We start from the raw sequence: 143,405 nt of genomic DNA, 5'->3' as shown, positions 1-143,405 counted from the left end.
TCAAGATTCTCTCGCTCCTATAAAACTAATTGCTCTCCTGAATTCTCAAAGTTCGTATTAGTTCTCAGAAGAGCTAATTATATATATATGGCTTCCAAATTCGTTTCATACTAGCTTTTGGATGTTTGCGCAGTTTTTTATTTATTTTTTCCATTGAATTCAGAGGATCTTAATTGCGACTTTATAGAGCATCTGAGGCAATGAAATATTTCCACTCAGACGAGTTCTTGGCCACCTTTGTGCCCATATTGGTTTACTGGGTCTATTCTGGGGTCTGTATGATGTTGTATTCTATGAGCTTTGTCAGGTGCCACCGTTTGCACCCAGAAGGGGATGATACTGAAAACGTAGTTGCAAAGAGTGAAGTCATTCCAGTTGTTCTTCTTCAACAAGTGATCCAGGCCACCATTGCATCCCTTGTGTTTCAGGTTGATTCGAAGATACTCGTGATCTTTTCTTCTTCCACCTTAACTATATATCTTGATTTTCTGCTTTCCATGAATGAAGGTAGATGATGTTAATGAGTTGATTTAATGTTTACTTATCTCCCAAAGTTGAGCATATGAAAAGTCCAAAAATAAGGCTTTTGTTGAAATTAACTTTGCACATATAACCTTACATATATCACAACAAGTACTAGCTAATGAACAATTGATATGAGTTTTCAATTATGCAATTAAATAGAAAAGGAAAAGAAAGAATTACCGACTTGAACGTCTCAGTGCTCCTCATGCAACTCGAGCTTATATATGTTAGATAATCTTCTCCAGGAAAGAAAAGTTGAATAACATGATCAGCTACACATTGTTAAACTATTATAGCAGAAATGCTTCAATTTAATGTCAAGGAAGTTTCATGGCAACGATACTTCACAATAAGTATGAAAACCTTGAAATTTTCACGGTAAATATGCGCTCTGATAGATCAATTATTTAATAAACTCTCACTTGAAAGAAAAAAAAATCCCAACTTTGATGCCACTGCAATATAAGCATATAGCATAACCATGCAGTTATTTCTTTTTTGTATTTTTACAAGAAATGAACCATTTAGTTATCAAGTATCCTTTCTGCTGTATTCTCATATTGGAACTTGTATATGACTAGGTTCATATAACTGGTCTCCCTTCTTCCAATAACTCCATTTTAAATTTCCAACAAAATCTTATCAACTAATAGTTTATCGATCTTAGCCCATTTGCAGATAACAAGCAAGGATATTGTGGCCATCACGACGTATCCACCACCTTCTTCTATCATGGTGCAGGCGGGACAAATCCTGATCGCTATGTTAGTATTCGATACATGGCAGTATTTCATGCACAGATGCATGCACCACAGCAAGTTCTTGTACCGTCACTTTCACTCTTGGCATCACCGGCTGGTTGCTCCATATGCCTTTGGTGCTCAATACAACCACCCTGTGGATGGGATCCTCATCGAGACTGTGGCTGGTGCCCTCTCTTACTTCATCTCCGGGATGTCACCAAAAACCTCCATACTTTTCTTTTCCTTGGCAACTATCAAAGGCATAGATGACCATTGTGGATTATTGCTTCCTTGGAATCCATTCCACATGGTCTTTGAGAACAATACTGCTTATCATGACATTCATCACCAGCTCTCAGGCTGTAGATACAACTACTCCCAGCCCTTCTTTGTAATGTGGGACAAGATCCTGGGGACCTATAAGCCTTGTTCACGAAAACAAAGACTTGGAAAGGGGTTGGAACCAAGGCACTGAAGGGAGTGGAAAGGGTCATCGCCAATGCAGAAGTTTGGGCTGGCCATCTTGAATCCAAGGCCATTTGGTGTTTTCAAAACTTTGTTCAATACATCTCAGTACCTTTGATATGGGTGTTCTCTAATGCTGATCAAAGAAGTCTCATAGCAGTTACAGCCATTGTGATATTTTGTTGTTAAATGGGAATCTACTATATATTCCAAAAAACAGAGAAAAATTAACCTGTATATTCTATTCTAAGACAACATAAACATAAATCTACGGACTGAAGCCGAATAGACTTTTGATGCTGAGAAGTGGAAGACTTAGTAACAAGAAACATTCTCAGGTCAGAAGGCTGCCATGGTGTGTTAAAAGGCATCTTCATGTGTCTACTGTTAGCAATGAATAATCAAGAAAAGCATAGGTTTTCCTTCGTTATTGTTTGGCATCACTTTGTCTTCCATATATCCATTCATAAACCTGAAGTGTTTAAGTTTATTACATGTTGATGCTCATTCAGTTGAAATGAGCCATGCAACATTGTAAAAAATGCACTGTTAATTTTATCACATTTACATCAATGCATAATAGTTATTGGGATACATTAATGACACATTATGTTCTATTTTATCAGATCACTCCAAAGAAGGATTGCTGATTAATTGTACACAACATGCTTTCTGTAGCTGCAAATAATGTAATTGAGGTCTATCATTCCATATAAATAAATAGCAGTATATCAAGAGATCTTGTACATACATTTATTTAGAGGGATGAGCGATGAGCATTAAGGTTTAGGTTGTGGGATAAGGGCATGGTTATATCTCATGTTTGATCTAAGGGGCTGGTGAGAATAAAACTTGCAGAACTTGGTATAGTTAAAGCACCTAAAACTGATGTTTTTATTGACTTTAGGGAATGTTTGGTTGAAAGAAGTTGGACTCTGGATGGAAATGAGAATGAGTGACTCCCATTCTAGCTATTTGGTTTGGTAGAGTCCCATTTCCATTCTAATTCCAGGACAAAATGGAAATGCCCCAATTCTTTAAAACTCAATCCCTACTCTCTTCTAGTATTTAAATCTCATTCAGATTCCAATTATGGTGATGAACCAAATGCATATGGCCATTCCAATTCCCATTCCAATCCATTTTGATTTGATTCCGATTCAAATTTCGATTTCAGTCACAAACCAAATGCACCTTTAATGTTAACCTACTAGAGAAAGTGTTATGAAATGTGGACAGTGGATTATAAAATGTCATTGGATATTATGCGTTAAATTAATGTGGGTTACTGGACTGATTATTTAAGGCTTCTTGGAGAGCATATGTGAACCCTAATATCAAATATGGACTTTCTCTCTAAAAGGGCAAAAAAAAAAATAGAGTCATAAAAATCTGCCTACTAATGTATATCTCACTATTAATTTCAATATTTAATTTAATACCTTAAATAAATTTAAAGAGAAGGTAAATAATAGTTTAAGACTTAAGTAGGAAAGTACGGCATTTTCTATAAGAAATAATAGTGCAATCAAAGTTACACTAGCCCAAAATCACCGGCCACAATGTGAAGAAAAAAGCAAGCTACACACAAAGAACTCCAAAGATGAATAAGAGTGAACAATTAATTGAAGCAACTCAATACAAAGATAGAAACCAATCAACTTGTGGTTATGTTCTCAAATACAATGATATGAAAGTATTTTATAGACTTTATGGAGACTTCTAGTACATGCATTCACATTAATTACACGTAATTAAGACTGCATAGGAAAATGAGGAGACATTATAGGAAGATGTAAAGATGGAAAAGTGCATCAATATATTAAGGATCTTTGCATGCATATAGATTAATATGTATCTAGACTATTCCAAAAAAATCAACTTTACCAATTTCAACATTTTCCTTATAATCTTGAAAGGCTTATTCGAGTAACCTCTCAGGACTAGTTTAGCTAAACTAACCAAGCTTTTACTAAATTCCCCTTTCCCTTAAATTCTGTCACCACAATACCTAAGGCAGACCATGCAAGCCTTGCCCAAGGAGAGATAGGCAGCCTCCACAACCTTCTGAAATATTAGTAAAATGCCACCCACTTTTAAGAATTTCATCTCCAAGAAGAGGGCCAAATCAATGAGACTTCCTTATTCGCCCTTTAATTTCTCCTCTTCTTTTACAAAAAATCACAATCCTATGGGCCCCTCTTGCTTGAAAACCTTAGAACAAGAACTCTTGTGTACCAGACCTCAGAAAAAGGAATCTAGATCTCCATATGTAATTAATTATCATATGCACAATAGCTGCAGAACTGCAAAAGAGCACTTTGCTACACCAGAGAAAGCAACATATACTCTAACAGCAGCTGCGCAAACAAGAACAGATGTACAAATTGCTGAGGGGAAATGTGGTTTTCTGAGAGAGACTAATCAAGTTGTAGACTCTTATACCATCACAAAAATATTAAGTAATCTTTACTATGTAAGTTATTATATACAAAAATCATTAGGGCCTCAATTTGTTCCTGTACAGGACAAATTTGGAAGAGGGGGCTCTAGAGGTTGGATCAAGCCCATTCAGATCCTGAAAAACAAACAACGCAACAAATTATTCCCCTCCAATAACCAGAAATACACGAAATGCTAGACCAGTTAATAACAAAACTCTCAGCAGGAGGCAGCTCTGGTATGTTAAATGGCATCTCGCTTATCCTGCATGCTCTAGTGATCAAGGAAAGCATGGCCTTTCTTTCAATTTCAGGTGCTCTGGTTTCTAGCCTGGATTATATCTACGTCTTGGTTGTTTGGTGTTTTGATCTGATATGTATGGGTGGAGATTCATTCTTTGTTGTTCTAAGCAACGGTTTGGAGATGACATAAGGTGGTCATTGCTGTTTTTATGCTCCGTTTAGGGAGTCTAGGATGATCTCTCCCAACCTCACCTTCTGTTTCTCTTATTTCATTACCTTAATGAAATGCAGTGAGGGACGGTCATATTTCATGATTGATTTGAAGGGGCTAGTATTACTTAGACGCATGCATCTCCTGGTGCAGCAAAAGCACCTGAAACTAATGTTCTTACTGACTTTTATATTAGCTTACTTTCAGAATGTATCATGAACACTAGACATTAGATTAATGCCATTGGATGTTGCACCTGAATAATTCAAATGAGGCAACTAGGAAAACATATATAAACGCTAAATTTAATGGAAATCGAGTCCCCATATAGTGTAAGGCCCGCATGTGGTTTGGGCCGGCCTCCAAGCGAGGCGGCCCAACGCATGAGAAAGCGGGGAGGGAGACTCCCGATTGGCTCCCTCCCCTGTTTTCAAGCTCTTCTCCCCTCCTTCCGAATCCATCGGAGGGGAGGTTATAGGGCGATAAAACCCTACCAAATCAGGGAGATTTCCTCTCTTTCTTTTCCTAGGGCATCAACCGAGGGCCCTTCCACACACAAAAAAAAAAAAGAAGGGAGATTGGAGTTCTACCTTGCCGCGGGAGGGATCGGACCGTTCGCCGTCGATCCGATCGGGAGGACCTCGCCGGAGGCAAGGTGAGAGCACCTTCTCCTCCTCCATCATTTTTGGCCATTACCTCTTTGGGAATGTAGCCGGGAAGTCGCCGGATTGAAGGAGAAGCCGAGCCCTATTCGGCCTTCTTCTCTCTCTCGTTCCGGCCGGCCGTCGCCAGGTGTGGCACCGCCACAGGCCGACGACCATGGGGCGTCGCCGGCCGTGGGCCACCTGCTGCCGAACCCTCTTCTCCCCTTTCCGTTGGGAAGAAGGAAGAAAAGAGAAAGAGAAAGGGGCTTCCCATTCCCTTTCTCTTATTATATTTCCTTCTCTCTCTAGTTTATCTCTAGGTTGCGTTCTCTCTCTCTAAACTTAGATACAGGGAGATTAGTGTTTTGAGAGTTCTGGGTTATCATTTATCCTGAGTAAATTTTAATATTTACTTGATTATGTAGGGAAACAATCTATTGCACGAGAGGACGCTGAGCGGAGTCCTGCGCATCCCAGTTCCTAGATTGTCGTAGGGCGGGTGATTAGTCTGTCTGAGTTTGTCAATAAAGAGTAAGAATCCTTGTACGCCAATCCTGCATGATATAAATATTTTTACACCATATATGTTTGATATGCTATGATCCAGACAAAGCAAAAATAGTTTTATATTAAATTATATTTTGATCGTGTTGGCTAATGACTGGTTCTATAGTGGATGCATGTATGCGCATAACCTACACCTACATAATTGGATTTATAAGTATGGTTCCTATGATATGACGATATTAAATCGTGTTTTGGTTATATTTGTGTGTAATTGATAGTATGATGGATACAATCCTGAGCATAATTTACATTTACATAATTAGACTAATGGATATGGTGGATAGACTAACCATGTTATATTGATTGCCCTGTCACGGGCCGGAAACGTGACCTTGGTTAGTCTAGGTCGGATATAAGATGGAAAAGGGAATTGATGTGTGTGTGAATTGATTAAATGAATAGGGACTTTGGGCTTATCTCGTTATTATTGATTGCACCATCACAGGCTGGAAATGTGATATTATCGATTGCCCCGTCACAGGCTGAAAATGTGATACTATCGATTGCCCCGTCACAGGCTGAAAATGTGACACTATCGATTGCCCCATCACAGGCCGGAAATGTGATACTATCGATTGCCCCGTCACGGGCCAGAAACGTGACCGGAATGTAGCCCAAAGTCGGAAAGATAATTGATCCGGATCAAGTTAATATAGAATGAAAAGAAAAAGCATTGAAAACATTAATTGAAGATTTTGAGATATCGTATGACGTATCACACTTGAGTGGCTGGACTTTTATTGACATTTGACTTGCATATTCATACTGATTATTCGAGCTTTCGATAGCCGGTATATGATTTTATGATATGTGCATTGGTTTGTCGTGGTTTCTAAATTAATATTATTATTGTGTTGGTATGAATGTGTGGGGATTCTTACTGGGCTGTAAAGCTCACCCCCTCTTCTTCTTTTTTTTTTTTTACCAGAGTTGCAGGATGCATAGATTTGGATGGGATGGGCGCAGAGTGCAAGTACCAGAGTCATTAGTTAGTTTGTTTGTTTATCCTTCTTTGATGTTGATGAACATTTGAAGATCTTGTAATTGAACTAATTTGTTTATTTAGACATGTCGGATTTGTCTATTTGAATTATCAATTTCTTGTGGATTTAATGGAATTTTTGTTAATCATAGGCCTTGCATGATCTTTAGGGCACTGCTCTAGGGCTCATGCGGCCGGTCGCGTACCGGACCCGGGTGCTGGGTTCGGGGCGTGATAGAGTGGTATCAGAGCCAAGTTTAGGTATTCTAAGGTTTAGGTTCAGGCGAGTGTGAGTGGGGGAAAAATATCTGATGACTTATTAAAGTACCCTCTAGATATATTTTCTTTGCAATCTTGAAATGTTAAAAGTAACTTGTGTAGGTTGATATGGCACGAGGGAGTGGACGTGGGCGTAATAGGAGGCCGACTCACTTTGCCGATGGCTTCGCTGCTTGGGCACCCTCCGAACAACAAGAAGGTGCTCCACCCTCGCCGGCCAGGAGTATGCACCCGCAGGAACAGCACGTCAACCCTGTTGGTAGTGCTCTGGAAATGGAAACCCCGGAAACTCCAAGGACAGGAACCTCGGGTGAGCCTGGAATTCAGCCTAATGAACCACTGAGTGCTTCTCAGATGATGCAAACAATGATGCAACAACAAGCTACTTTCCGTTCGGACATGATGAGAATGATTGAGATGCAACAACGCTTCATGGAACAACAGCAACAATTTATGCAGCAACAGTTACAACATCAGCAACAGCAGGTGACTCCTCAGTATCTACAGGGGGCTACGAGTCGGCAGGAGCATCATGTCAGTTTGGCAGAATTCAAAAAGTTTGCACCTTCAGCTTTTAAAGGCACTTCTGACCCTTTAGAGGCCGAGACTTGGCTGAAAGAAATGGAAAAAGTTTTTAATGCCCTGAGATGCCCTGATGAGGATAGGGTCACTTTTGCTACATTTATGCTGCTGGGAGAAGCAGATATTTGGTGGAATATGGAAAGAGGAAAGATGGGACAGAACGCTACATCTTTGACTTGGGAAGGATTTAAGGAGCTTTTTCGTGACAAGTATATTCCTCAAAGCGTGAGACGGCAGAAATTTCGAGAATTTACCTGGTTAGAGCAGGAGAATATGACGGTCGCAGAGTATGCTGCAAAGTTTAAGGAACTGGCCAGGTATGCCCCAGGACAGGTGGAGAATGAAAGAAAACGAGCTGAGAAGTTTGAAAGTGGACTTAGAGCCCGAATCAGACAACAGGTGTCTACCTTCGAGCTTTCTTCCTACAAGGATGTGGTTAACAAAGCTTTGGTAGTTGAAAGGGGCTTAAATGACGCTCAAGAAGAGAGGGAAAGAATTTTGAAAAAGAGGAACAGACAAGCTGAGCTACAAAATAAGCAGGGCAGAAACACTGAATCCAAGCCCAAGAAACAAACTACTGTGAATGATAAAACTCAGTGCAAGGATACTGTAAAATGCTATAGATGTGGCGGCCCCCACTATCGAAGAGACTGTCACTGGTTTAATGAGAATTGTTTTTCATATGGCCAACAGGGCCATAGGGCAGACACTTGTCCTAATCGTAGAAAGCAACAAACTCGACAGGCATCTCAGCCTATTCAAGGAGCTCCAACCAACCAAGCAACTCAAAATGAACAACAACGAGGAGGACAACAGAGGCCTAGAACTCAGGGGCGAGTCTATGCTCTTACGCAACAGGATGCCGACGCCTCTAACACTGTGGTGACAGGTACAATTAAAATCTCATCTACTAATGCCTATATTTTGATTGATCCTGGAGCTACTCATTCTTTTGTATCTGCTGATTTTGTCAGAAGAAATAGTACATTGATTCCTTTGCCACTGGAGACTGAACTGTGTGTCTCCATCCCTAATGGAGATATAATCTTAGTTAACTCTGTCTGCAAAGATTGTATCTTAAACATTGAAGGCAGAGAAATGAAAGTAGATTTACTAGTCCTAGAGATGAAGAATTTCGACATGATCCTTGGGATGGACTGGTTGGCAGCATATCAAGCCACTGTTAACTGCTTCGAGAAAACAGTAAAATTTCAACTTTCTAGTCACCTAGAGTTTACTTTTAGTGGCAACAAAGTGTTACCTCCGCCAAAAGTAATCTCAGCCATACAGGCCAAGCGACTCCTTCGGAAAGGTGATGAAGGATTCTTAGCCATGGTAATGGGCACCCAGCTGGAAGAACTCAAACTAGAAGACATTCCTATTGTGAGGGAATTTCCAGATGTCTTCCCAGAGGATTTGCCAGGATTACCTCCTAATAGAGAGGTTGAATTCTCCATTGACTTGATTCCTAGCACTGGACCGATTTCTAAGGCCCCATACCGGATGGCTCCAGCTGAATTAGAAGTGCTAAAGGAGCAACTACAGGAGCTGTTGGACAAGAGTTTCATCAGGCCTAGTGTTCCTCCTTGGGGTGCTCCTGTACTATTTGTGAAAAAGAAAGATGGCAGTTTCTGGCTTTGCATAGATTATCGAGAGATAAATGGAGTAACAGTGCGGAACAAATACCCTTTACTGAGAATTGATGATTTGTTCGATCAGTTGCAAGGGGCACAAATCTTCTCAAAACTTGATCTACGCTCTGGATATCATCAATTGAAAATAAAGGTTGAAGACATACCGAAAACAGCATTCAGAACTAGATACGGACACTATGAGTTTTTGGTTATGCCCTTCGGGTTAACAAATGCACCAGCAGCCTTTATGGATCTTATGAATCGAGTGTTCAAACCCTACCTGGATCAATTTGTGGTAGTGTTTATTGATGACATTCTAGTCTATTCAAAAAGCCCACAAGAGCATGAGGAACATTTGAGGATAGTATTGCAAACTCTTAGAGAAAACAAACTTTATGGCAAGTTGCAGAAATGTGAGTTCTAGTTAAACAGTATCACCTTTCTCGGGCACGTGATCTCCAAGGATGGCATCTCTGTCGATCCAAAAAAAGTAGAGGCAGTAATTGATTGGAATAGACCTACTAATGTATCCGAGGTGCGCAGCTTTTTGGGAATGGCGGGATACTATCGGAGATTCGTTGAGAGATTCTCTCGTATTGCCATGCCTCTATCTCGCCTAACCCAAAAGCAAGTAAAATTTGAATGGAAGGAGGATTGTGAGCAGAGTTTTCAGGAGTTAAAAAGACGACTGGTGATAGCTCCGATATTGGCCCTTCCATCTGGAATAGGAGGCTTCAGCATCTATAGTGATGCATCACGCAAGGGCCTCGGCTGTGTTCTTATGCAAAATGAGAAGGTGATAGCCTATGCTTCTAGACAGTTGAAACGATATGAGCTGAATTACCCTACTCATGATTTGGAGTTAGCAGCTGTGATCTTTGCTTTAAAAATATGGAGGCACTATTTATATGGTGAACATTGTAAATTTTTACGGATCACAAAAGTTTGAAGTATATTTATACTCAAAAGGAGCTGAATTTGAGGCAAAGGAGATGGTTAGAGCTATTAAAGGATTATGATCTAACTTTCAATTACCATCCGGGAAAAGCAAATGTTGTAGCCGATGCTCTAAGCAGAAAATCTTCAAGTAAATTAGCGGCTCTGATCACTACGCAAAGAAACATTTTGTTAGACTTAGAGAGATATGAAATTGAAGTACGACTGCATGATCCTCAAGTACGACTTGCTAATCTCATGGTGCAGCCTACCTTGATTGAGAGGATTAAGTCATCTCAAAAAGAGGATTCAGAATTATAGAGGGTAGGGGGAACAATAGAGTCTGGTGTTCAAAGTGAATTCTATGTACATGAGGATGGTTCCTTAAGATTCGGTAGCAGATTATGTGTCCCTAAAGTTCCAGAATTAAGAAATAAAATTTTAGAGGAGGCTCATAGCTAGGCTTATGCAATGCATCCAGGAGGCACAAAGATGTATCCGAATTTAAAGAAACATTTTTGGTGGAGTGGTATGAAAAAGGATATTGCTCAATTTGTAGCTCAGTGTCTAGTATGTCAACAGATAAAAGCAGAATATCAGAGACCTGCGGGACCATTACAGTCTCTACTCATTCCTCAATGGAAGTGGGAGCATATCACCATGGACTTTGTGACTAGCTTACCAAAAACCCTACGAGGTAATGATGCTGTGTGGGTAATTGTTGACCGGCTAACCAAATAGCACACTTTTTGCCTTTCAGAGTCGGGCGAACCCTCTTCTCCCCTTTCCGTCGGGAAGAAGGAAGAAGAGAGAAAGAGAAAGGGGCTTCCCATTCCCTTTCTCTTATTATATTTCCTTCTCTCTCTAGTTTATCTCTAGGTTGGGTTCTCTCTCTCTAAACTTAGATCCAGGAAGATTAGTGTTTTGAGGGTTCTGGGTTGTCATTTATCCCGAGTTAATTTTAATATTTACTTGATTATGTAGGAGAACAATCTATTGCACGAGAGGACGCTGAGCGGAGTCCTGCGCATCCCAGTTCCTAGATCGCCGTAAGGGCGGGTGATTAGTCTGTCTGAGCTTGTCAATAAAGGGTAAGAATCCTTGTATGCCAATCCTGCATGATATAAATATTTTTACACCATATATGTTTGATATGCTATGATCCAGACAAAGCAAAAATAGTTTTATATTAAATTATATTTTGATCGTGTTGGCTTATGATTGGTTCTATGGTGGATGCGTGTATGCGCATAACCTACACCTGCATAATTGGATTTATAAATATGGTTCCTATGATATGACAATATTAAATCGTGTTTTGGTTATATTTGTTTGTAATTGATAGTATGATGGATATAATCCTGAGCATAATTTACATTTACATAATTAGACTAATAGATATGGTGGATAGACTAACCATGTTATATTGATTGCCCTGTCACGGGCCAGAAATGTGACCTTGGTTAGTCTAGGCCGAATATAAGATGGAAAAGGAAATTGATGTGTGTGTGTGAATTGATTAAATGAATAGGGACTTTGGGGTTATTCGTTATTATTGATTGCCCCATCACAGACTGGAAATGTGATATTATCGATTGTCCCGTCACAGGCTGGAAATGTGATACTATCAATTGCCCCGTCACAGGCTGGAAATGTGATACTATCGATTGCTCCATCACAAGCCGGAAATGTGATACTATCGATTGCTCCGTCGTGGGCCGGAAACGTGACCGGGATGTAGCACAAAGTCGGAAAGATAATTGATCCGGATCAAGTTAATATAAATGAAAAGAAAAGTATTGAAAACATTAGATTTTGAGATATCGTATGACGTATCACACTTGAGTGGCTGGACTTTTATTGACATTTGACTTGCATATTCATACTGATTATTCGAGCTTTCGATAGCCGGTATATGATTTTATGATATGTGCATTGGTTTGTCGTGGTTTCTAAATTAATATTATTATTGTGTTGGTATGGATGTGTAGGGATTCTTACTGGGCTGTAAAGCTCACCCCCTCTTCTTCTTTTTTTCTTTACCAGAGTTGCAGGATGCATAGATTTGGATGGGATGGGCGCAGAGTGCAAGTACCAGAGTCATTAGTTAGTTAGTTTGTTTATCCTTCTTTGATGTTGATGAACATTTGAAGATCTTGTAATTGAACTAATTTGTTTATTTGGACATGTCGGATTTGTCTATTTGAATTATCAATTTCTTGTGGATTTAATAGAATTTTTATTAATCATAGGCCTTGCATGATCTTTAGGGCACTGCTCTAGGGCTCATGCGGCCGGTCGCGTACCGGACCGGGTGCTGGGTTCGGGGCGTGACATATAGTATCTTATGTAAACAAGATCCTAGTGTAGATAGAATCTTTAAATGCTAGTTTGATTGCCAAGAAGGGAAATAATGGATATTCTTTTTCCCCTTTATGACAATGTAGTGGATATCCTTAGTGCAGTTGCTATCTCAAGCTTTCTATTAGTCTGATATGTTCTTCCCCCACAAAAAAAATAAAATAAAAAGTCTAACAAGTTCTAGATGCTTGCAATTTCATTCTTTTTCTGTTCAATTTTTTAGCATAATTCGCCTTCCTCGGTTATCTATCCATGCTTGCACATCATGTACTACTTTATGCACATACTTCAATATGGAGGCAAACAGAGGTTTCCATTGCTCAGAGTCAGAGAGGAGGGAACTACCACATTATGAGCTTCACAATTGCCATTTAAATGCTGCAAGCACTCGAGACTAGTTTAGCTGGAATAATCAGCCGTTGCTCCTTATAATTCTTTTGCAACAATGTTAAACTATTAGCCTTTAGGCAATGCAACCCATACTCAAGGAGCAAGAGGCACCCAGTCCAACCCTCCACCTTGGAGAAATATTAGTCAAATGCCCCCCCGCTTTAAGAATCTTGCCATCAAAGGAGGCCGCATGATTAAAATTCCCTCGTTACTCTTTAGCTTCTTCTTTCTTTCTTTTACTCACCCTTATTTGACGGCAATCACAGCCTTGGGGCCACCTCCTTCGATCTCACTTGATTCCACAATATAAGCGAATCCATCTTGAGTATCAAACTTTGTGTGTGAAGGAATCTAGATCCCTTTATGTAATTATCACATGCACAACCCCGTCAGAACTGCAAAAGAATACTTGGCTATTCTAGGAGAGCCACTTGCTTATACCAACGTACAGTCCTACAAATTTGAGTAAATGCATGAATCTACGTAGGTGGGATTACTGCTTCAGTGAATAACTTCAGGTAGTGCACAAGGCAGCCCTTCAAGAGAGGTAGTTTTGTGTCTTGTGGCGCAGGAACCACTTTATAAAGCAACGGCTACTGTTGCTCTTTTGCTTTAATACAAAGCAAAGGATAGCCCAAGTATTTGTAGCAAAATCTTGAGCTGGGGGTTTTGGCTCGGACCATGACCAGTCCACCAGCTTGATCTCGAATGAAAACCCATCCCTTACATTTCGGTAAAGTGGCAAAGCTTATGCTTTAGGAAATCTCCAAGCTGCAAGTGGTTATGCATATCTATTGATATATTAAAGTAGCAAGTAAAAGAGAGGATGGTCTGCATAGAATAACGCGAAAACTAAAGGGAGGAGGATTAAAACGGGTGAAGATGAGGGAAGCTTACTGTGGATTCTCTTTAAAACTTTGAATCAGGTCTGGAGGCTTGGAAGATTTCAAGGAAAAGGAAGTTCGGTTGCAAGAAATAGCAAACAAAAGCACAAAGAAGTCTATTCCAGCACGGAAACCCAGGCACTGCTGTTCTTAGTTGCATGGATAGGAGTGCTTTCAAAGGGGAGTTCTTAAAGTGGAGGAGCATCACAGGAGGGCATAAAGCAAGGGTTACAGCTTCCCAAGGACCGCGTTCCAACCACTTTATTCATTCCCGTCAGAACCTTCTAAAACAGCCTTAGGCATGCTTTGGTTGCTTGCATATGATTGAAGTGAATCTCAGTTCTCCGAGTGTTTTGAGCCCCTGGGCAAGCTTTATTCTTTTAGACCCAAAATCCAAACAGGGATGTTTCTATACATAGATAGGACATTCAGTAGAGAGAAGGATCAGGGTCTCGTTGTTACTTATTTTGCTTGTACTCTAACAAGCGCCTACTGCTATCTATCTGTGCCTCCAAGTGAAGGAGCAATGGCTTTTCTCACTGGTAGGCTCTTTGTTCTCCTAGTTTGCGTTGGCCTTTTAGCCATGGAACGAGGGATGGTCCATGGCCTTAGAAGCAAAGACCTTGTCCACAGGCCAAGTTCAGTGCATGGGCTAGCGGCAAAGAAGTCTGACATCCTAAAGAACATTAGCGTCGCAAACTTGAATACCAGGAAGAGATCAGCTTCAGAATCGTCGTCGTTCCACTATACACAAATGAGCAAGAGAAGAGTTCGAAGAGGATCTGATCCGATTCACAATAGAAGCTGATTTCTATAGCATCTTACTGCTGTGCCGCGGAGCTGCCACGCCGGAACTTCATCGAAGAAGCAACATGAACCTGGAAGTGTCCATGTGTTGTGGAAAAGCTAGAGGTTTTATTGACTAAAGGTTCCATTTCTTTTTCTTTCTTTCCCCATCTGGTTTTGTTGCGGAGAGATCTGTACAGAGATGGTATGGAAAAGATATCGATGCTGAAGTATTCTGTGCTTTGTTGTGAAGAGAGTAGAAGATTAGAAGGATACTGTTGGATCTGAAAAGTTACAAAGTCAAGTAGATTGCTTCATTAAAAAAAAGAGGCAGGATAGATTTATGTCAAATTTCTGCCACTCTCGCAAATTATTGTGAAATATAGGAATTCTTCCATGTTGTGTTACTGTGACTAGATTTAATCAATTTGGGCATTAGTAGTCCAAAGAAATCATCAAATTGGCTTGATCTTATTTTGACTTGCACCCTTCTAGGCCTTCAAGGTTTATTTGTTTCAAAATTTAAGACAATTTTAAGCCAAGTCTGTCATTTGAGGACGTCACAAGATGTTCTTTTTTAGTTGCCTAGTTGCTGGAACAGTAAATAAATATTCTCTTAGTAAATGATGAAAACTGTATTCTCTGTTTTGTAATATGATTGATTTATAATCTTTATTTTCAGTTATTGATAACTCCAAATATGTCATTTATGTTCGTAAGGTGACTCTTAACCACTCATTTTTCGACAAAAAGAAGAAGGAAAAAACAAGAGCAATCCATTAGGCTTTAAAGTTAGATTCTATCTTAAAAATCCAAATTTGCCTTATCGCTATAAGTACTTCCTTCACTATGGTTTCTCCCACAACCCTATTTGTCTCTAGGGGTTTCCATCAATCAAGGACTTGGTATGTAACCAGATTGGGCGGGCTCCATCATTAGGAAGAACCTAAGGATACTGATTTTGTGAAAGCCATTATGCTCCTTGGTATCTCTGCTAGATACATTCAAGCAGTCTTTAAAGAAATCATGTTTATTGGGAGGCCAATCGGGCAACTGATTAATCTAGTAGTTATGCTTGGAAGTACAAACATGATAGATTTTGGTTCTTGCACCTTTCTTTCACTATTTGTAAGGGTCTAAGCCCACCTTTAAAGGGTGGTTTAGTGCATGAGGGTCAGATATACACAATCTTACCCCTATAGGTAGATTGGCCAATTTCTATGTCCTCTTGTAGAGAGCCCACCTTTCTTATCTTATATAAAAAGGTGATGAACCAACAATCTAGAGCCTCTAGCATGTCTATACACACTGTACATATTAAAAATTAAAAACAATATATAAATATTAAATATATTAAAATAAATTAAAGCTTAAGATAAAGTGGGGATTTGAGGTTTATAAGATTGTTACACAAAGAGATAGAGATATAGAAAAATGAATTTGTTGGAGAGAGAAATTAGTTAGGATAGCAAAAAAGCAAATTAGGGTGTTAAAAAATCTCGTGGAATTTGGATACCGAGAAGGAATTGAGATTCGTTACCTCCATATTTTATTTCCGAAACTATCTATATTGATAACTGTTAGTAATAAAATTTTGCTTGTAAATCAAATAATATTTCATTGATGGACAAATTTGAAAAACTCAAAGGAATACAATACTCTTTTTTATATCGTATAGATAACGAAACAAATATAATATTTTTTTACTAGTAAATCGAAGCTCAATGATGTTTCAGTATATAGAATTAAGTTCTAAATAACTCTATGGAAGCCTCTTTTTAAGCTTCTAAGTTCATCTATACAAATGCTATCAAGGTTCTTTCATAGCTAGGGAAAATTGGAATTCCTCTATTGTGGTTCTGTGAATACTCATGTGATTCACATTTTTGGGAACCTCCATTTTCTTATTTTTTCAAGATCAACTTTGATAGTAATGCGACCTTCGAAACTCTAATTTATCCTTTATAGCTGTAGGCAAATCTCACGTATATGATATCTCAGACTCATTGGCCAAGCTGAGAGAGGCCTAGGAAGGCATCATGGATGCCACTAATATTTTGCAAGCAACTCACATTATGTTGGAGGAAGGCTCAAAAACTATGGTCAAGCGAATAACCAAATTGGAAGTATAGGCTATTGGTGTTCATCCATTGCGGGGATTGTTGCTACTCTTATTTCATTTGAGGCCCCCATATGTAGAAAGAATCTAATTACGCAGTAGATTGGATAGCCATTCATGTTGCTAATCACATGATATTTGAAGTCCATCTCCTATGTTCTTACGCAATTATCAAATCTCTTGCCTTCTCATTCTAATCGTGCATTTGCAGTAAATTTGTTTAATATATCTGCCCGACCCTTTGCCCTAACCCCACCACCCTTCCTTAAAAAAAAAGAAAAAAAAAAGGTTGATGATTTGTTGCTGGCACAAGTTCAATAGGCTATGTAAACAAATTCTAATGCATTGTATGTGCATGATATTAGTGTAAAGATAATATGTATCTTACCTTACAAATAGATTTTTGGCTCATGTTTTGATCATAGGAATGTATTTGAATTGTAGGTTAGAGTCCAACTAGTTGCCACAGTAAAGATCATTTCTCATGTAATGAAGATAAAAATTAATCAAAATTACCATAACACAGTGAAAGTTACTCAGTGGCATTCTTGGCTTCATCTCTCCTACAAACTACAAGCACTCGTCTAGATGGAATTGGAACGGCTTTCTCAGGCCCAACCATAAACTTTAGACCGGACCCATGAGGCCGCTTCCTGGGCCTTATCGTTATTTGCAATAAAACAGGTGGATTAATTTATCCCTAGAATAGCGATTCCAGGATCCAACAGCTGGGAGCGGGAGATCACCAGATGAAAACCCTGACCAAAAAACTCCCGTCTCCCTTCCGGCGAAGCCCGGAGTCAGTTCTCGCCGCCTTTAGACCCGGCCGTCCCCTGCCGATCGTTGGTACTCTCTTCCTCCCCCACTTGCTCCTCCTGTTTCCCTTTCTGCGTTGAATAATGGCCCAGTTAGATTACTTTTGGAGCGATACTTTATCTTTTTTGCCCTAAATAATAAATTTGAGAGCTAGAATTATGTCATTTTGAGTTCAAAATCACTTCTTTTTTTTTGGAAAAAGAATAATTGTAGGAGCTAATGTCATATATTGGATATAGCGGAGAATTGATTTATTCTTCAATGATTTCTATATCTGATATTGTAGTATGTCGACTTTTAAGTTTCTTCCAACATTTTCTTATCTATCGAGTAGTAAAAGTTTGCATCTTTTACTTGACTTGTTTTATAATGGAATTATTCTATTTGGTTAATGAATTTGATCACTCTCTTTCTCTCTTTTTTTTCCCTTTATATTTCTTGTGTTATAGGTTTAGTGCCAACTGTGAGTGAATTCTTCTGTGGACCTGCTCCGAAGGTTATTAGATTGACATGGCGGAGGAGGAGCCCCAACCCCTCTCATATGGCCATGAGACAGTGCTAAAGAAGAGGAAAAACAATGAAGAGTGCTATCAAGGGGAGGGAGCAATTGGAAGCACGAAAGAAAAGAAACAAAGAGGACTTGAAACTCGCCATCAAAAGGCCTGAGGAGTTTGTCAAGGAATACCGTGATAAAGCAAGTATCATCTTGCCTCAAGTATGGCTGCAATATTACATATATTTTTTTAGTGCTCAGTTTGACCTGTTCAGATTTCTCTGCTTGCTGAATGTTATTTATTCTTGAATAGTTTCACTAACATTTTGTAAATTTCATTAGTATTATCCTTCTTTTATAATTTCTCCAGTCTTCTTTATTCCTACCATAACTATAGCCATCCAACTTTTTCCCAACTATTTAGGGCCAGCTATCTATTTGATATATAATGACATAAATTTTGTTGTGAATAAAAGAAACTGTAGAACTACGATTTATGTAAGGAATGTCCAACTACCATAAAGAAAACTAAAACCAAGATATTTGAATTCTTATTGCTTCCCATTTGTAACTTTAATGGAATAGGTACTTATCTAATGGTAAACCTAGGCCATATAAATTAGATGGCATGTTCAATTCTTTTCAACATTAGGATTTTTTGTCAATATGTTTGGCATCTAAATGGTGTGTAGGCAGTTTCATTTGAATTCTATTACTGATTTTGTCACTCAATTTCCAGGAATTGGACCACATTCGGATGAAACAAAGACTTAAGCTGCGGAATTTGCCTTATGACAAGCTTAAATCTGAGCTACTTTTTGTTACTCATATTCGTGGGTGAGTTAGAGGCATAATACTCTCTAAGGATTTAAGACCTGGTAGGATGGTGAGGCATCCCACTATCCCAAGTGTCGGAAAGGGGGACTATCCAAGTATCGGGATAGGATGGACGTCCATCCACCATCATGATTGTGGGGACATGGTGCATCCCGTTCCATGGAAAAACCAAGATGATTTTGTCCCAGGGATTTGAATATTTCGTATTCTTATTTTTGCAAACTCTTGTTCGAAATTGATGTCAACAGGTTTGCTTCTGCTAAATTCGATTGTCTCCCTTTTTTCTATATCCAGTTCAAAGGATATGCATCCTAGGACCAGAAAAAGTTTGAACTTGTTAAGGTTGAGACACATATTAAGTGGTGTATTTCTTAAGGCCAATAAGGCAACTTTAAAAATGTTGGTGTGGAACCATTTATCACCTATGGGTAACAAATCAGATACTTTCTTCATTCTTTTACCTTATATCTTTTATTTTTTTTGCAAGTTCAATTAAAAATCTATTGTATCACAGCTATCCTAACTTGAAGAGCTTGAGGGAGCTGGTTTACAAGAAGGGCTGTGGAATGATAGATAAGCAAAGAGTTCCTCTCACAAACAACAATGTTATTGATATGGTATAATCTTCTACAATGTGTATAATCATTCACCTGCACATAACAGAAAATAACTTATTTTCTGTTTCACGGTTTAATACATGGTCTATGAATTTACTATTACCAAGGGTTAGGAATGAAACCATCATGAAAATAATTTCTTTTCACATTGCATCACATTCTTAATTTTTTAGTGCACAAATACTTAAGATGTTATGTCAAAGAAATTTGGTCAAGAATTGGTTCACATAGAAAGTTCTGGCATCGTAATTCCCCAAGTCAAAGTTTAAGTGTAGAAAGATTTCCCAAGTCATAAGCTCTATCACAGTGGCATATACTGCATGCCAATCAGAACATAGAAATAATGTCATGCTGAGCCTTGCTGTACCTTGGCCTCCTCTCTCTACCTCAGCGTATTTGGATATTTTATCTCATTGTAGCTACATGTGGCTTAGCAAGTTTGCTTGACCTGAGCTCAAACGATATCAACATTGATTTCGGCCTGTATTTTTGAATAGGGAAATTAATATACTCAACTGTTATGCCCTTGAATAAACTTGATAGTGATGAATGTGTTAAGTTACCCCTCCTCCATTTTTGAACATTGATATGCCCTTCCCCATCTGTGTCCTGCTCCTTTTATTTAGGAAGTATATATACTTATGAATTGTTTTGCTGCCTAAGCACAGGCACCTGGGGAGTATGGGATCATCTGTATCGAAGATATCTTGCATGAGATTGCTACAGTGGGATCACAATTTAAAGAGGTGACCAAATTCCTGTGGCCATTCAAGCTTAAAGCACCAGAGAGACGTCTGCTGTTGAAGCAAAAGCTCTGCAAGGATCGTGGTGATTCAGGCAATTGTGAAGAGCATATCAATGACCTCATGGATAAGTTTAATTAAGGTGGTATTGACAGATGCAGCAATAGCATTCATGTGATGTCGCTTGATTATCATCGGTAGTCTTGGTATTATGTGATGGAAGCAGGGATCTTATCACATACTGAGGCTATCTGAACTTGCATCATGCAATCCATTATATTTTTTCTTCTTCATCCTAAGCTCTCTCTCTCTCTCTCTCTCTCTCTCTCTGACTGCTGTAATAGATATCAACAAGTTAGTTGTTAAAATCCTGCAGTGTATACCTAGTATTTGTCATTTTTTCAAACTTCAAGAGCAATTCATCTGTGAATTAGTTGATTATAATTGCTTTTGAGCTTAATCTTTTAATCAAACTGAATCCTCTAAGCTTGGGCAGATCTCTGTAATTGTTGACATTGTAGTTGATTTTTTCTACTGTTTCTCTGTGATAAAGTCTGCTGCCTTAAATTCTATTGGAAATAAAAAAAAGTTTTATAGCCAATCGCATAAACTTGCTTGAAAACTTTTTTTTTGGATACACTGACTTGAGTTGCTCTCCACATTTCTGTACAATTAAGTCTTCGAAAACTACATTTTTGTGTAAGAGCAGTTCCATAGACCTGGAGAAATTATAAAAAAGAAGCCTCCAAAATCTGTGGGAAGACTAGTTCTTTATGCTTGTGGATGTCATCAAAGAGAACAAAGTCTTCAAAACCTGTAGAAATTCAACATTCCAGCTGTGGTTTGTCCCGGCTTGATGCAGACAAGGGTGAGGGAATCATTTTCGATGATGACATTTTGGAGTCCGACCGTCATGGCTTCTCTTGAACAGCTCAAGCTTCTGCTAGAAGCAGCCCATCAGCTGAGGCAACCCTGAGGTCCTCCAAAAATAATAGAAAGATCCATCCATATTAATTAATTTTACTCCCTAACAGTGTAGATTTCAGTGAAGATTTCCATGGGGGAACATGTAGGCTGAGTGGTTCAATCCAACTGGAGCAGGCCATGCCTCCGAGCTTCATTTTTTTTTCCTGATAAGACAGATGAATCGTCTGGTATGAATATATCCAACAAAATCAGAAAATAAAATATCACGAAGAGTAACCAGAACAGCCGACAAATTAGTTCACAGTACTCCTTCAGAATGCTCGGTCGCATCAGAGGCAGTGCAGTTTAAGTTCCATACAGCTTTTAATGAGAAAGTAAGTTGTGTTAGAATCTCCATCTATGTGACCTGTTTATAAATTCTGAGTCTCGAATGGTCTTATCTTTCAGAAGTTTGCAAGGTAAGAATCCCCCAAGCACATACAAGCCTACAACAAGAAAACCCGGTGAGTGTTGATACCATAAGATAATTAAGGTCAAAGATTGCTTGATGCCAAAGGAGAAGGAATGAGCAAGTAAACAAATTCTGGATATGAAAAAAAAAAAGGCGAATGAGGAATGAAAGAAAGTCATATAAAACTTCCAAAAGACGGAGCACGTCCTGTTACCGTGGTCTAAGCAATCCCCGAATTGCAAGCAACGCATGGAGAGTCGTAGCCGGATATCGTCTCCACCGTCCGCGCAAACTTCAAGTCCCGGGTCTCGGCCATTCTTCCCATGGCCCCACTAGTCACCAAGGTCTCTCGAGACCGATCGATTCTTTGCTTAGAATAATAGAAACTACAAGCATCTAATCTTCGTTCCAAAAAATAAAAACAAAACTGCAGCTCCATGCTCGACAGTAGGTATTGAAGCTGCCACAGTAACGTTGTGTTAGTAATCAGCTCAGTAAAAGTTGACAAGAAAATAAAATGAGCATTCTGTGATAAAAGACAAACACACTGCATGGAAACAATAATGGAGGCTCGCATGCATGAATTAGTTGTCCAGTGGTCAGAGCTTTGGCATGTAGTTAGTAAGAGTAACAAAGCACGTAATTACCATAGAACTTAATCTACAAGATGTTAGATTGCCTATCGATGTCCATATAGATTCATGAAAACCTACTTTAACTGAATGAATTCTTGTAACCTATAACTATAGCTTAATTGCTTAATGCTGAATTTTGTAAGAGACCGAGAGTTTGCCCCCAGGGTAACTTCCAAACAAAACCCGAATCAACCGTAATTTTCCATCATAAACCAACTTGGCCTTATCCTGCCCACAGATATCATGCACCCAAACCAAATGGTTCCGGGTCCCATGCCGAGAGGAGTACTATTCCTAATAGTAGCCATGAAAGGACGGAAAGGCCTGCCCTCTAAGTTTGGCACCATCGTAATGGCCATCACAGATGAAGTACCGAACTTTAATTACCTCGAGCAGGAGGAGAATTTGTATCAATTTGTGCAGGTTTGTAGGCAAAGGGGATGTTTGTGAGTAGTATTGGCCATGCTGCCCAAGGATTGCTACTTGAATCCAACATTCTATACTAAATAACGAGGCTTGTTTTCTTTCTCCCTTTTTCTTCTCCCGTTCTGGTTGACGTTATTGTTTGTAGATCTTTCGTAACAAAATTTCTTGCCAAGCTTAGGACCGTGGAAGGTATGGCCCTCATAATCTCAAATTTGATTGATCGATACAAGTTGGTTTTCAGTGACGATGGATTGATGAAATAATACAAGCCCAACAGCTGCTTTAGTAGCTTGGAAAAATCGCGCCTTTTAATTGGTGACTATTAAACATGTCAAAAAAATATTATTTCGAAGAAAATATATCCAACCATCCTCAGATTTGTGATCGAACTATTATTTCGATATTTTGTCTTATCCAAATATTTTGATCTCAGATGACTCGTCAAAATATGAAAGTCGGATCAGAAAATAATTTTTTTAGATTAGACTTAATTAGATTTAAATTTTAAATTTAGTTTTGGAGTGGACCACTGATTGTGTCGCCATGCTCTATTGCGTTTTCTCTCTCTTTCTCCTCTTATGTATTTTTCTCTTTCCTTCTTATATATTATATATATTATATGCCATTGTTATTTTTATTGAAAATTTATATATGATACTCCTTTTGCAAGAAGAAGCATGCTATGGAATTTGGATCGGAGAAACAAAAAGCCTCTTTTATTTAAAGATCAAAGAAATCCTTTTTTGAGAATAGGGGAAGCCTTCATATTCTGGTCTTAATCCACCCAATGAAAGATTATTTCATCCAAAAAATAATTCAAAACTCTCTGGAAAGCAAAATTAGCATAAAAATTATTTTCAAAAATAAATATAAAAATCAAAGTCTCCAAGATCTATGCAATGCCTCAAATGCACTCGTCGCTTTCTGAACACCAGCTGACATTTATTACCAACAAATTTCTTTAGATATGCATAGCTCCAACAAAAATAACAAAAAATGATTTTTAAAAATAATAAATTTCGAAAAATTATTATTATATTCAAAAATTTAAAAAATAATATCATTTTCTTTATTTAGGGATCACGTTATAACCAAACAATTTTTTTTAAAAATCCAACGAAATATAAAAGAAAAAAAAACCCGTAGCTTTTGCTTAAAAAAAGAGAGACATTTAATGCAGCCACCTTGAAATCTCTTGTCACTCTCTCATGTACGTCTCTTTTTTTACCTCTTTCCTTGCCCTTTTTAATGCCCTTTTGTTCTTTTTTCTTATCATCACCGCTCCTCTATTAGCCTATCACCAAAGCGAACCAAATACTCTCTCATCCATATCTCTATTAGCCTTCTCCTTTTTCATCCCCTCGTATTCTATTTTCTTGTCTTCACCACCCACCCATTCTCGACTGTTTCTTCTCTCGCCTCCTTTCTCCCTCCTCGCTCTCCACCTTCCGACCGTTCCTCCATGCCCTCCGAGTCTCTGAAAACAGCCATGGATTCGGTCGCCAGAAGCTTCGACCCTGGTCCCCACAGGCCCTTCCCCATCTCCTTCACTAACGGCACTCTAAAGAAACATCTACCCCACCCGCCGGCGGAGGAGGAGCACCCCCAGTACCGGGAGTGCCTCCGGAACCACGCCGCCAGCCTCGGCGGACACGCCGTCGACGGTTGCTGCGAGTTCATGCCCTCCCCCTCCGCCGACCCCGCCGTCCCCACCTCCCTCACCTGCGACGCCTGCGGCTGTCACCGTAACTTCCACCGCCGCCTCCCCACCGACCCCCGCATCCGCCGCGACGAGACCGACGGCGACGACGACGAGGAGGAGGAGTCGGACGACGACGACGACGACGGGGAGAACCGCCTCCGCCTCCGCCGCCGCCGGAGCTCCGGCTCCCCACCCCCTTACTCCTCCGCTCCCCACATGCTCCTCGCGCTCAGCGGCGGGGGCGCCGGCATCGCCGGACCCGGGTCCGCCCAAGCCATCGCCGCCCCCGTAGCGGCGGCGTCTTCGGGGGGGTTTCAGGCCGCAGCGCCGGTGCCGAGGAAGAGGTTCAGGACGAAGTTCAGCGCGGAGCAGAAGAAGAGGATGCAGGAGATGTCGGAGCGGCTGGGCTGGAGGATGCCGAAGAAGGACGATGCGGTCGTCGAGGAATTCTGCCGTCAAGTCGGCGTGGAGAGGGGGGTCTTCAAGGTGTGGATGCATAACAACAAGCACGCCTATCATGGCAGCCCGTCGTCGACGAGAAGGGAAACGAGCGGCGGCGGCGGCGGCGGTGATGGTGAGGGGAATGGCAGAGGTGCCGGCGGCGACAATAGGGGCGACAGCAATTATGCAGTCAACGGTTCTCCTTCTTCCTCTTGACCGAGATGTATGCAATCTTGTAGAGGAGACAATTAAGGAATGTTGACCCCCTTGTTGTCGTTAATGTTGTGAGTCATGCTTTTGTTCCAAGAAAGAATGATGTTAGGTTTTGTTTTTGGATCCATTGGGAGGAAATGGATGGTAAACAGTAGAGGAAGGAGAGAGCAAATCAGAGGGGAAAGATAGAAATGGAGACATTCTGTTTTTTTTTTTTCCTGCTTTCCCTTTAATAGAAGGGATATTTGATATGAGGTTGTCCTTCTTTGTTTTTGGTGGCTTTAATTCTTGGATTGAAACTGCCTTAATAGATAGCATAGGATATCCAGGAATCAAGCAATTATTAGATGTAATACTGATATTTTTCCGCATCATCATCAGGTTCCTTTGTTCTCAGATTGTTCATTGCATTCATTTTGTTTTCCCATTGATCAAACTAAGTTTTATAGCAATTTGAATAGCATCATTGAATTTATCGTTTTTTTAATTGTATATTGCTGTGGTTACCTACTGACAGTAGCTCGTTTTCATCTGATTTTCATTTATTTGCTGCCTGTACGTGTTCGGTGGATGGGAACAGAGATTTTGTTAAGCTGTATTTAAATGCTTTGAAACATGCCTCCATGGTTCTTTAAGGTGGTGACAGCACCATGTGTCCTTCATGCAGGCTTCTATTCATTTGTTTCCTTATTATTTTATGCGTGGGTTTCTTGTTTTTGGTATTGGGATTGATGGAGTGGCAAGTGATGTAGTTTGATCTTCCTTTCTCCTGTATTCTAGTGCTGTTATTGATCTAATGATGCTTGGAATTTTTGCTTCTCAAGTTCTAACCTCCAGTTGCGTGAGCTAATGATGTTTGACATGTTGCCTTTTACTCTGCTTTCTTTCTGCTGGAAGGCAGTGGTGGTGCTGCACTAACTCCTTTGCCTGGCTGGATCTGCTGGCTTTTAGTTTTAGGGGTCCATTGTTCAGTCCTTTGCCTCCACCTTTTCTTATCTTGTTGCTGGCCCATGATTTGGATGCTGTTTTTTAGATTTTGGTGTTGGGTTTGTAGGGTCCATGGGGATCTTTAACATTCATCTTGTAACACCCTTCCTCAACCGTAAACCATCTCAATCTTTTATAGAAGAGCCATTACCGGATGATGCTCATTTTGCTTGATACTCGCACCATGCGGCAATAATTTAATCGGTCTAATTACATACCGCTATTTTTTATTAAAAAATTTTTATTACTTTTTTATATTTTTATTTTTTGTAATTTTTTTTTATAAATAGTTTCTATAATTTTTTTTTTTAATAAAGATCAGATTGCTTTGCCTCGCTCTTCATAAAAAAAATTTAAAAAAAATCTATTTCTCAAAGCACGCAAACCCATTTCTCAAATAATTAGGTGGTTAGATGTCTCTAATAACAGAGATTATGAAGTACAGGACTATTCCAATTTTTTAACGAGAGATTCTTCGGAACCTTCTTTGTTCAAGCAAGGGATTGATTGCTTCAAGGCTTTCCTTTTCTACTAGGAATATAAAAACCTCCGGTTTGCCTTTAATGGGCGGTGGGGCTTGTGGCTTCATTTCCGTTTTGGTCTATCCTTACTCAAGTTGGTGGTGTCTTTTTGGAAGGGTATCTTCTGGGATTCTGGAGTGGAGGTTGGCTGATGACGTAAACCTGTGCGAAGCCATGCTCATCTCTTTAATCCTTTCCATGGAGGAAAAGAAAGTGCAAGTATCCCTGGCCATCTCAGAAGAAAACCTAATGGTAGTGATAGAAACCATCTCGGTAGTAATAGAAACCTAATGGAATACTTTTTCTACTATCACAGCGTCCAGGTTCGCCCTAGTCACTTGGGTACCCCCACCCCTTGGTCATCTCAAAGTGAATTTCGATGGTAGTATGTTGGCGGATGGGTGTCAGGAGGAGTTGACTTTGTTATCAAAGACCATCTCGGTAGTTTGATAGCAGCCGGTGGTCGTCGTGCGCTGGGACTTACTGGTTAATCAACTCGATCAAGCACGGCGGACGATCTGCTTGGTGCAACTACTTTATGATGAATAAGTCCACCACATCCTCAAACGTTCGGATTGCATGAATGGGGAGAGATAAGAACCATCGTGCGGCGCCTCCGACTTTTGAAAAAGGTAGATCCAAACATCTGATTGGGGAACGGGGCAACGCCCATGAAGGGTCGGTGCGGAGCTGCGGGCAACCTGGGAGGGGATATCCTATGCGAGGCGGGTACTCCAGGCTGAGCATATATGCCTTGAGGGAGACTTCTCTGTGGTAAAAGAGTGGATACGGGGAGTGGACAGATACGGGGATGATCATCCTCTCATCCGTGAGATTCGGAAATCGGCTCAGGTGCCGAGCGCTTTCCAGGCTTCACATATTTTTCGGAAAGCAAACAGTGCAGCAGACTGGGTTGCCTCATTTGCTGCCCGGCATTCCGGGGAGGTCATTTGGTCATCTGTAGGAGATATTCCTTCCACCTTGCACTCTTTACTTTATTTTGATATGGCTGGATGTACTCAAGTTAGAGCTATATGAATTGCCGTTAAAAAAAAAAAAGAAAAAAAAAGAAAAAAAAAAAGAAAGAAAGAAAAGAAAAAGAAGAAGAAAAAGTGCGCAAGGGAATGCATGTCCGTGTGACATTAGTCTTCATGAATTAAATGACATCCTTGATGCATGCCAAGGAATCTAGGCGTCAACCTCAAGCAAGCTTTGGAAATCTGTGGATATGCAGAAAGGGACAAAGTATGGATGAAATGATTAGATTACCTTTTGACAGAGCTCGCGCCATTACATTTCTTCTCAACCCTGCAATATAAGCACTTATTTTCGGCTGCTGCACACGTCATCGATCATAACCGCTTACTTTTGTAATAATATATTCAAATGCATATTTGATAAACCAAACTTATACATATTAACAATTGTAATTGATGACATGCATCACCATATATGCATGATGTAGAAAATAATTTCTTCTATAATATAGGTATAATTTAGGCCCTCTACTAAGTACATGAGAGTAATATCGAAATATATTTACCAATGTCTTTCAGGAGACGAATCGAGCTGCGGATCGGATTGCCTCTTTTGTTGCTCATTATTCTGAAGATTTTCTGTGAACCTAGCAATTATCTATTCCTTCTGCTTTTTGTAGTCTTTTTGATAGTGATGTAGTTGGTTGTACTCATACGAGAGCAGTGTGAGCAGTTGTTTTACCGAAAAAAAAAAAAATTATATGTACCAGCAAAGGTTATAAGATATTGCTTATTCAACAAATATTAGGACTTTATGGGTGGCTATAATGCAATATAGCAACGATTTTTGGGATAAGTTCGATGAATATAGTCCCATTAAAGTTCATGTGTATCTCTTTCTTCTATTTTTTTTATCTGTGTGAATATGAAGGTTGTTTAGTTAAAATATGGGTATATCCAAATGAAACGGGAAGCACAAATACAAGGAGAACCGGCTTGATCGAGCCATTCGGACTACCTGATTGGGACTCGAGATATAAACAGTAGACATGAAAGGGGGAGTTTTGATCCGAGTAGATTGAGGCAGGGTCTAAATTGAGCCTCATGTTTAAGACCAAACTTTGTTCATTTATTATTTTAATAAAACCTGACACCCAGCTAAGCCAAATAAAACCTTATTTCAGATAGCTTGATAACCTTAAATCAAGTAGACATCAATGGAGATTGCATCAAGCTTGAATAGATCATCGCTTGAGCTCGCATGAAAGATGGGTTCCAACTTGAGTTACAATCAAATGAACTCTTAACAATTTTAACAACCACTAAGTAGAGTCAAAACCTCATATTGCTCCCATAGGCCACCCCCTGTGCTTCGTAACCCAAGGCTCAGGATTCAATTCTTGAATTATGCATCTGAAAAAAAGCTAGAACTTTGTAGTTACACTGCAGGTCTCTCTCTCTGAGAGGGCGTGGTGGGAGTATGTCATAACCCCACAGAAGTATTTAGTCAATTAGTTAGTATATACTTATATTACATACCAAATTTCACATCTTCATGTCAAGACAGCAAGACAATAGGAACTGCATCTTGGTAGCAAAACATCTTGGCGAATCAAGAACTCAAGCATGCAATCTTTTCAAACATAATATTACAGGTCCAAAATTCAAGAATAGTTCAGCTAAGGGCAAAGATCTGAAAATAATTCAAGTATTCAAAAATAAAAAAAAAAGTACAGAAGCAGTATGCGTTAGAATACTTGTTTATGCCAAGCTTGAGATAAACAGGAACAAAAAACAAAAACCATGACACAGAAAACAACAAACAGTTTCACCGGTCTGCATCCATAGGTACTCACTGAATAAGTTTCAGATAATTGCAAACATATCCATGCAAGTCATATTCAATCAAAAAAAAAAAAAAAAATCTACGAAAGTCATAAATCACCGAATAATCTGTAATCAACACAAATTAATCAGCTTGTAGGGACATTTGACCAATGAAAGATTCATAAGTACTCAAGAATCTTTAGCAGTTATGGAAAAACTGTTGATGAGTCCTCAATAGCCTGATACAGCAGTCAACTTCTCAACTGCTGTATCCAGCAATCAATAGAATGACCATGGCCACAAAAAAGATTCTTCCAAGGCTCCCTTCAAGGTTCTGAAAGTTGAACTGGGATGTCAAATGGTAACAAAAACAAGAAAATTGTGAGTAAAATCCAAGAATGATGGTTAATCAAGCACTGCTTTCTTCTGTCCATCCATTTACTGAGTTAGTTGAGATGTGATCAGAATTGCACTACAGCAGCTGTAAGTGATTAGCCAAGATACCACCGTAAGCAGCAGTTCAGCCTTTGCACTATAATTCAGCATATAGGTATCAAATGCTCACATTTAATTTTGTGCAATTTTAGCTTTTGAATACAAGACTTTCTGTATACCTAACAATCAGCTAACCTCTCAATCTACAAGGTGCTGAAAGCAATGGTATCAGAAAGACCACTTACAAATTATACAATAGAGTTTTGCTGTACGAAGCCAAATCCATAATTTGATAAGGACAATTCAAAGGCAGCGAAACATCAATTTATCACACCCATCATCAAAACAAGTTTCTGAGTGCACGCACATAAACTTCCTGGAACCTTATCAAGCATTTCAATGAATCTCACCAGTTAAACAAAAATCAATTCTTGGTCATTTCATCATCATTATAGAGATTTACATTGACTATAAGGACATTTCACTCATTGGTCCTAATGTCCTATATACAGCATCGAAACAATGAGATAATTTGCATAGTTGTAACTTTAATAGCCAAAAATAACAGTTGTCAGCTTTTTCTTCTCCTTTCTTTTACAAGTGTGGAACAACAATGAGGATTCGCTAAGGTTTGGCATGTTTACACTCATGGACTCGTGTGATTCAAGCAGAAACCTGCCGTAGCTAGTGTCATCATCCTTCATATGACGAACCTGATCAACAAATTGTGCCCTCTGCCAGCAACTCCTTCAATACATGCTTTAAGCCATTCATCTTTCTCCTTGCTTCCTGCAGCAAATGAGATCAAAATGCCAATGCATATTCCATAAATCTCAGGTCACCAATAAATAATGACAAGCAAGATTAAATTTCTTGCTCCCAGTAATGGCCCATAATGTACATAGTTTGATACCCTTAATTAAGCTTATGCAGCCACAGGCACTTGCACCTATCCGACAAAAGTCACAAAACCAAGGTACCAGTAGCAAGTCTACTGTTTTGGTATAGTAACAACATTCAACAACCAAATACTCATGTTATCTGTCAGTCATACTACTGAAATCCATTTAATAATTACTTGCTAGCGGACACCTCACCTTATGAACCATGCCAATGCTTGTCTCTGCATCATTTAGCTGAGCCTCCATTGCTTCTTCAACTTGCAGGAGAAGCTTCCTATGTGACATCTCTGCCCATATACGAGAACCAACAAAACCAACAGGGTTGTTAGTAGCAGTACTAGTAGTAGTAGTAGTAAGAGAAGGAGGAAAACGAAGAAGAAGAAGAAGAGAGAGAGAGATTTATAAGACACCCAAAAAGACTTGCAAACTTTTTTCAGAATACACAAGTTAATGATTTAGCTGAGAGGCAACTTATTGAGCAAGGTACCAGCAAGGTCTCAATTTTCCTGCTCCTAGGAAAATCTATCTGATCTGTTCTTTGGTAAGTATTCATCATTTCCGATTTCAAAATTGAAAGAAAATGAAGAAAAGAATTAGGCGGAGCCCAACCCCAGTTTCATCAAGATAATGAATGAAAACAAGGACAGTAAAGGGAATCTAAGAAAGTAAAGCATATGAAGCATAAGATGTCCATTGTTTATTTGCATATGTTTCTAAGGATGCCGATGTAGAGATAAGCAAAAATTTGTACATGTATGAGTTAAACATCTGCACTACTAGGTCTACTTGGTCATTGGTGCTAGGAAAGCCACAAACCCTTGTGTGGTGGATCTGTTGATTGTCACTATTCTAAACAGGAAACTTGCAAGATGTCTTGGGGACTACTTAGTACAGGGAGACCTAGAAAAAAGGAAATTTAAACATAAGCGCCTGACTGATTTGAGGTATTACATGCCAAGTCTGATATAATGCATGATCATATCCAGGCTATCGAAGGTTGAAAGAAGAACCCACATCATTCTCCTTATGAACAGTAACCAACCATTTGTTTCCTGCACTTATTTTTTGTTAAAAAAAAGACCCAGGTGTAAACATCACTTACTCTGCCGGTCTGCACATCCTTTAAGTTCTGTTTGGTGTGCTTCAAACTCTTCCAGGATGCTCGTGCAGTCCAGGAGGTGCTGATTGACCTCCTCTTTAAATTTGTCATGTATAAACTTCAGCTTTCCTTGTTGCTCTGCATCCAACCAATTTCAGCTCAAACCAGTTTAAATAGGGAAAAATCTGAAAGAAAAGTACAAGATGCCACAAAAACAACATAATACGATGGATGAAAAGAGGGGGGAGGGGAGCAGAAGAAAATCTGCAATCAACGAATCAAAGTTATGCTATTGAAAGAAATGCATATTCTATAAGATACCTACTGGCTTATTTCTAAATAATTTATGTGTTCTTGAAGAAGGATCAAATAAAAAGGAGTCATAACATTGTTATCTCATATTCAAAGAACACAATTCCCATGTTTATCAAAGCCTACAAGCCACTTGGTTTGACCAGCCATCTTGTAAAACAATGAATAAAACAATTCCCTTAGGTGTTGACCATTTATATAATCAGATGTCCATCACATTGGTCAAATATGTGGCTTTAAGGTCTTGTTAGATAAACTTGGTGTATACATGCAGTTTCTGTTATCTGGTTCTAAATATATTGCACTTTGTTCTGGGAATGATAGAACATATGTAATGTGTTGGCAACTAAAAGAACATTTCCATTTCTTTTTTTATATTTGTATTTAAATACGAAATACTTTCATTCACTTAGTATTTTTTTTGAAGAGCTTCTTGGAAGATTTTATATAAATGACAATACGTATTCATTCATCTTACAAGGTTGTGCCAGAGTATAATATGATTTCGTTTTTTTCATATGTTTGTGCATATAAATATTATACAATATGTGGTGTCACACTTGCAGGGTCTAAGTTCTAATTGTATTTGCTTGGTGCATGCCCCAACCTTAGCATTATCCAGTTTTCATGGTTTTAATGGCAATGGTTGCTTACTTGAAACCTCTGCATAAACCTTCGATGTAAATCTGTCAGATTTGTCCATATACATGTACTGAAAATATTTGTAACCAGATGGAATCAGCCTGACCCCTCTGCATTAGTGGTGCTCCTGATCTATCCTGAGTAATCATTGATTTATTTCTGCTCTATATACATTGAGACAGTCACTGTATAATTATCCAATAGAGTTTTTGATTGGTTAAAGGAGATATCTTCATCATCTAGTAGTTCATTTGATCAGACTATAGCAATAGAGCCATCCATCTTGTACTATTGAATAGGGCCCAGAAAAGCATCTAGCTTCGTTCTTTGGCTTCAGGAGTAATAGGGGCTAGATTCCTCATCATGCTTGGCTGTCCTTTTGTTGAGTTTTTTTAACTTATTAAAACGCATCCTAACTGATACATTTCTCTTCATATTCTATTACTTCCCCCTCTTCAGCCTGTAAATCAGTGCCGAAGTTCTTTCATGTGTTGCATTTTTTGAACTATTTTATATCATTTCCCATCATCTGGTAGTCAGTTTAATTACATCATTCATAATTTCGTTTTGGGTTAACTTCACATGAACATTCAGTTTTGACTTTGAACATTCTTACAAGATGTTTTTGTTTGACTAAAATATCTCTAAAGTATTGATTGCTTATTCTGATAGTTGATAATAAAAAGGAACTATGTCTTTAATAGTTGACATGATTTTACCTAATAGAAGGTCAAAGTCCAATTATATGAAAAAATTTAGCGCTCTAAAATGATCCATCAAAAACTAAAAGTTGTATTTGAAAAATGATTTATGTGAAAGAATAAAATCAAATTGGAAAAGAAGCCTATAATTGTACATTTGCTGCATCAAGAATGGAAAACAAAAGGCATCACACATTTGAAAAGTGGAGGCCAACATGTTTCAATTACAAATCCAGCCAGGCTTAATAGGATAAGAAATCAGCAACTTCCAAATCCAAAATAGATTAGGAAACAAGCGCCTTGGGCACAATCTAGCTGAGCTTGATCAAGACAGGTCTGATCAAGCTTAGCTTGCAACTAATTTTAACTAAGTTTGATATCAAGATTGCTTCATTTGTTGTTTGATTAAACCTAATTTTGAACTGAGCTGAACATAAGCCTATTTCGATCAACTCAGGACCTTAAATTGAGTCAAAATCAGCCGAGCAAGTAGCATGCTTGGTCCAAGCTTGAATTACAATTTAAGCTGATTCTAATTATTTAGTTAATCCATTGACCAAAGCCTTAGCTTCACCTTAAGCACTCCAAACATCAACCATTGGACATATTCAAACAATTGATCACATATAGGTAAATTACAGATAACTGACAATCCTACCCAAGACATTACAAAACTGTAATCAAGGAGCATCCAAAATCCATTGCCCAAAGCCTTGGCTTCACCTTAAACACTCCAACGTCCAAACATCAGCCGTTGGACATATTCAAACAATTAATCACATATAGGTAAATTATGTATAACTGACAATCCTACCCAAGACATTACAAAACCATAATCAAGGAGCATCCAAAACAGTCATGCAAGGTCTATATCTTAATCTAGAGGAGTTTCATACAACAGTATTGATCTTCAATCACTAGTAACTAATCGAGAAGACAAAAGGTAAAAATTTTTAAAAACATTATTCTCCCAAGTTATTAAACCCAACAGTAACATTAAAACAATTATTTAAAATATTGGTTGTTTTAATTGCAAATATTGTTATTTTAAAAGCTTTTGATTGGGCAGGCGTGGAAATCAGAGCAGTATAAGAGACATTTAACAGTTTAATCTCAAAAATTTGTCAATGTTCAGACTAATGGACTTCAACTTTGAAATTTCTCATATGACTTGCATGTAATTTTGTCCCTGCAACAGAAACCATGCTAGTTTAAACCAGAATTAGCTAATTGTCGACTAAAATGACGGGAACTAACTCAGTAGGGCTGCTTGCTTTGGATACCAACGAGGGGGTCCAAAGAAAGACAGAGAGAGGATTTTTCTGGGGGAGATGGATCGCAAAGCAACAGATATGACGCTGAATTGGTGAAGGATGGATAGCCAGGAATGATCACAGGTATAGAAGTTGGGAAAGAACTCTGATGGGACCTCGGAGGCAAGGTCTTGTAGAGCCTGGCAGCACTAAAAGACTAATCACATTCACCTCATCTGATTCTGAAGAAAGGTGTACTAGGTCTTCTTGTCCCTGGGCATCCACTATGAGATTTGCAGATGTGCTACTCCATACCAGTGCAATTACCGAATGTGGCAGGAGAGGGTTTCGGAAAATGTTGTTGGAACTGCCAGGGGATGAAGAGACAACTACTTAGCCATGTTCAATGAGATCTTGGACCACATGCATGAGAGAAAAGTACAGATCAGTTGTATGAACCTGACATTGATGGAAGTCACAATGAGCGTTTGGGTCATAGAACAAAGGAAGAGCAGTCTGCGATAAGTCATTAAATTAGATATAACTTCCAGTGCTCAATCAGTTTTTGTTATTCTATTTTCTAGCTTTTCAAAATTCAGCTGATGGCTCCTTAACTATGCCTCCACCTTTCATTCTCTTGGCGAACTTCATTATCCGTGATGGATCCTGAGTCGTCCACGCATTTGATGTATATGATTGTTGTTCCTTTGATGCATCTTTGGAACCTTATCTTCACGTCATCCCTGACCTGATTTGGTATGACTATACTTTTTCCTGTCATGTGCTTCACTTGCCCGAAGACAAAGTTAGCTGTTCGTCATCTTGCGACATTTCCATAAGCATGAAAATTCAGAACCCTGGTTACATCATATCCATTAAAGCTCTAACTTCTGTTCCTATGTGACTTCCTATATGCTATGATTACAATATACCAAGAGGTATTGTTAGTCTTTCATGCAACAAACTATTGGCATAGGCCCCACTTTAAGGAAAAGGGAGGACAATCACTGAAGAACATTGCCAGTGGCATATTATCTGATGATAAATAACTCGCTTTCCACTTGTGTATATACTCTTCATTTGATTATTTTCATTAATCATACATAATATTTTTTTTGTATGGTTTATGTGCATGCACATGACATAAGTTGCCTATAAGGAGCAAGACAATATTGCCCTGTTGGCATATGTCCAGTGAGGTAGCGCGCATGCATGCCAAAACATGCGGTTGACCTCAAGTCCAAAGGTCTTAACAAGCTGATGGGCAAATTATTAAGGCCTGTTGTCTATCTTCCAAAAAAAACTCCTTAGGTTTCTTACCTTGAAATTTAGATTCCAGATGCTTTCTCTTGGAATTGCCAGTGCCGATGAACTTCCGTCTACAGGCAGAGAAAAAGTTTTCATTATTGAATCAAAGTTATAAAGGAAGGAAATATTGTTGATAATTATTATCATTTTCAATATGTAAAAGCTTACAAATCTGCCTGTATATGAGACTCAGCATCTTGTAGCTGCAGGCGTATTTTTTCTGCAGCAACTGAGAGTGTCTTAGAGCTTTTCTTGTTCGTGTGTGATTTTACTTTGCTTTTGAACCTTTCCAAAACCAATGCCAGCTGGCAGACAGCTCTGCTACATAATGCAAATGGCACATCACATCGAATAAGCAAAAAGTATGAGGATCAGATAGAGTATTTACATCAAGAAGAACGAGACCTTGCCAAGCTATCCTCTGGGTATTGATCTGAAGATTCATGTGAACCAGTTGTTTCTTCAGTTCCTAAATCATGGTAGGTGCAAGTAAATTTGATCTGCGCTTTAAAATAACGTAAAAGATGGTGGAAAAAAGTTTGTCTCAGCTTACTGTAAGTGCCAACTAGAGATGGTGAAGATAGGTTGGTTTTGCACAAACTTCCAACTTTTTGCCTGTGTACTCTTTTCCTATGATCAAGTGTGAGTGGAGAAATCTTGGGGCTGCCAGCATCTGAAACACATTTTTCAATCTGTCTACAACCTGCACATGGAATTGCACATTATGCATAATATGAATTACGATTTACAAAAATACATTGTTTTCAACATAAGAAAAAGCAGAAATTTATGGAAAATGAATATTACTATCATAAACTTATTGGCTATAATTATTTTTCCTGTGGTCAAAACTCAAGATGTAAGAACTCCGAGGGACAACGACAATATTGATGAAAATGCAGAAACTCCATGCTATTGTTAGACAAAATTCTAGCGCCAGCACCAAGTATGGAGATTCAGAAAATATTGGATGGTCAACACAGGAACATCAGTAGGCTACAGAATCATCAAGAAGTTAGTATGGGGAACGATTGACCTCTTTTTTCATGTGAGAAATAGCAAATAAGATACAGGTTTCAAATATTGAATTTCACTTTAACCATAGTAAAGCCCCCAAAACTGCTGTGAATCCCAAGAATTATCATATAAAATGATACTACCTGATTAGCTGCCGTAGGGGAAAAAGTAGGAGAATTGAAAGGTGAAGAGTCATTTTTATCCACCGAATAAGCAAAAGCAGACAGATGCATAGTCTGATCAAGCTAGTTACAACATAATTTGAATTTTGTCCAAAACTCCAAAATCAACACTGGAACTTTTTGGTTTCACCCAGAGACAATCTAAATCCAGAGTTCATTTCAGAGTTTTGCCCAAAATTATGTTGAGGCTAAAATATATACGAGCAATTTATGCAACCAAGGTGTCATTCCTACATTTTTTTCAGATTCTGAGAAATATTTTCTCAACTTAATTTGATTTTTGCAAGTCAACAATATATTGAAGCATGAAAATATTGGGCTCCAAAGAAAGTCGATTCCGTATATATTTTTGGCACAGTTTTGGCTGTTAGTTCAAATCACAAGACATCAAATTTTTCATGCTTCTGACTGTCATCAAATGATAGCATGATATGTAACAGTCAGAGATACCAGAAGAAGCGAAAGAGGGGTGAAAAAGTCATGTATTGGAATGATTATTAACTTTTCAGAAAAAAGTTGTAATTGACAGTTTCAGCATGAAACCCCTAAAACCATACACCAGAAGATCATAAACAATAGAATAAATTTTAAAATAATGTCAAAATTATTTAAGTTTCTTGTCTTATTTTTATTTGTTTTCTAGTTTTGCACTGATGCTTTGCTTTTTTGAACATTTTTATGTTTTTTTTTGTCCAAAAGTGGAACCCAAGTTACCCTGTCAAAGTCAGCACTCATCTGTCCTAGTTGAAACTCAAACTGAAGCTGAGATTTTAATCTTAATTATTAATACGATAGTAGCATACATCATATGTGATATCTTGATACTGATATTGCTTTTCATATTAAATATCTATGAGTGGTGTTAATGTCACAGCATTGGAACAAATAGATCAAAAGATTGTTCAAAACTGAACAATTTCCTCTTTTTTGACTACAAAAATTTAATTAACAGACCTAAACAAGTAGTATATCATTGAGTTCTAACGCATACAACGGAACAAAAATATCCAAAACACATGGTTTCGACAAAATCAATATCTATGAGTGGTGTTAATGTCAACTTGACAATTTACTTGCAACATTCATAAACAATAGTTTAACATAGTTGACAGGCACACAGATATGTATGTGCATCTATGCAGATGACATTTTTTTTAAAAGAACTTACATCACTTTTATCTGTTTTGGGCAATTATGGCCAAGGGTGTCCAAAATGAAAGTAAATAGGCAAAATATTTTGAGCTAAGGCTGGGTTGATATCTCGTTAACTATTACATTAAATTCACGATGCTTAGTAAGTAGCAAAAAAAGTCAGAGAGATTAGATCCTTCTTGAATACAGCACATGATCAATGGGACTAATCTGACACCAAATGTAACAACATAATAAGCGAAGCCATATGTACCTAGCTCTATTCTTACTTGAAATAGATAAGTCATTTCTCATTTTAAGATTCAATTTCAATAACTTAATTTAGCATCTAAACAATATGGTCCCTTAACAAAATGAAATGTGAAAGGAAGAGTTCTTTTCACTTTATAAACAAATCATGCATCCATGCAACCTTAGCCTTGTACACTCTGGAACGTGATAATATAACTGGCTTGTCGCCAGTCACGATATTCAAGTATAAATTCATAAACAGCCTCATCATGACCATTTCACACTAGCGATAACTTCTTCCAGTTACATGATCAAATAGTATCATAGTTTTTCCAGGACCACAATCTATGACTTATCCAAGGCCCAAAATTATGGCTTGCAGTATATGCCCTCGTTGCCCAGATATGGAGTAGGTGCAGGAGTGGATATGGGTGGAGGAAAGTGGATATCTAGAAACACTTTTAGTAAGGAAGTACTTGAGAAGCAGGTGTGGCTTGAGATTCTAGGAATATTCTAAATCGGGTGCACTACCCTAAGTAGAAGGTTCTGGCCACCAAAGTATATGCACTCCTTACAGGAAACAAAATAATCTAACCATCAGCACAATGTCCCTATGTTTCAATAATGCGATTTGGCATCATAGGACAGAAAGTAATAGACCAGTTTATGCACATGAATCCGTGCGCTAAATAATGTCCAATGTATCATTCTTTGGACCAGAATAGAGTATGCAGAACTGTGATGCATTGGAGCCATTGTTCTATCCTTGTTGGATAATAGTATGAGCTGAGGACCGTTAGCTGTCAGCTGGTTATATAATAATAGGTGACTAGTAAGTGATTAGTGTCAACTGTCTTCACCATTCAGATATGTTGGCAAAGCAGAAAACAAAAGGCGAAATCGAAGCACAGATGGGATAAATAATACTACATGACTTATATATGTGATCATATGAAAATTTATTAACCTTTTTTAAAAATATTGTTTGCGTCAAAGCCCTCAGAGTCCTGGACCTTGATTGGGGATAGAGATGGCTGCTTCTCGATTTCTGTCTTTCCCACAACATGTGGTGTTCCTGACTGACGAACGTCTCTAGTACAATCCTGAATGCACATTAAGGCAAACTCAAAGGAAGAATGGAAGGACTAATTCGAGTTATCCAAACATGGTACTTGGAAAGATAGCAAGATAAAGGATACAGATGTTTCTGTTTCTGCATCTGAACCATTAGATTTTCTTCTTAAATTACCCAGACTTTTTGAGCTATAAAGTTGTCTTGTCAACTTTCTTTTCTTAACCAGCGCAGGACTCCAGAAAGCCTCATTTGGTAGTTTCCTTCTTGGTGAAGGTGTAGGTGTATTTGCATTCATAGCTACAGCTGGACTCTGAGAGTCATCCAAGGGATTACAATTCCTTGCTGCTGATGGACTACCGACCCACTTGTGCAGGTAAGCATCGTTGGGCACTGGCAAACTGTTTGTATGTTCCCATGAACGTGTTTTCTTTTTCAGGAATGAGCTACCATCATATTTATGAGTTTCCGCATCACATGCTAGTGATGGGCAGGCAAAATGTTTGTGTACTGCTGTTTGTGAATGATGATTAACATCTGGAACTTCAGTGTTTGTTTCCAAAATGTCTTTCTGACCCTGACATGGCTGAGAAGAATGTGCTGTTTCCTTGATCCGTGGTGATGCTTTATCAGGTGATGGCAGTGTTTGTTCTTTACCGTCAATCTGCATGCTCTTGTCTGAAGCCTGTTTTCTAGGAAAATAAATCCTCCAAGGTTCCATTCTAGCCTTGTTCTGCTCACTTCTCTTCCATTTAAACCTGACAGTGCGTTCTAAGCTTCGTTCTTTTCCTTCACCTTCCTCAAAAGAAAAGATGTTCTTCCCATCAAGTTTCAGTTTAGCACCCGAGATGGAAGAGGACAAAGGCCTCTTTCTAGAGCCAACCTGATCTGGCAACTTGTGCGCGGTAGTTCGTGGAGCTTTCTTCCGTGCTAAGGAGCGAGTAACAGGTCTTCTTGTGGTTTGTTTTGGGCTTTCAGAATCCGTCTCAATCGTATCTGAGTTCTGCTTTGGCTTTTCTACTTTGTCCATTTGGGATTCCCTTTTATGATTTATATGCAATATTGTGTCTTCAAAGTTAGGTGAGACCATATTTTGCTTGTTCTGTGAAGCAGTACCAAGTATGGCCCACAGCTTCATTCTTAAAGCTTCATTATTGTTCCTGTTCATTCCCTTAGGATGTTCTCCACCTATACCTTCATCTAGCACATGTGTTTCCTCCATTGTAGCAAACACAAGTTTCTCCGCCCTTTCCCTCTTGCCATCTTTCTCTGTCCTTTTTCTGATAGCAACAGTATCAATTTTTTTGTGAAAACCATCCTCTGACTGTAGCATTGAAGCCCTATTTGCAAAGATCTGCACTGCCTCTGTAGTTGGTGTTTCATGACAAACTAACCATGGAGAAGCCTTTTGATCTTTAGCTGCCTGTTTTCCTTCAGAGGCTTCTACAATTCCAGGTCCTCTATTTTCTTCAAAAACCTTTCCCTGAGATGAGGACACTCCCTCCCTAGTAGGCAATGCAGCACCATCTTCTTTTGTTGATCCAGATCCCATCTTTGGGCATCTCTCAACTCTGATCCCAATAGAGACTTTTGGAAATCGACCAGATGGATATAGAGAACTGCCCAAACTCTGGCATTCGCTTGATCCAGCCTGTTATTTTAGTTCAGAATTTAAATGCTCATGATAAGTACATGTCCCAGTATGTAAACAACTTAACGGGACAAAATGACTAAGTAACAAGAATCACAACTCAATCCAACATACGAACTTCTGAAGCAACTAAAAGAATCACAAAGTTAAAATAATAACAAGTCAAGTCCTAGTTGACAAACTAATACAAACCAACAATATAAAGACATAGATAAGGATAAATGGACTACCTATTCCCCATTACGTTTACATCATAGCAGTTCAAATACAATATCACATCTTTGAGATTACTTCAAGAACCGCTTACATGTTGCATTTTCATGACCCAATCTCCACCATTGCAGCTTTGAATGAGTTAATGAGGGTGAATTAAAAATACAGAAGAATCTGGTAACAAGAAAAAATACCAAGAGGAAGAAAAAAAAGAAAGAGAGAAAGAATGAGAAGTCACAAGTAATCTAAAGATGTAAGTGTAACCACAAATTAATCTTAACTCAACTCAAGCATGAAAAATATGCCATCATATACTAGCCAGAAAAAAAAACTCTGAAGTGACCTTTAGGACACTCTTTTTCTTGATTGCTAAGTTTGCAATAGACTTTTGTGAATTTAGGATGAGCCCGAGCTTAATCCATCATGGATTCCTTGCTTATTCAATATGCATACAGTTTATCCTCATGACCATAAAGCACTCTAATTGCATTCTGGATAAAAACACCAACATCTGGAGATTTAACACCATGAACTTTTGCTACTAGATGGGCCCTTTACTTTCAACTACAACCTGTTATCACTGAATCTTACTTCATTGTTAGCTGAGAAGTTTATCTAGCTAGTATTTATTATTTTTCTAACTGGACTTCAATGAGTTAGTACCAATTGGCTCTAGACAGCAGTTAGGAGTTTGCCTGCAGTTAAGACAGTTTTTCTCTCACTCCTTACTAGTTACTTGTTTGTATGATAAACAACATGCATTATATTACATGTTTTTATGATCAACACCATGCATTATATGGATTAACCAAGAACAATGCGAAGATTCATGGGTTACAAAGACATGCAATGAGCTGATCTCATGTGGGAAAAGAGAAGTATTTCTACATGTGGCATCAGACCAGATATACAAAATGATGAAACTGGCATTAGCTATCCTTTAGCAATCACATATTTAAATCACACTCTTCTAGTGAGCAATCAACTTGGCTAAATGAAAAATAAAAATAAAAATAAAAATAAACGCATATGTTTCACCCGAAGCAAGACATGTTATTGAGAGAACCAAAAGTGCATGCGTTCTACATTTTCAGAAACACAGCAGAACCATATGAAGGTTAGAGATGATCAAACTGGTCGACCAGCTAATTACCATTCTAACTAGACAATAAATAAAAAATCAAAATTATATCAATAAATTGATCAAGAAGTGACTTCTAATTATGAGAAGAATTTTTTAAAAAATGAAGCATTCCGTATGATTGCAATAGAAACTCAGAATTCCAACAATGGCAAGATCAAAACTGCCTCCAGGTTCAGAGAACCCTAACAGTCAGGTTTTAATTACAAAACTCACGCAGGCCAGCAAGCAATAGCTTAATTGTCACTTCAGCAAATTATCAACTACTTGATCCAAACACTAAGTTCATTACAATAACTAAAATAAGTAAACCGACAGTCAAATCCCTGATCCAAGAAAACAAACAAATCTACGCCTCATAGATACTATACGCACGCAATAAACTCGATCACCAACTATGGAAACCCTAAATTCACTGGCGAAAACAGAAAATCTGGCAGCAGAATTGATGCAAGACGACACCTCAGGCGAGACAAACCCTAGCACTTCGTTCAGATCCATGAGCACTTAAGAAACACAAGATCCAAAAATAAATGATGCATAGAAACTTGTATCAAAAAAAAAAAAAAAAACTGAGAGAAGATGGAAGTGATCAAGGGTTTAATGAACAGCTCCGTTTAGAAGAAACTAAGCTCGATGATCCGCAAGAATTCGAAGAGAAAGGAAGAAGACGCTAGATCTGATGATGAATCTAAGTATTAATCGAAGAACAAAAAGAAGAAGAAGATAGAGGAGATCTCACCTCCGGCCTCATCGCTTGGAAACCCTAGATGACGCCGATCTCGTCCCTCTCGTTCTCCCTCGCGCTACGAGCAGCTTCGAATTTTGGGAGCAGGAGGATTTTCCCTCCAAGAGAGCATAAAAAAAGGGCGTAGAGTGGGCCCCACACTAAGGTAGTTACTCGTAGGTGGGTCCAGCGCGTCGCCTGCTTGTATAGTTTTGTGGAGCGCCATTTTTGTGGGACCCGCTGTTGAGGGACACGTGTAAGATGAATGGTGGCGTTTCGTGCGATGAGCTGTGCAGATGATCTCGATAAACAGTCTGGTGGTTCTAAATACCAGTACGTGTGAACTGGGTCATTTGTGTTCAAGAAAAACAAGCATTTTATGGATAGTTGTAATATTAATTATTACTCTATTTAAATTATTTTTTTTTGTCGCAATCTTCATGCGAATGAGTATTTTTGTTGTTGTAAATATAAGAAGAAAGAAAGTTTAATCTACACTTACAGCATTCTTTTACTTAAAAAGAATTCGGCTCGCAAGAGATAATTGCCCTGCCCTTCATACATAAACAGATAACAAGGGTTATTAATTTGTGGAACATACATACATGCATATATACACTCATAATTTTGATTTCAAGCCTAATTGAGCTCAGGATAAATGAGTTCGGAAAAACCTTAAGCTTGACTCATTTACTAATCTAGAAATTCAATATTAAACCAAATATCAAACTAAAAATAAACCAATGTGTATATATTTTTTTATAAAAAAATAGAATGTTTGTTTTATGGGACGGGGAGATAGAGAAATTCTCTTCTAATTTAAAAAGATCGATTCATGAATAGAGAGTCAAAACTTTTGAGAGATAACCAAGTCTTCCCCCCAGGTCTCTTCACCATCAAGAGGCTTGATTCCTAAGGATATCTCGCCTATACCTTCGCCATCCATACCAAAATATGCCGTACAAATTCGAACTAGATGGTAGGAAACGTACTATACTATTCTGGCTCGGTACCAGTATTTGATACGGATGACAAACTAATACTTAGTACGCCAAAAAAATTTTATATCGTACCATATCGATACTGTGCTCGTGCGGCACTGGTATGGGGTCCGGTACTATAACGGCGAATCTTGCTCCATACACTATCTACCAAAGCCAAACAAAACATCCCAAGCTTCATTTCCACTCGAGCAAGTCCCCGCTTCTGCGTCTCCACCCCGAGATATCTTATGGTAGTTTCATCAAACCCCAACTCTAGGCTTCACTGCAAAGCCTTCTTGCCTTTCACCCCAGAGATGGCGGAAATATCCTCTTACCTAGGTAAGGCAGCTTTTGTTAAAGCTTTCAGCCGGCCTAATAAGACCAATGATGTTGCTATGGCCCTTGTTCACAAGGCCAAAGTTGATGGATCATGGACCACTAAGAAGTTATCCATCTAAAGAGAATAAATTCTTCATTTCGTGCCCCTCAAATGAAGATGTGAAGCATCTGATGACCATTGGCTGTGTCTCTGATCTACTGGAATATTGAGTCAGTAGCAAACATAATCTTAAGTTGTCGAGTCCCTTATCGCAGTAGCAGATCGAGCCTCCGTTAGGAGGATCTCTCAAAGTTCGACCTGCACCTTTTTAATGGAGATCTGGCAGCCATTCTGGATTTCTTATGGCATACACAGAGTTCTAGATCTGTACATATAGTGAATGAAGTGCTCCGCCGAAGTAAAGCCTCCATTTTAGTATATACGTACATTAGATATATTAGATATGACGGTTGGACATCCCACAAGTGGTGCAATTTGGGCTAAGATAACCTACTCTGGCCGCCCAACTTGGACGATGGGTGAAAGAACCCTCTATCCAAAATTCTCTTAAGTATACTTGATTGCACAAAAAATTACTTAGGAAATTAAATTTTTAGAGAATCTAGTTTTCTATCTATTTATTTCAATAGAAAAATGATAAATTTGGAAAGGTTACAATTAGGTGGCGGTATAACCTTTTCTTTTTTCCACGAAAATGTTTTTGTTTCTTCTCAATTTTGATGAATTTTCTTGCAAGAAAAGATATCCTAACGCGAGTTTGTTTTCCAAGAATGAAGAAAATCAACATGAAAATTAGAATAGAATGAGAATGAAAGGGAATCCGAATCACAATTCCCAATCTATTGTTTGGATGTGGAAGGAATGAATGGATGGAAATTAGAATCATAGTTCTCATTCCATTGTTTGGGTGTGAAAGGTGTGGATGAATGAAAAGGAATAGCAATTCAAGTCCAATATTTAATTTAACTACTTGTATATCAGAATATAAAAAAGTGTCTATTATTATCTTCTAAACATATCGTCGACAGATCATTATTCTTATTCCATTATTTGGACACGAAAAGAGCGGGCAAAAAAAAAAAGAAAAAAGAAATTCAAGCCCAATATTTAATTTAACAAGTTATATATTAAAATATACTAAATCTTTTTCTATCTTGTAGACAAATCCTAAACTAAGGAATATGACTAATTTTATAGTAATAGTCGTTATAATTCTTTTAAGGAGCATTTTTGGATATTTTGTTTGATTATTATGACTTATAATTTATACTCTTTTATTTTCTATTTTCCACATGTTTTATTAGTTAATTTTTATGTTAACTTATATTATATTTATTTAAATTTTATAGCTTAAAATAATATTATAGTTTTTAAAAAAGTTCAATCTTATTTATTTAAACCTTAATAATATAATAAATGGTAGCTGAAACCATTCTAACAGCTAGTGTTATGATTACAATATTTATAATATACAGGAATGCAGCCAGTCCAATTCCAACAATTACAAGCTGCAGAACAAAGCACAAAACTTTCAGCTAGAGTTGGATTAGAATGTCCCAAAGCTAGACCTCCTCATTGCAGTATTTATTTTTTGCAACAGGGTAGTTTGCCATAATATTGAAGGGATGAGAATTCTATCCTGATGAACTAAATCGTATCCAAATATATCTGGCTGTAAAGCTAACACAAGCAACTTATCCTCTTTTTTTTTCTTTTTTTTTGAGAAAACGTAGTAACTTACATGAAGTACAAAATATTCAGGATCTTTACTTGTTGGGGAAGAGCAGTAGTTTTATTACTCCAGTGGTAAGAGAATTCAAGAAAGAAGAAGACCCCCCAACTTGTCAATTAAAGATCAAATATCATGTATAGGCATCCACAACGATCGTATGAAATCACTAAGAACTCTCAAGAATTTGGAAAAGACTTTTCAGCCTGGCAATTAGATTGCTGTGGTGAAATCCTGATGGGTTATGCCAATCATTTTCTCAAAAAAAATTTGATTGCTAACTTACAGTAATTTCATAGATTCATCCAGCCATCAAATGCTGCGAACATGAAGCATTAAATAACGAAGGAGCTGCAGTGGTTCCTTTTATTTAAAAAAAAAAATTGTGATGGCTTTGACTAAAAGCAAATTTGTTTGAATCCAAATTAGAAGTCATGGTCTTAATTGTGATGAGATAGACAACTAATGAATGGATGCAGCGTCATTTAGCATGTGTCTGTCGGTCAGTCCTGGTGGCTTCTTCCGTGGTACCCCGCGCGTTGGTGGTTAACTTGTCTCCCTTGAATGGTGTTCGTCGTGATGGCGACTTCTATTTATCATGATACCTCCCCCAAGGCACTGGCATTTGCAGGTGCATCCAATTGAGCAGTGAAGCTAGACGCAATGGGCCTCGAAAACATGTATCATTCTCATGATCATTAATATGAATACTTAAACCAAACATTTCATTATAACAACCCAGGACTTCACCAAAAAAAAAAACTATCTACTTACGGCGCCTAGGTTTGCCTTAGTTTCTTGGGTACCCCCACCCCTTAGTCATCTTAAAGTGAACTTTGATGGCAACATCTCGGTGGACGGTGTGTTTGGAGATGTAGGATTTGTGATTATAGATTCTTTTAGTACACTGATAGCAACTGGTAGTCACCGTACGCCAGGACTTACCGTTGTTGGGGCAGAGCTCCGAGCAGCGTGGGAGGGCTTATCTTATGCGAGGCAGGTACTTGCACTACAAGAAAACTCATCTTTCCCGATGCTTTTTCTAATCTTTACCGACGCTTATAAGCGTCGGCTAAAGTTCCCGCAACGCAAACAGAAGCGTCGCAAAAGCGTTGGCGATACTTGAGTGGCAAAAGTTTTTGCCGACGCTAAGAGAAAGCGTCGGCAAAAACAAGGCTTTCCCGACACTAAGGAAAGCGTCGGCAAAAATGACATTCTGTGTTTTTGCCGACGCTTTAAAGCGTCGGTAAATATCATTTTTGTAGCGTCGGTAAATGTATTTTTGCCGACGCTTTTCTAGCGTCGGCGTAGGCGTGCCACAACTTTTATTTACCAACGCTTTAAAGCGTCGGAATTGCTATTTTTTAAAAAAATAAAAATACGAATGTAAATTATAAAAACACGGCATTATATAAACCCCTGACAATTAGCCAATACCAAATGTAGTAATAATAAGCCTACATTTCTTAAATGCTGACGAGCCTTGGATGCGTTAGATCACGAAACTGGGTACGATGGGGGAGAACTATTCCATTAGACACAGAAGAAACAAGAGGTCGCCTGGTACCTGGCCCCTGTTATTCTTGAAGAGAGGTTGCTAAATAAAACTGCTAGAAGAGAGGTTGCATATAGGTTTTTCTGCTGGAAGAGAGGTTGCATATAGCATATAGCAATTTTGTTTCAGCTTCGAGTGCATTTCTCCAGCAACATAATATCTACCGCATCAATAGAAACACTACTCATGTGTATTCACCATTGATCATAGGTGTGAATCAAACATGCAGAAGTATATATAATCACAGTCGAAGAAAACAGATTAACTGTAAGGGAAAACACATCACCATAATAAGCCCACTCCAAATAAAATAGCAAATCATAGGCAACTCAAACTTGCTACATTAAGTGATAAGAAACTATTGCTGGTTTGATTACTGAATGTAATCAGAAATCCAATGATTTGCCAACAAATAAAGGCATGGACCTGATACAATAATTTACAACAAACTACAAGACCATCAATCCTAACCTTCAAATTACCTGAAAGATTTGGAGGCTGCAGCTGACTACTGAAATACCAAGAGAAAGCAAATAACATATACATAGCTGAAGCACAGAAGATGTATAATGGGGCAAGCCACTAAAAAAACAATAGCCAGTCATCTCTCTCATTGCGATTCTATGAACTGGATTATTCACAAGCAAAAGCCAAATCAAGCATTTATCTCTGAATTGCATTGGTGTAGGATTTTATAGAAATACTTGAGTAATTCCAGCCATCTTCGAACAGGATTGGCTTCGTATGGGGGTGATGGTCTCTTCGGCCCTTGATCAATATAAGAAGGGACCTGCGTTAATATGATGAAATGCAGATAAGGATTCATTTGCAGAAGTGGATGTCATTTGGTTAAAAACTGTACTCGTTGTCCAGAATGAGAACATACCATCATGCTTCATTGCTGTAGAAACAGGAATATGAGAGTCATCAGGAACAAAAATATTCTCAAGTTGTTCCTTGGCTTTTGAGGGCTCTTCCACATCCTTCAGACATAATAAATAAATAAATTCTGTATAAATTATAAGAAGTTCTACGTATTTTTGTATCTTGGATAACCAACTCAAGACATAAAAATTAACATAAAGATATAACGACTCAGAATTAGCAAAGAAAACAAATTGTGGAATACGTTACAATCCTGCCACATCGGTGCGGCGTACTCGCATACCTTATTTTCATCTAAAATAAGAACGGCAGGATCACATGACTTCAGATCACCTCCCGCTCTTACATGAGTAGGTTCTAAAGGCAAGGAAGCTGGTCTCCGAGATGCGGCAGCCACAGCTTCACCATCTGAAATGATGTTATTAGAACTGATATTACCTGTTTGAAGTGGACGGAATGCTTCAAAGGACCTTTCAATAGACAATCCAAGGCTTCCAAGTGTACTATGATCTTCAACACATAACTCTGGAGACAAATTTGCAGATGCATCTACAAATCCTTTATCAGGTGCGAAGGAGACTTTGCAAGTTTCATGTTCTAAACATCCAGCAGATAGATCATTTTTTTTAGCTTAGAAATGTTTAATACATTTTTTGTTGACTTCAGCCTGACCCTTCGAGATTCATCATAAAAATGATTATTTCTGCACTATCGCATGTCTCACGAGGACTATTAAGTTTGATGGATAAAAGATGCCTTCCCTAAGAAATTCCAGAAACAGTAGACCCAAGATTTAAGAAAACTTGATCTAAGGAAATAATTAGTAGGCATAACTAAAAGAGAATATACGTACAGGTCAAATATGCTTTAATAATTGTTGTTATTTCATTGACCATTCTAAACTTAAGGACCAGCTCAACACATTGCCCAGATACAACTCAGAACAACTGTGACATATTAGATATTGTTCTCTATGATACCCAAGGATAAAATATAATGTGGGAACAAACAAAGGTATTGTATTCTGCATATATACTAGCAATAATATCTGTCTTCCCCTTTCAACATTCCAGCATAACTCAAAATAACACTAATCTTCTATAATGTGTAGAAACTACCCATTGAGAGAGACAGAACCTTAATTTTTTTGTCATAAAAGGAATCGTCAAGCATGATAAAAAAAAAAAGTATCTAACTTAGGCTATAAAACTACATGTGATCTGCTCGCATTTGCCTGGGATCAAACCTGAATCACATAGCAGTCTGCCAAACACCAAATTTGCTACCATATTCCAAAAATTTTTAAAATAACAAAACTGATTTTTGTAGAAAGGGACCATCACAGTGCGTTGCATAATTTGGTCATTAGAAAATCCTGCTAATTAGACAACAATTTCGCCACACAGTCATAGAAGTCACACTCTATGTGTAAAATTTTGTCATAAACCTAATATTTCAGGAAAATCCATAAAACGAATGGAATTAATCTTTTGGAAACAATAAAAGCATTTGCACTGCATTAACATGGTCCAGAACAAGATCACGTTAGTAATTCTTCTGAATCAGACCTCATTCATGATAAAGGCACAGAATATTGAAAGAAGGAAAGTGGCGGAGATCTTGCGGCCGCGGACAGAGTGGGAGAGATCGGCGACGAAGCCAAGGAAGTGGCGGCCGGCGGCAGAGAAGATGGAGGCGGTGGGGCCGCCACAGGCGGAGCACACCGACGACGGCGGCGGGCTGGCCTCGGCCGCGGTGGCGGAGGTGGAGCAGACGGCGGCGCATGAAAAGTCGGCGGAGGCGACGGAGGAGGGGGAGGAGGGCTCGGCGTCGGTCATTTTTTATGGGAGGCAATGCGGGGTTCGAAGGGAGAGGATGAAGAAGAATCGAGGCGACGGGAGGGGGGAAGGGAGAAGAATCGGGGCGAAGAAGAAATGAGAGAGGGCGAGAGAGCGAGAGAGAGAGAGAGAGAGAGGAGGCGGGATGGGTGCGGGCGGAGGGAGAGGAAGAACCGGTTTCTTGCAACAAAAGAAGGCCGGAGGGGAGGGAGGAGGAGGCAGAGGAGGGCTTGATATGTCGATCGAGGATGGAGGAGGAGGGCGGACGCGGGTTTGGTTTTCAACGACGCTAATAAGCGTCGTTTTAGGCCAACTCTACAACAACACTAATTAACAAGCGTCGTTTATTGCCGACGCTTTTAAAATGCGTCGGCTATTTTTGGCGCTCTGCGGGACATTGCCGACGCTTGCAGCAAGCGTCGGCAAAAACATGTCGTTAAATCCTCTTTTCTCTGTAGTGTTGGTGCCGAACGAGTACATCTGGAGGGGGATTCATTTGTGGTCATTGACTGGATCCGGAAAGCGGACATGTATGATGATGGTCATCCCCTCATCTGAGAGACCCGCAGACTGGCTCAGAAAATGGGTGATTTTTAAGCAGCACATGTGTTCAGGAAAGCGAACAAGCCTGCAAACTGAGTTGCCTCTTTTGTTGCCCGGCATGCCGGGGATGTCCTTTGGACTTCAGCGGTAAACGCTCCATCCTCTTTGTGTTTTTTACTTTCTCGTGATTTGGCAGGATATACTCACATTAGAGCTTTATAAATTGTCATTTTTATCAAAAAAAAACTATCCGCAAGGTATTACTCGAATTTTTTGATCCTGTATAAGCATGTAAGATCTCTTCAGCGAATAACCGATATAGGATTAAATACACGTTCGCATAGATTCTCACATGCTTCTCTCGTTTAAGCTATGACATCATCGCTAAGATGAAGGTCTAAATCCATTCAAATCCAATCATAAATATCATGATTAACTCATGGTTAACTAAATAGATCAATATTGATGCATCTCTTAGTCGACAAAGTTATGGATCCATAGTCTCATCAAAAAGATTAGTTGGAAGATATTATTTGAGTTTCTTGGTCTAGTATAAGTACTTAAAATTTATCCAACGAATAACTAATATGATACTAAATACACATCCGCACGGATCCTCACAAGTAAACATTAAATATTATTAACAGATTTCATGCATCTTTAGATTTTTTATAAACTTTGCTTTTTTTTTTTGAAACTTATATAGGATACTTATAAAAAGTTACAGCTTATTGATGCAAACATATTTTCCTATATATATATATATATATATATATATATATGCACATAAAAAATGAGAGCAGAGATGTTTGACTATTAAACTTTTTATTTACATGCAACTATTAATACCAGAAGTTTAAGAGCGGAAACATCAATGCACCATTGTGGCATGATCAATATGTTAAGATTATTTTGCGATACTATAATAATTTTTTGAGCAATATTATAACATTATATGTAGAAAAAAATAGCATAATGTCTAATGCATCGATCGTGAAATGAACTTGCCCTAATAACCACACCCTCTACTTAGCAACCACATACTCTAGATTTGATTCTTGAATGGTGCATTCTCGGTAATTTGAATTGAGATGATTATAGTGCGGCTCACTCTCTCCTTGTCGCTCTCAAAAAAAAATCCTGAAATGCTAATCATTTAGAGCTTCTGGAGCATTTGGAGAATTTTGAAACTAAAGAAATATCGAGAAATAAGGCAGTATGGTACGTGGAGTCTCAGTAGGTAAAAAATTTCAGTCCAAAGTCCAAAAATGCAACTGCAATAGCAGCAAAGTCCTCCACACTGTCACGGTGATGGTTCCGAAACAACTTAGCCTACCAAGCATCATAGCAATAGAAAAATGCTGTAGCAACAACATTGTTTAGCCGTGTAAGAGTTGCATGCTACTTCAAATCATGGCAATAGCATCCGCATGCAATACGATGATGCCTAGGCGTTTCCTTTCTCATACCCAAAATTCTTTTCAGTAAGGAAGGCCAGGGTGCAGTTCATAGAAACCGTGAAAGACCTACTGACACCGCAATCCTGGGTGTCATTCACGAGACCAAGCTAAGCTTGCATGGTTTAGTTCAGCATAAAACGTGGCTCGAACAAATTCCCCATGCATGTCATCCTGATGCCACCTATTTACGTACGTCCAATTCCGCATGCTCCATTTCAAGTTCTCATAAGGTGCACATGGTACTGCCTGCATGCAAGAGCAGCAACGGTGCCATTACGAATATGGGGATGATGCATGGTAACCACACCATGCATGACCCATGACATGATAGCCTGTTTTTTTTCCTCTTTAAAAGGAAATTTCCTCGAGTTGTCAATCGAGCAGCCGTTTTAAAAAGCCAGCTTTAGATCCATCACGTATCCATTTATGACGCACTAAATGCTGCATGTCTATTCGTGGAAGGAAGGATCCTAGAAACAAGGGCACGAGCCCTTTCCTACCACCCCTTTCCTCCTCGCAACTAGTATGAGGACTTTCTTAGTTCCTTCCAGCGAGGTCACTCACATGTGAAGTAGTGGGGGGCCGACTATTAAATGTACTTCTTTAGAGCATTGAAGGCACTTGATGTTTATTTCCCTTCTTCCATTCAAAAGGTGAAAGGAAGGGCTGGGCTACTTTGCCATTTGGTCATGGCATGCATGAGAGTCTTTTGAATCCTTTTCTTTTACAGCTCGGTTGCATGCACGCCTGCTCGGGTGCTTGCAGGTGCTACTTGTGAATTTTAAAAGGGAAGCAAAGGTCAAAACTCTTCACATGTGGTGCATTCAAACCCTATCGATCGAGGTAGTTCCAAGGCTGATCTCTGCCCTAGCTAGGTTTTTCAAATATTCCTGCACTTCATCAGCTGCAAGCTCCACATGTGAAGCCAGTTTCCTCATTTATTTGACTGAATCATTCATGAGGGGAGGTAATGAAATGTCTCCGTACATAGGACTTGCAATTTCTTGTCAAGAATAGCCGGTTTATCCTTGGAAATGAAAGCTCGAGGACAAATTCCCAAGTTGTTTTACTTTTTACTGCCTTTTGCGTGTGAAAAAAAAAAGGAGGTAAACCTTTCTTGGGCTTCTGGAAGGCTAATTTATGTGTGAGTCCTCCACATGGGAGCTGCTCAAGAGTCCTAATCAAACCCAGCCAATCCGTCCAGTGAGCTTTCAGGTGAGGGACCCTGTAGACTGATGAGGGAGGAGGTCTCCATCTAAGGTCAACTTCACTGCATAAACTTTGATCGTGACTTCAGCCCGACCATAACCGGATCATGGAGAAACTCCATACGGAATTAGATCTTCTGGGCGCATCCGTCTCTTCTTCTACTTCTCTTCCACAGTATTGCGGCCCACGATTCTTCCCAAGGCCGAATAAATTTACTGTTCTCCCTTCGTTACCAGACAAACACAAGCCATATGGCATTAGTTTGCTCGGTCACAGAGCTCCTACCCCCAGCCTTTAACACAAACAACGGGATAATCCATATCACGTATTCATCAGACTTCATCTTAAAAAAAAAAAAAAAGGTTATATAGTCAAATTTAATCCTCTCATGCATCTATATGCAGCAGCACTTTGAACATCTGTTGAAAGCTTTGATATATGGCTGAAACAACTTCCTTTTTCTCTTGTTTTATTTGAGAAAACTTTGATAGCTGAAAGACCTGAACTATAGATAGAAAACACTGGCTATAAATTGACCGAAAACATTCCCATAATATTGAGATAGATTATGTAACATATTAATTGTCTATATGAGCAACTAGGTAATTTACACTTATTTTCTTGCATCGATGGATCTCTTTTCCGATCAAAGCATATTAGTTCATGACCTCCCCAAGGAGAAAGGTGAAAGAAAAGAAGAAGAAAAAAAGCTTAACAACACCCGCTTTAGAACAATTGATCAGGAGCATCGTCTAGTGCCATGTCAAGAAGGCTCAACTGCCCGTGCCCAACACCCTCATCAAGCAACCATGACTCAAGAAAAAAGAGGGGCTCTTGAGCCTCGAATACCGGCTTTCTCTCCTCTCCCAGGAGGCTGCTCTCAGATGCCTCCGTCGACGAGGCATCGAGCCCGAACAACGACTCAAGCGGCTCCGGCGACAGGATGCAGTTGGCAGCGCTCGGCGTCCCCTGGCTGGAAGCTGTGTCATGAGTCTGTGTGGATCCTGAATTAGCCTGGGAAGCACCGGTCCTTGTTGAATTCCTTGTCCACCCCTCGAGGAGCCGAGATATGTTCGCGGTGCTCGATGCATAGGTCGACGGTGCAGTGCTCCAGTTGTAGCCATTGGTGGAGGCCTTGACGTCAGATAGGCAATTGAGCTTCTCCACAGACAGAGCTTCACAAAGAGCTTGCTTTGCAGTGTTGATATCAGTCTGGAGCCTCCTCTCCCACTGGCCTTTGGAGATGGAGTTATGGCTTGAGACCCCAGTGCTTGTCTGGCCTTCAACGCCAGTTTCAAGCTTTTTGAGCTTCTTCTTCAGATGGGTGTTCCAGTAGTTCTTGATGTCATTATCGGTTCTCTCCGGGAGATAAGAAGCTATGGCTGCCCACCTGCATTCAGTGATGCTAGCATAAGAACTGAATCCAGACTACCACATCCGAAACAAAAATTGAGGACTAAATCCATCTCATCTCACGTATCAGATCTTTGTGTTTTTAAGCCTTTACCGATTGCCTAAAAGAGCTTGGAGGTGGATGATGAGCTTCTCCTCCTGATCGGTGAAGTTGCCACGCTTGATCCCTGGCCTAAGGTAGTTCGTCCATCTAAGCCTACAGCTCTTGCTGCATCTCATGAGGCCTGGAAGACGGAAGAAGATATCAGTCTCATAAGTTAGAGTACAAGATTAAAAGAAAATAGAACAGCCACCTAAAACTCCAAATACAACCTCCCTATCTCTAGCCTCACCAAAGCACTTTTAGACCTCTTTTGGTTCTATATTCCGTAGATCTATAACAACATATATGATGATCCCACCAAAAGAAACATAAAAAATAATATATGTGGAGGAAGCCCACTACAAGAACTTTTTTCTTTAAAAAACAGCTTAATTCAGAAAAACAAAAATCGTTTTAATTAGAAAGAAGTTTACGTGATATTATTTTGAGAAAGATATCCTTTTGTGTCTGAGAGTACATAACCATGTCAGAGACCCACTCAAGAAAGGTTGCAAGAGAGGAAAAAAAAGGATCACCGGTGTTGGTAGGAACAGCCCTCCAGTTCCCAGGGCCATGTTCCTGGATGTAGGAGACTAAGATGATGTCCTCTTCTGGAGTCCAAGGACCCTTCTTCACACCAACTTTGTCACAACAAGGTGGTCTCCCCATGTCACCCTCCTTCTATTTTCTCTATTTCCCCTTGGGAAGAAAGAGAGAGAGATATCTTCTATATGTGATGGGTGTTTTCTCGTCGCTCTTGGAAGGCAGGGACAAGGGTCCAAGAACACTGGTTTCCACTCGCATATATACACAAGAGACCTGGGGGGAGGATGAGCTCAGGATTCGCTGACCCTTTTAGAAGGCAAGGTGGAGACTTTGGATGGAGGAAGAGTCAAAGAAGGCAGCAAGGAGCATTTACTCTGTGCGCTCTCGAAAGTCAGCTTGATGGAGAGGAAGGGCCTCCCCTCTGCCTCACAGAATCGCGTGCATTCAATGTCGTTGCACCGGCAAAGCCCCTATACGAACCTTTCTTGGTTACGAGTGCAGAGTTTTAAACTTCTCTAGTTATCTTTTTGTTAAAAGCAGCGGTTGAGTTTTTAAGGCAGAAAGGGCTCGTTACGACTCCCGTTTGCTCTTATTAGCAGCTGCCTCCTTGAGTTTTTTTCCCCGCTACCGGTGCAAAATTTTAAACCTATAGTAATTAGATTTCATTTAGATCCGGTCAGATTTAAATTGTTTGGCGAGATTATCCCAGCCATTGGATATGATCAAATTTACATAATAAAATTATATAATTTAAAAATCTCTTTTATATGTATCAAATGATCTAAAAATTGAATAACTTAAATAATACAAAACAATACAAGTTTAATTTTGACCACTTGATGCATTGGTTAAGAAGGATATCCAAATCATATGATTTTAGTATGCAAAAATTTTAAAGATAGTAGATCGTATCAAATGATTTGAATCATCGATGTAGAACTTGCATCATCTGATCTATACCTGACTTGATATGAGTAGAGATCTACTCTAATATGGTCAAGTCTCTCTCTCTCTCTACATGCATAATGATTAGCATCAACTTCTAACTTGGCATAGTAAGCTCTATAGTAATATGATCATGCTCGATAGTAAAGTGGTAAACAAAGCATGACAATGACTAACAATTTATCATCAAAACTCGAATTTATCACTCTTAACTTGAAAGAGAGGGAAACCCACTACAAGTTTTCATTAAGACAATGAAAGAAGTATGTATATATATATATATATATATATATATATATAGAGAGAGATAGAGAGAGAGAGAGAGAGAGAGAGAGAGAGAGAGCATACACAAGAAAGAAGAGTTAATTTGTAAACTAGAATGTAATTAAAGTAAGAAGCAGAGTATCTCTTTCTTTTTTTTTTTTTGTTGAAACAGATGAATTAAATTATCTGGATAGAGATACATTCATAGAAGTCAAAAAAATAAAATATTTAATAATTAAATAAAAAATTATTTAATATAAATATAATATGATTTACCATATAAGACATCATCCAATCGACCTGCACAATTAACTTTTCTATAGGCTATAGGAGAGCTACTGCGCATCATTCTCCCATAATTCTGTAAATATAAACTCAATGGATATTCTCATATTTTTGTGGATATAAACTCAAAGCTGTAGAGATGGTCAACAATGTTGGGCCTACCGACAAAATACGCAATAGTAGCAGCCCTACCAGGTCGGGTGCAAATTAATTCTCTAAATGCTCTCAAGGACAGGCTACCAAATGTTTGTTGCTGGATAGGCCTGCACGGCCCCACCTCATTTGCTGTACTCTACTGTTGTTTTAATCTTTTTAACCTTCCTTTTGCCAACCCATCAATTAGAAACACCAATAAGAAATGTTGAGGAGACCAGGCCAAGTCATTTAGGTCTAGAAGCACCAGCCTGGCACCGGCAAGGCGAGGACCCCTCCACGTCACACCCCATACGAGCTCGCCGTCCTACAGATCAAGCATGTATATAAAGAGGCCAATAGAGCAACAAATTGGATGGCTTCGTATGCAGCTATGAGAATACTTTTTAGATGTGGATATCTTTTTATTATTGTTCATTTTTTTTTTTTAATTCTGTATCCATGCATGTAATGTATAAAAAAAGAAGAAGAAAAAAAGAAAAATGGAGAAAGGGGGAAAGCTCAAAGCACGGCTCGGGTCCTAACTCTTAAATTATATTCATGGGATTGAGGAAGGGGTACAAAAAGGTTTCTCGTGTCTCACCGTGGAGTAAGGGAAGGCTAATGAGGACTTCACCTTTCAATGAGGAGAAAAGGAAGGCTACTGAGAATTGGCACCATCGTACTGTACAACTAAATCGCTTTCAGACCTCATCTCTAGTCTCCTTCATCGTTCCTGCATTTAGTGCGGGCCTGGCAGCGAAGTTGAATGTGGTGTGTTCATGGATAAGCTGAAATGGGGCTGCAAGCTTGAAAAAGAGTTACAAATAGTCTGAGATGGCAACATCGATTGGATGTCATAATTTTAATTTTAAAAAAAAGGACTATTAGTTTGTGAATCATGGTTTAATCACATAGGGAAATTGGTTCCTAGTTAAATTAATGGTGCTGCAATTTAATTTCCTTCAGCAGCATTCTGTGAGAACTTGTTACTTGTTAGGTTTAAAAACCTGTTTCAAGCTGCGAACAAATTAGAACCGGCAATGAAAGGACATTTGGTCAGCTTTGGTGGATTATTTTTGAAGGAAAAAAAAAGCTGAGATTTATTTGGGGACCATGAAAGTGTGAATCCCAAGCCACTAAGCCACTTTGCATCCCCATTTAAGATGGTCATGCATGGATGCTTATCTTGTTGACCAATTGATTAATATTAGTTATCAATCGGGCAATATTTAGTTATTTGAGTTGAATTTTTTTATCTAATATTTTTCTTCCGTCCGATAATGAAAGTCTTGACCAGTACAAAAAGAATTATTCATTTACATACCTAATAGATGCTTGGATATCGAGATAATATAAATCTAAGTTGAAATGGCATTTCTTGTATATGCTTAGTGAATAGGCGTATGCGCTAAGGATATATATTTATCTAGCTAGTTGACTGTTGCAAGCATAGTAATTTTTGATTGGTGTTGCTTTCTTCTTTTTTTTATTATTATTTTTCCCCCAAGAAAGTGTATCCAATGTTTGAATTCGACATCTCTTGTATTAACTTATATCACCATTTAAGAATGTCATGGGTGGTTGTGCTTGACTAATGGATTAATACTAGTTACCAAATAGGCAATATTTAGTTATTTGACTTATATTTGTGTGTGTGTGTGTGTGTGTTTTTTTTTTCCTTCCTAATATTTTTCTTTTGTCCGACAATAAATAAAGCTTGGCTAGTAGGAAAGTATTTGCTCGTTTCGAACCTTAGTCAATGCTTGGATATCGAGCTGATGTAAATCAAAGTCCAAGCAATATTTGTTATAACTAGCAAAAAAAAGTCTGTAGCCACCAATGATATTTATCTAGTTGACTATTTCATGCCTCTTTCTAAGCGTTTGGCATGAGTAATTTTTGATTGGTATTGCTGTCATTGTTATTTTTCTTTCAAAAGACTATCCAATGATTGAATCCAACATCTCTGGTTTTAACTTCAAGGGAAATACGATTACTATAAGACTGATGAGGCAAATGTTATTCAGTTTGAAGATTGGAGCGATAAATATAGTATCTTGGTGGGACCAAGTATTTATAATATGTATTTTGTAACATGGAAAAAATGAGTCACAATATTAATCAACATAGTAATAGCTACAGCGACATAGTGATAATGACTAGTGTAACAGTCCGCACTAGTTTTTTTGACTCGCAGCACAAGATTATGTTGACAAATTTTCTTACTAGCAGAATAATGTCAAAGGAAATGACATGGTCTCCTAACTCCCCATGACTTCGTGGCGTGTGAAGTGTGAACCACAAGATTACGACTGAATCCACGTATAGTAGATGTTTGGATGCCTAGCTATAGTAGATGGTGGAAGGAGGCTGCCTTTTGCTTCGAAATATTCGGACTATATTGAGTGGTGGCGTGGCTTTTTCAGATAACGTATATTTTCATAGAGGCAAACAGAGACACAGACTGGATGGCTTCATATGTGGCTAGACACTTCGGAGGCACTTTGTGAGTTGAAGAAGGGGATCTACCTAGAGCGCTGATCCAACATTTGTTATCTTCTGATCTTATTGGATGTATCCGTACTAAAACTATATGCATCATCTGTTATAAAAAAAGAATATTTGCATAATGCATGAATAATATTGATATGCATCTAGATAATACTCATTAATATATTATATAGGTGGTTTAATATCACAAAAATATAGTGTTAAACATCATTCAAAGTGGGGTACCGTAGGAGACCTCTAGAGATTTCATGTACAGCAAAGAATACGGTGTGCAATCCCCCTTCTCTAACAAAGATATGGACTTTCCAAATAATCCATATATTACTCCGAACCACCTCAATTAAGCCTGCCGACTTTCCTCTCCCATGAATAGCAAAATTTATTGGTAGGAGAGATAGAGTTCTGACTTTTGAGCTGCGTCAGCAGCTATGTCATGCATGTAATCCCAACCAATATGAAAATTTATATTATAAACTGTATACACCGTATATGCCGCCAATTATATCCATTCATTTCTATAAACTCTATTCATCGAGCATTCATTTCGGAACATTGCTATAGAAATGAGCGGTTGTAATTATTGGCGTGCATGGCCATATATAGAATATAATTTCTCCATATTAGTTACATAGCTAACATTTTATGTTTCACCATCTAAATTAATCGTACCAAACTTTCATAGCTCATAAAAAAATTGAACACAAAAAATTCATCATAAGTTCTTCCCCCGATGATGTCGTAGTTGAAAATAAAAATATTATTTTTCTCCATAGAGATAACTGGCGATGCAAATTTGACCTATAGCTATATATGTACTCGCACTAATATGCTCGAAGGTTTTTAATTTTTAGCCACACAAGTCTTGATGGATCACAAAGAAATTTCATCCATAAAAATGCCAGCGTAGCTTATGGGTAAATAACATCTCGTGCTAGGTGTATAGTCCTGCCTTCATCAAAATTAGAATGGTTTAGAATACTGTAGGAGAGGGCTATCCTGGTTGCAACTTGCAAGCATCATATTTAGCTGTTGTATATCATTTACTATAACCATTATGAGTTCGGCCATTAAAAAAAAAAAAAGAAGAGAAGAAAAATCAGATTATTTCATTAGATCCACTTGTGGGTTAGGTAGGCTAGGCTCTTGTCGGCGCCCGTTTGGTGTATTAGATCCACATGCAAGCTTAAGGCTCACATGGAGCCCATGCCGTGGACAACGGGCCGCATGGCACCCGGGAAGAGCGCTGCATGGGTGGCCCATGTCCTACCACGTGTACCAGCCGTCATAACTAGGGTCACCTAACCGGTTGCCGGGCCAGGCCAAAATAAATAAACAAATAGAAAAGGTGGCAAAGTGGGAGGAAGCTTACGTAGAGCCGCACGTCAGCGTCGGCACTGGTGAGGAACGACGAGGCACGTGTTCTCTGAGTCAATGGAAACTATGAAGCTAGTTCGCTTTTATTTATTTATTTACTTAAAAGGTGATGGATACTTTAGTTGCTGCTGATGCCAAAATTTTGATGAGGTGTCCTCCTCCTGAAAAGTACGTGGATTGCTGGTGGGGCCTTGGTTGGCTAGGGTGATCCACGTCGGCAGCCTAGCTGTGGGCCACCACCTTAGGTGGGCTCAAGAGTTTATGTTAATGTTAGATTAGGGCTGTGCACATAGAAGACAAAAGGGATTAGAAGTATGAATGGTTATGATCATGATGGAAGTACCCATGGATGCTAGAATAGTGTTTTTTTTTTTTTTTTGGGTTTCTCTCCTTCAAGCAAGGGAGAAACTGGCCGAGGTACATCTCAATCAAAAGAAAAAAAAAAAAATCAAAGCATGGGCATGCCGCTCGCAGTGGAAGGACAACAGGGCTTCCATATGGACAGAGGCTCAATAGCAACAGGCAGCAAAACGAAGGGTTTCTTAAAGAAAGGGGGGAAAAAGGGATCATATAAGACAAGCATGGGACTGTTGTTGCTAAATAGGTTGAAATATTGGAGAATAAAACCGGTTCGGGGGCTGGCTTGGGCTAGCTTGGGTTATGCTCGGCGGGTGCTGTAGGTTAGAATTGTAATGCTCGAGGGTAATTCGGCGACAATCATTGGTCGGATCCAGTAGAACGTGGGTGGGGTGGGCGACTACCATCCATTGTTTAAGAACATCCGGACTATAGTCTGTGGTAGCATGATTTTGCAGCCAAAGCTTGTGAATACTCTTTGGGTGGGGGAGAGAGGGTTATCCGGTGCACTCCGAATTCTATTATTTTTCGATTTTTTTAATTGTATCCTTATCCGTAATGTATGATACATCCATCTTAGCAAAAAAAATAATAATAAAAAAAAGGTCCCCATCAGCAAGGGGCGAGCGGCACATCAAAAGGACTTTCGGAGGTGAACTTTGGTGGAAGTATAAAAGGATGGTTGGATGATTTGTTTACCATAGAGAATAGACTGAAAAAAAAAAAAAAGCCCTCTCTGTGCTAGGTTTAGCAATATATGAATCAAGCATTTGATAAGAAAAGGGGACTTTGGAAGGCGAAGAAAATAAGAGGCATAAAATTATATGAATAAAACTTACAAAATGCAAATCGATTCATCAATTATAATATGGTGCAGGAACAATCCTTCGAGTTAGGAATCTATTCTCCTTGTATAGCTTTTGTGAGAAATAGCCAGTTGAGCTGCACCATCCTGCAAAAGAAGGTGGTCTTATGCCTGAAACTTGCGTGTATTTTAGAGTGATTAACATACTTAATTCTTGTATCAAAATTTGTAAAAAGATTATCAATGCTCCCCTCGTTATTGCCGAGAGAGAGAGAGAGAGAGAGAGAGAGAGAGAGAGAGAGAGAGAGAGGGCAACTTTTGACTATGCATGATCCTCTTATTTATTTTGAGAGAAGGATCTCAATGAAAGGATAACATATGAGGACTTCCCAAAGATCAAACATCTAACTACTCACATTCAAGCACACAATTACTACGGATCAAATGCTCCAGTACTCTATAACTATAGTCTCCTCCTCCAAATCATAGTCACTCTAAAGTAAATGTTTACAGATTCACATTAACCATACACATATAGACCCAAATTTTGGATTTGGATCCAAGGAATTGGCTTCAGACCTTATCTTGCCGGGTCAGACCTTAGCTGAAAGCTAATATGACCCAGATAAAGAAGAAAAAATATTGCCAATCGAAGCCCCCCAAGAAATAATGCTTCGTAATACATCCATGTGTCAATAAATAATCGATTATAATTCATGTACCCAAAAAAACACGGAACTTGATTTCTATTAAGTCCTGCACAGGTCGAAGTCCACCATTATTTGATGGAAGAATTGCCTGCCAACCTTGGTCTCTGACGCTCTCATAGTCTTCATAGAGTTTAATATGTTGTCTCCTGTCATAAAACCCCTCCATGCATTTATTAATGCTCTGAGGCTATTGTGAAGAAACTGCAGAGAGCCTGCAGCAATTTCTTCCCCCAAGCACTAAAGAATTCTTTCCAACTGTCTAATGGATGGACATTTTTGAGCTTCCCTCACTTTCATTCAACACATCCAGCTACGAATTGGACAAGAGACGATATCCCCAAGAATAAACGAGCACTAAATTTTTGGCAATGGGAAAAAGATCGCCCACAATTTGTGACTTATGGAACTTCCCTGTCTTTCCAAATTAATCTGCTTTATGTTAAGCTCATTTGATTGTCACATTGCACCACTTGCAGTGCATCATTGAATTTCGATAACTACAATAATTTACAGCCGTCAAGAGCATTGATGTATTCATGAAGGTCCATGTATTTTGAGACGTTCTTCAATGCTCACAGATATTTGCACCTTTAAGTGACTTACCATGTTGCTGTAGAAATGATCTATCATAATTATTTGGCGTATAAATGACTAAGAATAGGGTTGTGAGAAGATACAACAAACAACAAACACAAGGCTTTTTCTTAAAAAAATTTAAAAAAAGATATTTCATGAATATAAAATTAATTCATGAAAATGATGAACTAGTGAAGCTCTCTGCAATTTCTGATCGTGCGATATGATGCATAAAATCATTTGGCCGATGAGAAGTTCTTCGATAATTTATTTTATTTGATTTGTGGTCCATAGTGTTTTGCAACTCTGTTTTGGATGAAGCTTATGAACTATGTTGACTTTTGAAAAACTATGAGACATGCTGTTGTCAACCAATGCAGACAATCTCTTATAAGATTATAGTTTTACATGGAATGCAACAACATTCTTGCATTATGTCCTTTTGCTCTTGTTTACTTGCATAAGGAGGATGCTTGCACAGGTATCATGTCAGAATAAACCAGTAGCAGTTTGCAGGCATGATATTCAATCATTCATGTCTCTAATAATCGCGTATGGCCTTCACCAGATGCCAAACTCCATTCTGTTTCCACTGAAATGAGACTGGTTTTCTCAGTTCTATTCATGCTGTTGTGATTAATGTATGTTTTTACCCCATGAATTATATTTGAATGCTACCTTCTCTAAATTCCACTCACACAAGTGACAAGGGCATCAAAAACAGAGGAGAAATCATTCACTGTTTGTTACTTTTACTTTTTTTAAGACTCCATAAATGAATAGCCTGGTGGTTTAGACATACAGCAAACAAGGTACAACTCATGATTCAAAATTAGGACTGAGATAAAAAGCTAAGCATTTTGATGCTTCAGATGAACAAAATGTTTTAACGTTTTATAGAAATTAGAGGTCGTGGTTGGGAGTCAATTCCTCAGATCAATGGAAGAATTTTTCATGGCACAATTTCATTTTTTTCAAAGGATTTACATTCTTTCAATTCGGAAGTCAGTTGGCTTTTAACTACAAAACTGGCATAATGCATATTTGTAATCCTGTAGGGGAGCTAAAAATCCTAAGATACATACTGTAACCATGGTTTATCAGTGATACATAGCAATGGCTTACCAGTTTACTTTCAAGGGGGATGAGTAAGCTGCACCTGGAAGATATACGTCTACTTCATGGGGTATTACTACCCAAGTCGACAATTAATTTTGGAAGAGAATTGTTGGTACATATCAAGAAAAAGAAAGTAAATTCAGCTACCTAGCTGAGCTGCGGTTGCATATTGATTGATGGATATTGGATTAAATAAAACATTTAACGTACATGCTACTATAGAGAACCATGTATCAATTTACCAAAGTTTTAGTTTGATGCCGTAAAAACATGCGAGACCAACAACAGCAGTTAAAATACTGGAATATCCCAACAAAATACCAATTGCTGCAATAGAAGATGCAGAAAGGGTATCCACAGATAAATTTACCATGCCAGTGAGCACATTTGCCTGCACCAAGAAATACAACATAAAATGTCAGTCTGAAGATTTTCTCTGATATTTAATGACAATCCCCTAAAACAGGGCAAAAGAAACCTATAGTGTCCATCCCACCAGAAGAAAGGTTCCCAGCATATTCTGACTGAATGCCTCTTCAAGTACTAAAGGCTTTTGCACATAAGTGAAATCCGAAAGCATGAGAATCGATAAAACCTGCACAATGTACTCGAAATTGAAAGATTGGCTAGCCATGTGTTTCAGCATGAACAATGAATTGTGGTGGAAAGAAAATGGGCATGCCAGCCTAGCAAAATTCTTTCTAGAAGAATTTTACCGTTGTTTCAATTATATATTATGCATATTATGCCATGTGAGAGGGAAAAATAGTAGAGGGTGAGCCTTGGTGCAACTGTACGGTTGCTCCATTGTGACCTAGAGGTCACCTGTTTGAAATACAGAAATAGTTTCTCACACGGTAAGGCTGCATTCGTTGACTCTCCCCAGACCCTGCAATGGCAGGAGCCTCATGCATTGGACCACCTTTTTTAGAGGAAAAAATATTCTGTTTTATCTGAAAAATGATTTTCTTTCTGAAGATTAGACAAAAGTGGTTAAACAAATTTGGTAAGTATGATAATGTCCAACAAATGTGGCACTCACCTCTGCTACATTCCTAAGCCAAAATCATCAATCATATTGTTGGCCTCCAAAAACCCAGGGCTAACATAAACAATAATATTAAGTACCCAGACTACTTCTTGGTAAAGTCTGCACACATTGATAGGACTAAAGCAATCTCCTGGATCAACAGAGCATTCATCTTCTCTTACTATTTAAATATACGAATGTAAAGAATACAGCATAAGCGATGCATTGAAGATTTATCTCAAGTTCCTGACCATTCCTACAGTATTTATAGCATATTTATCAGACAATTTATGCAGTCACTTATTATGATTTTGAAGTTTGAAACAAATAAAGAAAGGAAGAGCCTGTTGCAATTCGAGAAACATAAACTAATAAAATAGAAATTATATTTTCTGTCTAGAAAATTCGTACTGAAGCACATTCACCTGACAAAGTTTGCATGGTACATAAGATTTTGGTCTGGACAATATTTTAGATTACATGACCAAATGCATCATGCTCCACATGTATATTCATGTTAATGGCATCCCCTTCGGTAACTAAACACAATAATTGCGCAGCTGACTAAACCTGATATTTGCCACATTTATACCATAAAACTGACTAGTCCGATAGTTTCACAAAAATATAAGTCATAAATATATTAAAAAAGGGTAATGCATACAATTATGATCAAGAGGATCAGCAAAGTTATTATCTCAAATATGGAAACATTGAAATTAATACCTGGAAGGTCTGGGCAAATACTATCATCACATATGCCAGGTTGCACTGCAGAGATAAATTTATTTTACGTCATTTTAAGGTGAAAGCATACATGCAAGCTAGGTTCGAGCATATGAAAGAATGAATAATGAGCAAATTCATGTGAAAGGACAAATTAGAGTTGATATAAAGTTCGGAATAAAGTTGTTCAGATCTCCTGCAATAGTTTATAATGTTTGCTCGGAGAAGTGCTTATTAGTTCTTTTCCAGTATAATTAATATAAAGGACCATGTCTGCAGTTTTAGTAGCTAAATTCCTCACCGTTCGACGAGAAACTCTTTCCACATAATTGTCCAGAATGACGGTGAGGAACCTATTAAATATGCATAAAAAGATATGTTATTTAATATTAAACATTCAGAAAGTAAGCAAGGGAAGGTGTGATAAATAATTCTGGCAATATTTACCAAAACAAAGCAAAAAGAGTCCAAACTGTAACTCTTGTCCGTTGAGTATATCCAACGGTGGAGGATGAATGATTTCCAAAGAATATTTTATACCCTAGATGAACACCAATTAGGTACATACCCCAATATCCTGCAGAAAAGACAAAATACGAATGACTCTCGTGCATAAAATTGAAAATATTGGTCTGACCTGTCTTACATTCCAACATGTGGAGATTATGAACATTACAAGCCCAATTACTTTGAAAAATAACTCACAATCTAATAACAAGATAATTGTATCATTAAAAAATAAATAGTTGACCGCCATATCTGGGTAAAGAAAGTGGCCATTTTGGGTAAATAAGAGGTAGCGTCGGCGGAACTATCCCGAACCACCCGGTTCAGGGCATACCAAGCCGTATCGGCGAGCGGATTGGGACAATTCCGGCCTTCAAATCGAGAAACTGGTGAAAGAGGGAGAGAGGAAGAAGGAAAGAGAAAAAGAGGGGGGGGGGGAGAGGGTGGTGGAGGGCCGGGGAGGGGTGGAGGAGGGGCTCCACCATTCAGTTATCCTATTTCATTCGAAACAGGGGTCCAGGAGTGGGTTTCTTTTTATTTCTAAGATTTAAGTAAAGTCAACAACCCTCTTGCCGACTTCACTTAATTTTTTCAAAATAAAAAAAGCTAGCAAGAGAGTTGCCGACTTCACTTAAATTCTTTAAAATAAAAAAGGAGCCCCCTCTCGGATCCCCATTTGAAACAAAATAGGAGAATCAGAGTGCGGCCATCCGCCACCCTCCCTCTCTCTCCCTCCCTTCCTCTCCCTCTCCCTCCCCCCCCCTCTCTCTTTTCCTCTCTCCCATTCTCCCTCTCCCCCTTCCTCTCTACCGTGTTGGACCACGCTCCACGGCCTTCTCACTCTCTCCCTCCCTCCTCTAACACTCTTCCTCTCTCCCATTTTTCCTCTCCCCCGCTCTTTCGGCTATGTCGGTATGGGCATGGCATGGAATGACATGGGTGTGTACCAAACCGTGCCACATGACAACTGGTATAGGCCCATGTACCGGCACGGTGACCCTTAATAAAAGAACTTATAGATTTCTAAACCTAATATCATTAAATACCTTTCATCTAAGACAACTATTTTTCAAGTCTAGCCGTGTAGGGGATGGCAGAGTGTAGCTTACCATAGGACATCACCAATGAATGAGTTTAAAAGGTTTGACACATTTCTGAAAAAGTCAAGATGGAATATTAAATGCTGTACTATGATGCTTGCTGTTTACTTTAGATGTTTAATATTATACATTAGTTCTATGAAAAAGTTTTAGAATTAACATTTATCAGAGTTAGAAAAAGCAAACTCAAAAATCTAAGTGAAGGCCGCAGTTTATAACAGAATTTGCAAAGTTCATCCACCTACGAAAGCATTTCTTCCAACAAAAGGAGTTTGTTCACCTTGAAGTGAGAGTGAGAGAGAGAGCAATGCAAAGCATGATGTTGTTGAGGTCAACCACATAAATGTGAGCTTCGCTTTATGTCATATAGTTAATTGTGAAGCACACATATCATATGGCATCCCAGATAGTTTAATTTGCTCCTCTTTCATAAAATACCAAATTGTACAGCATTATGTACACCAACGAATACACAAATGTTGCCAAAATTTAGTTTCAACTTGTAGGTTCATCTTAAACAACAGGACAAAAGTTCCTATTCTACTCTGTCCCCATTGCTTTTTCTTATCCTATAGAATTGAAGTGCCCAAACTGTCATGGCCTTGAGGAAGCAACAAACCAATTGTTGAGATGACCCATCAGTGTTAGGCAGATTAAATAATATGATTATTTATAACGTTAACACAATCCTGAAAAAAAACCTTGTCCCATCCATCCTGGGCCAATTTTACAAATCATTCTGTCATTTTTCTATCTAATGCTAGATTCTCTGCCAATGCAAGCTTTACTATAATTTTACAACAAAATAGATTTGCAATGAGGGGTTACAATACATACATACACACACAAAACCTACGGTTTAGGTCTTCTATTCATGTACATATACAATTCGTCACCGACCACATAAATGAGTGTGATGTTTCACAAGTTTTCAATAATTATCTAATCAACATGCATTAGACATGTTACATAGAGCTATCAGCCAACACACCTTGTTACCTAGTTATTACACATTTGCAATACAGTTTTCAGATACTAAACAACAACAATCATAGATAAGATCTAATATTAAAAGACTACTCTCATAGTTAGGTTATTGAAAACCCAATCAAGCATTAAATTTAGTTGCAAATGTGATTTGCTGACACATGTCATTCAGTCACTGTGTCTAGCACCTGAAAAACTCAACTAGAGGAACAAGAAAAAGGATTTTCCAAGTTCTCTTTACCAAATACACTGAAAAGTCCTTCTTTATTTTGGCTGATGATATCTGCTGTCCTTTCATTTGAAATCAAATATGTACTTAAACCATGTCTCAAGCATATCTGATATGCTGAAAAAGGAGATGTAAATATGATTAATCATCCAATATGATAAAGCACATTCCAGATTTTAGAACAATCAAACTGTTAAAAGTAGCCAGTTAGTGTGATACCTATTAGAATCAACAAACCAAATATTCCACAATATTTGGGATGGATGTTACTTATAGATGTTAGGACAGTTACAGCTGCAAGAGTGAAAAAGAAATTCCAGTGAACACCATATTCCCCCACATGAACCTACAAAATAATAGAAAAGAGAGGTTAATTGATAGGAAAACAGTATAAAGGCAATATAAAGGAAAGAATAACAACTAGAACCTATATCCTTTTTTCCCCCAAAAAAAAAGAAGCACAAGAATTTTATGTACTCTGGTAGTGATGATAGAATTTTCAAGGGACAGAATTGAAAACAACAGAGTGTAGAAACTCGCTTAGAAAGGTAATCTTATTCATACTTTGGAGCACCAAAATGACACAAATGCTACTTTTACTAAATTCCATTTTCCCGGTGCATTAATAATGACAATAACAACAGCAGCAGTAACAGCAACAACATCAGCAATAATAATGATATAGGTTAATTATGATTCATGTGGCCACAGTTGATTCACGAATTCAAATTCTTCAGCAAAAAGAAAAAAAAAAATCAAATTCTTCTTAAGAAACAGACAAAGGGACATAGAAAGAACTTTTCTCAAAAAAAAAAAACAAATTCAATGACGTTGTATATACAATGTTAATTTATCTGAAACCTTTCAAATAACAGCCCATTGTAATTTCCATGTCAGTGTGCCCAAGGAACAGCAGTGTTTGCTAGAAGCACAATACCACTAAGCACTAATCAAGCACCAAGTATAAACGAATATCCTATCAATACCCAATAATTTCAATTTATTATTTTAAAGTTTAGTCGAAGTCTAAGAGCAAATAGGCTCCAGAAGCTGGTTAGCTAATGGTTAAGGAGATAAAGGAAACACAAATAATTCCTCCAAGTGATGTGATTAGTTTTGTCATCAGACAATTTATAGGCATGTTTAGTTTACCTATATCTATTATATTGGTAAGAACTCTAGGTTTACCTTTATTCCTCCCTTTAAAATGTTGTGCATTAAGATACTTATTCACAGCAATTATCATTCTTAAGCAACTAAGCTGGTCAAAAGATTTGAATTAAGAATAATTTGTCAGGGTGTTTTGGTAGAAAATGTTTTGAATACGTGAAATTCCAGCTATTCAAAATGAATTTTCTTACAGCTGTATCTGTTCAGCTGGAAATGCACAGAGCCAATAGATTCATTCTTTCTTTGATTACATTTCACTGTTAATCACAAGAAAAGTAATAGCTGTTGCAAAATGGCTCGAATTGTTCAAGACACAAAAGAATTGTATTTGAAATCTATCAAACAGTGATATTGCAATTGACTTGCCCTTGATGCACAAAGATTGCCTCATTAGTGTATACTACTAGTTGCAAGGAGGGTTATATATGTTGATATATATGTTATGACAATCATGAGCAGGTCTTTATGACGAGCACAGTAGCCAAAGGAGGAATAAAGGCACCAGCCATTCACCAAAGATAGTCTAAGCTACTGCTTTCTTTTTTAATTTTCTCCTCTTGGAGATCATCCCTTTGTATATTTGTGATTTAGTAGGTTGTGTTTGATAGCATTACATCTTAGCATCTTACTAACAGTTGGTCTTTTATTCTCTCACCTACCGGCAACTTAATGTGCCAAAATGGACATCTGAAGATATAGGAACTGTATCACAGAACATTAATTAATTTAAATAGATGTTAAATAAAGTCTAAAGTAGAACGCTTCAAGGTCCATGCTTTAATGTGTTTTCCATTGTTAGATGAGGTTTTGACCTATCCATACTTTCTTCAGGGTTTATAAATTGAATTTCTTCTTTCCCCTGATCTGTTTGTTTCCCATTTGATGCTTTCTGGCTGAACTAGTGCTTTCGTATGGGTTGGAAGTTGGGACTGCAATTGATGAGCTGCTAATGACCCAGCTGTATTCCCAATTCGACACTGATCCTTACAGTCAAATATAGGGTTCTAGTTTTTGCTGGTCTGCACTGTTATACATAACGAACTCAGTGCTTCTCTCATGAGTGTTGGCTAGTCCAATTAACTATGCTCTTTCTATTTGTTTTTTTTTTGTGTTCTTCAGTATTCACATATTCTTCATGGTTCAACAAACCTAGTAGGTAGGTAGAAACTTGAAATATAACATAAGTTGGTTTGAAAGATCTAGGATCTCTCAAGTTTCAAATACCTCCATGAATCATACACTGGGAAAAAAATATTGCAGATAGGACAACTCCTTTGACAGTGTAAGTTTGGATTGGTAACATAAGCTATAATACAAAACCTAGTTAGTATATCAGGATGCAGAGAAGAATGAGCTTAAGATTCTATGATTGAGAATCAGAGAAAGCATATAATTGTTAATAGTGATCAAGGAGCTATTGCACCAGTAATTTCATAAAACTATTGCTACATTTTTTTAAGTATTTTTTGCTAAGGTCTGCCGTACCGCCCCATACCGCCCGTACCAAGGCGTGCCGCCCCATACCGAGGCATATCGAGATGCATTACCTAGGCGTACCAAGATGCGTACTGGTCGGTACCAAGGCATATCAAGATGAAAATTGAGAGAAATAGTTAGAGAGCTATTTCGGCACAGAGATATACCATACCATACTGTACCGTACTGAATCGATAAGGTACCCGACATTGAGATTACGGACCTTGATTTTTTGCTTTAACCACAAATATGAATAATCGAAAGAAAGATATCGCAGCTGTAACAAACATTGGTACCAGCCGAATTTTGTCAAGGTGCAAGATTTCTAGAATACAAACATTGCTACATATCCTAATTAGATATTACCAAATGACTTAAAATATCTATTCACAACTTTGGGCATCCACCTTCAATGTTCTTCTTTTAGAACTTCACATGGAATTAAAAGGCATTTAATCAAAGAACATAACAATTTAAAGTGAAAGTGCACATGGTTCCAATAAAATCAAGCAAAGATAAAGAGATATTCCAACCTGATAATCTGCACCTGTTGTGAAAATAAGCCGACCAAATCCCAGCAATACTAGTGGACTTATAGATTGAAATGCTGCCTTCCGATTCCTGGCGAGGAAAAGATGAAACTTAGATCCATAGCATAATGATGCAGGACAATGAACTAATCAGAGAAAAGCCAATTAAAGAACTACTTTTAGTATCAAAAAGTCCATTTATTTAAGAAATTATGTTGTCACATCTGAAACTTGCTCATTAACGCTCATGAAATAGACCATCTTTATTGGTCCATACCTTATTGAGAAACCATGAATTTCATATTGGTGACTATTGCTCACAGAATGTTTTCATTCAAATGTGATGTCATGAAAAGATAATTGACTAAGATGCGTGATTAATTTTGGTCCAAAATATGATCAATTATGAATATGTAGTAAATATTGTTGCTCTGGCCTCTTTAATTTTGATTTATGTGATGATAAATACATTCTTATATATGAGAGAGAATGAGTTCTATGAGCGTCTTGCTTTTTACCACAAATCTACCGATCCCTTGTTCTAACCTAGACTTCCTCTACTATTCATTACAGATGATTATGCGTCTAAAATATTTCACCATGATATTATTCTATGGAGCAGTCTTTTAGCTACCTATAGTATATTAAGCTCTAAACTACCATTCCTGATTTTAACAAACATTTACCCCACCGGCTTCACACACATGCACACAGATAGCCTGCACGTGCAAACACATACACAGAGAGAGAGAGAGAGAGAGAGAGAACACTAAGCACATTCAGGCTTCAATTCAATTGTAGGAATTTTAAAAAATGAAGATTGTTGATAATGATCTAGAATATCTGAAACACCTGCAAACCAAGAATCATGTATTTTTGGAAATTGTTTACCTACACATCAAGTTACTTAAAGATTGATTTTGATAGTCTTAATAGGGGAGAATGTTTTCATATGATTTATGATTTAAAAAAAAACACTGGAATGTGTCAGTTTTAGTCCACATATATTTTATGATGTGCATATCATAATCGATGGATTGGATTTACAATTCACATACCTATCATGCATTTTAACCTATTCACACTATTTATACTCTCCATTTTTGCATCTGCTTGATGCTTAGTTAAATGGCATTCAAAATATATGATTTTTGTTTTTTTGGGGAAATTTAGATACTCGAGATCATTATCTTTCATGGACTACATTTTAAAACATCTATGGCTGATTTTGCACCGAGCGTATTGAGGGCTCAACGAACCTGATTAGTCCGCATGTCTATGTGTGTTCGTGTTGGCAGGACGAGAGAGAGAGAGAGAGAGAGAGAGAGAGAGAGAGAGAGAGAGAGAGAGAGTAAAGCTAATGCTTTTGAGAGCATTTGGGCCCTTCCCAAATGACTTTAGGCACTGTAGATCATGTTCAAAAGTGCAGAATTTCATTCTGAGAGGCATGTTATAGATTTTAATCGAGAAGCATTTAAGTCCAAGTGCTTTCAGAAGAATTCTAGCATTGCTCATACACTCTCTCTCACACACGCAAATACATAATATGTGTGTGAATTTGATATATGTTAGCTTACATAAGCATGCACATAGTAGTAAAATAGCACCTCAAATTAGATTAAATGAAAAATGAATATAAACATTTTCCCATTAAACCGAATCTGGCGATAAGTGATGAATGAACTCACGGACTAACATTGACATGGCATTCCGTGCTTGTTTTGAGACTAATGAATTTGTCACAACAAATAATCCCACTCCGACATCCATCTGTTGAACCCATGGAGTAGATATCAACAATTAATGACTGCAGATAAGGGATAACATAGAGTACTTTAAATGGTTAAAATCAACAAGAAGACACCAATCTTGACATATATTAATTCTACAAGCGATAAGCGAAATAAACGGTCTTCAAGTTAAAAGATTAGGTATAATTCAAATAGCTCAAGTTCATGAAATGGCAAACTAGGAATCAAGATGATTCTCCTCCTCTCTCCTCAAACAGAGTATATATATCACCGAAGGTAGATTTTGGCCTACATGAATACCTAAATAGTTTATAAATACTCTTCAAACAAAACTGTATCAAGCAAAGTTGTATATGGTACACAAATTGTATAAATACTCTTCAACCTATATTGATTATAATGATTTCTGAATGTTGTAGACCACAGTTTTTACCATAACTAATTCAATTGAAAGAAGTCAAAAATGACCAGTGAAGTTTAAATTATATTATGCTTCTGCAACTCCCTTCTAACTACAAACTTTTCGAAGATCTTTGCAGTGGCAGCATCTGTTTCTTGGAAGGGTTAAGTTACACATGGCATGTGGTAGGAAGAAAACTAAACAAAAATGACCCGCTCCAAGGTACGACGTATTGACCCAAATTGGGCAGTACGAGGCATTCCGTACCGTACTGGTTCAATAACGGTATCCGGTAAGGGTGCGTACCAACACTCGATACATCAAAAAAATCTCATACTGTACCATACCGACACTATGCTAGTGTGGCACTGGTATGGGGTCCAGTACTGAGACGGCGAATCTTGCATAGCTCAGATAAATATTATCTAATTTAAAAGTAAGTTCCATTTTGCACAAATTCACGGCTAATCCAAGATATGAGGTTTTCACACCCATGAAGATTATTAAGAGAGGCTAGTATAATTATAGCAACTGGATTTAGCTCTATTCATAGTTTCCATCTTACAGCTAAGTAAGAATGCAGAAACCAAATACAGATCAATGAAAGTTAACACAGATGAAAAAAACAGATGCAAGAGAAGGGGAAAAAATATTGATGAAGGCCAGGAAAAATATATATTAATTAGCATGCTCTTATCTCTGGGCCACATCTCATTTCTTTAACAAGTTTTCTGTAGTGACTTAGAGGGCAAATACGAGAGTATATCAAAGCTATCTAATAAACCTCAGCATTGGACTCCGTTATATCAGCTAGGGTCCTAACCATTTGAAAGAGAATGGATTAAACCACTGCCCAGCAAGGTGGTTATTTTTTTGTAAGTTCGATTATCATGCTATGTTTCAGCCAAAACAGTTCAGATTAGATTTCCGTCAGAAATGATGTTTAAACAAATGAAACAAGTCTGAGACAATGGGAATATAAAATGCCATCTCAATAGTACTATTAAAAACCAAAACATGTGAGCTGAAACTTGTCCACAGAATAAAACTTACCAAACCAGTACCATATGTTTCAGTCTTAGCATAGCATCTGGGAAAGATTTTGAAGTCCACGGCCAATATGCACAAGCATGTCACCAACATCTACACATCAAACTATCATTTTTGATTACCAACAGATAATGGTAGTCTAGTTGAAACTAAAAATTAAATTTACATATACAGTAATTGATTTAGCATACCACGGATACTCGGTATGATGAAATATATGTTCTGAATGAAGATAAACGTTGTGACCCATCATTAAAATGAAAATCAGATCTGCGCCTGAACATTATCTAGTAAACTTTAGATCAGTGCATTTTGGTTCCACGAGTTAGAAATAACATCTAGGGCGTTCTAATTTTGATATATAATCTATGGACACAAAGTGAAAGATGAATAATTCTAAAAAGGAATTCAGAATCATCGCCATTTAAATGCCTACCTTCTAGCTAAAATCAAGAAAAGCAGCAAAAGTCCCACAAGGCTTGCGCATGTATAAGCCCATTCAGCAAGAACCTATCAGAAACAAATCAATATCACATGCAGTTGTGCAAGTCTTTGAAAACAACAAACTACAATGGATAGAGATGAAAACTTTGGACAAGAAAAAGTGTACCTTTTATATGATACAAGAAAATATGAAGCTATAAATATCTCAACATTGAGATTAACATGTTTCTTAACTTGGATTCTGTTTGGAGGCTTTTAATTTTAAACTCATAATTTATCCTTTTCCTGAATTTCAAAAATTGAACTTTAGGAATTGAGTTTATTTTAAGAAGGTTATTGGTTGTTAAAAGGAGAAGTTTCAAATATGGAAAAATGTAAGATGACAGTGAAATCAAAACATGAATTTGCAATTCCCGATACAAATAGAGATACTTAATTTCATGATTTTAAGGATTGCATGAAATTTCATTCATGACCAAACACCTGAATATCATAAAATTATAACTTCAAATTTTGAAAAACAAGTAAAATCATGAACCATCACAATTCTGTGGTGCATCAAAACACACCCTGAGAGAATTGAAATATAAGCGAAACAATGTGGAAGAAAGCCCAATTACATATAATAAATATTGTAGAACATACTTACTGTGAAAACTAAAAGAATTGGCACAACAACACACAAATAATCCATAGCCAGTGCAACTGTGTGACTCCTCCAATCTTTAGTACAAGAAGTTGCGCTGTCATTTTTCTTTACCACAGCTTCCTTAGCATTGAGATGACCTAAAGCAGAAAAAAATAGGCATTAGAGTTTGCGACATAAACTAAATTAAAAATGTTCTGATCACTTGGCACCCCAAGAATGCAGTTGCAATAAATAGAAACACTGCAACCTTAGCCAAAGTGCCTCTTTCTTTGCTTAGGTGAAAGTTATGGAAACTCACATATTAAGATTGACTTTCATAGAGTAATCAATTGCCAATGCAGTGAGCAGTAATTAGCAATTCCCAGAATGGTGATACTACTTTGAGCACTGGTCATAAAATGTTCTACATTTCTCAGACTCACTTAGCTACTACAACTCAACCCAACCACCACAACTCCCCACCCTCCAACCAACCGAGAAAAAAAGAAAAACAACGATTGTTCGTGAAAGCATACCGTTAAATTCTCTAAAAACTCTCTGAACGAAGGCATTTAGTCCGGGATTCGATATTTAGTAATCTCGTTTTCCTAGATTCTGAAATTCATCCAAGAAACAAGGAAGAATAAGAAATTACCGTTTACGCGGGTGAAGCTGATCCATTGTCGGATGACGATCAAAGCCTGAGAGAAATGGCATCATTAAGGCATCAACAATTCAAAAAGATCAAATCTTGACCATCAAAGTGCTATTAAAATTAGGTCCAAAAGAATTACGGGTACGATAGCGGTTAGGGCGGCGATCTCCAACATCGACGTTCCCGTGAGGTTGCTAACAAATCTGGCAAGAAGGATACACCGCGAAAAATTGGGAAAATTGAAGAAAAAACCCGGTAAAAACGTTAAAAAAAAGACAGAAGCGATTTTCTACTCTTCTTTGAGGCGTTTGTTGGGATTTAGAGGTTTCCCACGGAGATCCATTGGGGTAGAGGGGAGAGGAAGCGCCGCCGCGGGCGGAGGAGAGGGGGGGAGACGGAACAGGGCGAGGTGGGGCGCGAGGGAAGGTAGAAGAAGAGGGAGCCGGTGGGAGGGACGTCAACTGGGCTCTCGGCTCAACGGGTCGGGCCGGTCCGGGCCGGGCCGGGCCGGGCTCTATGCTCAATTATAGAAGACTCCAATCCGGATTGGAAGTAGGTTGGGTTTTGGTCATGGCCTAATTTAGATAGGACGCGTTGTGTTTTATGGAATGAATTTAGTTTGCATTGAAATGCTGGTTGTGCCATTGGGGTATTGAGCTGATCCAATTGATGCTAAGAATTGAACCTTTCTGACAGCTAAAACTTGGAAATGTAATTTAGAGGGCCGGTTAGGTTGAGACCATATGTCAAGATTTATAGGGCCCGACCCAAACTTGAGCCATATTCAACTAGCTGGCCCGTTTTACTTGGCCCAAGCCCGCTTACCTTTTGTATAGTTTTTGGATTGAATCATAGGACACAACAAAGTAAATAAAATAATAATACAAATCAGAGATCTTTAAACAAACACTATGTACCAATTTAAGTTTTAAAACAGGATAGCATCCCCATTGATCCAATAGTTCACATTCACCACCACAAATCCACCACGCAAAGTGATAAACAAACAAACAAACAAATAAATAAATAAATATTTATAATAATATAATATAAATCCTCTATGACCGAGGGGTTTTGATCCGAACTCAATCCGGGGATTGCATAAATCACATATGTTGGATTAGCGAAGCAGGTTCGAGTCGGGCCAGATCGAGTTAGAAGTTGCCAACCCCGACTAAAACGATGTAATTTGTGAGGTAACTAAAATCCACTTCATGCCACATGTATATTAATACAATCTAAATTATTTAATTTGTGTTCATGAGCTAAATCAAAATTATTTTGAATTTTTCATAGTATTTGATACAAGTGATGTACATGGAAGTATAAATATCTATGATTTCTCTTTTGGTAAAAGGTATACACCTACTTGAATTTCATCGTAAAACATAACCGCTGTCTCTGTGATTGATTTCATGTTGCCATTGCAAAGCCTTTCAAAATATGTATCGAGATGCTAAGACTTCCTTAATTGGTTCACTTTCATCTTGCTAAAAGTATGCAAAATTCAAAAAAAAATTTAATCCACCCTAATTCAGATTAGATGTGTTTATGAGGATTACTTGATTTTGATCCTAATTAAAAATTCTATGTTTTGTTAGTGCTTATTAGTTTGCTCTAAGATTTTGATTGTGCCAAGCGTTGTGGATGTAAATATGACTATTCCTGCTAATCATACCCTTGTTCCACATACAATAATCAAAGCAATATGATTCATGAAGGGCATTGGATTCCATTCCACATCCTATGAGGCAGATTAACAAATGCCGCATAAATTATTTCATTTCAATTTTGTGTGCAACACCAAATCTTATTTGTTCTTTCATTTTGATGATTGTTTGTTTGGATTAGTTTGGTCATGCTAAATGTGCACAAAATCAATTAGAAATTTTGGCCTAGACAAATTTATATTAGACATATCCATTCAAGGGGTCAAGTTGAGTCAAAACCAAAAACTTATACTTTACAAGCACATTTTAATTTGCATAGAATATTGATAATGCCGTAAGGGTATGAAGCTAAATCTAATTTCCCCTACGAGTGCGATTCACAAGGGGCATTGGATTTTACTCCATGGACGAGAGATGTAGATCCTAATGCATTCTATCCATTCTAAATTTAATTTATTCTTTTATACACAGGCTTTAGTTGCATACACGAGTGGAAAAGAAAAATATATAATGGAAAATTTAAATAAGAAAACAAAATATATATTATCAAAAATCAAAAAAGGAAAAAGATAAATCGAAGCGGACTAATAATTTAAAATATTTTTCATGGATTTGAAGCTTCAATTGCATACACGGGTGGGAAAGAAAAATATATTATATATAGAAAAGGAAAAAGTAAAATCTGGACTAATAATATAAATTTATTTGCCAAGAATGGGATTCGAAACATACCCTTTCCGGCCATTGTTTAAATATAAGGTGGTGGTTGTATTTTTGTGAGACCTTGATGATTCTAAAATTATCTCTCCTCAAAAAGGAAGGGGCAGCATGGAAAGCATTTCTTATGCGAGACGAAGACTAAAGGTGGAGCGCATCATTGTCGAGGACGACTCGGCCATGGTGATCGATTGGCTACATGAGAAGGGGTAGAGAGAGGATGGAAGTCCTCTACTTGGCGATATCTGGCGGATGGTAAGAGACTGCAGTGCCTTTAAGCAGTGCATGTATATAGAAAGGCAAATAGGGCTGTCGATTAGGTCACGTCCTATGTAGCACAGCATTCCGAAGGGATTTTATGGACCGACCAAGATATTCCTCCTCTACGGTTTTGCCAGATTGTTGCCTTTGATTTTGTTGGCTGTACCTATACTAGAATAGGGTGATCAACTGTTGTATAAAAAAAAAAAGAAAAATAAGTCGAGGTGTTTGTGTGTGTGTGTGTGTGGGGGGGGGGGGGGGGGGAGGGGGGGGGGGGGGGGCGGCGGCGGCGGCGGCGGCGGCGGCGGCGGTGGTGGTGGGGTGGTATTGCGATCAAAATTTTGCCGGTGTTAATTTGCTTTCAGCTTATTGGGCTGGATTCTGCTTTGACATGAGTCAAGCATGATCCAGAGTTAAATCATGGCAGAAAATTACGTCCAGGCTTGATCTACTTTTGTTCAGATAGGTGCAGATCGGGCTTATGATTTATTTACTAAACCATCAAGTTTTCATCAAAGATTTGGATCACGAAAAAAGCCAAGCATAAACCGTAAGAAATATAAACACTGATTCACCAACTGAATCGTAAACATATTCTGCATGTTCTGAAAAATTTGTCTATATCAACATGAAGGCATCCACATCAACCAATTCAGCACAAACTTATCAGCAACCATATTTAAATTACCATTAACATCCCCCAAATGCAATTAGCTATATAAATTTCCAGTAATTGGCAAATGCTGTTACACATGGCTTATTCATGAAATGATATTAATTGATGTATGGCCATGACTCCCAGTGATCCAGATTTGATAAATACATTTCCTCTAATGTACTTTCTTTTTCTCTTAAAAACAGGAGTATTTCCGAAAAGGCGAAACCTAATCATGTGGAAGGTGGGGTAGGAAAAGCGAGTCCTACATCATGTTGTTTGCATTTTATTTTTTTATTTTTTAAAGTCGGCTAACACATTAATTCCTTTAATTCAAAAGGTCCAAAATATGGGTTTAGATATATAAATAATTAGTTTCAGGTCATTTTTGGTTTGAGTTGACTTTCATACAATCCAAATCCAATTCATATGAAACAGATTAGATTTCTAGATCTAAGCCTCAATAAATTGACTTGTTTGGTTTGGACTGGAACATTTTTGAAACTGCTCTGTCAACCAAAAATGGCCGAACTGGGAGGCTTCAGAAGTCCGCAAACTTGGAGACCACACACATTAAAGTATGTTAATCATGTTTCCTTGGCTATGTTTGCACCTATCTAAATAGAGAAAAATAAATTTTAAGGTGCACTTGGTTCACAATTAAAATCAAAATTGATTGAAATAGAAATTGAAATGACCATATCTCCCAATGCATTTGGTTCGTCGCTTGGTCCATCCCTGAAATCATAAGTTTTAGAAGATTGAGACAATTCTCTGAGTTGAAATGGAACTTTCCCCAGCCAAACGGCTGCAAAGAGAGTCACTCATCTCAATTCTTACTCCAAATTCTCATTCCAAAGTACAACTCTCTCCTACCAAACATGCACCCATTGTTCTATGCAGCTTGAGTCTTTGAGGTTAAACATTCCTTACAATTGTTCGCTGATACGAATATCACATGGAAAGCTAACTGAATGCATCAAAACAGAAACCAAATTTCACGGGAAATTTCTAAGATTTTCAAATATCCACTTATCACCGGTGCCAGTTTAATAGTTCACAGCCATAGACTGGTTCCTGATAATTTTTCATATAAATAACATGATATGTATTGCATGATTTACTGGAAGACCTCTACTCATGTGGCTCTTGTTGTGGAGTTGTGGGTGACTCAGGTGCTATGGTAAAATGCAGGCCCCTCCCCTCACCAGACTGAAGAATGAATGCCACTTCAGTTGCTGCCAAAGCAGCAGCCTCCTGATCAAATAGAAAAAAAAAAAAAAATGCAAGTCAGTTGCAAATTTAAACAGGAAAAGAAAACAGGTGTATTGAAATAAAAAATAACTATCCTGCATCAAATATGGATATTATAGAAATATGGTGACAGGCATACACACAACGAACCTGGGCAGAAATTAAGTGCTTTTAAGAGACCCTAACACTGTTTCACCATCACACGTCCCCGCACATGAGATATGGAGACACATATGCAAAGAACTTTAGCAGAAAGTGTAGTGTTTTTAGGAGACTATAGCATTGTTACACTATATCAAGCGCGCGCGCGCGCACAGAGAGAGAGAGAGAGAGAGATTCAGCTCAGTGCAAAGCAAATGATGCACCATACAAATCAATACTCCAAACTACCAGTAACAATTTGCAGCACTTATAATGCCTAAAAAGCGAAATCAAAATGTCTTGGGCATGTTACACCTATGTATCGAACAAATAAACACGCAGTTCTGACTTAAAGATAGCTTTGAGTTGACCTGAAATCTAGAAGTACTCAAATTTGATGAATTTTGGTCCATACATAGTTCAGGACATGCAGATCATGATCAATGAATTGAACTCTAAAGTCACCTGGGAGGCGATTTATCTTATATTTTTGGTCCTCAAGATTCCTCTTTCACTTCTCTCCATCATTTGTTATGTTTTTGTTGAATGATGGAATCAGCACTCTGTCTGTATGCAAACCATCCAGAGGCATGAGGAAAAATGCACCCTTAATACGAAAGGTAGAGAAAACCAAGGGAAACATGGCCATAACTGTAAACTTAGGAAAAACTTAATAAAGATGACTAAAAAAGAAGAGCTCACAAAGCATATCTAGAACAGTGGAGGTAAACTCGTCAGTTATGGTTACGTTGTATTGCTGTATATGGAGAAACCATCTCTATTTCATGCTTTTGCTGCTTCATATTCATTGATTTGCATATAAGTTTGATGCATTAATTAAAATTGCATACAGGATGAACTCACTGTGGTTCCACACGGAGAGTTACAGGTTATCTTGGAAAGGTTATAAAAAGAAATATGGATGCACTAGAGAGATTTAAAACCACAACAATATTCATGAGTTTAAGCAGTTGTTCTCTAATATTCATGAGTTTAAGCAGTTGTCCTCTACATTATTTGTGAGCTTGGCATCACTAATGCAGTCATACGTGGACTGGAAATGGAATCTGGGAAGACAAAACAGGAAGGCAAATTATCACATGTCTATACTTGAGAAACAAGTTTATGATCTGTCTGCAGGTCTAAGAGGCTCAAAAGCCCCATTTTGGATAACAGAAACATCAATTGTGGTAAGACCATTTTTATCATTTCTAGGGTCCACAACTGCAGCAGAACATGTTGATTTGACATGAACAGAGATGAAGTTATTAATCAAAAGAATAAAATTGTTTTCATTCATGACTAAAAAATGTTATTCTCCCCCACAATAATCGTGGTTAGGAAAGGTATACTGATTTAGGGAAAAAGGTTCATCTCGTATGAATTATCCAACAGGCTGTAGTCATGATCAAAATGTATATTTTCTTTTCTTTCTCAGAATAATAATTTCAGTCAAAAATTGTTGGAGTACATATCCAGTAAAAAAGGAGCAAGATAAAGGGAAAAAAAAGAAAAGAGGAACTCCAAGTAGTTAAAAGTTGAAAGATATCCTCCTTTCAAGTTTAAGCATTATAATTAAAGTAGGAAAAAGAAATGTTTCATTTATGATATATAATTATTCACCAAGCTAACAAATAATGATTTTTCATAGTAACTAAAAGAAGGCTTATATAATGATGTTTCAAATCACTCGACTCATAAAAAATAATATTGCTTGAGAATAATAAACCTTCACTGTTATATTACAAGCATTATAATACCAGCCTGATATTGTAGAATTTGTAGAAGACATCACATTTATCCTTTTCCAGAAGGTGTTATCAGGATGAAGCAAATGAAGAACCAAGTGCTAACTTTTAAGGCTTCTCAAGTTTAGTACAATAACATCTCAGAGTAAGAGACAGCAGTATTAAGATTCATCTTCCTGTTTTCTAAGCCTATTAAATAATTGTCTTAATAAAGCCATGCCACTCAATTCATAATGTAACAACATTATGCCATCAATTATGGAAATTTACAAGTACAAGTTATCTGTAAGCATATATCCCCCCCAAGGGTACAGAACCTCTATAAACAGATCAGAAACTTATTATACTTCTTGAGAGGCAGGAAAAGAGAAAAATAGATATTTAACTCTATAATCTCTACTTTACAATTGGTGTACTACCTGTCTCTGCCTTCGACGCTGCAGAATACTTACAGCCCATGCCATGATATAGCATGGCAACAAAAACCCAGCAGCACGCAGCACGAAAAGCTGCTAACGATGAAAAGAATGTAAGACACAGACTGAAGGCTAAACCATAAAAACAAATATTGAAAGAGAACATTTAATGATCTCACTTACAGAAAACACTGTGGAAGCATCATCATCTCCATCACCATTGGTGAAGGTGAGTGCATGCCTCAACAGCAGAAGAGCCATTAACTGGGGAAGAAAAAACAAGCAAAGATTAGAATCCTGAAACTTCAGTCTTTAAATCAGTAAGTCTGATTCCAAATTATAAAAATGCATAACTCACAGAAACCCACAAAGTATAGTTAAAACAAGCTGCCTTATATAATCAAGTGAACTACAGAGATAAAAGTGAAGAAAATATCCTAAAACTCACTAGCTAGCTGGTGAAGTGAAGCCCATCTTCTTATTTACCCCTCCAAAGTGAAAAGTGCATATATTCCTCCTGAAAACTCTGAAACCTACATATATACCCCCTCAAAATCTAAAATTTGCACATATGCCTCTACTATTATATGACATCCTTTGAACATGTAACATCACCAAATTATATTATTCTACTATTTACTTTAGAAACTTCTGCATGCAGACTCTTCAAACAGTGCTTAATTGCTATTTGTCGACAAATGAAAACTTCAAAGATAGCATGGGCATGGAATTTCAAACAACCAATTCAAAGTTTTAAAACTACATCTTAAAATGCAAGATTGCAAAGTTTGCGATCTCGGTAATGGTCTCCATACCAGCACCATGTTGGTACAGTGTCAATACACTTGCACAGTGGTCAGTTTGGTACCATTACGGTACACCCAGTTTAGGCGGTACAGTGCTGTGAACCTTGCAAAATAGTCTATGGACAAGTTGAGTTACCACTTAACCCATCAGATATTCTAAACCATGAATGAAAATTAAGTAATAATTTGTTTCATATAGTGGTCCATTTCCTCCTAATTGAAATTGGCCAACTCCTTCCATTATTGAGCTTCTAATATTACAACACAAACTCCTTCAAGCCATTGCCCATCCTTAAAGCCTGGGAGCTCTCACAGATGCACATCTCTGAGGATAATCTATACTGAATAACAAAATAAGAGTTTTGAATTTAGAAATATTCTATTATGATTTCATCTTCAGTCTTTCCCAAAACACCCTTACTTTTCGTTCCCAATATACTCATTCACCATTTTCAAATTGGTCCCTGACCTTCGTTCAAGAAAGGAAACCTTTAAAATCTGATTCTTTGTCAATAAGGAAGCTGATAAACTTGAATATCCTAACGACCAAATCAAACTATATCAGGATTAGCAACTTCATGTAAGGCTTATCCTTTTTCTCTTGCCCACAATAAGGCTGCAAGCTAACATGAGTTCAGCTCAAATTAGCTAGAAATACTAATATATTAAAAATTTATATCTTATATATTACTTTAGTTCCTCAAATGATCTTAAATTTTCACTAGATCCGTTAAACAAGCTATTTGTGAATAGCTTGAGCTCGACTCAAATATGAAAAGAGCTGAGCTAGAGCTAGGTTTGGCCTGGCTTGTGTTTGGCTCGTTTCCACCCCAACGGCCACAATCCTTTCTCTATTTGTAGAGGCAAAGCACAGAGAAAGAGAGGGAATGTGGACTAGATAGAAAGAGGAGACAACTTTGGAGGAAGAAGCTTAAATTTTTTAAAAAAATGGTGATGCATTCTCTCTATGGTTTAGAGAATAAACCAAATTCATTTATAAAAATAAAAGCGTTCAATGCTTTAATGCTGGAGGGCTCTGCAAAGAAACTTGGGATAGGTGGTCCGGATTACATTTCTAGCATGTATTTGAGATAAGTTTCTAAGTTTTTTCTTTAATTCAAGGCCTAGCCCAATGATTTATGTCATACTTGGAAACTTATTTCATCATAAAAATTTGAATAAATTAGTGCATCATAACTAAGTCATAAATAAAGATTAGTATCTAAATACACGATCATCTCAAGTAAGAACTTTTAAGATATTCTATGTATATATTGCAAAATTTAAAAAAAACCATCAATAACATCTCAAAGAATGATTTAAATTCATGAACATTCATTTTTTTAAAAAAAATTTGTGCACACGGGTTTATTAACATGAACCACACTACCATCCCTCATAATAAAAATGATAGGTGCAATTGGAACTAAATTTATATTATTGCTTCAACAATACAACTATATTCATTTTAGTAAATTATCCTTTGACATATATGACTTATACTTCGTCCTTAAGGATAGAGGATGAATTGTGTCCTTGCAAATAAGAGTGCACATGGTTCAAGGGCAACCTAAGAACCAAACCAAGGTTTGTTGAACCATGCCAAACTGGCCGGTTCGAAAATGTCGAACCAGCCGGTTTGGGGAGTATCGAACTGGATTGGACGATTACCAACATGATTCATCTCTTATATTCGGTTTAGAACTGGACCCACTTCACTTCGTTCCGCAGCCAATTCGATGACGACAATGATGTTGTGGCCAGGTACGTCTATCCCTCTCTCCCCCTATCGATGAATGACAAGGGCTTTCAAGCCCTGTATCTCCCTACCTTCCTCCCTCTTCCTCTCCCTCCCTCCCTCTCTCTCCCAGCCTTCCTCCCTCTTCCTCTCCCTCCCTCTCTCTCCCTCTCCCTCCTGCCAAAAATAGAGGGTTGCCCTAGTTTCGTTACGAAACAGCGCAACCCTTTTTTTTTGTAAATTTTGAATTGAAATCAGGAAACGATTTGCCCGACTTTCCGAAGTCGGCAAATTGTTTGCTGATTTCAATTCTGAATTTACAAAAAAAAAATAAATTAGGGCATCCCCTATTTTGATACAAAACAAGGGCAACCTTACATGGCAGGAAAAGAAATAAGGGACAATTTGATCGATGAGATTGCACCTCAAAGATTAACACACAAATAAAAGTAAATTGAATTGAAAAACCCTTCGCTTGGTGAAGCAAATTCTCTCAAAAATATTACTATGTCAAAAGGCTAGCCCTTATAAAGCATTAGATGCATATTTACAGAACATGGTCCCCTAACCCTAATTTGGACATTAAACCCGACATACAATTATACTCAAAATAGTACTCAACAATAAGAAAATATGTTAGAATCCTGCAATGCTTAGCATAGTCTAGCTGGTCATAGTACCTGATGGTTGTACCCTGTGCTGCATCACAACCTCTTGTCGATGAGGACTCTCAAGTCCCTCCCTCTCCCTCTCTCCCCTTTCGTCTCCCTCTCTCTCCCTCCCTTTCTCTCTCCCTTCCTTTCATGCTCCCTTCCTCTCTCTCCTCCCTCTTCCCCTCCCTCTCCAGCTGTCCTTATACCGGTATGCCTCGGAACAACACCATACAAACCCATATTGTGCTAAACTAGTTGTCATCCGGTGCCCCTTCCAGTACCGATTTAACGAACCTTAAACCAAACCAAATTGACCTCAAAGCAAAGATTGAGTTTTTTATGGCTCTCGATTTTTAACACCTAGTTGGATGATTTGGTCAAGTAACCAAATTTAAGCAAATCCAAATTGGTCGTATAGTATATTAAGCAAATCAAAACTGAAATAGCATCTAAGATGGTCCTAAATAGGAACGCTTGGCAAATGAGCATCCATAAAGCTTTCCCAAATAGGTGGCACAAAGTTGGACGATTATGGTTATACATAAATAAGTGATATATGGTAGCTTATGATCGACATTAATTTTTGCTTTGTCGAATAAACCATTAAGTTTCCTCTTATAAAATGTTACATCCAAGAAATTATAGTTCATTCCTTTGGGTTTTGTTGACACATGATGTTAATTAATAGACTATTTGCAGGTTCATTTTGCTTTTTTTGGGGTAGGTATGCGGGAGGCTCCCTATAGTAGTCTATAGTACAAAGTTCCCATGGCATCAATAGTAACCAAACACATAAGGTATGTTGGAAAATTAATATAGATTAGAAGATCGGTGGGGCATAAATAGTTACAACACTGGCAAGGAATTCAACAGGTTAACTACCCTCTAGAAAGATATGTGAAGATCAGAAGTCCTGCAGGGGGGGTGTGCGCGAGCAGTGTTCCAGAGGTCCATCAAGTAAGGATGCTCAGTCGATAACGTCCCCTTCCAACCAGATTTGTGTAGCATGGAGTGATAAAATTGCGATAGAGATCCCCCTTCAAGTAGTTGTCAACCCCACTAAAGGTACGGAGCAATGGTCGCCAAATTGGACCGAACCAAATGGCTCAGCCCATACCAAACGAAACAGATGCCAAGTCGGAATGGTTTAGGGTTGGTTCAGCTATAAAATCTCCCCTCCCAGTTTGATGGCTCGAGAACTTGAAGGGACTCTCTTGTTCATTTTGACATTGAACACCGCTCACCTCTCTTCCACGCCGGTCGTCACTGATAAGCCTTCCCCCCTCCCTGGTGTCCACAAAGGCCCTCCTCGAATTCCAGCCCTCCCTCGGCGAACATTAGCCCCCTCTTGCATGGTCAAGCCACTCTCGATCTAAGCCATCCCACCATATCCTAGCTGATCTAAGGGGATTCATCACCATGCCTACATTTGCTCCTGGCATCCAATCAGAGCCTACCCCCCTCTCCCTACCCTTCCTCCCTCTCCCTCTCCTCCTCTCTCTTCCTCTCCCCCTCCCCATTTTGGAACACCCTAGAATGGCACAACGAGGGCCCATACTATGCTGAACATGTCGATAGCCAGTACGAGCCTCGATATTGATTCGACAGACCTTAGTATAGAGGTATGTAAAGGAATAGCACTTGCCAATAGAGGTCGCTTACAATGATCTTGAACTATAAATCCTGCACTAGAAGATAAGAGGTAGACCAATCGAAGTTAACTTTGATACAACCCGATTAGGGGGTTCCCGCTATATGATGGTTGACGATGCAGATCTCAAAGATAGTTTAGTAGGGGAACCCCAGAGGCTGAGCTGCTAATGTGACTTAGCCTCAACAAAGTCATGGTATTCATTAGCCAAGATAAGGGCCTAATGCAAAACTTATTGCGTGGTAGCAGGAATTCTGAAATAGTTCATTGTTCCAAATTTGCCATAGAATATAGTTTAGATTAGTCTAAGCACATGCCATGTTAGATTTGAGGCAGTAGGAGCAATAAGGAATTCCTTAGCGATCGCCAACATTCGATCAAATAGGCAACTAAGTTGGCAAGATCCCAAAGACGAACCTTGGGACAATGGAAGAACAAATGACCAATATACTTAATTCTAAAATTGGCAGCATTGGCACATGGGAGAAGTGAGGCCACGATGGTGCAAAAGCTCAAATGCAGGAAGCCGTTCCCATGCCAATTTCCACATGAAGCAAATAGCACACCATGAGCCTTAAGATGCCGCATCCACCTAATATTGATATCCCATATAGTATTGAAGTTAAAAGACCCTTGTAAATCTCTTGCACACTAACCAAGGTTGGGTTGGCTCCTAACTTGTACCTACTCAAACCATGTCCAACCCTGCCTATTAATAAAATCCCGGACTGTATCTCTTACACTTAAATTCCCATCTAAATGCTCTCTCTCTCACACACACACACATACAAAAACACACAATTAGAGACCAGATCTCCCATCTCTCTCTCCCTCTTTCCATATCCTACTCACCTACCATCCCTCCCTCACCCTTGGTCCATGGGGGTTGGAATGGATATGACAATATCCAATCTGATCCACTTCTATATTCATGTTTATCCATACACGTATGAAAATTTTTAGCATCTGACTAACATCTATATCCACCAAAGAAAAAGTAGGTTCTTCTATTAAATATCATATTAGTATCCAAATAGTTACTTAGCCCTCTATAGATTTAAATAATTCTTGTAAACTCCAGCAAGTAATAAGTGACCATATCAATATGTTTCCAACTTTAGTTCCATAAAGTGATGTCTTTAACTTAGTGGCTTGCATTCTTGAACAACTAACAATCAACTCTTTGACCTAAAGTTTGTAGCTCAAAAGATTATTAGATCCAACAGAAGTGTAGCACGATCAAGTGGATCCCCTAATATAGAGAAATGTGTGTACAATGAATTGCTCGTTTTAGAAAAAAGGAAAGTTGAAAATCTCGTGTACCTAACTTGGATTAATAAAATATAAAGTAGAATAATATTCTACAATGTTTTACCTTATCATATTTTATATCCATATTTGTATTTGTATTGTTAATATCTAGTTCACGTCCATCTCCAATTAGAACAAATATGGATATAGAATTTAGCATCCAATTACAATCCTCATGTGTATTCCTATTCACCTAATAAGTGTGGATATGCAAATAGGGAAATAATAATACCTGATCCACTTTCGGCCTTCTTTGTCTGCTAATATTTGACTTTTACTCATTTCAAATTTCTCCTTAATCGCTACTTAAATACTTTCTCTTGAATGTCTCCTTTTAATTACCTTTAATTACACCTGACTAATTAATGGTTCTGTAAATAGTCCAATTTAACATACTTCTAGCCAAATAAAACCCATCTCATGTACACATTATTGTTTTATTCAGCTTCTCATATCCCACTCTTCCCCTCTATATTTTCATTTTTTCAAAATTTCAAAGTGACAATTTTCTGCGGAAGTTTTTTTTTTATGTTTGTATTACGTATGTATTATATTATTTGTTTTGTCCTATTCTTTTCAATTTAGTTCTGTAGCTTTAATTTACAGGTTGCAGCCAACCATGACTAATATAAAACAAAATACCAATACATTACCTTGGTTCCTTGATAAATTAAAGTGGATGCCCATCTAAAACTCCCATATCTATTATAATCTCCCTGGAGCCTCCATTTGTATGGACAACAACTCCCATATGTCAGGACCACCCCAAATCCCATTTTAAATATTCTTCCTTTAGTAAATAAACCTTGCCATATTCACATTATAATAAATGATTAAGAAAGAATATATAAACTAAAACATGGCATCTTTGCAACTCTATTGTAAACAATCTCAATTGATGGGATTACACCAATCCGTCAAATACTTATTTTCTAACTCATCCATGTGAAAGCATGTGCCATAATCTAAATCAAGGATTCAAACTTATGGATTGGTACCATACCATTGGTTATCCAGTATAGTACAATCCTTGACAAGGGGGTGGTACGCCTCAATATGACTTGGTAGAAATAACCAAAAATAAAATAAAAAAGTGTATTGAGCAATATGGGGATTGGCATAGGATCAATACACCTCGACACGAGGGAGATACACCTCCATGTGAAAGATACAACACAAGACGAGCGATATAGTGTGATATGTGCATAGCTCATCCAATTCCAGGGCACGTTGGTATGCAGAGGCTGATATGAGCTAAGTATGCATGAGATTTCAACCCTTGATAAACTTCAAGCAAGGGTTTTAATTCTTGTAATCTTAGTCATCTTAGAGGGAGATCGATACTGAGGTGAATCAAGATATTGATTTATCTTGGCCAAGTTTAGAAGCCAAAAAATCTTAAAAAGGACCAGCCGACCAGCAATATCACATTTTTTAGCAACATTTAGGCATGTCCAAAGGCCATGAGGGCAAGAAAGTTTGCAATATTGTTGAAGCATGGCCATCTTCCCTTAAAAGCCCTTCCTTTCATTTTATTCTCCTCTTTCCCTTTTTTGAACCAACACGGTATGCCCACTCCACCAAGTGACCATCGAAGACATGCATTCATCCATCATCCCCTTTCTTCTCCTTACCTTTTTGTTCAACCTTGAGATTTGCCTCTCCACTTGATCATAGAGCCTCTCCTCTTCTCCCTTCTCATCGTTTTTGAGTTCCCATCCATTCGATCATGGTGGTCCCTCTACCACCACCTTCTGTTATCATCTCCTATGGCGTACACCGCATGATCTACTTCAGTTCCTCAAAGGCATTACAGATAATGATTCAAATCTTGTAGGAGGGCATCATCCCAGTTTTTCCACGGAACAAATGCACCGCCATCTCGACACCTGGGATGGTTCTCCATTACAACATTTCATGGCATGTCCACTAGGATTTGAATCATTGATTACAAACATGGCTTCTAGAACGACAAATCTCATTACCAAATCAACAAATCTATTTGTTGGATCGTCCAACATCCATCGTTGAGACTTCTCATTGATGGGTTTGCATCTTCTATGATCTCTCTATTCTCACAATTTTCCAACCATCTCCAACCATCACAGGAAATCAATTAACTCTAATGATGAATATACCGATGTAACCATCATTGGCTGATATGTTGTGATATTTCGGCTTATAATTGCTGAAATTATAATGGCCAACACTTCATAAATATTGTACTGGTACATGCCTGATACCAAGACAAACTGATGTCTTGGTTAAGATATTGGCCAATCTGAAACCTTAAGTTCAATTACTTTCAAAGAAAAAGAGTTCTGAACCTGCGCATCCTGTAATTCAGTGGAAAGTGGTGCAAAATGAAAATAAGGTCACAAAAATTTTCCTTTTCAGAATCATCCTTGAACTTATTTAAAAAGAAAAAAACTCATCTTGCCTAATTAGCACTGTATTGCCATTTTACTTAGCAAACAACACTGAAAAAGACAAACATGAGAATCTCTCCATGTGTTACTATTGACATGTCCGTAAATAACATAAGAAAATGAACCTTTCAGATAGCATGGTATTCAAAAAAATTGTTTTAAGAAATATTTATTTTAGAGTATAACTAATTAGAAAATCAAATTTAATTGTATGAAAGACTTCTTCTCAAAAAATAAACATAGAAAAGTACATAAATAGGATATAGACTATCTTGAAAACTAATTTCCATGTAAATCTCATATGTTCAACCCAAAATAAAGCATCATTTGTATTTCCAGGGCAGCATAAGGCTCACAATCAGAGCAGCAGAGCGGCAAAATGCAGCACCACTGGCATTTGTAGCAGCAAATTCATCATACTCAGCTTCAAGAAAACGGCGTTGCGCTGCAGCCACAGCAAGGAGCCGAGGATCACGCAGATCCAACGGGGTGCCTGTAATAGTCCAACCTCCACTGCCAATCAAGCAGAAGGATCATCAAATTGAACTAAATGATGCAAAAGTAACCACTTAGTGATAAATATTGAAACACTTAGTGGCAAAAAGCATTATTTTGCTTTTATCTTTTAGATGGTTCTGCAAGAAATACATGTACCACTTGCCTGATGTCAATGGTGGTCTCATCTGGGTTTGCTCGGGGAGGTGCAGTGTACCCAGACTTGTATTGCTGCAAATCATATAGAAAGATCTATCATAAACATTCAGTTTGAAAATAAAAGATAACCTAACTCATCTATCAGACAGAAAAGTTAAGATAATAGATATATCATTAAAGTATATAAGTAACCACGACACTGAAAATAATAAAACTTTAAAATTTACATAACATAGTGGGATTCAACAAATTGAATTGTGTGATACATCCTTCCACCAGATGGAGAGCCTAATGGGACATTGAAGCAAATGAACGATATAATTCCCAAGTATCAAAAGATAGAGTATATGTATTCTCACAGAAGTTGAAGCAATATCCATGTATTTATTAAGTAATTACATAAAGAATTGCAACTCACCTCATGACAAATCTCACAAGTTATATCTCCTTTCTCATTGCACCAGCGCTGTACACATGTTCTATGAGCATACTGTATATGGCACAATAAGCAAAGTAAGCTCCCATAAGTAGAATATTGGTATAAACAGACGCGAATAAGCATCATGATAAAGTAGAATATTGGTATTTAAACGGATGCAAATAAGCATCATGATAAAATGGTAGAAATTAAAAACTATTTCCAAAAAATGATTATCTTGAGTACAAACATAACTGATATTTTGCAAGTATAACTGGCACTTCTACTATCCACATTTTAACAGGCATCAGATTATAGTTAACGGCAGATTACCGGGGGCTTTAAAAGCTAATGGCAATATCCATATTTCAAGATATTACTATTCACAGTGACTACTTCGAACTAAGCAGTAGTAGGATTTACTTGAGTTCAAAGGTAAATTTCCCTGATGGTAAGAAACATAGCATTTTCTTGACAGATGTATGTGGGTAGTTTTTGCACTGTACACAATATGTCAATTATGCAATTATATAGCCATAGCTAGGCCATACAAATACATAAAAAAAAAAAAACCAGCTCTATGCAGTGGAAAGCCTGCATGCAGATATTTGTTACCCACTGCAGGAATGGGGACAAGGACAGGATGAAAACTTATTTGAGAACTAAAGAATAAAAAATTGGATCTACCACATAGAAACATCATAATGCAAACATTAGAATGGCTGCTAAATAACCTTATGTGTCCTACATTAAAGTAAATATATGTCCTAGCTCAAAATCTTAGAGGAAGTAGAAGCACAGAAATCCAAGAATTCATCATTTCTGAGTGACAAAATCAAATCCTAGACATTAGAAACAAGATAGTTTGAATCTTAACAGTTCTCAATGATTCAACCTAGAAACCTATCTATTCTCAAAAGCAGCTAATGTACAAAACAGCAACAACCAAGATGACACAAAATTGTAGTTATGCGACAAGACTCAGAACCACAGAATTTCAACATCAAGATGGATATACCCGACCATATCAAACTAGGCTATCAACCAATCAGCACACCAAGACCTAATAACTTCACAAGATAACAATAATGCCACAACACTGCGCTCCTGCATTACAATGACTAAGCTAGAAAATCCGAGAAATTGAGCAATTATCTAATGGAAGCATGATTTCGAGGAAAGTTACCAATAGAACAGTTTATGAACCTTACTAACAGCAGTTTATGAACCATACCAACACCAGCCAATATCATGTTAACATCAAGGATAAAGAAAACGAGAGCTTTTTTATTGCTTAAAAAAATCAGAAACCTTCAGACTTCCACTGCATGCACACGGTATCTCCAGGTTTTTAACATGGTCCTCCTCCTGGCAAATGCGACACTCCACCGTCTGAATGAGTGGCTCCTCTTCCTCAGCACCCGAGTACTCCTTCCCCTCATCACCAACAGAAGCTACCACCGAAGAGGAAGCAACAGATGGAAGTGAACCATGCACAGCTTCTCCAGAAGATTCTGAAGCCTTCCCTGCCTGAGATTCAACGGTCTCAAGCTTCACGAGAGGGTCAACATTCAACACCAGATGATCTCCCATTGTCAAATCTTTCTCACCAGAACATCTATAACAAATAACAGTAAAGGCCACTCCTTTCCTGTATTTGAACGCTAGAATCACTTCACCAATTCCGAATTTCCCAACCTATTTTTCACCTTTCCTGCATGAATAACAAAGGTCCATATCTCAATAACGGCAAGACTTCCCTAGAAAAGCTAAAGAAATCTACAAACAGCGAAGAAGGCCACCTCAACACAGCCAATTTTCGCCGAGAGAAACCCTAGAGCACAAGCATGTCAAGGAATTAAAAACCTAGAAATCTGATCAAATACAAGAAAATCCTCAACGGAAGCATGAGAAGTAAAACAAAAATCACCTTCCCGAAAGAAGAATCCAAGAAAAAACAACCAGAAACCCTAGAAAGATCCAAATGCACGAAGAAAACCGTAGAAATGGCCGACCGCAACACAAAAGCACATCAAATCAAAAGGATTTTTCGAACACGATCCATCTCCACAAATGATTACATTCCCACCTAGAAGAATTGAGGAAAACACATAGGATCAAACGAGCGGAGAAACGGAAATGGCCATACCTCGGAAGCTCTCGATGAGAGAGAGCCCCCTCGCCTGCCTCGCTCTGAAACGGACGGGAAAAGAAAGAAGACTTCCCTTTTATAGCTCCCGGGTGACGTGGCTTGGTGCCCCAGGGCCTTCGGTTTATAACGTTCGCTTGACGGGGAGAGAGGATTTATTAGAAGACAAATTAACGGACGTCAGACGTCGTCAACGTGTCACGTTTGAACTGACCCCGTGGCTTGTTCCCAATTAGCCTTAGACGGCTGGGAAGGCTCGATATATAAAGCCAAGTTTTAAGTCGGAAAATAGAAATTAATTCATAATTACTTAATTACCCTTATCCTTCTAGTTTTTTGTCGTATAGGCCACCGAGCGTCGCTAAGAGGTTTTCTGGGGGCTCGGTTGCCGTTATTGGATTGAAGTTACGAGGGTATTTTCGTAATTTAAGAAAAGGAGATCCTCAATAATATGGCAACATGTTTGAGTACGGAATGAATATTTGCCTACCATTGTTGCACATGATATGCTGTACCGGTCCGTAGAGGTGGGCATTGGGCTGGGCCACCCATGGCCCGGCACGAAGCGGGCTGTGCTAGGCACGGCTCATAAAAGAGGGCCGGGCTAGGTTAAGGATTTCTGGCTTGCGAGCTGAGTCCGGCATGGCCCATAAGGGCCTGGGCTAGCACGATTCGTGGGCCAAGCACGGCACGGCTCGCGGGCCAGCCTGGAACGGCCCATAAGGGCCTGAACCGGGCCCGGCACGGCCCACAAAGGCTTGGGCCGAGCCAGGCATGGCTCGTCCCCCTTAAAATAAATGGAAATAAAATTTTTTATTTATAAATTTTTTTAATAAATTAATAAATGTTGGGAACTAAGAATTTATTAATATAAAGCCACCTTAATGGTGGAGGGTTTGGCATAGACCCCTACCAGTTTATTAATTTAAATCAAAATGGTACATGAAGGGAGGTTTGGTCTGACCTCCAGAATATAATAAGAAAGGAGAAAAAATAGAGATGACTCACTTTAATAATTAAAAAAATAAAAATGTACAATTATAAAAATTAAGAAATAAAAATAAATGATCAAATCTTACTAATCATCAGTATTCATTATTTAGTAGTGTTTGTATAATCATCATCAGAGGATATTGTATCATGTCCACCTTTATCTTGAAGTCTCGCCTCAGCATCCAACCAATCTTTGAAGCAGAGAAGCATCTCAACCATTTCGTCAGTCATCATATTTCTCTTTTCGTCAAGAACATGCCGACCTGCACTAAAAGCAGATTCCGATGCTACTGTGGACATCGACACAACTAAAATATTGCGTGCAATTGCAGACATAATAGGATATTGATTTTTAACACTTTTTCATCAAGATAATACATCTAGTCTCTCTATTTGATTTTTATTATATGCAGACTGAAGATTATTTCATAAATAAAATTCTAGTTCACTACTTAAAGATGAAGAAGATGAAGATAAACTTGAAGCATGTATATGTTTTCTCTGTGTAATGAATGAAAAAATAGATAACGAACGAGAACTACTAGAAGAAGAAATAGAGCTTTACACGGAGAATCCAGATCCACGAATTTTTTCATCATATATAGCATAAATATCATAAAGAAGTTGTGTTACCTCAATTTTAGCAGGTTCAGAATCTTGAATCATATTTTCACAATATGCATCAAGTAAAATTAGTACGCCATTCAATTTAACTCTTGGATCAAACTAAATGCAAACTAAAAATTAAATTGCTAGAAGCCTAGAGCACTTGCTAAATATTGCTAGAAGAGAGAAATAATAGTAGTAGAGAAGGAGAGAAGAGTTGGTTTGGTGTGGTGAGAATGAGGGAGAAAAGGAGTATTTATAGGACTCCAATTTTTCCCCCAAAATACCCCTCAAATTAGCCGTTTTATTGGTTGTTGGGAGGAGCAAAATGGGTAAAAAGCTACAAATAGCCATTATGGGCCAAAAAAATAGCCGTTATGGGCCACCCATAATGGCTATTTTTTTTTGGACAGACAGGCCGTGCCAGGCACCGCCCATCTCGTGCCTGGCACAGCCCGTGCCGGGCCCGACATGGCCCGCCACCCCACGGGCCTAGGGCCGAGCCGGGCTTAGCCTTTAGGTTAAGCGGGCCGTGCCAGGCATGGCCCGTTTAGTAACAGGCCGGGCTAGGCACGACCCGTTTGGTCTGTGGCCCGGTGGGTTTAGGCCGGGCCGGCCCCGGCACGGCCCGATGCCCATCTCTACCGGTCCGAACAGAGCAGTATGGGGCATATCGTGTCGTACTAGTTCGATACCAGTATTCGGTATGGATGGTGTACCAATATTCGGCATACCAAAAAAATTTTATACCGTACCATATCGATATTGTGCTAGTGTGGCACTGGTACAGAATCCGGTACCGAGACGACGAACTTTATTCTTGCATCCATCCGGCATTTGCAAAAGTTTTAAACAGCTATAATTCTTTTTTTTTTTCAAAAAAAAACTGCCATAGAATCTTTTTTTTAATTAAATTAAAAAATAATTTTATTTCTTAAACATGGGAAGAGATGATTTGATCAAATTATCGTGGATTTCTTCAATAGATGAATGCATGCTATCCTTATTTTTCATTAAAAAATTATACATTTTATCCTTATTATATTTATAGTAGCACTGTGCATATGTAATACATACGGCTTGATGCATCAAGAAATAGATACGATAAATGGCTGGCAAGAGATGATGGTCCAAATATGAAGATGGTGAGTTAGAGTAGGAAAGGACAGAAATAAAGACATCCTAGGCTCTATCTTAATATTCTAAAGGAATATAAATTAAAGTCGAACTCGAAGATACAGTAACCTCTTGAGCCTGCATTATAGGATAGAGATGATGTTCCTACGACTACCAGTTCATTTTCACCAGTGTGGCCTTATATCATTTTTGCCAGCAGACTTTATATCCTCATATATTCTTTCTCAAGACTCTACCAATAAGTTCATATGCCCCTATGTTTGCTGAAGAAATTTTTTTACTTCTACTGTATTTACCTGTAAATATATTTTTTTTAATTCTTTTTTCCCTTAGATTTTTTGAAATAAAAACTATACTAAACGGGTGCTTAGTGTATATTAATTTAAAGCCTAAGAATGGAGATCTACAAAAATGTCTAATGGAAAAAATACTAAATACATCTAACAAAAAACTATAGTATAAAACACTGTTCACTCGAACAGGATTGCCAATTCTTACTGTACTTCGGTGTACCTCACTATTGCTGATGATCCATATTTTCGATCAATTGGTTTCTACTTTACATGACTAAAATTAAATTCATGGCCCTATCTCACAATCATGATGATATATATAAATACAATCACTCAGTTTAAATATTACAAAGAGCACTTTGCTTGCTTGGAGCTTCAATTTAGAACGCTTCACAACAGTATTCTTCATCCAACCACCCAACTGCAGCAGATCTCCTTGGCATCAATGATGTCGATCATGAGGGCGTGCACCCTACTCCAGAGCGAGTGGCGGGGAAGACAAGAAACAGACCACTGCACACCACACCCACCATCAACGGGAAGCTCTCCATCACCTCATCCATCTCCTTTGCTCTCCCTGGGAACAGGCAGTTGGTGACCCGGTGATCGGACAACGCGATCGCCGAGAAAACCATCACCGCCATGGCTGCATGCACTAGGTCGACGAACCCCATACGATACCGGTCATCCTTTGGGACCTCAACTCCGAGGCCGGGCTTGAAGACTGCAAGGCCCCTTGGAGTCACAAATCCATAGTAGACCTTGCCATCAGGGCCATGGAAGCTGTCGGTGAAGTGGAAGAAGAAGCAAGAGATGGTGCAGAGGCCGAGGAGGACGTGCATCATTGTCGTGCTCGCCGGGGAGCATGACCCATCACCGGAGACAGGTGGGAGGAGCATCTCGAAGGTGAGGAGGGTGCCCGTTGGGAGGAAGCGAGCGAGCATGGAGGTCTTTGAGAGTGTCTTTTGCAAGCTTTTTGCCACCACTTTCCGCTTCCGACTGGTGGTGGCCGGTGTCGGCCGAGGAGAGGAAGGAAACAAAGATGGCTGATCTACAACGGTCTCAACTGGTTGGTCCATTTCTCCGCAGGATTCCAAGCACCCAAGGAGGAAGGAAAGGCGGGGGTAGAGGCGAGAGCGTATTCCCAGTTGTGGTTGGGGGAGAGATTGCATTGCCTGCTTCAGAATTTGAATAGCGGCGGCAACGGCTAGTTAACTGTTCCCTCCGTGACGGACTTTGAATGAGGAAACCGATCACAGATGTACAACTTGGTCCAACCCATTTTGGCTGGGAATTTTGACGCTGTTTTCACGATGCAGGGCAGAATGGCTTTGGCTAATCCAAATAAAAACAAATTAGAATTTTTTTACATGGATAACTTTCTAAAAATTTAAATTTACGTAAATATTCTCTTAAAATTTATATTTATTTCAATATCCCCGTAAAAATACTAGTTTTATACAAATGCCCCTAATATAACGGTCATTCTAATATCGTTAACAAAAACTATATTTATTTTAATTAAAAATAAAGTAAAATTTTGAAATTATTTTTTTTTATCTCCCATCACGATCGTATTATAAATGTTTTTTTTTGTAGTCTACCCATTAAGGACATTTTAGTCATTTTAATTTGAAACTGGTAATTTTGTAACGACATTAGATGGTATTGATATATATGCAAAAATAAGGATTAAAAAAAGAACATAATAGCAAAATAAGTGTTTTACAATGATATATATGCAAATATTAATTTAGAAGAATATTCATACAAAATTTAATATTTAGGAGGGCATTCATGCAAAAAATCTAATAAATTAATATGGTGATTTTGGAGGCGTTGCTCCAATGAAAGCCATAAATATTTTATGGGAATTTCAGAAGGCTCTTGATTTTTTGTAACCACGAGATCAATTATGATTATCCCTGTGTTTGTTTTTGGAAAAATATAACCTCTCACTCTATGATATATAGTGTAATAATTTACAAAACAAAATTGATTTATATAGGACCTAATGCAATGCTGACACTATTGTCTTATCGTCATCACCTTATACTGGAGGCATTTTGACCTAATACTGTTTCTGTGCCGCTGGTTTTAGATTTTGAGAAAACTTGCAAGAGAATACAGTTTACAAAAGAAATTAAGGCAAAGAATTATTCGGGAGATGAGATTGTCAAAGAGGCTTCTATATACTGCAAGCTTTTTAGCCGTCGTTCTGACATGTTTCTCAAAAGCCTACAATATCATCACTGAACAAAAACAAATATATTTAGAATGGGAAATATATCAGCTAACGTGGTAAGAATCCATGATGAGAGATTGGAATCTCGAATGCTGCCATTCTTTCCCCTCGAGCAAATCCATTGCGATCATAAGATGATATCTCAGAGATATCTAGATCCTTGCATGCCTTGACAAGCTCCTCACCAACCCTTTGAGCAGCTTCCTGTGGGCAAATTTCAGCAAATTTCTCAATCATGGTTAGAGATTAGTTAATATGATATAGAGAGGCAATTAACTCAAAAAATTTTGTATATCAAAAAAAAATTTATGAACCACAAAATTTTGGGAGTTAGAAGAGAGAGGATGAAAAATGATTTGAACAATATGCAATGTCGAACCATTAAATGAAGGTATTATTTGATACAAAATTATTCTGCATTGCCAAATAATTCCTACATGAAATTCAAATGAATATAATCATTAGAATAATTAAGAAATACCAACCACTGATTTGATTAGAGAGAATGAATTAATTTCCTCAACTTGCTCAACTCAAATCTTTTAAAAAAGTCTAAAAAAATAGAAATATTTGTGAAAATAGAGTTTAAGTCTCTTCTTCTTTTATCAATCAACTCAAAATTAAGTTAAATATCCTCTACTTATAGAATAAGGTCCGCCTTTGCACAATTCGGATCGGATTCCTTTTTTAGTTGAAAATGATATAACTTTCCTAAAATAGATATGATCAGTAGAAATAATCATGAAAAGCTAAAATTTATAAAAGGTAGATCTCGATTCTACATTGACTTTGTCTTCAACCATTTCACCTAAATTTTCTCAGATTGGGAGATATGCACAATCAAAGTCTTTCTTGAATTTTTTTTTTTTTTTACATTGATTGGCCTATTTAGGGCCCAGATGGCCTAGACTGCTCAGTGCACCATATCTTTAAAGGACAACAATACATCATTGGGATCAAAAAATTATTCGATTTTTTTTAAAAAAAAAGCACCTCAATCGGACGTCGAACAACCAAGTTATAACCTCCGAAAATTTGGCACGCGAATCGGCTTCCTAATATGATGTATTTTACTCCTAGACCCTGTCCAGTCCTCATAGTGGTCAAAGTGATCCACATCGAGTCCGTTGATCTTCCTAGATCAAACACTAATAAAAATACCGAGAAACCAACAAAAAGGTGGGGAGAGGAGCGCACAACAAAATTATGTTTCATTCTTCTAAAACCATGGCTAAACCTGCAAAAATATAAAATACATGTTTTTAAAACACTTTCCTACGTCCTTCAATGATGCAAACATATTACTCATGGGTTTGCATTGAAAAATAATGCTAAAGCTTGTTATTTGAATTGATATTTAAGGATGCATCAACTCTATTTAGCCAAAGTCCTAAATGTTATGTTGAGGCATTCATCAAAAAAAACAAAGTTAAAATTATAAAATCTCTCATTTTGATTCCACAAACTGTATTGAAACTAATATGAACTCAATTTTAAGTTTACATATCATTTAGTCTTAGATGGTTTCATTGGTAAGTATCAACAATAGAGTACTAATTCAAATTATTTTCTGACCAAAAGTGAAATCTGCAAGGCAGATTGTCCCAAAGTATCAGTTATGACTAAGATTAGGATTGTGAATTATAATCTATTTTCATAACATTGATACAATGACTATTACACATCCACCTAGACATGCCATTGTTCGAAATGACACTACTTCACGAAGAAATAAGTACAACATAAGAACTGAGCACCTTTATCTGCTAGAAAAGAGATATAAATACACTTACTATAGTGCTGCTACAAGAGCAAGTTTCATGGATAGATTTCTGTAAGGTGCTTGCATAAAAGAGAGTCTTCTTATTTTGATCATCAACGAGCATAGCATACAGTTGTTTGTTTGAACAAAATACTGAGAGCCTTGGCTTAGTAGGCGAGCCATTGAACTAGGCAAAAGATCAAAATGAAGTAAGTCATAATGCACATTTTTATTCTAGGCAGAAAACAAATGTATTAAGGGAGTAAAGTAAATCAATAAATGTAAAAAACATGACATAGTTAGAACAAAACTAAGTTTTGCGAGCTAGCAAAACCAAGTCAAATTACACAAGATATGGATTTTCGTTGTTAAATTTAAAACTATCAATTTTGCGGAAATGAAAATACTAAGGTATTTGACAATAGCACCTGAGTCTGTAAACTATATAAGAGCATATTCCGTTCCCAATTGTATCGAACTTAAAATGCATTTCACATCATAGGCTCTATTAAGCAGCCAACAGTTCAAAATATTTTGATCTGCATTATATGATAGTCTACCTTATGCATCTTTGCTCAGGTTTATATAGATTCCAGCAAGATTCATCAATAACGGTTTCAATTGGCAACAACAACACTCAAAATAATAGTCTAATTTATCAAGACTGAAAATAAAAAATGTTAAAATTGCACAACAAGCTTGCTTACTATTCTATGATCATCAAAGCATCTATAAGAATACATCAACTGAAATCTTTCATGAGCATAGATACATACAGTGTACAGACCAGCTAAGTAAAGATGCCATAACATTCTCCAGAACCTAAAACTTACCGTTAATTGGCAAACTTGTCCACATGAGATATACAAATTAATAGAAGAGCTTACTGGGAGAACATAGAGAGATTGTTTAAGATTGAAAAAAAAAAACTTGGCATCCTAAGAAATCATTTGTGGAGTTTGCTTTACTTTTGATGAGCGAGACATGGAGAGAGTTCCATTAGCTACATGATAGAGGGAGTTAATCAGGTTACAGACTTCTTTGCCTGCAGGAAAGAGCTTGCTTAGTTGCTTGTTATGGTTCTTCCAAACCTCTACATTTGGTATTGCTTGTATTCTTATCTTCTTATATCTAAATAAACTGCCAGTATAAATTAAAGTTGACCTGCACCCACTTAAGTATCAACTTTCATTTGATGTAGAAATGATGAGCGAAATATCAACTAACTCTTCTCATGCTGTTAAAAAGATACGTGGATTTGAACCAATTGTATCCAGGACTTGTCATTTTGTTGTAATTATTATATTACCTTATAAATTTCTTTCTTTCTTTTTTCTTTTTACTCGCATTTGAAATCCATATCAGAAATCCTCGAAACCTAATCATTCAACAGCATCCTTCAACTGACTGAGCCAAAATGCTACCGATACCAGCACAGGAGCCATACCTTTCTTCGCATCCTCCGGTTTCTGACCTTCGCATTCTCTGTTCGAGTGATGTTCCTCGCTTCAATTCTAAGAAACGAATGAGAGGGCCCTACAGAAGCAAAGGGAATGACCATCTTGTAGAATTTCTTATACAGAACAAAAAACCAACATGTTAGAAGGACTAAAGCTTACGTGGTCTGCGGGGGAATGCAAGCGACGGACTGCTGTAGAATGGATTCGTACACCTCTCGGAGACGATTGAGCTGAGCCTGAGCGCCTGGCCAAGTGGAACGGGAAGCAGAGCCATGAAACCACACAACTTCAGCGAGCACTTGCTCCCTGAGGAATTTTACCAAACACCCAGCCTGCAACACCTACAGCAAGCTAATTACCGACCATGCACGGGATCAACATACAAGCTAGAGATTCAATGTTATGGGAGACCCTTGGGCTGTGCAGGATGTTGCGTAAAATCCCAAAGAATGACTCATCGACGACCCTGGCATGGAAATAGAAAGCTAGTTGTTTTGGAACCAGGAGTGGCGGCAGTATACGTGCACTCTTTTTTATCACCACAACAGAGACGAGTTACGGCTTAATGGCTCATCCGCGAAAGGGAGGTTTTTTTTTTTGGCGGCCGGCGGCTGGTGTTGGGTTGCTGTGGGCCGGCCCGCCCAATTATGTAACCAACCCTAAGTTGGGGTGGGCTGGGTTTGGGCTCCCGTTTTGTAACATCCCTTCTGCTCTCTTCTCTACCTTTCCCATTGCTTTTCTTTTTTTTGGGCTGTGGCTCCTGGAGACATTTGCCCATCTCTCTCTCTCTCTCTCTCTCTCTCTCTCTCTCTCTCTCTCTCTCTCTCCCTCCCTCCCTCTCCCTCTCCCTCTCCCTCCCCCTCTCTCTCTCCCCCCCCTCTTTGTTATCTCAGTTACATAATTTGTATTCAATTGGCCAGATATTTTTCTTCTTTTATTTACCCGCTCCATCTGTAATGGAAGCAAAAGGGTAGGCACATTTGTGCTTTATATATTATTCTTTGTGTGAATGAAACTACATCGTCTACTTCTTATGAGAAGAGCATGGATCTCCTGCAGTACACGATTTGCACTGCAGAGAGTGGTATATAGCCTTAGATGGCCACTATATCAAACAGAAGGGCCCTGAGTGCTATACATCTTCTTTTTTTTTAATCCTATATCCATCTTTATTTTTTTAATGTTTAAGCCTAAATACTAACCAAATAGTTTTGGCATGGCGCACTATCAGGAGGTAATTATGTTATTGAAGTGCATGGACTAAAGAGAGGTTTACTTTTAAGTTCGATTTTTATTCTGAATAAATAAAACAACACAAAAAACATCTATTAATAATGAAAATATATTTTCAGCATGTATAGATAATGCAAAATATTTAATAAAGTTTTTAGAAGCATAATTACCCATGCTTAATTTAATAACACAGGTTTGTCACACTAGAAATTGATAATGACCTAGTTTTCTAGTTGGCCATTATCATGAAATAATGATGTTCTTAAACCTTGGCTATCCATCTCTCTCTATTCTTTATTTCTTCTCTTTTTCTTCTTCTCTCTTTTCCTACTCTCCCTCTCTTATGTGTGTGTGCTGCGGCTTTACTTTCCACCATAACTGTTCTTCAGCGTTTTCTAAGTAACACAAACTCTCTCCATATTTGGAGGGAGCCCCAAAAGGGTGGACCCATCCCAAAGGGGGCTGTTTATATGATGTATTATGGAGGGTTCTCTATGGAATTCTTTTATTCACTTTGTTGTGTTAAATATATAATAACGGAACGAGTAATGGCACCGACCTGTATAATAGATTTATATATTATAACATTATGTATATTTGTTTTTTTTTGATGTAAAAGAGGGAAGACACAATAAAATTTGTTAAGCCATTGTTGCATCAAATTATATAGCTGATCATAGGCCGCACCTCAATCCTAAACTCTATTTATTTTTATTGAGGCTTTGGGCCGAGTCCATGTAGAATTTGCTTATGATCATCAAAGGAACTCTTCCAAGGAATGCAAAAGAAACCATTTGTATCTTTTTTATAAAAAAAATTCTATTAAAATTTAAATCCTTATGGCATTTTTTTTTAAAAAAAAGTTTGTACAATTTGAATGATTTTTTGTTTAGAGAACAACAATCGAAAAAAGAATATCATTATTGTTTTACTATTATTTGTTATTTTCTTATATTTTTCAATGTTATAAACTGATTTTATTAAAAGAAAAAAATAATTTCTTCCAGTTACTCAACCGGATTCAGAGAATAATAAAAGATATATATTTTTTTTCAAAAGTATGCCTCTGATTCTCCTCTTTCATTTATCTCAGGACTCAAAGATCATTGTAGGCCCTTGTTTACCGCATGTAATAAATTTTTTAATGATCATCCCACCCTCGTGATACACGCCATTGGCTTTGTTCTGGCACGTGGCACGCCGAACCGGATGAGAAAGTGATGGATCTTGTCGTATAATCCTGTCGAAATCTACCCAAGATGGCTCCAAGGGTCCACAATAGAACTGTCGACTCTCTTGAATTATAATTTTATACCTTTATAGTAAGTATTAGAATCAGTTTAAAATTTTGAAATCATACAATAGATTAAATAACATGCTACAAGCACTATGATTGTTATGATAGTCATCAATAATTTCATTGGGATTAGTCAAAACAGCATCATTATTGAAACCTTGCTCTAGCTGCAGCTTGTTCTCTTTTTCTTTTTCATTAAATAGTTTAAAATTAGCAAAAAGGAGAAAATTTGAAGGTGAGAACTGCAAATTGAACATGAAATAAAATTTTATTCTATCCAGATAGAATTTAGATGTCCTCGGCGGCACACAGGCCTTTCTAATCAATGAGTCTTTTTTGGCACGAGCAAAGCAAGTTTCTAAGTGTCGGTGGAGCTCTCGGCAGTCAGTATCCTGAGGACTCTCACCGCCGAGAGAGGAAGGAAGAAGAGCTTTGCGTTCAAGCTCTGACATAAATAGAAAGAGCTTTGTGGTAGTTTTGGTGACACGTAGAAGCACTTGTCATACTTCACTCCCTTTGACGCATTAAAGTATCTTCCCTAAATTATTGGTGTGGGTGGGCCACATTATTTTGTTCCTACCTACGCCTCTCGTGAATGTAAAATTATATTGTCCTCTTCCTCATCAATTATTTTGGATTATTTTTGAAAATGAAAGAAGAGAATAAGTCAATAAAACTGCGAATTGGATAGCCTCGTATGTGGCTAATCATTCTGGGAGTATTTTAGGGCGCACTCCGTAACGTATTATCTTTTGACTTTTTTGGATGTATTTACATTAGAGATGGATGAGCCATCCATTGCAGCAAAAAAAAAAAACTAATTATTTTTTTTTATTTTTCGATCAAACATTTGAAGCAGCTAGCTAGACTCAACTACTATTTAGAAAGTAAAATAAATATTGATGCATTATGCACTTGTTTATCCTATTTAACTCAGCTCAAAATACTTTATTTTATATATAGTAAAGAGAAGAAGGAATAAGTTAACCCACTTATTCGGGTTAAGTTATTCCACTTCTAAACTTACCCTTCGGAAGGAATAGAGCAAGGAGGAGATTATGTTTAACGGCGAACAGGTCCTTTGTTGACAGCTTGGTGCCGTGCCAATTCAGAGCACCTCATATGGCTTATTCCATCATTCCTCGGCTCATTGGGTGGCGTTTTCTCTTATCATTAATCAATTAATTAAAGTAGCTATTATAGCTGGGATTTCATGTTGCACATGAAGGTTGAAAATGTTTTGGCTGAATAACCTACTCGAAATCTTGCCATGATTGATGGATTGAGTCAATAACATTTGATTTCCTAAAATATGAAACCAAACATACACCATTTTTAAAAGAATGCTGTGTAAATTTAGAGTATCTTTTATTAGCAACAATTTCTAATTGTCCTGCTCTAACCCGGTCTGTCTTCTACATGCTGATAGATCTTAAGAGAGTAGTTGATGGCAATATTTTTGTTACATAATTATTTTATCTCAAATAACTGAGGTTATAGATGTATAAATTGACATGAGAAAGCTGTTGGAGAATCTTTCTGATAAGCTAATTACTCATTTAGAAAATCATGTAAGATTTTTTTTCATATTTTCATTTTCTTAAGAAAAGGACTTTTAATATATTTGTGTATATAAACAACAAATCTCACTACATGGTATACATATACATATATAGATAGATATATTAGTTGGGTGGTCCCAATCCTAGCCAGCACCATATGTACAGCTTTCACACTTGGGTTTATCATAGGTATTTTAATCATTTGGCTTGCTCAAAAGCGCAACCCAATCCTTAAGAAGTGGCCTCCTTTGCTTGGAAAGACAGATCTATCAAGGGCACTGGGTCACAGTGGAGGAGGAGAGGTGGAGGACAAAGCCATGGAAGGTACCAACTCTACTCTATCTCTTGCTCTAAAGTACATTATTTCCACACTAATGCAGTCATGTAAGACTTTTTTCCAAGTAATGGCTGCCTTGCATGGGTAGTCTATTAATTTCTTTGGTGCAATGCAGCCCATCTCTCTCGCCCTCTGGCCTTCTACCTGACACAAGCATGGGACATCTGCTCCTCGCTGTCGGCCGACGTTGTGCTGCATCGTATCGAGTCGATATGGTGGTGGGTGAGAGCGGCGGTGCTGGTCCCGGCCGTGAAGGCCGCAGTCATCTCGTGCCTCGTCATGTCGGTGATGCTCGTTGTCGAGAAGCTGTCCATGGCCGCCGTCAGCCTCTACGTTATGGTCTTCCGCCGGACGCCGGAGAAGGTCTACAGATGGGAGCCCTTATCAGGGGATGTGGAGCTGGGCTCTTCTGCCTACCCCATGGTCCTTGTCCAAATCCCCATGTTTAATGAGAGAGAGGTACCTAATTACTAACCCATATCATCCTCTCTCTCTCTCTCTCTCTCTGCCTCCATAAGTTTCCATAAGTTTGGGTTAGGTTCTCAGTGTGATCAGAGACCTGAGCCATAGGGAGCATGCACCCATTTGGCTTTGCAGGGCTGGACTTGGGCTCCACCCACTCTGTCGCTGCCACAGTCTACTGGTGGATGCAGTGGACTGACGGAATTCATGTGGCAAAGGAGCCTTGGCTTGGATGAAAGGATTTAATGTGGAACAAATGAGGGTGTGTCTAGGGCCAGTTGTCTCTCGTCAGGTCACGTCAAAGGGAAACAAAGACTGGGATGGGAGTCGAAAGGAACTGTTTTGGCTCACTGCCAGTGGTTACGGCTAGATTTAAGCAAATAAAATGTTGGGTGATCGTTGGATCATGCACAGATCTTGCTGTGTGTGACATCGAGCCCGCAAAGGAGGAAAACATTCCCATGAAACTTGTTAGGAGATCCGTTGTCAAGTCTCACGTTACCGTTTCTCACGTTGGGAAATCCTTAACATCTCGCTCTCACCCTTATTATCTCTTAAAGGCCTATAGGATTAATCGCAGAAAACCTACTCTTTGAGAAAGAGTAAGACAATCCCTTGTCAATTTTTTTCTAAGAAGCCAGTGGGGTACGTAAACGGAGATATATCACATGGTTTTGTACTGAGCGAGTGACGGTTGGCTGAGGCCCTCATGGTGGAATACTCTGTGAGAGAATTGACGTTTTGCTTGGGCGCTCTATTAACCATGAATCTAATATGTCAAATATAGTACAAGTCTTGTGTGGGACTCGCAATTCATATCAAGAGTGAACAAAAACAAAAAACAAAAGGACAGAAAGAAAGGAAGCAAGCGTATGTCTCTTGACCAGCATCTGGATCAAGGAAGAGGCTAGGTTCATCTCTTTCTCAAATTTTTGCGATCTTTTCTAGGTTTTTCCTAGTGATTCGTCCATGCAGCATGACAAACAAGCATAACGGAAATGTCAGTTCACATATGATAAATGAGACATATAAATTAATTGCCCAGTTTTTTTATCCAAATCAGACATCATGATTCCTTGAGAAAATGATAAAAATCCATGACAATATTTCATCCAGAAATGAAAGAAGAGATGTCCAAAGTCATGCCAAAGTGAAGTCACGAGGCTGAGTGACAGCCTTTGCAGTACCTCATACTGTTGCATGGGGTCCTTCACCCTCGCACGTCGTCCTTTGGCCCTTGTTTTGAGGGAAGCACTGAATGCTGGGTTTGAGGGCTCATAATGTCACCTATTAAATACATGAGGTTAGGTTTGGACTTATAAGAACGTTTGCTCGGATGGACCATCAGATGCTGCACAAAGAACGGGTTTGGATGGAGAGGAAGGCCACGTCCGTGATACAAGGCAATTTGGTATGACATGCAACCTGCCCATATTTTGTTTGTTATCCAAGCAAAGGGAATGTCTTAAGACTGCCCTGAGTCTTTGTCCCCCAAGTAAAATATGGTAGTGTAATAGGGAGAAGTTATTCTATCATTGGCCAATGGTCAGATATGGTGGATTTGAGATCATTTTCTTACATTTACTTTTGATTGCTATTCAATTTATATTTCTTTATCAAAGAAAGGAGAAGATGGTATATCCAAAAAAATGCTCTTAATTAGTTAAGAAGCAAGGCAAATACAATAATACTTTTACAAAATGGGCAGCAATTATTACATATCAACATGAATGTGCGCTTTATAATATAAAGAATCAAATTTTGGATTATGGTTCGAATCATGAAGGGTCATCCAAATTAAAGAATCAAAATTTTGGACATGATTTATATCATGAAATGATGTCTAACAATAAAAATCATGTATTTTAAATCATGCTTTATGAAATGAACGATTTATATGATATGCTAGTAGTTGTTAACTTAGTTAATTGGCACCCTTCTGTCTATAAGAGAGGTCTCAAATTCAAACATGATCATAAATAGTTACCATATTTCTCAAAAAATGGTATTATGCATTTTTTCCTAATTAAAATGGTATTATGTATTGATCTAATCTAATTATCAAACTTTATCGAGTTTAAATTTGCCCATGTTTTAAGATATATGAATCATGATCCATGAAATTGGTTTAGATGACCTGTCATGCTTTTTTTTTCTTTTTGAGAAACAGCAACCTGCCATATTTTAGCACATTAGCATATTGTAACTATTTCTTTATATATTTACTTGATATATATATGTTAAAGATCTCCAAACTATATAAGTTTTGGTTTTATGCAGTTTTACGAATGTAAAATAAATCACCATGGATTTTTAGTTTGGATTAATCTATCATTAATTTTAAAATTAACTTTTTTATAAAAAAAATAATATTCAGTGTGTAACCTAACTAGTAGATTTATATATAGCCATATTCAAGTATCTTAGACTTATATTTGCTTTGTCATGTAGAGTCAAATTTGAAAGTGGAGATAATATAAACACACGACTCCAAATACTTTGAAATATATCAACCTTCTGTGGCTGCAGAATGCATGAAATGATCAACTCATGTGCCATCTCAGGCTGAATGTTTACTGATCTGGCCCACGGTGGACTCTGTTGCCAATATCAACCACCAAACTTGGATTTCTTGGTACCACATGGTGCATGGTTATATGATATCTTGGGACCACATAATGCATGATTTCCAAGTTGATATTTGCCATGCTTCACTTGAAAACTTTGTTGACCCAAATCCTAATTAGGGCATGAGAATAATCTTGTCACACCCCGAACCCAACACCTGGGTCGGCTATGACACGGCCGCATACTCTTTACGGCAAAACCCAAGAGAATATGTAATACTTAAAAATTTATTACAACCTTAATATCATTGAACAATAATGATTTCAATTCATAATAAATAACAAAACTGGTACAATTACAAAATTTAATCATTCAGCTAGTTTTAGTGATAGTCTATCTATTCATCCTTTAATTCACCTATGATTCTAACCACAGCCAAGTACCAAACATCCTATGACTCTGAAAGAAAAATAAAAGAGGTGGTCTGAGCTTTACAGCCCAGTAAGAATCCCCATATATCCACATCGATATAATAATATAAGTTTGAAAATAGCAAAAAATTATTACGCACATCATAAAATTACAAACCGACTATCAATAATGCTCGAATAAAAGTATACATATATACATCAAATATCAATAGAAATCCAACCACTCAAGAATGAGATATCATAAATATCTCATAAATCTTCAATAGTGCTTTTAAGCAGTTTTTCATTCCATGCTTTTTTTAACCCGATCTGGATCTAAGATTAATTATTTTTTTCATCTTTGGGCCAAATTCTGATTACGTTTTTCGCTCGTAATGGGGCAATCAATAGGTATCACATTTTTCGCCCATGACAGGACAATCGATAATGCCACATTTTCTGCCTGTGATGGGGTAATCGATAATAATAAGTTCAGCCTAGAGTCCTTATTCATTCAATCAAGTTTACGTTCATATACCATTTTTTTTATTTTCAGATTTAGACTAACCACGGTTACGTTTTTCGCTTATGATGGAGCAATCTATATAACATGGTTAGTCCAGAACACCACATCCATTAGTCCGATTATGTAAATATAAGTTATACTCATATATGCATCCATCATACTATCAATCACAAGCATACATGATCAAAATATAATTTAATATTGAAACTATCATAAAAGAATTCTTGCAGCTTACTTATCCTAATCATTAGCATATCATACGTATGTGTATAAAATATCTATAATCATGCAGGTGAGTGTACAAAGATTCTTACCTATATCGCAATTCAATGCAGCTACAATGCTACCAATCCACACCTAATATGTCTAGTCAATTTAATTTTAATTTAATATTAATATAAAACCAACTTATCTCTTATCAATCACTTGCCATACTGATGAATCAATTATTTAATAAATTATCTAATTTTAGAGTTCTAATATTTGAATTACCCATATTCTCAATCCTCCTTTAATTGCAAATTAAAAATAAATAAAGGGTCAGGACCTTATCTTGATTTAGAACTAAAGTGTAGAATCTTGTTGGGCTTCTTTCTATCCGGATGACTACACCTCCATACAAATTAGGACCGACTATGAAAATAAATTTGTATAGAATGAGGTATGAGGTCGGCTGGTTGGCGACAGCTAATTACTTGAATTGATCAGCACAATATAACTCAATCCATCTGATCAGAAAACGTATATCCAATCAAGAAAGAATAATAAATTAGGAATTATCAATTATGGGTTCAATGGTAGCTGACAATGGTCGGAAGGAAGAAAGCACAGGGTCAACTAGGTAACAGTATCAGATGATCTAGGTTGGTCTGCTCTGGCCAATCAAACCAGTCAACTCAAGAAATAAGAATCAGTCCATGGTACAAATAACATAATAGAGATTCATAATGGTAAAGTCCTATGGTGCCCAATCTCTCAAATATGTCAAAACAGTATTTTCTAAATCATTAGATCAAGGAATAAGTATCAAATATGACAAGGGTAACATGCCTGGTTGCTGATGGTCAGGGTCCAAGGAGCGCCGACGAATACCAGAGTGAAGGCTAGCATGATGGATGGTCATAGCAATACTAGTCCAGGACCCTCTATTGGGATAAACCTGGCTCCACAAAGAGAACACTTGGAAGCCTCCTACTGGGTCCATTAAACCATGCAGAGAGAGAGAGGAGAGAGATAGAAGCGAGGGCTCAAATCCTGGTGATTCGCTGGTGCAAATCAAGAAAAAAGTGGCTAGGAGACCAGAGAGAGAGAGTCGAACAACGTTTACCTTAGTCCAACGAGGTGGTTTGATGACTTTTCGGGCGAAAAATCAAGAGAAAAATTTGGAGAAGAAACTCGAGATTGGCGGTGATTTGTGGAGTTATTGTGGACGGTGTTCAACGGAGGAGATGGGGAGCCTTAAATAGATGAAGTCCCTAAGGTCTGGCCTAAGGTCCGACAAAATCGGGGAGGAAGAAGATTCTGGTTAGGAGTCTTCTCTGCTTGCCTTGTGCCACAGGGCACGATTGGCCTTAGGCCTAGCCTCTTCGAGCCGGCCCACAAGCCCAAGGAGGTGGGCTACTACAAATCTTCTTTATTTTTTTCCTTTTTTTATAGACTAGAAAGAGACTGATTTATTTTTTATTTTGTGCCCATCAACTGCTCCTCGAGGGTTGTTTCCAATAGAAATCAAACCCCAAACCCCTTGCCCAAGTGGCAAGGGGTATACCATAGGGCAAATGACCATTGGTTCCTTAGGGTTATTTTATGGGAAGTTATTTCCTTTTTAACTAACAAATTCTGCTCATCAAAAATTTGGTCTCAGTCCAGGTTTCAGATGCAATTTAATATTTAATTCCATTTAATAATCAAGCTAATTGCTGGTAGATTTTTTCAGCAAAAAAACATCTTGTAATGCATTGACATATGTATGCAAGATGCTACATTTCTTTCAAGAACTATCATTTTCATTTTGATCTTCTGGTTCCAGTGCTTGTTTAAACTAACTCTTGATTCTAATTCTTATGCTACTTCTTGATGCTATTTATAAAGTTAATATCTATAATCGGAGAGATTTTTGCACTGCAGGTCTACCAGTTGTCTATAGGAGCTGTATGCTCACTTGATTGGCCATCCGACCGACTTATTATACAAGTCCTCGATGATTCAACAGATGCAGCAATCAAGGTTCGATCTACCTTCCCCTCTTTGGGAAATTATTAGTTTACTATTTTTTACAGCATGTGGAACCTAAAATATTGTATCACTTGAATCACAGGAGTTTTCATGTAAAAATTCTGAATAGGTGCTTGTATTTACAACCCCTCTTAATTTAGCTGGTTGGCATCATTTCCACTTGATAGTATCATTCTTAAAACCTTGGTATTGGCGTTCCCACCATATTTCTCATTATATCTATCTATATATATATATATATATATATATATATATATATCAGAAAATATGCCATGCATCACCACTATAAGTTCAAATATGTGGATGTCTTATTTCTTTTAAATATTTTAGGGGGTATTTATGAAGATTATTTTTTTCCTTTGATATTGGGTAAAAAAGATGGGCTTGAGTTCCATGTTTGGTTATAGTTCAGCAACGTTGAATAGTGATTTTTTAATCAATTTCAGCTTCTTCAGCCAGTCTAGTCTGCAGCCCCATCGATCCTATAATATGTAATCTACTAACCTCTCTTATAATATGACAAAGACAAGGTTTTAATTTCTTAAACTGAAACTCATCAGCTACTCCATGGAATCAATAAATTAATTTTTTGATCACTCCTACTGCCTCCTTGAACCTAAAACTTCCGGGATGCCATTTTACCCCTTCAACTTTTCTCATTTAGCTTATCAAGCACCTCTATATGACGATATTTTTGCAAAATTTAATCAAGCAAGAGCTATCCAAATGTGCATTATTTGGACAATCATACAATGCAACTTTTGCCTCTTAAAAGCATTCTGACTTTTATCTTTAAAACTAAGCCAAACATAGATTATGTCTATGATTGCAAAAGAAAAAAATTGGCATAGACTGTTAATTGCAGCAAAACATTTTTTTCCACCTAAAATATACCAATAGTTTTAGTTATATCATGCATAGGGGGTATTTCTTTCTTGTTTCATAAGCATGATATGATGCCTTTTGAGTCACAGGATTTAGTGCAAAAAGAATGTGAAAGATGGTTGAGGAAGGGAATGAACATACATTATGTGTCAAGGGATAATAGAAATGGGTACAAAGCAGGTGCTCTAAAAGAAGCTATGGAGCTTGACTATGTGAAGAAGTGTGACTATGTTGCAATATTCGATGCAGATCACCAGCCCCCATGTGATTTTCTCATGCGAACAATTCCTTTTTTCATCCACAATCCTAAAATTGCTCTTGTTCAAGCTCGTTGGATGTTCGGTAAGCTTATGTTGTACTCAACTCGATGCATTCTAGCTGGTTCATGTTATAAAATAAGAAAATAACTTTTGCTAATCTCTCCTTCCCACTTAGGGATATGTTTGTGAAAAATTTGTTAGAGTATCATATGTGTTTATGTAATTCCTAACCTAAAAACCATGGAGTAGTTAGAGAAATTTAGTTTAAAGTCCTTAAAGTTTAAAATTTTTGAAAATATAGCCTCACATGTTAAATTTTAGATAGATAAGAAGATGCCAACTAGCTCAGTTGGTCAAGTCATTGGGTGTTGATGCTAGTCATCTGGGTTCAACTCCCTGCTTTGCTTGATCTTGACCAGGTTTTCTCCCATTCTGGTTCTTCAAGGAAAAAAAAAAAGATATTTGTCAGATGAAATTAATATATTTTTATGGCAATTTTTTTGGTACCGTTTCCATAGAAATTCATAAATTCAGTTGTTGGACTTGGTGGCATATTGATTCTTCTATAATTGTTAAAGCATGATCATGTTTATTCAAAAATTATAACATTAGCTTTGAACCATAACAAAGTCCCTAATATTAATTGTATCCCATTCTAGACGTGCCAGTGACTTACCATCCAGCTGAAGCAATCTATGATGTCAGGCCAATATCAGTATTTCTACAATTTTTATCATTGAAATAAAATCTATTTTGAGAAACACTGGAATACATTCTTGAACATGAACCCACATCATTCTCAATTGATCAACTTCATGTGATTATACCAAAATTGATGATGTCTTGTTTATTAATCTCCAGTGAATGCCGACGAATGCATAATGACAAGGATACAAGAGATGTCTCTGAATTACCACTTCAAGGTGGAGCAACAATCAGGCTCATCAACATTTGCATTCTTTGGTTTCAATGGTATGTTCATCCATCTCTAGAATGAATTTTAACATAGAATGAAATTTAGAGAATGGCATTTTGCTCAAAAAAAATTAACAATAGCGTAGGTTCTTCTTACAAAATCCGATTGCCAACGCGAAATTTTATGGCACAAGCAAATGAAAATTTTCACCAAGCACAGAATCTTTTTTGAATAATAAGGAGCAGAAGACGAGCTCCAGTCACAAAATAGATATGATAGCATTTCCATGAGAAAGCAATGATGAAGGTGCATTCTCGATGGTATGATTAGAAGCTACCAAATTGATGGTTTTAGATATAGGCAAGTCATCAATCCATAAATTAATTCCCATGAGGCAAACACATATAAGAAGTGGGTCAAGCAGGTGATATTTAGAAGCAGGTGGTCGAGTTTGTTCTTGCTAATTATTTTATAGTATACAGTGGACACAGACTCCATGATTGCTTGTTACATACTAATTAGTCCTCTCATTTCGTGTATGGGATATGTGTAAACTCATTTCGAAACTCTGTGTGTCGAATCCAAATACACTACATGGGCTATCTTTTTAAGAAAAAACTAGACTAGCTATTTCTTGCACATTAATTTACCTATTACAAGAAGCAAGACAACATTTAGTGTCATTAATATCCTAATAATTTACAAGCCATATAACTCGATCAAAATTCTTCTCTAATCTCATCCACATATAGGGACTGCTGGTGTCTGGAGAATCTTAGCTTTACAAGAAGCTGAAGGTTGGAAGGAACGAACTACTGTGGAGGACATGGACTTGGCAGTCAGAGCTACTCTCCGGGGCTGGAAATTTGTATATATTGGTGACCTTGAGGTATCTATTTGTTTGGCACAATGAAGTACATGATTATAGATATCCTACGATCACGAGGCATGTATATTTGCAATCACAAAATTCCAAGCAGTTTAAAAATGTTTGCACCCACTACCCCCCCTCCCCCACAAAAAAAAAGAAGGAAAAGTTCAGAAAAAGTACTAACTCATAACAGACTAGTTATTTCTTTGGACAGCTTCATATCATACGTCTGTTTGGTAAAGCTTGATCCACATTTAATATATAGATCAGGAAGGATGTAGGATATGAAAGGTGCATGAATGGAAATTGTGAGAAGTGGAAATTCTTGGGTGCAACAGTCTAATAAGGATTTGTAAAGCCAATCCTGCTTAGTTGGGAAAAGCCTTGATAGCTAGGACATGACTTGCTGAAATATATGCTGCTTCTTATGTCTGGCAAAAATCGAGTTCCAATCCGTTTCATGATTTGTTTAGTGTTATATCAATGGCTCCTAAATCTTAACTTGACTTGGGCCCTCCTAACAAGATTGTTGGCTACCAAAAGATGTAAATATACCCTTAGGTACAAACAGTGATGAGGGGTTCATCATGAATGGAAGATAAGCAAACTATGTCTTGAAAAATCCCTTACAGACAGATATAAGTAACTTGAACTTTCATATTCATGGAATACTAATCTCTTTACATAACAAATGGGTGAAAAAAAACTAAGCGTAATGACCGGCAACTCCTAATTAACTTATAATTTAAGTCAAGCTGTATGTCGAATTGTTAATACCCACATGTTCTTTATATGGACCTGCCAGGTTAAAAGTGAACTACCAAGCACTTACAAGGCCTATCGATATCAACAACACCGTTGGGCTTGTGGACCTGCAAATTTATTTAAGAAAATGGCTTGGGACATTATTAAGGCCAAGGTCAGTTTCACCCACTATAAGAAAAGCTAGATGTAATCAACAAGCTTGATGAATGTATGCGTGCAATGATGAATGGTGCATATATTATTTTTACCCATGTCTGTTAGATCTGCATTTCACTTGGTAGAAAGATTAATGAATTTGCTGAAGCCTTCTCTCTTCTTTTTTTTTTTAATTCTTTTGTCGCAGAAAGTGTCCATATGGAGGAAATTTTTTTTGGTCTACAACTTCTTTTTTGCCCGAAGGATTGTATCGTATAACGTTACTTTCTTCTTTTACTGTGTGGTGATTCCACTATCTACTTTTTTCCCTGAAGTCAAGATTCCTACGTGGGGAGTTGTTTATATTCCAACCATCATTACCATCCTCAATGCAGCTGGAACCCCAAGGTTTGAATCTTCTTCAGTGTTTCCCCTCACGATCATCTCACTTGTCAATAATATTTAGCTTTCTTTTTGCTAAACAACAACGTAGTTCTACTTGACCTACCAGTTTAAAAGTTAAAAACAATTAGGCATCAAAAAGGTATTGCACATTGACTTATTGTATTTGATTTTTGTAAGAAATTTATTTTATTTGATATTCCTGCTTGCTTACCTTAAATTGCCTCTTTATCACAGCTCTCTGCATCTAACTTTCATTTGGATCCTTTTCGAGAATGTCATGTCCTTGCACCGATGCAAAGCTGTGTATATTGGTCTATTTGATGCTGGAAGAGTAAATGAATGGGTTGTCACAGAGAAATTAGGAAACATGCTGAAGACGAAACCAGTTGTTAATGCTGCTAGGACCTTTCAGAAGAAATTCTGGGAAAGGTATTCTTCGAACCTTTGTTATTTCTTTCTTTCTCGAATCATCGATGCACATCTATCTCTAACTTCTTTTGACAAAGATCGAATCAAAATAATGCATATATCTCAAGCTTTATTTACAATCCTTTTGCTGTGTTGTAGTGCTACGCTTGCATGTGGTCAGAAGCTGATAAGCATTGCTCATGCATATGAACTAACTTTTCTATTTCTTGGAATTTAAGGATGAAAGATTCACACCGTCTGGCTTCACCAAGCGTAAAACCATGCATACTAAAGCTTGGCAACTTCTCTATCTGTTAACAGGTTCCTTTTCCTGGAGATTGCAATGGGAATATTCCTCTTCGTATGTGCATATTATGACTACGCCTTCAGCAGAAATCAATACTTCATATACATTTTTCCGCTATCCATCTCATTCTTCATAATGGGCTCTGGTTACGTTGGCATCTTTATACCGGGGGCACAGCAGGCGAATGCAGTATGAACATGAAGATATGTTGAGCACCATCTTAATCTCTTCCCCCACGTCAAAATTCTTTTATGGATTCGCATTTCCATTGTGTAAATTTGAACTGAATAAGAGGACCCATCAAAGCTTCATACTGTGGAGAAACAATTAGTTGATGCCATGGTAAACACTAGTAGACTGCTTCCACAATGGCAGCTAAAAGATAGTGCATCCTCAGTAGGCTAATTTCTTAAAGAGAGATCAACAAGAAAATTTTTCATGCAACTGAACTGTTATTCGTTTCGATGCAACACATCTGGATCTTCATCATTATTTCTGAACAGAGAAGTCTTCCATCATTATTTTGTTCATTTGTAAATGTTCTATTTGATTGAGACAATCTTACTTGCCATGCTGATGAATAATAAAATAGTACCCATGGAAGCAGAGCTGAAGGGGGTCCTTCTCATTTTCATGCATTAGTTTGTCTTCTTCCTGTTCTTTTCTTTTCTTCTCCTTTTTTTTTTTTGAGTGAACTAAATTAGTTTTGTTTTAGTCTATTATCCTCTCTGTTCGTTCATTGAAACTCCAATGCTGCCGCCCCATAGAATAAGCTAAAGACTAGTTTGTAAAAGAGAGAAAAAGGAGAAAAATTTACTCTGCATTCGCCCCCCCCCCCCCCCCCCCCCCCTTTTTAAAGATTACTCTGTTCCTTTTCTTTTTGGAGAAATGTAGAAATTACGATGCCTTTTTCTAGGAGGAAAAAAAAAACTATTCTCTAGGCTCATAAATAGTTTATACCCCCTCAGAAGCTCATACAACATTATCTGATATTGTTGAGAATTGTAGGAGCTCTCAGTTCTGTCCTCTCCCAAGGCCAATTAACCTGTGACCTAGCATATGGCATGCGGAGTGCGAACTTGGTTCCCACCAGAAGAGAGTTTGGCTTCGACACCGCTGAAGAGAGCTGATTATATGACAAGAAAAAGATAGTAGAACAAGCAGAAATTTTAGTAGCCAGTTCATGTATGAATTTAACTTAGGAGATAGGGGCGAGTTGTGCTTTATATATCCCTTATCAATAACAAGGGCCTGCTACATTCGAGATCACCTAAATGTAGGTAGCCAATGCTCTTTTCCAGTTGAGTAAATCCAAGATTTGGAATACACACTACCAGAAGTCTGGCTCAAATTACCATGGAAATTTGAAAAATTGTATGGTAACAGCTCATTAGCAACCCTGCTTAGACGCGGCTGATGCAATTCACCTCCAAAAACACAGTTCAAATGAGATGCAAGAGCTACAAGAGTACTCGTCAGCAATAGACAAGAAAACATTCCAGACAAGTTCAAAAAGAATAACCAATTTCAAGATTTTAAACATGGATATAAGGCTGCCCAGGGGCCCTGTCTGAACGACCAGCCAATGGCGGGCCTGGGATTCGGATGACCAGAAATACGCCCTGGATCATTAGCAGGCCTACCTGAGATTCAGAGTGCACTTTAGCCGACAGTCTTTAAAGCAGCTGAAATGGAGACTCTTCCCACAAAGGAAAAAAAAAAAAAGGCGAATAAAACAGAATTAAAAAAGCAGCTGATTGGAAAGCAACTGAACTACCGGGGCATTATCTCACCAAGGAATACTCTTGCCAGGAACCTGGTGATCATCAAACTCATTCTGGAACAATCAAGGAAAGCCTTCTTGGCATCTAAGACAGCTCTCTCTGATTTTAGTCCATAAAACTTATGCAGAATGAGATGCGCACACAATAGAGTGACCCTGCAAACACTCGGCCATCGACCACAGAACCACATTGACTGGCCACTGACCACTTTTTAAGAAAAAATTACCAAGCAAGAGTTACTGTGAGCCAGAATATAACAGCCTCTAAGTAATGCCACAGAATCGGTTGGAGAACAATGTCTAGAAATACTTCAACATGCATTCACACTCAGATCGAGAAAACAAGCTCATGAAAAAGGTAGATTTGATCGTGTCTTACTTATTGATACATCAAGTTCAAACATTGAGAAAAAATTGCTAAGCTTAAATACCTTACATGAACAAATGACGAAAATTAATGCCATAAGAATAAATTGCAGCAATGGGGAAGACCACGGGAATTCATAATTGAAGCATGAGCTCAAACCAAACATTCCTGGAGGTATATTCAAGTGTATGAAGCCCTGCTTTTCTGATCAAACTGCAAAAAGCATCCTCTAGAAAGGTATCCTTCAAAACCTATGGATAACTTATCCTCGACCGTTCATGCTGAGGTTTGAGGTATATTTATGTGTATCAAACCCTGCTTTTCTGATCAAACTGGAAACAGCACCCTATGGAAAGGTATCCTTCGAAACCTTTGGATAAGCTATCCTCTACAGCACATGCTGAGGTTTGAAGACAACCAAGTGAACTATGTTTATTCATTTCAGCATGGTAATCTACCGTAACATCAATTGGACTCATAGCTAAGTCAGACTCCCAAGGTCTAGCAATGAAAGTCTGCTTCCCTCGCTTGGATTTCATCACATGATCTGAGCTTGTTGGGTTCTGTAAACGCTTTGATTCTTCCTCATGGTGTTCACCAGCATCTGCAGGAGACTTCCTCTTTGATCCAGGGAGCAGATTCAATCCTGCAATGCAATCAATGACCGATAAAAACAGCTCAAATAGGGATCTGGATTTGGGTTTTGCATTCAAACTATTGGAGTTCCAGAGAAGTATAAAAATATTACCACTGAAAGTGTTAGATATGCTAGGTTGTGCTTCCATGTCAGCACAACTACAAATATAATCCCGAGTTCTCCAACTCCTGGAGTGGCTAGTTCTGCATTTGGAAAAGAACATCATGTAAACAAGAATGGCAGGAAAGAAACTTCCAGTTAAGCAAGAACAGGCATGCAGGCACTAGTAACATTCCCAAAAGATTGCAAGGAAGACTGAAAACCAACAACACAGCTCAAAATCCATGACAGGGTAGTTATCTCGCTGCTTGAGAACAGCCATATATGCTGACACCGAGAACCAGAATGCAGCAGCTAAAAAGAGAAAGGGGGGGGGGGGGGGGGGGTGCGGGAGAGGGACAGAGAGAGAGAGAGAGAGAGAGTCACATATTCTCCAGGAGATGCATAGCCATATAAAAGATGATCTTCCATGTCCCCCGGTTTCTAAGATTGATTTATGGTTATCATGAAAAAAATATATTTTCAAGAAAACCAGACAATTATTATCAAAAAGACTAGTGAGATAAGTTCTGACCGACTATCTTTTAAACATGACCTTTTTTTCCCGACAGTTTCTCCAGCTAGATTGTTCAAAACTCCCGCATCCCAAAAAGTACTAGTTTGATCTTGATTAGATCATCTCAACATATGATAGTTTATACTCTCCCACTATCTCACTTTGAGTATCTTTTTCACAGGACTCAAAAGGTAAAACATAATCTAATCTTTTTCACTTTTGTGCATCAGTTTTTGAATTTCCTTTCTCCTGAAGTTTAAAATTCAAAATCTTTTCAGGCGAAAGAACTTGCGTTGGTATTAATTAACAAGCATCATGTCAATGAAATTTATTTTTCTCAACCAAAGTTTGAAAAATAAAAAATCATGAAGATTTGGAGAAAATGTTGGGATTGATGCATAATTTTTGTGCATCAATCATGCAAATATCTTTCATGAAGATTTGGAGAAAAAAAATTTATGGCTCAAAAAGCATTGTGACAAATTAAAGGTCTATTTTTAACTATCTTTGCATAACTTTTTCTGCTTTCTACTATTTTGTCATGCACCAAATGCTTATTTTTCTTTCTTATTTTAAACACATTTTAACTGAAGTATAACTTGGGGATCCATCCAAGAACACCTATTTCCACCTACCATCCATGCTTCCTTCATACACTGTCCTCGTGTCTTTGTGATATCATAGAGGTTAACTTGCTGATCCTGAACAGAATGAAAGAGAGCACTTCTAGAGACCTTAGATGACGAACTTCTTTACATTTTGTTCCTTCTCCTGACTTTGTTTTATTTTATTTTATTCACTTTCTCACTTGTTTAGATTTGCATGTGTATCAAATCATTTTAGCATTAAAACCACATATTTTCTTAAATATACCTAGTGCAGCTGAAAGACTATTCTGGTTTTGGGGATGGTGAGGTGAGATTTTCACATATCTACTTCCCCTAACCCCAGCAGCCCAGCCTGATGCGTATCATTATTTAGTTTTTATTTGGGTTAGTTTAGAGTAGATACTATACCTTCCATAATGTTCTGATCCATTGACCTATACCAACTGGATATGTTAGTTCGTGCATTATTGGATCAACTGAGTACAACAAATTCAACCACGAGATCATGAGGTATTAATTCTGTGAGTGTTGGGTCTGCAGTGACTTCAAGCACATATTGGACAACACACACGAGCACATATATAAATAAACAAATATAAGCATCAATCTCACATCACACATCCAACGTCCCATTTTGAAGGTTGACAAGTTCAGCATGTGACAATACCATTATTTTTCAAGATTCAAGTTTCTAGCACGAGTCTCACACAAGGGTGTATATACATCATCGCATCTACAAGCAATAGGAGAGATTATTTATCGTACCTGTCAAAGCCATTGCAATTAAAGGGTGTCAAGTTGGAGTTGACTAACGAGGGAAACAAAAGGATTAAGAGGCCAGATCAGACTGCTTGTTTTTTGAAAATAATAGATATTCTTTGGCCTTGGGACATAAAACAAAAGTATCAAAACAAGTCAGCCAGATTTCCTTCCCTCGCTCTAAAGCCCAGAGGCTTGGATGGCCATCAAGCTACCCACTTCCATGTGGGAACTTTAAAAGGAAAAAAAAATTGTAATCAAGACAGACAAAGATAATATGATAGATATCAGAAAATTTGAGCAACCAAGTAAGGCCACCAGGCACCAGTCTTTCCTACCTTATAACACCTCTATTATTTTTGGGGTCCTGTTAACAAATGCCTCCGGAACATCTATTAAGAGCAATGCCCTAATTACTTTAAACAACATGTCAAAATTTAGTTGGAGGACAACTTTAATCTTCTTAAAACAACCTGTATTTCCTAATATAATTTATTCACAATTAGAGTTCCCATATAACAACTTCATAGTTCCTATTGTGCTTCACTAAAATAAATATCAACTGCTCGTATGATGACAAAAAGAGCAATACACGGGTGGATTGGTGATTGAGATGGAGATATTTAGAAAATCTTAGAAGACATGAAAAGACAGTTGATAACTAAAATGCCAATTTAATTGTAGCTATATAACCAATAGAATTAAAACACATTATCACTGATTAATGGGGGCAATCACCTTAACGATGCTCCTGGGGCATTCATTAACATCTCTCTTATTTCTGACCACAGCCTAGAAGGAAACTGACGGCGGGATCTTCAAATTCTGTACATGCAGACAAGAGTCCATCACTAGGACACTATTTTTTCCTCCATTCCATAAAAGCTGCAGCGGTGGCTCAGTAACAAATGAAAATCAATTGGAATACCACATCGGTCCATTCCAGTTGCGACCGCTCACCAGATTTCACACCATATGGCGCACTACAAGCAAAAGAGTGTGAAGTTGAATTTGAGCCTTCAGATTCTATTGATTACGCATGAAATCTAGACCGGGATATTTGCATAATAGGTACTTAATAGCCGTGCAACTCACAGCTCCTCTATCCATATAATCTGCCCCCAATCAGTTCCTAATATCGAACATAAAACCTTCTACAGAGATATCCCACTGGTCCTATTTATAAAAAGGATGATAGCATCTTCTAGGGATTTTCTTCTCTCCCACATTGAGCGTCTGCCTTTGCAACTCTCCTTCCCATGCTACGAGACTGCATGAGGGACAACTTTCAAGTGTTTAGGGCTGCGCTAGAGAAGCATTTCCAACATTGAGACTCGAGAGGTTGCTAATCTCCTCTATCACATTGAGAGGCAGCCATCTGAGGATTCTCACTCCTCTCCTTGGTCCAATGTTGAGAGGCTATGAAACTCTTCTTTCCAATGCTATGCCATTGGAGATCCTTCCAACATTGAAAGACTCATGTTTTGTTCTTCCATGTTGAGAGGCTTCCATTGAGGAAGGGATTGATCTCCCCCCCTTCCCCAATGGCCACAATACTGTATGCAGCCATCAAAAAGAATAAACCTCCTTTTCTTGAAGGATGAAGTGCAGACAGGATTTCAAGACAAAGGTGGGGTTCCCCTTCCCCACCCTTATCATATTCTCCAGTTCACTTGTATGGCAGGTTTTCTTTCAAGCACGCCTCAGCTCGATATCTTTTTGAGGCCACTAAGGTGATTACCATGATTATTGCTAATCATCTGCTAAATGAAGATGATAATGGTGCTTACATAGCTTGCCTCAATGGGTGACATCTTGCTCAAGCATACATGCTCTTTATCAACCAAGAGCATCAAAGCATCATAGGGCTCTCCATGTATCTTTATTGGTTGCACACAACCTCAGCATAAAGGTGTGAAGCAAATTTTGCTTTACCCGTGTGTACCATCCCATACCAAGCATATCATACCGTATCGGTACCAAACCAAGACTCAGGGAATGCCCCGAGTGTCGATATGCCCAACCAACCACTATACCAAGCGTACCGACCACTGTATCATCATGGTACTACAACAAAATCTAGTACCTAGATCGCGAACCTTAGTCCCAAATAATAAAACCTTCCAACCCAAAGAAATGTGGATTTCAAGAGTGAAGCCTATGATCTCTCAGGACCATGGTGAATATTTAATCATCAAACATATGCTCAAGCAGGTTTCAAGACCAAAACCAGGCTTACATGGATCATATGTGCCCTATTGAGACTTAACAACTTTGATCCCGTAGGACTATTCTCAGGTACAGACCAACCCCCATCATGAGTTCAGAAATGGAAAAGACGCCGCTATGGAGCCAGTCCAAAACTTTGATGATGGGTTCCTGAACAAAGGAGCTTCTGCTAGAGCTTCAAAATGGCTAATGACAGTCATAATTTTTAAGAAAAAGGACATTTGGCTTCACTAGGTTAACATTTTAAAAGATGGCTCAGACCTGACCTTATCCAAAGCCCAAGATGATCCATTTTGGGTCAGACTAGAACATAAACACCCAGATTCATGAAAGTGGACTTGGGACCAAACCCAAACTTCGTTAAGTTCGATGCATGGCCAAGTTATCAGAATAATTGCATCAGATGGACTGAGATAAGAACTTTCATCTCAGCCAGGCCACAATCAGGCATAAATCTGACCTATAGTGATCCTTTACTCAAGCTAGTTGAGACCTGATTCAATAAACCTTCATCTGAGTTGTGATCCCTAAGATGGTTAGTCAAATGAGTTCATAGAGGAACTCTAACCATAGCTTAAGTAGCTAACAGAATATAAACTCTAAATAAGTTGATATGTCTTAACTAACCTTGACTTAGAGGCTTAGTCATTAACTTTAGATGATCAATCAAATGGGTACCAATATGAACTCTGACCATGATGACATCACAATTAGGCTTACCGACAAAGCAATCTGTTGTCTCTGCTTTCTTTTCGGATTCCAAGGATGAGTCGGCCGATCCTAAAAAAATTTATGAGTCGGACCTAATCATTCCAACGTGTCACAAGTGGCATTAATGAAATTTTCTTTTTCTCGATTTACCTCAAAGTATCCATTCATTCGATACTCATTTGCTTCTATTTTCACTTTCCGTAAGCGAGTCCTGGCCCTTTCGAGCTGCTCAATGGCCCCTCTATGTAATTCTTTAGAATTCCAAATAGTACTCAAGATCCTATGTTTTAGATTATTTAATTAAGTACAATGCGTGAAGGAAGGTGAAGGAGAATTATCCCCCGGAACATTAGGTGGTATGGCGGAGGTCCGCACCCTCTAGGACGACTACCATAACAGCATCTAGGAGGAGACAACGAATCATCAGAAGGAAGCCGATTGTGGTATTGCCAAATCCCGAAAAAGGTCACTAAAAGACGACAATAGAATGAATGAGAAAGAAAGTGAATTTGTTTGAACCACTAGGGGGTTGCATTTTTCATGAATTTCCTATTTCTCACACAATGATAGAACTTCGCTTTTTTTTTGAAAAATCGATAAATCAAATGATATTTCTATTCCAATTTTTGCCACTTCTTATATATATAATTTGTTATTTTTTTATTTTTTTGTTATTAATTTTTATTGTTCTTTTCGAAAGAGATAAGAATTGGTGAATCGGAATCAATTATTAATTATAAAAAAATCTTAGCAAAAAAATATGCAAATAAGAAAAAAAGTAGATGATAGAAGAGCCCGAATTCCAAATGAACAAATTCAAACTCAAAAGAGATCTTTCTGATTCTCAAGAATAAGGGGCAAAAGGATTGATCAAGAAAAATTTCTGAAGTAGCAGCTCGTAGACCACCTAAAAAGGAATATTTTTTTTCGATCCATATGTTAACATAAAAAGCCCAATACGGGCAATACCTGAAATGGTGATCCAAAAAGAAAACACCTATACTGAGATCACCTAAAACAAGGCAATACCCAAAAGAAATTACTAAATAACTTAGTAGAATTGATATGACTATTGTAAATGGTTCGATAATAAACAAATGAATATCTTTTCTAGATAGGAGTAGGTCCACCTTAAAAAGTAATTTAGTCCCATCTGTTAGAGCTTGAAGAATTCCTAAGGACGAGGAACTATGAGATTGCCTCTTTCATTCTGGTGACATGGAGGGATCGTACCATTTGAGCCTTTTTTTCATGCTTTTTCTAGAGGTCTGGAGAAAGCAACAATCAAAAGGATTTTCCAAATCCTCCCTTTCCGAAAGGAGGAACGTAAAATTCTTTTTCCTTTTCGCAAGGACCAGGAGATTGGATCTGGCTTTAAGAAGAATGCTTGGTATAAATAACTCACTTCTTGGTCTTCACAATAAGATAGCTAAAGAGCAGCAAATTTTCAAAGTTCTTCTAATGTTGTTGTATGGAGAAACTTTTCCCCAGAGGAAATTTTGGAGCGAGTGATAAACCATCAGATGGCTAACTCTAGTCAACATGATAAATGGGCTTGTGGAACCGACATGGGATACAGGAGCTATCATTAATGAAATTAGGTGCTGCTTGGGAAGCATTCATAATCACAGGGTCACCGTGTCTATAGGGAATATAATCAAACTACTGACTAGACAGCAAATTTTAGATCTTCTGATGGTATTGTATGGAGAAACTTTTTCCCAAAAGAACTTTTGGAGTGAGATAATGACATGTCTAACTTCAACCAACATGACAAATGGGCTCATGGAACTGACCTGGGATATGAGCTATTATTGAGGAAATTAGGTGCTGCTTGGGAGGCTTTCATAATGACGAGGTCACCATGTCTATAGAAAAATATAATCATGCTGCTGACTAGATAGCAAATTTTTGAAGTTCTTCTAATGTTGTTGGATGGAGAAACTTTTTTCTGGAGAAATTTTTGGAGCAAGTAAGCTGATCAGATGGTGAACTCTAGCCGACATGATAAATGGGCTCATGGAATCGACCTGGGATATGAGAGCTATTATTGAGAAAATTTGGTGCTGCTTGGAAAGGTTTTGTAATGACAAGGTCACCATATCTATAAGGAATGTAATCAGGCAGCTAACTGAACAAGAAATTTTCGGAGGTCTTCTAATGTTGTTGTATGGAGAAACTTTTTTCCGAAGGAACTTCTAGAGCAAGTGAGAGTTGATCAGATGGCTAACTCTAGCCAACATGATAAATGGGCTCGTAGAACCAACCTGAGATACGAGAGCTATTATTGAAGAAATTAGGTGTTGCTTGTGAAGCTTTTCATAATGACAAGGTCACCATGTATATAGGAAATGTAATTAGGCTGCAGACTAGAGCAAATTTTCGGAGGTCTTCTTCTAATGTCGTTGTATGGAGAAACTTTCTTCTAGAGGAACTTTTGGAGAGAGTGAGAGCTAATCATATGGCTAACTCTAGCCAACATGATAAATGAGCTTGTGGAACCGACCTAGGATACAAGAGCTATTATTGAAGAAATTAGGTGATGCTTGGGAAGTTTTCATAATGACAAGGTCTGGCAACACGTTTGCTCTCCCCTGCTTGCTTCTTTTTGTTCGATGCTCCGCTCGCAGCCTCCCCTCCCTTGCTTAGCATTCCGCTTGTGATCTTGGAAGATTTTGAGAAATACGCCCGACAAAAAGAAGAGGATGAAATTTCAATGAGTTCGGTTCATAAGAACTAGAAAATCTAGTTTTTCATTTAAAAAAAGTACTTTACTTAAGAAAAATACTTTTAGCAGTTATCTGCTCCACACTTGACCATCCAGCATTTACCGAAGGCACGATAACTGGTACACTAGAGGTGCGTCCTTTCTGGTCCTCTCGTACTAGAAAAAGACCCTCTCGATGTTCTAACGCCTGCACTGGACATGGACCAAACTGTCTCACGATGTTCTGAACCCAGCTCACGTCCTTTCGTTAGATAAGAACATATTTGATAAACACTAATAACTCTTGGATAGAGTATTAGAACGAAAAGATCCATTTGATCAATTTTGTTTGACAAAGAAAACAAACGATACATTTTGACAAATTCAAACCTTCTCAACCCCTATTCATTCACCGATCAACCGACAATCGATCGGGCGGGCTAGTTAGGAAGGGGTGATTAGCGGAGAAAAAAATCATTGAAAGATAGATTCTACTATTTGGTCAAGATGAATGAGTGGCCGTGAAGCATACTTAGGAGGAGGTTAAATTGACCCTTCCCCGAGTCAATCCAATCAGAAAGGGAAGAGCCCGTAGTCTAGACTGCATCTCGGGAGTTTGAAGACTATCCCATTTCAATCAAAATTACAAGCAGGTATCTAACCTTCCTTCCGGAAATCCAATCCCATTTTGTCTTTTTTGCATCAAAAGCAGCAAGCCGAAAACCACTGAAACCCGGTGCATTTTTTTCTGACCATTTGAGCCCGAGCCTTTGCTTTCCATGGTGCCTTTGCCCTCAGATTTTTTTTTGCATGGTCAACAAGTTATGGTCCACCTCCTATCGGCTACTAAAGCTTGAGTATCAAACTGCAGAAAGCTTCGGTTCAAATGCCTCAGTACCCGCTTTATGGTGTTGGCAGATCGACAATAGTGTATGGGGTGTTCTATATCAATCCATGGGGGCTCTGGCCATAGCCCTCGCCTTCGCATCTTTTGTTCCCGCTCTAGCTAACCAAGCTTACATCATTCTTCTTTGTGCTTCATGCGCTTCTTATTATGGAGTAGTACCTACTTTCGGGTCAACAAATGAAACAACTGCCTCTCCCTCTCTCGTCTATCAATTATTTTCTAATAATTGTTGTACCCCACAGGTCACATTTATTTGCTACCGACAGTATCTCGACCCTTACCTACCAAAGAATTATAAATATTAGGCATTTGCCCAGGAGAAAAACGAGATCCAATACTGGGCCAATAATTTGAGCGATACCCTAGGTTTTTTTCTTCAAGTGTGGAAACCATAGGACTAGAAGGAGTAGGATCGATTCTCATAATCATAATAAAGTGAGATATGTCGAATTTTTTTTTGGAATAGTGTCATGTCAAATCGAAAAAAATGTCCGATAGCAAGTTGATCTGTTAATTCAAATAGGCAAGGTTAAATCAAATGGGTTACAATACTTGCCCAATGCATATAACTATTGAGTATTAACCATGCAAATATCCCAAATACTTGGAAGCGTATTTGCATTTTACTGAATGAAGGCTCAGGCTTGTGTCTTCATACTAACCTCAAATGGTTGTTTTGTAAGTATCAAAAATGGTTTTGGATATCATTAGAGATTCCAGTATGAGCCTAAATCTAACCTCCATATTTACACATAATCAAATGTATATGCATGATCCTAATCTCCTGGACACAGTTAATATAATGGCTTCCCATATCAAGCCCCTTAATATTTCTATAACAACACTGCATACAGACCAAACTATGCAATTATCTTAAGACCCTTAAACACCAACTATACATAAAGGTATTTTGGTCATTTTACAATTTTAAAGCGCTCTTATAATAATAGACTCACATTCATATGCATATTAAATACTGTATTACGACTATTGGATGGCAGACAAAAAGCACAGCAGACAAGCAACAGATGCATACAAAGCTAGCAGCTTGTATTGATGGCAACTCATTCTGTATCAAATATAGATTGCATTTGTGTTGATGTTCTAACAACTCACAAACACTTTCAGGATGAACTATATGCTTTGTCTTCTGTTTCATTTGATGGAAGTTAGAATTCTCAGTACAAAAAATTGGACCTATTCTCATGAAAAAGCTCTGATTTAAAACAATGCAAGCCTGCAGTAAGTCAAAGTATATAGGATTTTCATTTCTTTGAAGCAATCAAGTTCAACACACTTTAATGTCAAGATTTTTTCGGCTGAAGTTCACAGCAATTCAAAATCCAAAGAATTGCTCTGTAAATACATAATCTCTCTTCTGCAGATTTTCCCAGACAAATTTAGTTGCTCGTGATAGGGGTTGATACACTGTGTCAGATGTAAGATTTTGCTTGATGATATATAATTTTTCAAGCCATGTGAAACAAAATAAGGCAAAGGATACTCTGTTTAAGTCCCATCCTAGGCAGCAATAGCTCCAGATAAATAGCATTAACAATTAAACTAGTGTAAGTAAAAAATAAAAATCATTAAAGGTGGTATTGTAGAAGGAAGTCTATATGGCATTCACCACATCATACAAAGTTCATTGGAGAAGGAAGACAAAGTCATCAATTGGAGAAGGAAGACAAACCTGTACATATGCTCAACAAAGTCATCAATCAGAACAGGCCAGGCACCTAGCAAAAAAACAAAGGAGTTTAATCATGCTTTAGGATTTTCTGATAGCATATCACATTAAGAGACAACTTATGACAATTTAACACTTCATGATTACCTTTCGGATCATAACCTTCAAGATCTTCGTTTACACATCGGCTAAAGGCCAGGAGTTGTTGCCATGTATCCTCAGATATATTATGACGTTGATGTTCCTAAGTTCAAAAAAATAATAATAATAAAATAAAGACATAAATGAATAAATAAAAAAGGTGTTTAGCAAACTTAATTGTTTTGGGGTCCCAGATTAACAGGCCAACAATACGTATGTTTGTCTCTGTGTATCCGTATGCATCTCTCCTTTTTTATCAAAAGCTATCAGGATTTATTACAGAATTTAGAACATAACTCAGATGCTACTGACTAGAGAATGGAAACATTTCAACATTGTAAATCACTGTAAAATTTCACATTCAATTTTAAAAGTCTATTACTAATGTTCAAATGATTAATAGCTAATAGCAAATCTTATGAAAGGTACATTGATGAGGTGATATGTGAAGTAGTTCTTTGGATGTATGCCAAGTCATCCTTAGGAGTTCATACGTATGGGATCAAGATGCAGTCTTCTATGGATGGTAGAAGAAGTATCATCTCGTAAAAGATGGGAAGAAATTCATGATCAATGCTTCTAGAATGCAAGGATATATAGACCTTGCAACTGCTGTATAGGCAGAGCGACTTGTTAATGCCTGCAATAAATTTGTGATGATGATACAAGAAACTGATGCCACTCTTGATAGACCAAGATCTTGCCCCTTGGTTCCACATATTGATTTACCAAGATTAAGATCAAGGAGAAGTCAATGTCGTCATCATCAGCAAGGACGAACGGTGAGGAGCATCCCTACCATGAAGTCTAAATGCGAAAGTGAGGAGAGTGGTTCACTGGGATCCAAAGGCAAAGAAGATCAAAGCTGGAAATCATCTTCAAACAAAGTTAAGTGGTTCAACCACAAGATGGGGAAGCAGGTGTTTCCCTACCTTCAACACTGATGTAGCAAGAGCTAAATCCCCCTACCTTCATCAAACTTGATGTGATCACTTTGGCCACTGCGAGTAGGGCTGGATAAGGTACATGAGCGACATCCGCCACATTGGAAGCCGAAACATGTGCCAAACTTTCGGAAGCCACAAATTGGCCATACAACGCCCAATTGAGATGATCTTTTTTGAATTTGATAATTTTTCGAGATTTACCACATCACGCCACCCCCTAAGGAGTGCAACACAACGAACGAATAGATCCAAATTCCATCATTTGGGTTCGAAAATGGGTCGGTCAAACCGAATTTTTTTTAGAAAAAACTTTGACCAGACATATCTCACAATACAAGAAGAATTAGGTAGAGCGATAGTAGGCAAAATTGATGTAGGAGTCGAAATCTATCTCCTATAAGGCTTTAGCTTTTTTGACCTTATTTCTACAAATCATGTCTAAGAGGAATCCGACTAGAACTGTGCAAACATAGACCTCACTATTACAAATAGAGATTATGTATTTCAATTTATGAATCATCAATGAAAGCAAAAAAGGACGTAAACCCCACTTTCGCCAATCTTTTCCATTTTTTCATTATTTTTGATAGATTCGACTTGAGGGGTTGAGGGACTATTCCTCCCCCCAATCGGATCAATCAATACTAAAACTAGAGCCGGTCAAATACCGGATGAGTCGCCAAGCCCGCTCAAGCCCAGCCCATTTTAGATGAGCTTGGGCCTAGTTTTTAAGCCTAGAGAATCAGGTCAGGCCTGAAATTTGAGCCCACCCATTAAACAAGCCGAATTTTGATTTACATCGACCTGACCCAAGCCCAACCCGAACCCAATATTTATATAATATAATATGTACTATATATTATATTATATTATATATTACATAACAGAAAATATAATATAAAATATCATCTTCCTCAATCCGCGTCATCTTCACCTCATCTTTGTCGCCCTCTCCTCCCTCTGCGTGCCCATCCATCCTCCCATCTCCTCCCCAATCCCTCTCCCACCACTCCCTCAAACCCCTCCCCCACCTCTCGCCCTCCTCCCCTCCCTGCCCCCACCACCGCTCCAAACCAACCCCCCTCCCCGACGTCGTTGATTGGAAAATAGTAGAGACCAATTTAACAAGGAAAAGCAGAGCTCCTCAGGGCCACTAAGCTCGTGGACTCATATTGGCCTTCATCATCTCCACTGTTGGTGTCGGTGTCGGTGCCACCATCGAGACTCTGAAAGTCTGAACACTAGGTTTGAAAGGGGACACGATTTGAAAATTTTTTGTTGACGATGAAGAGGTCATTGGTGGCGGAAGAATGGCCAGAGCTTTTAGCTTGGGTCTTTGATGGGGATAATCTTGGGTGCTTGCCTCCACATCGTCGCCGCATCCGCCTTTGCCTTTGCCGCCGCACGAACTCCTCCCGCTTCTTTACCTACCGCCAACCGCACCCTCAACTAGGGCTCCACCAACCTCGTCTTCTGCGACATCATCAAATCGGTTCGCCCCCTCACCATCGTCGAGCTCAACACTTTCCTTGGCGCCTCCGCCCTCCACATGGCCGCCATCTCTCGCAACCCCTCCTCCCAAGCTAATGAGCCAAAACAAGGAGGCCCGAGGGCCTAGCCCAGAAGAAACCGATAAGTAGTGGGCTCGGGTCTAGGAAGTAAGCCTAGAGGCTGAGTCGAGCCTAACTAAATGACATGGCACCTTAGGCCAAGCCGGCCCGAATCAAGCCCAACCCAGCCCGCCCGCTGAGCAACTCTATAGTAAACTTACAAATATAAAGAAAATGAGGTAGACTTATCTGTTCATATTACCGCTCCAACGGATCAACATTTTGCAACTTTAGTAGAGACTCTACAAATGTGTATGAATCAATAGAGTGATATCTGGCAGTCCCTTTGTAAACAAGACCCTCTAGTATGTTTTCTTCCAACAATTCCATGCGGTTGCTTTTTCCAAAACCGGTAATGCAATATAATCTCGTGACAGAAATTCTCAAACTCTTTCAAATAATCCATCAACTCTACATCCACTTCAATCAATAATTAAATGTTGGACAATAACCCTAAGTATTTCCAGTTAAAATATTTTCCCAAATGGATTTCAATTAAAGTTTTCCTATAAGAATATGTGGTAGGATGGTAGAAACTCATGCCAAAACTTACAAAGTGCATTCGAATATTCCATTAACAGAACATATAATTCTGAAGATAATGGAAGTTAGTTACAGGAAATACTTTTTTAATAAAAGGTTTTCTGTTTGATTTTATTCAAACATCGATTTTCTTAAAAAATCAACTGGGCTGAAAATTTCACACCGGTCCTTACGGCAGAAACTCAATCAGATGTCCCCAATTTTTGTAGAAAATTTTATATGGAAGCAGTGATGACAAGAAGGTAGTCAAGTGACCCAAAAAGTTAAAAGAACATATATAAGCTCAGATGTATAAGAAACCAGGGTAAATTTTACAGCTGTCACCAAGGACTAACTGAAGAAAAGCAGCTGAAGAGTGCTCATGCCTTCATCAAGCATTTAAAATTTTCATACCTGAACAAAGTTACACCATTGATTAAGCAATCGAAACCTTCCATTCAAAACTAATCTCCAGGCACTTATGGCCCTATGTACAGCTGTAAAATATTTGAAAACACATAAATACTAATTAAGATAACAAAGGAACATAAATTGAACATTAGCTTGGTTATTTTTCTTTTTGCTTAAAAAAAGGATCTAAGAAATAATCTTACTGATGTTCTTCTGCCCATTTTCACGGCAAAAGAAGAAGACAAAATCATAGAAGCAATTGAAATTACGAGAATCTACCTGCAATATAATAACCAGTAATGAATTTTTATAGGTACAGTAAGAGTAGGTAGCAAATTAAAACCCAGCAAATTAACTACAAGCTTGATAGTCTTCCAAGAAACATAACAAAATAATTAACACTCACAGACAAGTCAAGGCATGACATAAGCTTGTAAAGGTCATTATAAATTGCCTCCCTGAAAACCAAAGATCATGATGAGATAGTGAAAGAAAGGGGGAAAAGCTTCTGCAAGAGCTAGTGCCACAATAGACCCAGTGATATCTAAGCTATGCAAAGAACAAAGGTGCATGTGTATGCATGCTGAGATCAAAAAATAGTATATGGGAACAAAGACAATGGAAGGAAGAGATAAGTATAATAATTCTAACACAAAACATGCTTATGGGCTGCACCGTCATCCATCGACCAGCTTGGATTCCAATAAGGCCCTGTATCAACACTACTGACTAGACTGTATACAGCAAAACTTGCACTGGTTAATATGTGGTTATTACGCTTGATCATTTATCACGATACCTCTTTGAAATTTAAAACAGAAGTAGTGACTGATGATCTAGGTCTTTCACTCGGCAAAATTTCTGGTGATGAACAGCATAAAGGGCATTTTATTGAATAGCTCAGGTTCCCATGCTGGACCTATGTTGAGCGTGGTGTGATGAAAATGACCACCCAAGTTATAAATAAGTTTGTCACATGACTACCTACCATGCACATGGGCACGCACACTTGATCATGTACACATAAAAACATGCTCAAACAGTGCAAAGGCTTGGTCTCCTCATTTAAGAGCTTACAAAATGTAGATATAAAAAATGAATATGTAAATATAATGTTGAAGATTATACATATCCCAACAAAAGGACATACCCTGCTTGCCCTCTACACTCCAATGATTTGGAAAGCACAGCCAACAATTCCTTTGAGGTAGCATGGTCATTTCTTGATAAAATATCTATAGTTGAATAAAATCAAGAAAAAATTCAGTAAGAAATGAAATGCCTCAACAACAATTTTTAGTGTTCCGACATTGTATGGGAATATAGGATGCACATGATCAAGTCAAATTGATATGACACAATAAAAGAGAAAACAGGCGTTTGGATGCATCCACACATGAATTATAATTGGGCTCCAGCATTACCCATCAAGACATATAACTACTGCTCTCAAACCTGTGTTTCACGACAAAAAAGCATGCTTCACAGTATGACAGCAAAAACAATTGATTTATATAAAATAATGTCTTCTAAGCTCAACATGAAAAATGAAAGACTCCAAATCTTGTACTTCACTTAATATCCAAAAAAAATAGTGACAATTGGGTGGCAGCATTGCATATAGACAGTATAAAAATATATAAAACAAAAGGTCAAAGGTCATATCCAACATACAGGTTATAAAATGTAAGAGGTTAGAGCTGTAGAACACGAAGAAGCTACTTAAATAAGACTTGCTCATTCCTGGCTTCAATTACTGATAGCTGTTGTTCTTGAAAGTGGAAATTTTAGTAATCCACTTAAATTCAGGCCACCTATATAATATATTTAATTGACTAAAAATCTATCAAATTCTTTTATGTTTGACAGCATAAAGAAGCCAATAAACCCTCCAAAAAACCAATTTGTTTTCCGTGAATAACTCAATCAGGATTGTTGTGGCTTAAAATATAAATGTGGTTCCTCAACCAAGTTGCCCAAAAATCCTTCATCAACCTATCAACCCGCACTGTTCCATTTCAAGTTCTCATCAACAAAAGTTAGCATGTCAAACACTAAATTGCATCTTGTATTGCTCCACTTAATCATCAAACCTCCTCTACACAACCCACATCTCCAAGACATGAACTTTCCACCTCTACACATCAAGTACAGCCCCAAGAGTACCCAAAGCCCTAACGCACCTCCACCGGCCCAACAAGGGCACCAATTTCTTCATCAAGAAGCAAGATTCGCAACAAAACCATCCAAAACACCGCACGCTCGTTCAAATTCCGGGAACATCAAACAAAAAGAAAAGCAAAACCAAATCCAATCCCGAAAAAGAAATGATAGAAAGAAAAGGAGAAGAAGTCGAGACAAGAAGAGGCGTCCAGCCGCTCACCGCAGTATCTCGCGTAGATCTCGAAGATATCGAGCCGGTGGGGAGAGGAGAAGCCCATGGATCGGCGAGGGATCCACGAGCTAGAGTTCCGAGAAGGGTTCTCGATCGCGAGAACCGGAACCCTAGATGGAAGCGGAGGACCAAAACCCCCTTTCTCGCCCTCCGATCTCGAACGGGAGAAGCGGTGGTGACGTTGGTGGCGAAGCGTACTCGAGGTTATCCCCTCCCTCACGTGAGGGATTTTATATCGTCGGCCGCCGGGGAGCTGAAAAGGGGGGGGGGGGGGGGGGGGTTTGTACGGAAGACAGACGTGCAAGGAAAGGTTGGGATGATCAGAACCGTTTAAGTTGGACGGTTCATGATACATCCTTTGTACGGTCGTGATTTGATTTGATTCGATGTAGGTATACGATTATTGGGGGGATGTGTTTTTTTTTTTTTTTTTAAACGGCAGCGCATATAGCCTATCGTGAGTACATCCTACCAAATCAAAAGAACGTAAAGAGTACAATGAGGACGGAAGCTTTGCTATGGACGTCCACAAGAACTCCTCGCAATATCGTGCAACATAGGAGGCGACTCAGTCTGCAGCCATTTTCGCCTCCCAAAAAGCATGCGCAACTTGATGCTCGTCTAGGTCAACAAAGCATTGGGTGGGGCGAAACTTTTTTTTTTTTTTTAGAGACTGTTATTTGATCTTAGCTTGAAATTGAACCAGGTATTTAGACTTGGAAAAAATTATATTCAAGCTCAATCTAAGACTAGGGGTGCCATTGAGTTGAATTTCAAGCCCAAGGTTAGAGTTCAAAGTTTGCTTGATCGTACCTAATTACGGCTCATTCTATTTTTTAGCAAAAAATATACAAAGCCCCGGTATTATTTCATTTAATTGGACATTCTTTCTACACTTTAGGTGCTTTATTTCCCTCGCAAACTCTACTCCATATGTAATGGAAAAGCTATGGAGTCCAACATGCGAGTTAGAGATGCATGTTGAGCTAGGGTAGTACAACGGCACGCTCGAGCCAACCGGCATTATAAGAAGGTTGGTCTAATATTTCTATGGGTTAGGTTGAGCTCGTGTTAAAATCATGGCTGGGTCTAAAATCAGGCCAAGCTTGAGGCTCTAATAACCAAGATGGGAGGAACAAGTTACAACCGTGTATGTACCATCACAAATTCACGCCCATGAAGGTGCCAAGTTGTTCTCCCAGACAACTATTATGGAGAATCATTCATAGGATATAAATGTAACTCGAAACTTTAAATCATTTGTTAGCTTATGTTCCTGTGGTCAGAACCGTGCCTAGTGGCATCAATCTCAAGCCAAACTCAAGAAGATGTTAGTGTCGGTCTTTGGGATCTACATGCAATTTCTCTACAAGATAGCATTTGGCCTTTCAGCTAATTTAGAAGTTGAGGTTAATGGTTTGATATTTAAGTATACTATCATGAGAGCAAATCCAAGATACTGATTGGAGCTTCAGAGGCTTTATTTCTCTAGTGAAAAGGGAGCGTGCACCTTCACTATCACATAATTTGCAGGAAAAAATGGAACTTGACAATATCAGCATGTATGCCTTTTTGATTATCAAGCAAACTCCAAAGAGAGAAAGAATTTGACACTAACACTTCTGTATCATCTCTCTCTCCTCTAATTATTTTAAGCTTTGTGAGGAAAAATCTTATAGACAGGCAATCTTACTGCAAGATTTTATATCATGCAAATTCTCATAAGGAGTAGGGCAAGGTGGTAGTATTGTCTAGCTCAATATTCTTGAATTTCACTACAACAAACTTACGTGCTCATCTCGGTCCTTATGATGTTGCCTTCATCATGATATCACCTACCTTTTGAAACTAGCCAAGAGCAATGCTAATTAAGTTCCAAAATATGTGACATGGCATATAATTGCTTAGTGTGTTGGCACTTCTTTATTCATTAGGGCCACAACAGTGATACTCATTGTGCTTGTGCACATCAAAAATTCAAAAATCATGATACCTAGTAGAGGATCAAAATAGAATTGCATGTGAGAATCATGATACCTAGTAGAGGATCAAAAAGGTACTAAGGGTTAATGTAAAGGAAAGAGATTCAAATGCAGCTACTCATTATTACGGCAATTAAATTCAAAACATCCTAAGAAACTTGACTTGCACCCAAGTGGTACAATTTATCTTATATTGCAAGAGTCCAACTACTTTATTAAGTGGGTCAATTTTTTATTCGAGCAATTTCTCTATATAGTTATATAATGTTATGCACCATATTCTAAGCAAGAGAATATAATGTAATACAATTGTTTGTTCTGTATTGTTTGCTTGAAGTGAGAAAGATTTAGAAAGAGATGTGTATTGAACTTCTAATTCTAAGAAGAAGAAAAGTTTGGATCCAAAGTATTCCTCCCCTCTTCTCCATCTCCACTCTCTTCCTACTTTGTTTCCCCAATGATTTTCAAAATCAAATAGAGACTACAATTGATGAAGAAGACAGATCTTAGCCAAACCAATCTCCTTAGAAACCCTAAATCCGATCACCTAAATGAAGCACGCTGCCATGCATATGACCTCTCAAATCATCATATTTTTGCAATGATACTTCTCCCATTAGATTTTTTTGACTAACAATATTACAAATAACCACTTTAGGTGTACAAAATATTATTCTCTATTTTTTAATAAATTTTTAGATGAATTAATATAAAAAGGCTAATATTATTTTTATACATAATTATTTATTAACACCATTAGTCAAAAATTAGTGGAAGGGATAATTTTACAAAAACAAAAAACAAAATTAAGAAGTATATATCCAAATAATAACTTTTTTGAAGATAAACATACGATAAACCATATTTGCAAGGATACGTATAAAAAAAGGCCTATTTTATTTTAATTTTTTGAAACTAGGCATTCACTTTTATATATCACAATTATGCTATAATTTTAAAATCCTCAAGTAAAGCCAAAAGTTGTGACATATCCATTTCTCACCCGCATAATTTGCAGATGGTGTGTTAATCAACCTGAATGATAGAAAAAAGAATCAAAGAAATGCTCTGAGACTCAAAGTGTTTAACCCTGCAAATATTCTATGTAAAATGTTCTTGACTGAGATGACAATGCTAAAAGGATGCATGAGAGAAGTGAGAAGATATTTCTAATGAAATGTAACAATTACGCAATTCAAACAACGGGCTAAAATTGTGGCCATGCGCAGCAAAAACCTAAAAGGTATGTTTTGTAAGCCAAGGGCTTCAATTGTATATTCAATTGTCTACATGTTACCTGTTTGTAATTTATTTGTACTTCTGTATGCTGTTTTTAACTTTTATGTTCTCAGAACCCTCCTTCGTACCCAAAAAAACAGGAAGGGAAAAGAAGAGGGGTTCATATGAAATAAATAGTATTTGTGTGCAAGGATCTAGAGGAGCTTATGGTGATAGCCGATGACTTGAAACATTGGCAAAGAACGCAATTCATGGCAAGCATGATCAGCAAAAACTGACATAAATCAATCACAACTTATTGCCGTATCATTGATGGTTATCATTATAAGAAGCCTCACAAAAGTCCAGCATGTTTCCACCATTGGCCGTGAGAAGAAATAACAGGGAGGCATCACATGTACAGCATCACCGAGCAACGCAAATAAAACAATTAGCTAATTAATGGGATAAAGTTTTTAGTGTCGATACTCCTCACCAGCCTACAAAACTTTAATATATCAACTATCGTGTTAAAGTTAGAGAAAGATGAATAACTGCATGGATGAAGGGCTTGGTAGATGAATGTGAAGGAAGAAGACTTAGGAAGTGATGCAAGCACAGTCCTT

At 38.0% G+C, this 143,405-nt stretch overlaps 10 protein-coding genes, 2 long non-coding RNA genes and 2 pseudogenes across 24 annotated transcripts in view; 5 read left to right on the top strand and 9 right to left on the bottom strand.

Annotated features, from left to right (window-relative positions):
- Positions 1–1,851, top strand: part of SBH2 (sphingoid base hydroxylase 2) — a 1,861-nt gene extending 10 nt beyond the window's left edge. Inside the window, 2 exon segments of the mRNA XM_088708845.1 lie at positions 1–428; positions 1,204–1,851. The exon segment at positions 1–428 is cut by the window's left edge and continues 10 nt beyond it. Coding sequence (XP_088564971.1) covers positions 201–428; positions 1,204–1,851 — 876 coding nt within the window. The 5' untranslated portion in view covers positions 1–200.
- A 2,288-nt stretch (positions 1,852–4,139) lies between these two features.
- Positions 4,140–5,508, bottom strand: LOC148700473 (uncharacterized). Its single transcript, XR_015972110.2, has 2 exons — positions 5,219–5,508; positions 4,140–4,311 (listed from the first exon to the last, which is right to left on the bottom strand). It is a non-coding gene; the product is annotated as an uncharacterized LOC148700473 (long non-coding RNA).
- A 163-nt stretch (positions 5,509–5,671) lies between these two features.
- Positions 5,672–12,648, top strand: LOC120106967 (uncharacterized). Its single transcript, XM_039120100.3, has 2 exons — positions 5,672–5,803; positions 6,768–12,648. The coding sequence occupies exon 2, from the start codon at positions 7,209–7,211 to the stop codon at positions 9,738–9,740; it is 2,532 nt and encodes an 843-aa protein (XP_038976028.2). The 5' UTR covers positions 5,672–5,803; positions 6,768–7,208; the 3' UTR covers positions 9,741–12,648.
- A 4,832-nt stretch (positions 12,649–17,480) lies between these two features.
- On the top strand, positions 17,481–20,793 carry LOC103700447 (large ribosomal subunit protein uL30y-like; annotated as a pseudogene). The gene is made up of 6 exons (XR_015972108.1): positions 17,481–17,638; positions 18,058–18,302; positions 18,841–18,938; positions 19,233–19,366; positions 19,453–19,555; positions 20,224–20,793. The product of XR_015972108.1 is annotated as a large ribosomal subunit protein uL30y-like (transcript).
- Positions 20,794–24,000: 3,207 nt separating this feature from the next.
- On the top strand, positions 24,001–25,464 carry LOC103700439 (zinc-finger homeodomain protein 9-like). The gene has a single exon (XM_088708806.1). It carries the CDS (start codon positions 24,200–24,202, stop codon positions 25,094–25,096), a length of 897 nt encoding a protein of 298 aa, XP_088564932.1. The 5' UTR covers positions 24,001–24,199; the 3' UTR covers positions 25,097–25,464.
- A 4,789-nt stretch (positions 25,465–30,253) lies between these two features.
- Positions 30,254–43,551, bottom strand: LOC103700897 (meiosis-specific protein PAIR3-like). Its single transcript, XM_026802092.3, has 10 exons — positions 43,459–43,551; positions 39,839–41,362; positions 39,607–39,742; positions 36,611–36,760; positions 36,463–36,526; positions 36,226–36,375; positions 36,070–36,128; positions 31,845–31,979; positions 30,938–31,029; positions 30,254–30,629 (listed from the first exon to the last, which is right to left on the bottom strand). The coding sequence occupies exons 1-10, from the start codon at positions 43,468–43,470 to the stop codon at positions 30,558–30,560; spliced, it is 2,394 nt and encodes a 797-aa protein (XP_026657893.2). The 5' UTR covers positions 43,471–43,551; the 3' UTR covers positions 30,254–30,557.
- Positions 43,552–48,371: 4,820 nt separating this feature from the next.
- On the bottom strand, positions 48,372–51,057 carry LOC148700472 (uncharacterized). The gene is made up of 2 exons (XR_015972107.2): positions 48,937–51,057; positions 48,372–48,840 (listed from the first exon to the last, which is right to left on the bottom strand). It is a non-coding gene; the product is annotated as an uncharacterized LOC148700472 (long non-coding RNA).
- A 3,460-nt stretch (positions 51,058–54,517) lies between these two features.
- Positions 54,518–56,468, bottom strand: LOC103700432 (myb-related protein 306-like). Its single transcript, XM_008782379.5, has 3 exons — positions 56,017–56,468; positions 55,493–55,622; positions 54,518–55,375 (listed from the first exon to the last, which is right to left on the bottom strand). Exons 1-3 carry the CDS (start codon positions 56,147–56,149, stop codon positions 54,712–54,714), a joined length of 927 nt encoding a protein of 308 aa, XP_008780601.1. The 5' UTR covers positions 56,150–56,468; the 3' UTR covers positions 54,518–54,711.
- An 8,695-nt stretch (positions 56,469–65,163) lies between these two features.
- LOC103700420 (transferases, transferring acyl groups) lies at positions 65,164–78,239 on the bottom strand. 2 transcript variants are annotated; one of them, XM_008782370.5, is made up of 16 exons: positions 78,084–78,239; positions 77,930–77,993; positions 77,791–77,836; positions 77,157–77,293; positions 76,500–76,573; positions 76,255–76,339; positions 76,067–76,156; positions 74,551–74,669; positions 72,866–72,953; positions 69,906–70,032; positions 69,699–69,803; positions 67,311–67,440; positions 67,165–67,216; positions 66,864–66,908; positions 65,604–65,702; positions 65,164–65,498 (listed from the first exon to the last, which is right to left on the bottom strand). In XM_008782370.5, exons 1-16 carry the CDS (start codon positions 78,131–78,133, stop codon positions 65,346–65,348), a joined length of 1,464 nt encoding a protein of 487 aa, XP_008780592.3. In that variant the 5' UTR covers positions 78,134–78,239; the 3' UTR covers positions 65,164–65,345. The 2 variants fall into 2 exon arrangements, with proteins under 2 accessions (XP_008780592.3, XP_008780594.3); XM_008782372.5 differs by having other exon boundaries at positions 74,559–74,632; positions 78,084–78,238.
- A 3,850-nt stretch (positions 78,240–82,089) lies between these two features.
- LOC103700406 (RING/FYVE/PHD zinc finger superfamily protein) lies at positions 82,090–96,587 on the bottom strand. Of its 6 annotated transcripts, none has more exons than XM_088708803.1 (9): positions 96,462–96,509; positions 96,115–96,146; positions 95,624–96,026; positions 94,313–94,384; positions 93,902–93,966; positions 93,597–93,753; positions 84,836–84,916; positions 84,656–84,748; positions 82,090–82,350 (listed from the first exon to the last, which is right to left on the bottom strand). In XM_088708803.1, the coding sequence occupies exons 3-9, from the start codon at positions 95,903–95,905 to the stop codon at positions 82,228–82,230; spliced, it is 873 nt and encodes a 290-aa protein (XP_088564929.1). In that variant the 5' UTR covers positions 95,906–96,026; positions 96,115–96,146; positions 96,462–96,509; the 3' UTR covers positions 82,090–82,227. The 6 variants fall into 6 exon arrangements, with proteins under 6 accessions (XP_088564929.1, XP_088564931.1, XP_088564930.1 ...); XM_088708805.1 differs by having other exon boundaries at positions 84,656–84,745; positions 96,243–96,507; XM_088708804.1 differs by having other exon boundaries at positions 84,656–84,745; positions 96,462–96,507.
- Positions 96,588–99,681: 3,094 nt separating this feature from the next.
- LOC103700896 (protein DMP8 pseudogene) lies at positions 99,682–100,662 on the bottom strand (annotated as a pseudogene).
- On the bottom strand, positions 99,682–105,542 carry LOC103700895 (Ribosomal L18p/L5e family protein). The gene is made up of 5 exons (XM_039120096.3): positions 105,369–105,542; positions 105,117–105,289; positions 104,945–105,033; positions 103,529–103,684; positions 99,682–101,939 (listed from the first exon to the last, which is right to left on the bottom strand). Exons 2-5 carry the CDS (start codon positions 105,229–105,231, stop codon positions 101,784–101,786), a joined length of 516 nt encoding a protein of 171 aa, XP_038976024.1. The 5' UTR covers positions 105,232–105,289; positions 105,369–105,542; the 3' UTR covers positions 99,682–101,783.
- A 3,660-nt stretch (positions 105,543–109,202) lies between these two features.
- On the top strand, positions 109,203–121,177 carry LOC103700383 (glucomannan 4-beta-mannosyltransferase 1-like). Of its 5 annotated transcripts, none has more exons than XM_008782332.6 (10): positions 109,203–109,373; positions 109,502–109,845; positions 115,480–115,578; positions 116,562–116,814; positions 117,594–117,704; positions 118,401–118,537; positions 119,325–119,438; positions 119,628–119,827; positions 120,059–120,253; positions 120,554–121,177. In XM_008782332.6, the coding sequence occupies exons 1-10, from the start codon at positions 109,367–109,369 to the stop codon at positions 120,732–120,734; spliced, it is 1,641 nt and encodes a 546-aa protein (XP_008780554.3). In that variant the 5' UTR covers positions 109,203–109,366; the 3' UTR covers positions 120,735–121,177. The 5 variants fall into 5 exon arrangements, with proteins under 5 accessions (XP_008780554.3, XP_088564925.1, XP_008780566.3 ...); XM_088708799.1 differs by having other exon boundaries at positions 109,205–109,373; positions 120,472–121,177; XM_008782344.5 differs by lacking the exon at positions 119,325–119,438 and having other exon boundaries at positions 109,205–109,373.
- A 1,495-nt stretch (positions 121,178–122,672) lies between these two features.
- On the bottom strand, positions 122,673–139,823 carry LOC103700374 (defective in cullin neddylation protein AAR3-like). Of its 2 annotated transcripts, XM_008782322.4 has the most exons (9): positions 139,568–139,823; positions 138,335–138,419; positions 137,591–137,642; positions 137,388–137,463; positions 137,188–137,270; positions 133,701–133,797; positions 133,557–133,602; positions 123,438–123,529; positions 122,673–123,335 (listed from the first exon to the last, which is right to left on the bottom strand). In XM_008782322.4, exons 1-9 carry the CDS (start codon positions 139,623–139,625, stop codon positions 122,998–123,000), a joined length of 927 nt encoding a protein of 308 aa, XP_008780544.3. In that variant the 5' UTR covers positions 139,626–139,823; the 3' UTR covers positions 122,673–122,997. The 2 variants fall into 2 exon arrangements, with proteins under 2 accessions (XP_008780544.3, XP_088564928.1); XM_088708802.1 differs by lacking the exon at positions 138,335–138,419 and having other exon boundaries at positions 139,568–139,779.
- Between the last annotated feature and the right edge of the window lie 3,582 nt (positions 139,824–143,405).

Source organism: Phoenix dactylifera, chromosome 12 (assembly GCF_051530095.1).
Source record: "Phoenix dactylifera cultivar Ajwa chromosome 12, Ajwa_hap1_PhDact_Kaust_v1.1, whole genome shotgun sequence".
In the NCBI taxonomy this organism is placed as follows: Eukaryota; Viridiplantae; Streptophyta; class Magnoliopsida; order Arecales; family Arecaceae; genus Phoenix; species Phoenix dactylifera.
The sequence above is the reverse complement of the archived record's forward strand: the minus strand, read 5'-3'. Positions and strand labels throughout refer to the sequence as shown.

What these genes read in the sequence shown, in the direction of transcription:
- LOC120106967 (XM_039120100.3), top strand. Translation starts at nt 7,209, where the DNA reads ATGGCACGAGGGAGTGGACGTGGGCGTAATAGGAGGCCGACTCACTTT.
- LOC103700439 (XM_088708806.1), top strand. Translation starts at nt 24,200, where the DNA reads ATGCCCTCCGAGTCTCTGAAAACAGCCATGGATTCGGTCGCCAGAAGC.
- LOC103700897 (XM_026802092.3), bottom strand. An exon ending in CCAGAGGATAGCTTGGCAAG is followed by an intron (nt 36,376 to 36,462) that starts GTCTCGTTCTTC and finishes ATTATGTAGCAG; the next exon opens with AGCTGTCTGCCAGCTGGCAT. An exon ending in TCTCATATACAGGCAGATTT is followed by an intron (nt 36,129 to 36,225) that starts GTAAGCTTTTAC and finishes CTCTGCCTGTAG; the next exon opens with ACGGAAGTTCATCGGCACTG.
- LOC103700432 (XM_008782379.5), bottom strand. Translation starts at nt 56,149, where the DNA reads ATGGGGAGACCACCTTGTTGTGACAAAGTTGGTGTGAAGAAGGGTCCT. An exon ending in GGCTGTTCCTACCAACACCG is followed by an intron (nt 55,623 to 56,016) that starts GTGATCCTTTTT and finishes TCCGTCTTCCAG; the next exon opens with GCCTCATGAGATGCAGCAAG. An exon ending in CAAGCTCTTTTAGGCAATCG is followed by an intron (nt 55,376 to 55,492) that starts GTAAAGGCTTAA and finishes CACTGAATGCAG; the next exon opens with GTGGGCAGCCATAGCTTCTT.
- LOC103700420 (XM_008782370.5), bottom strand. Translation starts at nt 78,133, where the DNA reads ATGGATCTCCGTGGGAAACCTCTAAATCCCAACAAACGCCTCAAAGAA. An exon ending in AACAAACGCCTCAAAGAAGA is followed by an intron (nt 77,994 to 78,083) that starts GTAGAAAATCGC and finishes CCTTCTTGCCAG; the next exon opens with ATTTGTTAGCAACCTCACGG. An exon ending in AAAGAGTTTCTCGTCGAACG is followed by an intron (nt 66,909 to 67,164) that starts GTGAGGAATTTA and finishes TTATCTCTGCAG; the next exon opens with TGCAACCTGGCATATGTGAT.
- LOC103700406 (XM_008782355.5), bottom strand. Translation starts at nt 95,905, where the DNA reads ATGGGAGATCATCTGGTGTTGAATGTTGACCCTCTCGTGAAGCTTGAG. An exon ending in CATGCAGTGGAAGTCTGAAG is followed by an intron (nt 94,385 to 95,623) that starts GTTTCTGATTTT and finishes TGCCATATACAG; the next exon opens with TATGCTCATAGAACATGTGT. An exon ending in CTTGTGAGATTTGTCATGAG is followed by an intron (nt 93,967 to 94,312) that starts GTGAGTTGCAAT and finishes TATGATTTGCAG; the next exon opens with CAATACAAGTCTGGGTACAC.
- LOC103700895 (XM_039120096.3), bottom strand. Translation starts at nt 105,231, where the DNA reads ATGGCTCTGCTTCCCGTTCCACTTGGCCAGGCGCTCAGGCTCAGCTCA. An exon ending in TGCATTCCCCCGCAGACCAC is followed by an intron (nt 105,034 to 105,116) that starts GTAAGCTTTAGT and finishes TTGCTTCTGTAG; the next exon opens with GGCCCTCTCATTCGTTTCTT. An exon ending in GCTCTTGTAGCAGCACTATA is followed by an intron (nt 101,940 to 103,528) that starts GTAAGTGTATTT and finishes ATTTGCCCACAG; the next exon opens with GAAGCTGCTCAAAGGGTTGG.
- LOC103700383 (XM_008782332.6), top strand. An exon ending in TCAAGCTCGTTGGATGTTCG is followed by an intron (nt 116,815 to 117,593) that starts GTAAGCTTATGT and finishes ATTAATCTCCAG; the next exon opens with TGAATGCCGACGAATGCATA. An exon ending in AATGCAGCTGGAACCCCAAG is followed by an intron (nt 119,828 to 120,058) that starts GTTTGAATCTTC and finishes TCTTTATCACAG; the next exon opens with CTCTCTGCATCTAACTTTCA.
- LOC103700374 (XM_008782322.4), bottom strand. Translation starts at nt 139,625, where the DNA reads ATGGGCTTCTCCTCTCCCCACCGGCTCGATATCTTCGAGATCTACGCG. An exon ending in GATCTACGCGAGATACTGCG is followed by an intron (nt 138,420 to 139,567) that starts GTGAGCGGCTGG and finishes ATTCAACTATAG; the next exon opens with ATATTTTATCAAGAAATGAC. An exon ending in TGTCATGCCTTGACTTGTCT is followed by an intron (nt 137,464 to 137,590) that starts GTGAGTGTTAAT and finishes ATTATATTGCAG; the next exon opens with GTAGATTCTCGTAATTTCAA.